General features: G+C 39.1%; 2 protein-coding genes and 1 pseudogene across 8 annotated transcripts; 1 reads left to right on the forward strand and 2 right to left on the reverse strand.

Moving 5' to 3' along the window:
* Positions 1-1,623: 1,623 nt before the first annotated feature.
* TCP11L1 (t-complex 11 like 1) lies at positions 1,624-42,445 on the forward strand. 7 transcript variants are annotated; one of them, XM_027581448.2, is made up of 11 exons: positions 1,624-1,799; positions 4,706-4,892; positions 16,460-16,592; positions 17,855-17,975; positions 19,244-19,464; positions 24,716-24,852; positions 26,868-27,064; positions 30,070-30,251; positions 31,950-32,122; positions 35,496-35,675; positions 37,308-37,450. In XM_027581448.2, exons 2-11 carry the CDS (start codon positions 4,730-4,732, stop codon positions 37,310-37,312), a joined length of 1,512 nt encoding a protein of 503 aa, XP_027437249.1. In that variant the 5' UTR covers positions 1,624-1,799; positions 4,706-4,729; the 3' UTR covers positions 37,313-37,450. The 7 variants fall into 7 exon arrangements, with proteins under 7 accessions (XP_027437249.1, XP_027437250.1, XP_027437244.1 ...); XM_027581443.2 differs by lacking the exon at positions 37,308-37,450 and adding an exon at positions 41,634-42,445 and having other exon boundaries at positions 1,625-1,799; XM_027581445.2 differs by lacking the exons at positions 1,624-1,799; positions 37,308-37,450 and adding exons at positions 1,985-2,484; positions 41,634-42,445.
* LOC113914339 lies at positions 7,195-7,361 on the reverse strand (annotated as a pseudogene).
* On the reverse strand, positions 41,023-110,601 carry CSTF3 (cleavage stimulation factor subunit 3). Its single transcript, XM_027581442.2, has 21 exons — positions 110,390-110,601; positions 95,468-95,569; positions 95,250-95,345; positions 61,240-61,272; positions 60,756-60,853; positions 59,390-59,456; positions 59,271-59,305; positions 59,058-59,184; positions 57,593-57,670; positions 56,679-56,841; positions 54,082-54,191; positions 53,605-53,721; positions 53,273-53,347; positions 51,329-51,472; positions 50,875-50,977; positions 47,175-47,244; positions 45,774-45,969; positions 43,309-43,462; positions 42,556-42,650; positions 42,350-42,410; positions 41,023-41,891 (listed from the first exon to the last, which is right to left on the reverse strand). The coding sequence occupies exons 1-21, from the start codon at positions 110,414-110,416 to the stop codon at positions 41,689-41,691; spliced, it is 2,154 nt and encodes a 717-aa protein (XP_027437243.1). The 5' UTR covers positions 110,417-110,601; the 3' UTR covers positions 41,023-41,688.
* Between the last annotated feature and the right edge of the window lie 33,578 nt (positions 110,602-144,179).

The following is a 144,179-nucleotide window of genomic DNA, read 5'->3' on the forward strand; positions in this document are numbered from 1 at the left end:
ACATTTGAATCACCTGGAAAGCTTAACAGTTTTTCCCCCGCATCACCCCCAGAGTTTCAGATGATCGTTTTAGAATGCCCACACCCCAGACAATTTTAGGGTGTAGTCAGGTTTGAGAACCACTAATCTAGAGACTTTATGGTATACTAGTCTGGACTCCACAGTGAGAGCTTAATGTTTTCTTGGTGAGTCTTTATTCCAGGTAGTTGAGTATCTTAAGGGTTTTGTTTTTTTCTCTCCTGAAGTGAATCCTCATTGAGGACTTTGATGTGCATGTGTATTTAAGAAAAAATATCTAGTGTGCTAGTTAATTGTTGTGTTGCACTCAGCCTTCAGTACTTTAGGAATAACTGCCCACGTGTGATCTATTTAGTAGTGTTTGAAAGCACTCATTTAACTTCATCTTGCTTTTCTAGTTATTTAAATTTAACAAGTTTTATAGGCTACGGGTAGGAGACTAGATTACCTTCATTTTAAGTTATACATGACTTATGCTAAGTCTTATAGCATCTTTACAAAATGAACAGTTAAGAATCACATAGCTTTTATTTTTTTTCTAAAGATTTTATTTATTTGACAGAGAGAGGGACAGCGAGAGAGGGAACACAAGCAGGGGGAGTGGGAGAGGGAGAAGCAGGCTTCCGGCCGAGCAGGGAGCCCGATGCGGGGCTCATTCCCGGGACACTGGGATCGTGACCTGAGCCGAAGGCAGACACTGAACAACTGAGCCACCCAGGCGCCTCAGATAGCTTTTACTTTTTAAGATTAGGTACAAAAACTCTGTTCAGGTAGTTTGCTATCCTACTGCTGAAAGGTGAGAAAAGCATGTTTTTTTGGAGCAGCCTCTAGTCCAGTGCCGAGATAATCACAGCAGATGAGTCTCCAAAACGGGCTTGGCTTAGCATATTTTCCCCTTCTAGAACACAGTCATAAAATGCTCCAAGTCCTTACTGTTGTTTATATACCTACACCCAGCTGAACCCTCATGGGAACCGTTCGTCCCCTTGCCTCTTGTCTCTTCCGGGCTGAAGTCTCGCTCTTTCTATCGACAAAGTGTAGCAACCACTTAGGTAAGAGAGGATCCCCAAACCAAAATGAATCTGTACCATTAAAGTGAGGCTTGGCTATCTAGGCATGTTTTTTTTTTTTTAACCCCCCAGATTAGGGAAAATAATAAACTATGTACAGTGACGAAACATGATGGTAATACTGAAGTTTGAAAACCCAGGCGGGGAAGGTTTTGAATGAAGTTGCGAATAAGCGGCCTCTTTCTTTCATTTGACAGACTCCGCGCCGGCTCTACCACGTGTTCCTCTCCCGCCTCACACTCTCCCAACGGCGCCCACCTTTCTGTACGGAAACATGGCGCCGCCCTGAGTGGGGCGTGCACCACCTGGCTCCGAGCCACCGCCCACTAAGCCTCGTTAGCCGACTCGGAGCCTGCCTCTCGCATCTCCGTACAGAAACATGGCGCCTCCCGGCTCGAGCTCGCGCCCATTGAGCATTCTCTGCCCGTACGGGACCGCGCCTCCCGCCTTTCCGTACGGAAACATGGCGCCGCCCTACGAGGGGCGGGCCCCTCCCGGCTAAAGGGCTGCCTCCTCCTTCCCGACGCTTGAGGAGCGGCCGCACTGGCCGCTACCCACCGGAGCCGGGCTGGGAGGACGGCCCACAGCGCGGCGAGGGATGCGGCCTCGGAAGGGCAGAGGCTGAAGTGTCCCGTGCTCGCCGCGCATCGCTCCGCGCCTCCGCTGCCCGTCTCATTCCCCGCCCAAGCGGCAGGAGGAACTCCGTGGCAGGTGAGGGAAGCGGACGCAGAGGCTGGCAGCCCAGCGGGGCCCGCACGGGAGGCGCCAGGTGGAAATCACAGGCATTTCTTCGCCTCCTCAGGGCAGGTCGGGCCCCGTGCTGTCGGGTGGAGGCAGGGACGGCGGCGGGGTGCGCGTAGGGCGGCCTTTGTCCCAGCCCTCGAGGCCGTGCTCCTAGCGCGCCCCTCTGCCATCGCTTGCCGCCGGCCCGCCACTCCCTCGCCGGCCGGAACAGTTGTTTACAACGGAATCCGGGCGCTAAGCGGGAGTGGCGCTGGGTGCCGGAGGGAGCGGCTCCGGGCGTCGGTGGGCAGAGCGCCCTTCCTTTGCTGAGAGACCCTTTCTGCTGGGCAGTCTCTTGTGGCGGCTTTAGGGCCCGGCGTGTAGCTCGGATAGAAGGTCTTCAGGACCAGTGCGAGGATCCTCCTACCCCCGGTTCCCTTCCAGGCGGAGGAGTTGGTGACTGTTGAATGCATGAGCACGCTGTAAGCAGTCCATGGTTCCTGTAGCTACCAGTTCTGGTAATTAGAGCTCCCCTTTGTGGAAAGCCTGGAGTGTGCCAGCTGCACATTCTGTCGTCTCATCTTCCCCCCAAATCGAAGAAGTAGGTAGCTGCATTTTACGGATGAGGAAACTGAAGTTCCCCAGCTAGTAAAGAGCCAAAATTGGAACCCAGGTACGTCCTGAGACCAACGCCCCTCCTTCGCCCACACGCTGACATCAACAGAGATGACACCGCTGTCACCACTTAGTGGGCATCTGTTTGGAACATAGACGTACACGGATGGAGCGTGTGTAGGAAATATGGTTGGTGTTGGGCATGAAGAAGTTAAAAATCCAGGTGAAGAGTTGTTTTTAATAAAACTAGCAATTTTACAGGCTCCCCCAACCCACCTTTCCCTCTTCATCACCTGCCACTAGTTTTCTCATTTCCATGTGCCTTCACATGTGCCCTCTGAGTGAAATGCCCCCCTTTCCACCTCCTCTTCCACTCTAGACATTTTTTTAATTGGGTGAAATACTGCTCTTTTCAAACGAACAGCTCCCCCTTTCCGGGAAGGTTATCCCAGGCTCCTTCTAGGCGGAATTCCTTAATCCCTCCACTGTGTACCCTTAGTGGTTTCATCCTGCCACCAAAGCTTAAGCTTCACTCCGTTTCCTTATGAGCATCTTTCCCTCTCCAGACCTATTTAAATAAGTGTATGTTGAATTGGATCGAAGGCAACGATGCGTGCCAGATGTGCAGTAACTAGCCCAACAGGAGTTCAGAGAAAGGGGCAGACACGGCGGGGGGGAAGTGTCCTGGGAGGAGTAGGAGTGAAGCTGAATCTTAAAAGCGGGGGTTAGTTTATTAAACTGAGCGTTAGAGAGAAGCATGCCTTCCTCCTCACGGCGCAGTTAAGAGTTACTTCATCCTTTCTGAGCTCATTCTCAGCATGTGAAGAGGATAAAATTAGAAGTATGTGTTTGTCCTTTCTCATAGAATATGCTGGTAGTGTTATCTTTTGGATCTTGGAGCATATCCAGAGCCTAATAGGATTTAGGACAGAGGAGATGGGTGTCTGGAGTGGGATATTGGAAGGTAAGGGGAACTGCATTAAAGCAACCTTCGTATTAATAATGCAGGCCGTGAGGGGCGCCTGGGTGGCTCAGTCATTAAGTGTCTGCCTTTGGCTCAGGTCATGATCCCGGGATCGAGTCCCGCATTGGGCTCCCTGCTCAACCGGGAAGCCTGCTTCTCCCTCTCCCGCTCCCCCTGCTTGTGTTCCCTCTCTCGCTGTCCCTCTCTCTGTCAAATAAATAAATAAAATCTTTAAAAAATAATACAGGCCTGGAAATGTCAATTCCAGTAACTTCATTCTACTTAATGGAGGGATCTGAAAGTTCAGATAATTATATCAAGTGATTCTTTAATGTGCAAAAGAGAGTCTGCCAGACCTTTTGGAAGCAGTCAACATTTTTCATCCCTGGATTACCCTCCAAGGTATCTAATAAAGACTAATTAGTGTTTATGACAATGTTTTGTGATCTCCAAGTGCTGATGGTACAAATGCTAATTATTTGCAGTATTGTGTCTGTCTTCTCCCTTAGTTAGAAACACCTTAGGAAGAGAACTCTAGGAAAAAACTCCGGGGGGGGGGGGGGAGCGGTAAAAAACTTGAGAAAAACTTTTACAGTAAAAAGAGGCTACAATTTCAGGCCCTTTTTTTTTTAACTGGCCCAAACCAATGTGTTAAATATTATTCCTGTTCTAACCAGCAACTTAAAAAATTAAAACCCCACCCAACCCCATACATTGTGGTTGTTTGCAACGTCCTCCTTACCATCTTTTCCTGCTGACTGGCCAGAAGTTAATAAAAATATTTGCCCCACATATTCTTACATGCTTTGTAAGATTCTACCTTCTATGTGTCATCCCTAGTTATTCACAAAACAGAATCAGAGAACCAGCTCCTCAGCCCAGTGTCTTCATTTGGAAGCAAAGTTAAAAAAGCATGATTTCCAAAGACTTTTCATATCCACTCTCAGGAATGAAAGTAAAGAATTGAAGAATTGAATCTTTGATTAAAACAGAAGCAGGCAGTTGATAGTATTATCTTCCAACAATGTAAGGTCCTGTTTTCTTTTGACATGGCACTTAGGAGTGGGACAAAAATATTCAAACTTGTCACTCTCTGAGGTATAGGCCCATAAATTTGATAAATCGTAAATGTCATTTTACACGTATCTGTTTAATCATTGAGGTAGAATATGCTAGCTGGATAAGATCTTCCCAAGCTCATTCATTCTTACAGGTGAGAAAATTGAAACCCCTAAGAGAAATGATTTGCCGAGTCCTACTGCTAGTTAGTGACAGAGTCAGAACATTTGGTTCACTTTTGTTTTTTCTTTCCTAGGAAAGTAAATAAACTTAGTTGAGAATGTCCGAAAACCCTGGCAAGCCCAATATAAATGAAGCCGGAAAATCAAAATCGAATGATTCTGAGCAAGACCTTGAAGATGCTGTGGAAGGTTCTGATGAAGCTGTACAGAAAACAATAAAGTCGGTCTCTCCCAGCACCCAAAGAGTGCAAAGACCTCACTGTAAGCAAATTTGACTTTGGTTAGAAGCCATACTATCATTGTTTTCAGATGATATTTTGATTAGGCTTCCTTGTACTTGTGACCCTGAGCTGGGTTCTAATATGATAACATTGCTGATAACTAGTATTTAAGAAAAGCCAAGTTTCTCAACTGGCAGCCTAGTCACTTGTGGAGTTTCTTTTTTGTTGTTTTTAAGATTTTATTTATTTGAGGGGTGCCTGGGTGGCTCAGTTGGTTAAGCCGCTGCCTTCAGCCCAGGTCATGATTCCAGAGTCCTGGGATCGAGCCCCACATCAGGCTCCTTGCTCTGTGGGGAGCCTGCTTCTCCCTCTCCCTCTGCCTGCGGCTCCCCCTGCTTGTCATCTCTCTCTCTCACTGTCTCTCTCTCTGTGTCAAATAAATAAATAAAATCTTAAAAAAAAAAAAAAGAAAAAGAACCACAGTACCCTCTTTGAGGGTATTTGAAAAAAAAAAAGATTTTATTTATTTGAGAGAGAGAGAGAGAAAGAAAGCGCATGGTGGGGAGTGGCAGAGAGAGAGAGAGAGAGAGGGAAAGAGGAGACTCCCTGCTGAGCAGGAAGCCCTGCGGGGCTGATCCCAGGACCCAGAGATCCTGACCTGAGCGGAAGGCAGACGCTTAAATGACTGAGCCACCCAGGTGCCCCCACTTGTGGGTTTTCAATTGCTTGAGAAATTAAAATTTTAGGATCATGTCCAGAATATTCCTGTTTTCCTGCAGTCTCTGTGGCATTCCACTTTCTCTGAAGTGCTCTGAGAAATAGGGTGGAGTGCAAATTGTAGCTTTAATTTAAAAAGCATCTGAAAATTGTGAGGCAGTTTCCAGCCAGGACTGTGCTTGTGCAGGTTAAAAAAGAAATAGGTTTTGAATGTGAGTGAGGTCACCACACCCTAACTCCATTGCCTGGGGGCTTAGTTCCCACGAGGTTGAGGGGATTCAGTTTGCTGAATGTGTGGTGAAGTCATTTCAGATCCCTGGCAGGGAGCAGGGCCTCAAGGATGAAAGGGTGGTAATTTCCGCAAGTATTCCCAGCAGTCGCCCCAACTCATGTCTTTTATTAAGAATACTTAAGCTTTTTGAAGTGAGTCCAAAAATGAAAGTTATAAGAGGGAGTGTCATAGTCTAAGAATGTCAGTGCTGATGTTATCTCTTTAAAGTGTAGATGATCAGTAGTTCTTCATATTTGAAAGAAATATGAACATTTTTGGGGTTTCAGATGTGTTTCTTTTAAAATGATCAAAGCTCTTCCCGGCTAATTTATTAGTCCACAGAGTATTCTTTTCTTTTTAAAGATTTTATTTATTTATTTGACAGAGACAGCGAGAGAGGGAACACAAGCAGGGGGAGTGGGGAGGAAGAAGCAGGCTTCCCGCCAAGCAGGGAACCCGATGTGGGGCTCCATCCCAGGACCCTGGGATCATGACCTGAGCCGAAGGCAGACGCTTAATGACTGAGCCACCCAGGCGCCCCCCCCTTTTTTTTTGTAATTAAGGAAGCTTTATGCCCAGTGTGGGGCTTGAACTCAGGACTCTGAGAGGAAGAGTTGCATGCTTTACTGACTGAGCCAGCCAGATGCCCTTCAACATAGTATTTTTTTTTTCCTTTTTAGATTTTATTTATTTGAGAGCGAGAGAGAGCATGGGGTGGAGTGGGGAAGTTGCCAAGGAAGAGGGAGAAGTAGACTTCCTGATGAGCAGAGAGCCCAATGCGGGGCTCCATCCCAGGACCCTAAGATCAGGACCTGAGCCAAAGGCAGATGCCTAACCGATGCTTAACCACCCAGGTGCCCCTCAACATAGTATTCTTATAGCAAACATTATGGGCCCCATTTTATTGTGGTTTAGTATCACATAGATTTTGATAGATACACCAATAAGTTCAGGGAAACATGCTGTTGATAAGTCTGTCATGCATGTGTTAGGCCTTGCAGAAAAAAGTCAGGTTCTCCCAGCAGCCAGAGTACAAAGAGCTCACTGTAAGCAAATATGACTTTGGTTATATTGATCTCTAATATGTATAGTTAGAAAGCTTCTGTTTTCTCGTTTCTATTTATTTTTTAAGATTTTATTTTTATGTAATCTGTACCCAATGTGGGGCTCGAATTCACAACCCTGAGATTGAGTCGCATGCTGTACTGACTGAGACAGCCAGGCACCCCTGTTTTTTTTTTTTTTTAATTGGAGTATTTTTATTTTATGTACAATGAGTTGGCATTAAAGTAGGTATCTTGGATATCTGCAGTTAAGGTAGGTTATCTTGGATGACCAATTCAAGGAAGTTCACTTAACCCAACTTAATGAAGCCTATATTTGCGTACTGACGGAAACCCTGGCGGCACATACTGAGGCCGTAGTTCCGGATCAGACCGAGCCGGTTTGAGCAGACGCGGCAAGAGCAGAACCCTGGCCCCATTTCCTCGGATGGCTCCAGTACAGCTGCTGGTGACCCATCTTGCTCTCTCGGATGCAACAAGGCCAAAAAAAAAAAAAAAAAGCCACCCCGATTTTTTTATTTTTATTTTTTTTAAAGAAGGCTCCATGCCGAGTGTGGGGCTTGAACTCACAAGCTTGAGATCGAGAGTCATGTGCTCTACCGGCTTGAGCCAGACAGGCACTCCTGTTTTCTCATTTTTAAAATGAGGAAAATAGGGCGCCTGGGTGGCTCAGTTGGTTAAGCGACTGCCTTTGGCTCAGGTCAAGATCGTGGAGTCCCAGGATCGAGCCCCGCATCGGGCTCCCTACTCAGCAGTGAGTCTGCTTCTCCCTCGGACCCTCCCCCCTCTCATGCTCTCTCTATCTTATTCTCTCTCTCAAATAAATAAATAAAATCTTTAAAAAAAACAAAAAAAATAAATGAAAATACAATTATTTCTTAGGATGGTTGTAAAGATTAAATGAATTCATGTAAAGCATTTAGAGTAATGCTTGGCACCTAATAAATGCTCAATAAATATTAATTGTTAATACTACTGGCATGTCATCTGTTGCATTTAAAGATACCAGGACTGATTGCTGTAATTTGGATGTATATGGCCAAATGATGGTTTTATCACCTACAGTTTCTGATAAGGAGGACCAGTGGTAGAGATCTTTAGTCATTCTTTGATTGATGGTCTTGCCTTTGGCATCCTGTCAGTCTACTGGCATGACTCCAAATTAATGTCAAGCCAACACTAGACTATATTATCTGAGATTGTATGTAGTTATATCCTTAAGAGTACTTACCTGGGACCCATGATTAAGTGTTAGGGGGTCCTAGGAACAGCCAGAAAAGTATATCAACATTTTTTTTAGGAAGAAAGTCATGGAATATTTCATTAAATTCTTTTAGAAGTCTATACCAAAATGAAGTATAAAATCAGTGCCCTAAAATATTCCTCTGGCTTCCTTGCCCTTGCTCCTTATAATAGTAGGTAGGCACAGGGCTGTGGGCCTCTGTGGTAAAGCTCAGACCCCATAGTCAGGGGACCACATCAGGAAGCATCACTGATCACATGGATCATAAATAAGAATTTATAAAATATGAAATTAACTGCAGACATTTGAGTTTATAGTAACTCTAAAATCACTTCTGGAATGCTACAAATTAAAATGTAAACAGCAAAAAATAACCTTTAGCCTTGCAAATTATACAGTAATATTTTAAAGGCAGAATTGCTATTGGTACCTGTGATATTGTGATTTATAAAATAAGAAATATATTTGGTCTTTGTCCAGTCCTGGCAAAGAGCTCCTTTGGAATTTCCTAAGTGAGGAGCCCTAGAAAGGTGTTTTTTGTTATGTTAATGAGGCAACTGGAAAACACCTAGGTCTCCTAAGGATGGGGGCTGGTTGGGGCGGGGGGCGGGGGGGTGGTGGTGGGGGGGATCCAGTCATGTGATTAGAGGGTTGGAACTTTCAGTCCCATCCCCCAACCTCCAGAGTAGGAAGAGGGGCTGGAGGTTGAATCAATTGCCAGTGGCCAGTGATTTCTTTTTTTCTTTTTTTTTAAAGATTTGAGAGAGGGAGAGAGCACGTGCTTGCACAGGCACGTGGGGGGAGGGGCGGAGAGAGAATCTTCAAGCAGACTCCCCAAACATGGAGCCAGCAGGGAGCCGCACCCAGGGTTCTATCCTAGGACCCTGAGATTATGACCTGAGCTGAAATCGAGAGTCGGCCTCTTAACTGACTGAGCGACCCAGGTGCCTGGCCAATGGCCAGTGATTTAATCAATCATGCCTATATAATGAAGCCTCCATAAAAACCCAAGAGGACTGTTTTGGGAGAGCTTCCGGGTTGGTGAACACCTGGTGGTGTTGGGAGAGTGGGGTGCTCCAAGCATGGAAGCTCCGCCCCCTTTCCCGTACCTTGCCCCACGCATCTCTTCATCTGGCTGCTCCGGAGTTACATCCTTTTATACTAGACCAGGGATCTGGTAAGTAAAATGTTTCTCTGAGTTCTGTGAGCCGCTGTAGCAAATTAATCAAACAAGAGGAGGGAGTCTTTGGAACCTCTGATCTATAGCGCAGGTGACAATGTGGACTTGGGACTGGGGCAGTTTTGTAGAACCCAGCCCCTAACTTATGGGATCTGACCTACCTGCAGGTAGTGTCAAAATTGAATGGCTGGTGTGTGACAACTGCTTGTCCCAGCACACGTTGGAATTTGGGTGCAGAACCTTTAGTGATATTGAATATTGAAAAAGAAAAAATGGCTGGCTTGTGAGAATTGGTTGGCACTAATCTGAGGTGGTGATTTGATTCTAAACGATGATCTGTTCTTTCAACATAGAGCTCCTCAGAGTAAGGATCAGTCCGCTATAACTTCATGTTTCCTCTGAGATTCTCTACTACCACATGCTTCTCTGCTCACAAAGCACCTTCTGTTGTGGTGTTTATAATCACCTGTTGACCAGTAAGAGATGCTGTATTCAGATGAAAAACATCAATTATTACTCCAGTTAATATTTTCCATTTAGCATTTTGATTTATTAAAGCAGGTCTTTGTGAGTTTAATTAGTAGATTCCATTCATCCTTAGCTAAATGGATGACACTAAGTTCTCGCATTTAAAAAAAAAGATTTTATTTTTATTTATTTTTTTAAAGATTTATTTATTTTGGAGAGAGAGGGGGCACACGTGCACATGGGCAGGGGCCGGGGGGCGGGCGCAAGGGGAGTGGGGGGAGAGAGAGAGAGAGAGACTTAAGTAGACTCCATGCTGAGCACAGAGCCCAACGCAGGGCTTGATCTCAAAATCCTGAGATCATGACCTGAGCCGAAACCAAGAGTCAGACGCTCAACCGACTGAGCCACCCAGGTGCCCCAAAAGATTTTATTTTTAAGTAATCCCTACACCCAACATGGGGCTCAAATTTACAACCCTGATGAGAATTGCCCGCTCTACTGACTGAACCAGCCAGGCACCCCTGTGAATTTAATTAGTACATCCCAGGCATCCTTAGATAAATGGATGGCACTAAATTCTTACATTTTGATTTGTTTATTTATTACAGTAATCTCCACACCCAGTGTGGGGCTTGAACTCACAACCCCGAGATCGAGTCGCAAGCTCTTCTGACTGAGCCAGCCAGGCACCCCTAAGTTCTTACATTTTTAAAGCTCATGACTAGACTTTGAATTATGGTGTCTCTGTGTTCATTCAATCAGTCCATATTTATTAAGTGCATACTGTGTATCAGGAATCCAGTAGTGAGCCAGCAAGCCCACATAATCTCTTTGTTCATGGAACTTGCCGTCTAGTGAGGAAGACAAAATAACAAGCAATTTCTACACATTGCAGTAAGTTCTGTGGATAAACTTCACTCTTGCATCACTGTACTCACTCTAGAGTAGTTTTGGGTGACATTTGCCATTTGAGAATTCTCAAATACAAAACAATCCCATCCCACAACCCTGTAATTAGTATGCAGTGAACAGTTCCTGTGTGTGTAGATTTGTAACGTATCCTGATCATATCTTAGAATTATAGCTTTTATCTCTTTTGATCAGGTACCCTTCATTAATAAGTTTGATTTTAAGTAGTCTCTAAGTTGGACAGCTCCTGTAAGCTGGTGTCTGATGTTCTCAGCACTTGATACAAACTGTTTTGTCCCAAGTGTACCCAAAACCCTGAGAACACACTTATCTATAATTTGGAAGTCTCCTCTTTCATAGAACATTCCTTCGGTTATCTTCTTTTTGCATACTAGGAAATAATAGCCCTGGAAGTTTAACCTAAGCTGAAACCAAGAGTCAGATGCTTAACTGACTGAACCAGCCAGGCGCCTCTGGCCCTGGAAGATTTAAATGACTTGTTGAAGGTCACATTCAAGAGTCTTGGTTAGAGGGAACTGAATTTCTTCCTGATGTGCTCTTTCCATTCTGTTTCATGACTAGGTAGCACACGAACAATGTCTATTTCTCATCACCAAAATGCCCCAAATTGTTGAAAAATGGTAAATTTATTGTGAAAAATGTTTCTGTTATTTTCAAAAGTTTAAGATGATTAGACATTTGAGGATTTTTGCAAAACCAAGGCTAAAACAAAACTCGGAAGCCCTGGTGACAATCCTGAATCTCTTTAAGAGAGAAAAACTTGGTGTACCTGTCTGGCTTAGTCAGTAGAACGTGTGGCTCTTGATCTTGGGGTTGTGAGTTCGAGCCCCACATTGGGTGTAGAGATTACTTTTTTTGTTAAAGAATTTGTTTATTTGACAGAGAGAGACAAAGCGAGAGAAAGAACACAAGCAGGGGGAGTGGGAGAGGGAGAAGCAGGCTTCCCGCCGAGCAGGGAGCCCGATGCGGGGCTCGATCCCAGGACCCTGGGGTCATGACCTGAGCCGAAGGCAGACACTTAACGACTGAGCCACCCAGGCGCCCCGAGATTACTTAAAAAAAAAAATCTTAAAAAAGATAAGAGCTCTATGGAATTTAATAACTTTAACTTCTGATGCTTGCTATTGATATAGCACAGTGGAAGTTCCATTTTCTGATAAATGGCAACAGAAAATATTAGCTGGGTGACTCAGTCATTAAGCGTCTGTCTTCGGCTCGGGTCATGATCCCAGGGTCCTGGGATCGAGCCCCGCATCGGGCTCCCTGCTCGGCGGGAAGCCTGCTTCTCCCTCTCCCACTTCCCCTGCTTGTGTTCCCTCTCTCGCTGTGTCTTTCTCTGTCAAATAAATCAAATCTTTAAAAAATATATATGTGTATATATATATTAGCTTGAATAAATTTAATAATCAGTATGCATATAGCAAATTCCTGCTCAGTGCCTTTGAATTTTTAATCAATTTTATTGAGGTATAATTTATATATAATAAAATGGAATTTTAAGTATGTATTTGAATTTTGACAAATGCATTTACAGTTGTGTCACTACTGCCACACTTATGAGCTGCTAGAACATTTTCATCACCTCCCTGAACTCCCATGCCCCTGGACAGTGACTCTTTCCCACCATTTGATCATAGTGTATGATCCATTTAATGTATTGTTGAATTTGGTTTGCTATATTTTGTCGGGGATCTTTGCATCTGTGTTCTTCAGGGATGTTGACCTGTACTTTTCTTTCCCTGTAGTGTCTGGTTTTGGTATCAAGGTAATGATAGCCTCATATAATGAATTCCGGTCTTTGGCAACCACTTACTTGCTTTCTGTCACTATAATTTTGTCCTTTTTATGATTTCAAATAAATGGAATCATACTGTATATAGTCTTTTGTATCTGACTCTTCAACTTGAGATAATGCTTTTAAGATTCATCTATGTCTTTGCATGTATCAGTTTATTCCTTTGTTATTGCTGGGTAGTATTCCGTTGTATGGTTACAATTTGTTCTACAAATCATCTACATTCTGCAGATGATCCACATTTGGATTAGTTCTAGGTTTTGATTGTTAGGAAGAATGCTGCTATTAACATTTGAAGACAGGTCTTCACATGGCCATAAGTTTTCAGTTTTCTTGGGTAAAGACCTAGGAGTGGGGTTGCTGGGCCATGTGGTTAAGTTTGTTTTACAAGAGCTGGTTTTCCAAAGTGACGGTACCATTTTTCATTCCCATTGTTTATGTACAAGAGTTCCAGATGCTCCACATCTGTGTCAAGACCTGGTATGATCAGTCTCTTTCATTTTGGCCATTCCAGTAGGTGTGTAGTGGTATCTCAGTGTGGTTTCAATTTGCATTTCCCTGATTCTAAAAGGAAAAACCTATAGTTTTTTACCTGCGTGGGGCAAAACCCAGTCCTTCCTCCTCTGTTTTTCTCCTGAGTGTCTTTTACTACTCACACAGAGTATACCACTTCTAGTTACCAAATGTGTGGGGCTCCCCACCCCCAATCAATTTTCTGTGACACCAGCTGGGTGTCTTACACTTCAACTAAATTCTGACACTGTTTACACTTCAACTAAATTCTGACACTATTTACCCAGAGATAACATCACATATTACAGGTGAAGGGCTTAGTCCCACAGGAATACCCACCCCCCCCCCATCCCTCTGCTTTGGACACCAGTCACAAGTCTAGGTTGTCATCTCTGCTTCTGACCGGTCAGCTATAGACTGGAGATTCTAGTGACCCCTCCTTGGATTCTATTAATTTGCTAGAGTGGCTCACAGAACTCAGGGCAACACTATTCACCGGTTTATTAAAAGGTAAATACAGATGAACAGCTAGATGAAGAGCTTCATAGGGTGAAGTCTGGGAGGGTCCTAAGTGCAGGAGCTTCTGTCCCTATGGAGTTGGGGTGTATCATGCTCCCAGTATGGATGTGTTGGACAACCTGGGAGATCTCTGAACCCCCTACTATTGGGACTTTACGGAGGCTTCTCATGTAGGCATGATTAATTATTAACTCTATTTCCAGCCCTTCTACCCTCTCTGGAGAATAGGACTGAAAAGTCCAGCCTTCTAATCATGGCTTGGTCTTTCGGGTGACCAGCCCCATCCAGAAGCCATCCAGGAGCTCATTCAGAGTCACAACAGAACGAAACATGCTTGTGCTTATCACTTAGGAATTAACAAGGGTTTTAGGAGCCTGGTGTCAATGAGCCCAGTCCAAAACCAACTATTAAAACTAGATGCTCCTAATGTTCTTATCACTTAGGAAATTAAAAGGATTTTAGGAGTCTTGTGCCAGGAACAGAGGGGCAGAGACCAAAATATGTATTTTTTGTTATCTCACACTGATGATTAATGATGTTGAATAGCTGTTCGTGGCCTACTGGCCACTTGTGTATCTACTTTGGAGAAATGTCTGTTCAAATCTTTTGCCCATTTTTTACTGGTTGTCATCTATTTTTGAGTTCTATGAGAGTTCTTTCTAATTCCGGATATAAGTCCTTTATCGCATAGGTGTTTTGCATATATTCTGTCCTATCTGGCATGCCTTTTCATTTTCTTGATAGGAGTCTTTCACAGAATAAAAGTTTTAATTTTTTTGTTTTTGAAAGATTTTATTTTATTTGACAGAGAGAGACAGGGAACACAAGCAGGGAGAGTGGGGGAGGGAGAAGCAGGCTCCCCACTGAGCAGGGAGCCTGATGCGGGGCTTGATCCCAGGACCCTGGGATCATGACCTGAGCCGAAGGCAGACGCTTAACGACTGAGCCACCCAGGCACCCAAAAGTTTTAAATTTTGATAAAGCACAATTTATCAATTTTTTTCTCTTATATGTTGAGTTTTTTTTATCTTACTCTAAGAAATTTTACCTAATTCAAGGTAAAGATTTCACCTGTCTTTTCTCATAGGAGTTCTATAGTTTTAGCTCTTGTATTTAGGTCTGTGGTCCATTTTGAGTTCCTTTTTACTTATCATATGAGGTAAGGGTTGAGAATCGTTCTTTTATATACAGAGAACCAATTGTTGCAGCACTATTTAAACTAATCTTGCCTCATTGACCACATGTATATGTATGTATGTTTGTATCAGTCTGTTTCTGGGTCCTCTCTTCTGTTCACTTGATCTATAGATCGATCTTCATGCCAAAAATACACTGTCTTGATTGTTGTAGCTTTAAAGTAACTCTTGAAATCAGTTAAAGTCTTTCAACTTTATTCTTTTCCACAATAGTTTTAATTTCTGTAGGTCCTGTGCATTTCCATGTAAATTTTAGAATCAGTTTGGCATTTTTTTTTTAATATTTTATTTCTTCATTTGAGAGAGAGAACACAGGGAGAGGGAGAAGCAGGCTCCCCGCTGAGCAGGGAGCCCGATGCGGGGCTCGATCCCAGGACCCCGAGATCATGACCTGAGCCAAAGGCAGACACTCAACTGACTAAGCCACCCAGGTGCCCCCAGTTTGGCATTTTCAACAAAAAAGATTGCTGGGATTTTTACTGGGATTGCATTTTATCAATAGATTAATTTGGCAGAGGGGCGCCTGGGTGGCTCAGTTGGTTGGGCGACTGTCTTCCGCTCAGGTCATGATCCTGGAGTCCCGGGATCGAGTCCCGCATCGGGCTTCCTGCTCAGCAGTGAGTCTGCTTCTCCCTCGGACCCTCCCCGCCCTCTCGTGCTCTCTCTCTCTATTTCATTCTCTCTTTCAAATAAATAAAATCTTTAAAAAAAAAGATTAATTTGGCAGAAATTGACATCTTAATTATATTGAAAATTTTTATCTGGGCTTTGATTTTTGGATATTCATTTTATATTTTACTAATATCCATGAAGCAAGATTTATTTATTTATTTAGTATTTTCATTAATATTCTGTGGAAACATTGAGAAGAATTTATGTTGAGTGTTCCCGACTTCCCCTTATGTGACTGAATGAAGATTTTTACCAGACAGGATAGGACCAGCTCTTAGATTTGGTTCCTTTTTTTGGTGAGCAAAAGAAGAAAATAAAAGAGGAAGGTAAATAATTTTTGACTAACTTAAGAAGATCTTTATAACTGTTGAACCCCGTGCAAACCAGTGATATTATTTATCTCATTTTAAGCCTAGATCTTATCCCCATCACATAAAATTAATGTATCTTCTTAATTATCTTCTAGATCAGTGCTTTTCAAATTATGGTTTCAAAACATTTTTAGTATCAAACACAATGTAGTAGCTTTAGAGTTTTTTGAATAGCACCTGGTGCCCTAAACTACTTGATGAAATTTTAATTTGGGGAGATTCATTCCTGGCACAGTGTTAGTGGTGGCGCAAAATGTAAACTGCTGATGGGAGCAAATGAGAAAATCCTAAATCTGGGGTCTCCTTTCTTAAATTTAGGATAGACAAAAAGCAAAGAGATTAGAAAACAACCTTCCACTTTTTGGAAAATTTGATACTCTGTGACTTAAAAAGTTTGCCTAAGTCTCAGTTTAATTTAATCATTTCCACTGACCAGCCTTGAGTAAAAAAACATATTTTGAATGTTGGAAGTGGTCTCTGTTTTTAGGATTCTAGGTTAAAATAAAAATGAAACAAGTAAAATTCTGTTGTTTGAAATTGCTGGAGTATTTTCATAAGTAGAGGCATAACCAAAATCATTAGCTGGTACCAGAACCACTGCCTTCTCCTCACTTTCATGGAAATTTTAATCTAGAGAAGCAAATCTCTTACCCTGGGTTTTGTTACAGCTAGTCCTCCTCGATTTGTGACAGTAGAAGAACTTCTAGAGACAGCGAAAGGAGTCACTAACATGGCTCTAGCCCATGAAATTGTAGTAAATGGAGACTTTCGGATTAAACCGGTTGAATTACCAGAAGACAGGTAAGGCGGTTACTGAGTTACCTTGTTTAGTGGAACTCTGCCATTTACCAGTTCTGGAAAGGTCTTCTCCACTTGATGTCAGTATATTCAAATGTAATTTTTCCTTTTGTATGTCGGTGCTCAAAAAAACCCCACAGTACGTCTATACTTGGAATCACTATTGTTTGAAAATGGATCTCAGGACCACTGATCATAAATAAAAGGTCTAGGAAGTCTCCTGTGGACATCTTTCATGTCAGCTTCTCCCTACTGCATAGGACTTAGCTGTCCTATCTTGTGTTTTCGTTGTATTGTTTCATTCATTTCTTGTAACTATCACATCGTACTATAGTTGTTGGTTTACTATGTTCTTCACCAGAGTGTAAACTCTACAAAAACAAAGATTGTGTTATTTTCTATGTCCGTAGCACCTGGCACATAGCCTATTAAATCTAAAACTCTTGATTGTAAAGTGTACCTTTTAAAATGTATTGTCATAAGAAAGAAAAATCATTGCCTGTTGTAATTGTAAAAGTGCCGTGATAAACACTGAGAGTCTGTTAGCCAAGGAGGGGGAATGGCTGCTGGGTTGCCAAGCTATAGTGTCGCCCACATGGGCCTTCTGTGACTTTACGGACATTTCTTCTATGTTCTGCAAAGACAGAACTCTTTCACATTAATAGTGAAGAACTACTTGTTTTGCTCTCATAATATACTTTTTTTTTTTTAAGATTTTATTTGTAAATAATTTCTACACCCAGTTTGGGGCTCAAACTCTTAACCCCGATATCATGCTCTACTGACCAAGCCAGCCAGGCTGGTTTTAATGAGATGTTATATGTTAGTTTTACAGTTTGGTACCTAATTAAGCAAGTGTCTCATAGATCACGTAGGAATAGGATATTTTCTGGAAAAAAGTCCTTCAGCCTATATACATGCTGAGTTGTTATCTTAAACTACTTAATCATAAATATCTTAAGAAAGTTAATATCTTAAGAAAATTAAGAAAACAGCTCTGAACTTTTCAGTATGTTTTTAATCATATGGCACTGTTGTATGCTATTAATTGGCCCAATGTCATCTGTCCAATGAGTTGAAAATGATTCTGTCCAATGAGGTATTTATTGAAATAAATCACTAAACTTAAAATAAGGTATATCTGGGAAGTCTTTTCTTCATCCAAATTATTTTTAAAATTTCTCACCCTAAACCTATAGAATTTGTGCTTTTGAGAGTAATTTGAGGCTCAAATATTTTATTTTTCTTTTTTCATTTGTTTCCAGCTTGGAGAAGAGAGTAAAGGAGATTGTACATAAAGCTTTTTGGGATTGCTTGAGCGTCCAGCTAAGTGAAGAGCCCCCAACATATGACCATGCCATCAAACTTGTTGGAGAAATCAAAGAGGTGAGGCAGAGAGCAAATTGTGGTGCTTTTCTGGTGTGTTAGGAGTATTCAACCTCTCTGTTACTGCACCAGAAGACTGGAAAGAAATTGAAGGATAAGCGAAAGTACTTGCTGAAATGTGGATTAAGACTATTTTTGGCTCAATGCCCTTTTAAAAATTTGAAACAAGCTATGATAACCTGAAGGTTTTATGTTTGTAAATGAAGGTATATATTTAAAGATTTATTTATTTATTTAGAGAGCACACATGCAGGGGCAGGGTCAGAGGGAGGGAAGAAAGAATTCAAACAGACCACACTGAGTGCGGAGCCCGACATGGGGCTCGATCTCCCAACCCGAATGACCCTGAATTCGTGACCTGAGCTGAAGCCAGGAGTTGGACACCTAACTGACTGAGCCACCCAGGTGCTCCTGAAGGTTTATATTTTTAGAAACAGACTCATTTAAAGAAAACAAAAGTTATTTTGCAATATAGGTGATTTATAAAAATTTTAATAGGTGTGGATGTGTTCAGTTTATAATGGACAAAAAGTGATTCAGTCTGTGGGATAGAGAAGGCATTAAGTAGAAGTTAAGACTCTTTCTGCAAACGCCTTTAGCAGTCATATCGAAGAAGAAATGCATCCGTGAAAATTGGCATCTGTGGTTGGCTCAGAGGCTCATGTTAATTATGTTTTTTCTCACTTTTAACAGTTTATCTTTTATCTGGCTGACTGCTACATAAACCTTAAATGGAAGCTTAAATAGTTACTCTAAATGATTTGCAAACGGGCAGCTGGCTGGCTCAGTCAGTAGAGTGTGCAACTCTTGATCTCAGGGTTATGAGTTCGAGCCCCGTGTTGGGCATAGAGCCTACTTTAAAAATAAATGAGGGGTGCCTGGGTGGCTCAGTCGTTAAGCATCTGCCTTTGGCTCAGGTCATGATCCCAGGGTCCTGGGATCGAGCCCCATATCGGGCTCCCTGCTCAGTGAGAAGCCTGCTTCTCCCTCTTCCACTCCCCCCTGTTTGCGTTCCTGCTCTCACTCTCTCTCTGTCAAATAAATAAAATCTTAAAAAAATAAAAAATAAATGATTTGTAAACATGTTTTCTATAGACTGTTAAGAGGTTAAAATATGTATCACAAAAAAAATATGTATCACAGTAGCAACTGTATTATAGTAATGATGGATAAGCCCTTATTTGGGTAATTGTAAATTCCTTTGCATATAATAAAAAATGATGTCTGACTAAGAAACTTTGATTAAACTTGGCTGTGCTCTCTTGTAGACTCTCTTATCTTTCTTGCTGCCTGGTCACACTAGACTGAGAAACCAGATAACAGAAGTCTTGGATCTGGATCTGATAAAGCAAGAAGCAGAGAATGGAGCCTTAGACATTTCCAAGCTGGCAGAATTCATTATTGGTATGATGGGGACCCTATGTGCACCTGCTCGAGATGAGGAAGTCAGGAAACTAAAGGACATCAAGGAAATAGTGCCCCTTTTCAGGTATGGGAATCATGTTAATCACCTTCAGTGTGCTTAAAATACAGAGCCTTTTCTCTCATTCTTTTTAGATTATTCATCTTAGAGTTGGGGGAGAGGGAGAGGGAGAGAGTCTCAAATAGACTCCCTGCTGAGCGTGGACACAGGGCTCAATCAGAGCCTATTTTCAGATTTGGACTTCAAATGTAGATACTCATAAATTAAGAAAAAAAATTAAAATGCAAACATTTTGTAAAATATAGAAAAGTAGAAAGAAGGAAAAACAATCACCCATAATTTTGCCATCTAAAGGCAAAAATCACTGTTAATCATGTTGATATTTTTTCTCCCTCAACATTTTATTTTGAAAAATTCCAAACTTACAAAAAAGTTGTAAAAAAGAAAACCCAAAAAACAAAAAACAAGTACGGTGAACACTCATATCCTTTTTACAGATCTCCCAGGTTTTTTGTTTGTTTGTTTTAAAGATTTATTTATTTGAAAGAGAGAGAGGGAGTGTGGTGGAGAGGGAGAGAGTGCGGAGCCCAACACGGGACTCAGTCTCATGACCCTGAGATCATGACCTGAGCCAAAATCAAGAGTCAGGCGTCTAATTGAGCCACCCAGGAGCTTCCAGACATTATATTTTAGCCTTAAATGTTTGAGTAGGTGTCTCCCAAGAATGTGAACATTCTCCTATATAATCAAAAAACAGGGGCACCTGGCTAGTTCAGTCACTAGAGTGTGCCATTCTTGATCTCGGGGTTATGAGTTCCAACCCCACATTGGGTGTAGAGACTACTTTAAAATAAGCAAGGGGCGCCTGGGTGGCTCATTCGGTTAAGCATCTGCTTTCGGCTCAGTTCAGGATCTCAGGATCCTGGGATTAAGGCCCACATCGGGCTCCCAGCCCAGCAGGAAGCCTCCTTCCCCCTCTCTCTCTGACCCTCCCTCTGCTTGTCCTCTGTCAAATAAATAAATAAAATCTTAAAAAATAAAATAAAAATCTTAAAAATAAAAAACAACCAACACATTGAAGAAATATAACATGAATATAATCCTTTTAACATATAATTCATATTAACTTCCTTTGGTCTTTTGGGTGTGTTTATTTTTAAACCTAATCGTAATCAAATTTATATCGGTTTTTTTTAAAGTAGGCTCCACACCTAACGTGGAGCTTGTACTCATGATCCCGAGATCAAGAGTTGCATGCTGGGGCGCCTGGGTGTCTCAGTTGGTTAAGTGACTGCCTTCAGCTCAGGTCATGATCCTGGAGTCCCGGGATCGAGTCCCACATCGGACTTTCTGCTCAGCAGGGAGTCTGCTTCTCCCTCTGCCCCTCTTCCCTCTCGTGCTCAAAAAAAAAAAAAAGAGAGTTGCATGCTCTACCAGCTGAGCCAGCCAGGTGCCCCAAATTTATATAATTTTTATGATAATATTATTGACAAGGGATTGACACGATGCTGCCTGATAATTTGACTTTTGGTTAACTGCTTAGCTCTATTTTTCCTGTAAACAGATAAAGGTGTTAGGCATCAAAATGCTACCATGCAACATTGCTTATGGGGAAAGTGACCTCTGATTGGTAAATTGCATCTGGACTAAAAGAAATGATAATGAACTATAAATACTGGATGGGACACCACACGTTGGATGTCCTTTAGGGTAGTAGCTTTTATAACAGGTCATGCCCCTAGTGGAGACACTGGAAGCCAAGCCATAGAATTATTACAAAATATATTAGCACCTGAGGCTTGTAAGCCAGGTGGTTCCCATAGGTCTGTCTGCTCTTGGCTGTTACTGGAACTTGCTGAAGAGGAATGGTTGGTGCTGCCTTGTTGGCCAGCTGTGTGACTAGATGATGCCAGACCCGGGGCTTACGGTCGTCTCATGAGCCCAAGTGTTCAGTTGACTCGAAGAAGTCCTCCTGGTGGGCATTGCAGGCCTGACTTTTTCTAGAAACATCATACCCTTAATCATTTCACTTTTTTTAATTGAAAATATCATTGATATAATTGTATATTCATGTGGAGTTGTAAGAAATAACACAGTACACTTTATCCAGTTTCCCCCAAAGCTAACATTTCACAAACCTGTAGTATATCACAACTAGAATATTGACAATTGATACAATCCAGTGACCTCACTTAGATTTCCACTTTTACTTGAATGTGTTTTATGTGTATGTATGTTAATTTTTATATAATTGTATCCCCTGTGTAAATTTGTTTTGTTTTTTTTTTAAGATTTTATTTATTTGAGAGAGCGAGAATGAGAGAGAGCACGAGAGGGAAGAGGGTCAGAGGGAGAAGCAGGCTCCCCGCTGAGCAGGGAGCCCAATGCGGGACTCGATCCCGGGACCCCTGGATCATGACCTGAGCCAAAGGCAGCCGCTTAACCAACTGAGCCACCCAGGCGCCCCCCTGTGTAAATTTGTGTATTCACCGCTACATTCAAGGTGCTGGGCAGTTCCAACCCCATAGGATCCCTTTTATGACCAACTTAGATTATTTTTAAAACTCCCCATAAGCATTTGCAATGGCTGCAAGATATTCATTTGCATAGATATAGTTAACTATTACTCTGTTAAGATGGACAATTAGAGTAGGCATAATTATTTGCTATTTAATCCTGCCATAAACATCCTTGTGCATAAAACTTTTTTCTATATTTTAGGTTATTTCCTAAATATAAGGTTGTTGTTTTTTTTTTTTAATTTTATTTATTTATTTCACAGAGAGAGAGATAGCGAGAGCAGGAACACAAGCAGGGGGAGTGGGAGAGGGAGAAGCAGGCTTCCCGCGGAGCAGGGAGCCTGATATGGGACTCGATCCCAGAACCCTGGGATCATGACCTGAGCCAAAGGCAGATGCTTAACGACTGAGCCACCCAGGCGCCCCTAAATATAAGTTCTTAAATAGGATTACTATGTCAGAGGATAGGAACAGTTTTAAGACTCTCATTGCATGTTACCAAGTCGCTTTCCAAAAGTTCCTTTCATTTTCAGCTTTTCTTTTAAGATTTTATTTATTTGAGAGCAAGAAAGAGCGGGCACAAGTTCTGGGGGGAGGGGCAGAGGTAGAGGGAGAAGCAGGCTCCCTACTGAGCAGGGAACCCTACTTGGGGCTGGATCCCAGGACACTGGGATCATGACCTGAGCCGAAGGCAGATGCTTAACCGACTGAGCCACCCAGGTGCCTCTTATTTTCAGCTTTTTTCTTTTTTTAAAAGATTTTATTTATTTATTTGACAGAGAGACACAGCGGGAGGGGGAACACAAGCAGGGGGAATGGGAGAGGGAGAAGCAGGCTTCCCGCTGAACAGAGAGCCCAATGCGGGGCTTGATCCCAGGATCCTGGGATCGTGACCTGAGCCGAAGGCAGATGCCCAACGACTGAGCCACCCAGGCACCCCTATTTTCAGCTTTCTTGATATCATTATATAAGTATTTGGTACATATAAAAATGCTCTGCATTGTGAAGTTAACCTCTGGGTTTAGAAAGCATTGAAAAGACCTCCTAAAAAGGGGCACCTGGCTGGTTCAGTCCGTAGAGTGTGCTACTTTTAAGCTTAGAGTCATGAGTTCAAACCCCATGCTGGGTGTGGAGATTACTTAAAAATCTTAAAAGGGGCGCCTGGGTGGCTCAGTCGTTAAGCATCTGCCTTCGGCTCAGGTCATGATCATGGGGTCTTGGGATCGAGCCCCGCATCGGGCTCCCTGCTCCGCGGGAAGCCTGCTTCTCCCTCTCCCACTCCCCCTGCTTGTGTTTCCTCTCTCGCTGTGTCTCTCTCTGTCAAATAAATAAAATCTTAAAAAAAACAAAAACAAACCTCTTAAAAATGGATTTGTTCATTCATGAAACAAGCTCTTACTGAGCATCTCTTATGTGCTGGGCATGGTGCTAGATGTTAGAAATAGTAAGAGCTTCTAATAAGGCCAAGTGAGGAGTTCCTAGGAAGTGAGTCCCCTGGGGAGAGAGCTTGCAGCAAACTCAACCTAAACTCAATTCCTACTGGGAGGAGACGGGCCTGGGGAGCCCAGCAAAGTGGGAGTGCAGACACTGTTGAAGGGGAGACAGCTGATTGGGACCATGAAGGAATATGGCCCACGTTGTCAGACCCTCTGATTTATCAGGAGAGCCTGGAAATGGAGGTCTTTAAAAACACTGTGAGCATGAACGCATTCGTGGGCTACTCCAGTCAGTGGCTGCCAGCGGGCAGTTTCCAGCAGTCACTGGTCTGCAGTAGGTGGATGTGGGGAATTGCTAAGGAGCATTCAGAGGAGAGGCAGAATGTCCCCTGGAGAAGTGGGCTGTCCCAGGTACTTGGGAGGTGGACAGGATGTCAGCGGAGAGGCCAGTGTGTCTTTTCCATAATAAACTTACCCACACATAAGGTCATTGTATCATACAGCGTTCAGCCTGTCCCAGAGGGCGTCAGGGGACTCAGGACATTTGACTCCATTCTTCCTTCCCTGTGGGGCCACACCCACGCCTGTACCTTGGGTTCTCAGCCACCTCCTGCAAGTAGGTTACTTAGCAGCTCCCAGCCTCTGGAGACGAGGCGATGGTACGTGACGGGCAGGACTGAAGGCATCCTGAGCATCGGGTCAGGTCTGCCCATCGGGCACATTCAGAGTGTGAGCTTGCAGTTCTGCCACAAAACTAGAACAGAAAACGGGGTCCTGAAACTAAGAGCCTGGGGGAAGAGGGGAGAGACGAGAGAGTTCTTATTCTTTCTTCCCGAGGAAAGTGAATTAGCCTGTGGGAGAGTGGGACCGGGTGCTCCGCGCCCTCCAGGTTGTCCTTCCTCTGTGGCTGCCAGGAGTGCTAACCCCATCCGAAGAACGAGTTCCAGCCTAGACAGGCGGTGGGAGAGCTGTGTTTGCTTAGAGGTAGGGCGTAGAGGAGCGGGGACAGAAGGCAGCTTAAAAATTTGCAGTCTTTTTAATCCGTTATTTAAATTCTTGTGTTTTCTAAATTTTTCTTTTTTTTTTTTTATGGTTGTTACTTGTTTTTTATTAAGTCATCTTTATGCCCAATATAGGACTCAAACTCACAACCCCAGGGTCAAGAGTCCCATGCTCTACCGGCTGAGCCAGCCAGGTGCCCCCCCTAAATTTGTTTTTCGTAATCTACACGCTCTTGATTTTCCAACTTGCTGCCCTTTTTGAGATGAAAAGCCTCTCTCAAATCTGCTCCCCTCTTTCTTCTAAGACCATGCTTCCTTGACACATGCCCAATTCTAAATGCTTTTCTCCCTTTTCTCTCAGGGCAATTTTTTCCGTGTTGGACCTCATGAAAGTAGACATGGCAAACTTTGCTGTCACTAGCATTAGGCCGCACCTCATGCAGCAGTCCGTGGACTATGAAAGGAAGAAGTTTCAACAGCTTTTGGAGAAGCAGCCAAGTACGTCTAATGCTTTGTGGTGTCCTGCGCTCTGTTTTTCCATTTCAGGGCCATGGCTGGTTGCACAACAATACTGTTTGCAAAATAAAACTAAAATTTTGTATGGGAGTGTTCTGATTTCAAGACCAAAAAGCACAAGACTTTGGACTTGACAACTGACAAGCAAGAGAAACAGAAGTAGAATATAAGAAAATAAATTTAAAAGAACAAAGAAGTCCTAAATTAAATAGGTTTTTAATGAGAACAGTTTGGGATAAATTATATGCTTGGCTTTGATCTTTGAAACATGACCGACTTCTTGTGACTATTTAATTCACTTTCCCCTCTCTTGGAGGTACATGAAGAAATTTTACTTTGCCTCCATTCTATATGCAGAAAATCTTCCTGGTTTTATACCCAGAGAAGGTCTCATTTTTATAAGCCTCTCCCGTGATAGCAGGAGAAGAGAGGACTATAGAATCCAAAACTGTGTTGCATTTCTGGGGTGCTTTTTTGCGGGGGAGTTTCTGCATCGGCAACTGATGTTCCTGGTAAATTACAGCCTTCGGATCCAATTTTTTTATTTAAGATTTTATTTACCTATTTGAGAGCAAGAGAGAGCACAAGCAGGGGGTAGGGCAGAGGGAGAGGGAGAAGCAGACTCTCCGTGGAGCCGGGAGCCCGATGTGGGGCTCGATCCCAGGACCCTGAGATCATGACCTGAGCCAAAGGCAGATGGTCAGCCAACTGACTGAGCCACCCAGGTGCCCCTGGATCCAATTTATTTTGAGTTCCATTTAGCCCCTAACTTGGGTGATCAAAGAAGAAAATGGCAGTCTCTGGCTAGATGGTGTCGCCTGCCCAGAATAGTTCGTGCAGCGCCCGGAGCAGGTGTCCGTCCTGCCACAGACAGAGAAGGAGGGGTCAAGAAAGAGAAGAGCAGAAGAAACAGTACCAGGAGAAGACTGGATGCTGTTCCCAGCACACACACGGGGCGTGTGCCCAGGGTGGGTGCATGATCAGAATAACCCTCGCACCATAAGCCTACGAGAGGCGCACTATTTTTTTTTTAACCCCTTTTTACAAATGTGGACATCGATTTTGAGAGATTTTTGACCAGAATGATTGACCATCCAGTTCACTTTCTCAACCAGTGTTGTACTGCCCCTCAGGAGGCATCCAGGCTGGCCATTTTCCAGGCCGAAGAGCCTTAGTGTGAGAGTCGGGTGCCAGCAGCCAAGGTCCAGTGAAGGAGCCGCTGTTGCGGTCGCTGAGCCGGTCAGGCTCCTCCTTCCTCCTCACGTGTACAAGCTGCTGGGCTACAGAGTGTGCCGCCTGCAGAAGGTTACTGGTGTGTTGACACAGGTGCATCCTGCGGCTGTGAAGAGTGGACACCCGCCATGTCCTTGGCCGCCCACTTGGCTTGAAGGTGACCTTCGCCGGCAGAGCCACAGCACGTTCCAGGAGCTGTCAGAGGGACTTCCTGTTCCAGACGCCGCAGAAGCCACGTCCTGGGGGTGGCAGAGCTCCCCTCCCATGAGACTGAAAGCAAATGAGCTTGATGGGAGACTCGGATCTAGACAAGGAAAAGCCTCATTTTTCAGTGTGGAGGATACTTTACACTGGGAAACTCTCGCCAGTGTCTCCACCTGTCCCTGGGCAAGAAGTTTTGCATCTCACTGAGCTGAAGTGTTTGGAGCCCCCAGCCTTGTCTCCTGCCGTGGTCGGGGTGGGAGTGAAGACCGTGGTTTTTTTGAACATCTGTAGGTGGCAAGGCTGGCCATGTGCTTTGTATTCGCGATCTTGTTTAATCCTCGAAACTGCCTATGAGGTGGGGTATTATCCATCTCTTTATATTAGGAATCTGATCATTCTTAGCTAGTAATTTGCAATACTGTGATTTAAACCGAGTTTTATTTGATTCCAAAGTCTGTGCTCTCTATATATCACATCTTCAGGATGATCTTCCCTAAAGTCATTCCGAGAAGCGTCCCTCCTGAGTGTCATAGTAATGTTTGCAGCCTTGTGTTTCACAGATTCCCTGGACTTTGTCACCCAGTGGCTGGAAGAAGCTGCAGATGACCTTATGAATCAGAAGTATAAAAATGCTCTGCCAGCTGGGGGAGGGGCCGCTGGTTCTGGGGACGGTCCCATGCCAAATCCTGTGGCTGTCCAGAATTATGCATACCTGAAGCTTCTGAAATGGGACCACCTCCAGAGACCTTTCCCAGAAGTAGGTGCTCCAGAGCAGTCTAACTGCTCATTTCTTTTTGTGCTGCAGAACTTTTAAAAAATAATAGTTTTGTGATGATACAATTCTCTTACCAGGAAATTTCCCCTTTTAAATTGAACAATTCAGTGGTTTTTAGTTTATTTACAGTTAGAGGACCATTACCACGATTTAATCTCAAAACATTTTCATCACCCAAAAAAGACCCTGTGCCCATTAGCGGTCACTACCCTTTCCCCCCTCCCATACTCCTGGGCAGCCACTAATGTACTTCCTGTCTCCATGGATTTGCCTATTCTGGACAATTCTTATAAATGGGATCCTGCAATATTGGCCTTTTGTGTCTGGCTTCTTTGACTAAGCATAACGTTCCTCCAGGTTGTAGCATGTATCAGTACTTCATTTTTTTTTTTAAGATTTTATTCATTTGACAGCACAAGCAGGGGGAGTTGCAGAGAGGGAGAAGCAGACTCCCTGCTGAGTAGGGAGCCCAACTCGGGCTCAATCCCAGGACCCTGAGATCATGACCTGAGCTGAAGGCAGACAGTTAACCGACTGAGCCACCCGGCACCCCAGTACTTCATTTTTTTTAAGTTGTATTTTTTTTACTCTAGAATATGCATAGTACAAAATTAAATACAAAAAAAAAATCTTTAAAAAAATTTTTAAGTAAGTGCTACACCCAGCGTGGGGCTCAAACTCCCAACCCCCGGATCAGGAGTTGCATAGTCCACTGACTGAGCCAGCCAGGCGCCCCGAAATTCACTATCTTTATGTGTGCAGTTCAGGACGTTAAGGACTTTCTCATGGTTGGGCCACCATCACCACCATCCTTCTCCAGAACTTTTCCATCTTCACAAATTCAAACTCTTTAAATACCTTTAAACACAATTCATGCCTCCCTCCCCCTTACCCCTGGCAACCACCATTCTCCTTTGTGTGTCTGGATCTGATGACTCTAGGTGAGTCATCTGAATAGAATCTTAACAGTATTTGTCCTTTTGTGTCTGGCTTATTTCACTCGGCAGATTGTCTTCAAGGTTCATCCATGTGGTGGTGTGTGTCAGCGTTTTCTTTTTAAGGCTGAACGATATTCTAGTGGTTGTCCCACATTTTGTTGAGTCCTTCGTCAGTTGATAGACATTTGGGTTGCTTCTACTTTTTGGCTATTGTGAATTGTGCTGCTCTGAACGTTTGTGTACAGGTTTTGATGGGGGCACATGTTTGCAGTTCTCTTGGGTGAATACCTAGGCTAAGAATTGCTGGGTTACGCGGTGACTCGGAGTTTCCCTTGGAGGAACTGCCAGGCTGTTTTCCTGAGCAGCCACCTCCCTTTCCCGTCCCCCAGCAGCGTGTGGGCCTCCCAGTGTGTACTGCTGAGCCGCTCTCCTGTTTTTACACAACCTGATTACAACCATAACAGTGATGTTGCTTTTCAGTTTTATCTAAAAAATACTGCTTCCCGTTCCACGTGGAGCATAAATAAATAAAAGTTTTTCACAATAAATAATTCTAACTGCAGTGGTCCTTTAAGAAGACTGGCAAGGATTTCCCCCATTTTGTCTGTAACCTGCTGGTTTAGTGTGTAGACTCCCTCATTTTTGAGGGCACTCAGGCTTTTTATCTCTAGCCTCAGAAACTGCTACTTCTCTAAATCTTTCTCCTCTAAGTTCCTATTTTTCCTTTCAAGACGCTGTAAGCCTAAGGCTTCACTCTTGCCACTGAGTTCCCTCTTTCGCACCAAAGGAGGCTCTAAAGAGGGTGTTGTATTGAGCAGGTAGGGGAGGCTCCATTCCGAATAGTGGCACGTTCTCTTCCGGAGGGCAGGTCGCAGCCTGACATTTCTCTTAAAAATACCGCTGTGGGGAAGATGGTGTTTTTCACTGGATACCAATATCTACCCTGAGGATTGATGGTTGGAAATCTTTTGTATCCTAAACCCAAGTCCTGCACAAAGCTGGGATGCTGCTGTGTCACCAAGTGAAGTCAAGGAAGAGGCTGGGTCTGTGGAAGCATTTCTGTTTAACAACAGAGGATCCTGAATTTTCAAAGATAGTTTTCACTGCTTGAGAAGAATTCTAGGCTAAGACCCTAAATTGTTAATGTCTTGATTTGGTGTGTCAGTCTCTTATAGCAAGACTAGTCCTTAACATTTATTTGGTTCACCTGTAAAAACTCCTATCGGAAGGTGTATTCATCAGCCCTTCCAGTGTTCTTTCCCTCATCCCACGCAGGGCACTTTAGCCTAGTAGGATGCACGGGTGTCTAGCATGGGGGATGCAGTCAGGGAAATCCACTCACTGCTTTCAGGGTGGCTCTGGATTGTTTTCTGTCATTCCTCCTTTTTTCTACTTACTGTTTCTTTTTTGTTTTCTTTATTCACTCACCGATTCTTGAGGGCCTCCTTTGTGCTAGTGAGGGGGACGACAAGGTGAATCACGTAGGCTCTCCCTTCAAGCAGCTTCTCCCCTCCTTCCCTCTGGGCTCTGGCTGGAGTGCTTGGCTGCCTGGTTTGCTCTGGACTGGGCGGGGGGGTTGCTGTTCACAGGACTTGGGAGTTCCAGTTTTAAAGCCAGGACAGCCCGGGACAAACTGAGATGAGTTGGTCACTCTAGCTCCATATCTCATTACTCTTTTCCTGTCTCATGATAGAACTCCCAGTTATTGAGTGTTGGCTCTGCCGGCCCACTTTAGATCCATGGCCAGCCCTGTGAAGCAGGAATCCGTTTTGCACAGGGCTCAGGGTTGAAGAAATTTGCGTGAGGTTATACTGTGTTTCAGTGGCCACCTGCCTCCCGTTCTTAGTGAGTGCGCTCTATGGCAGTCTTCCTAAGGAGAAAGGGGCTCTGAGGGGCAAGGATGATTCACGCATGACTCCCTCAGCTCTGAAATGACTAGAAGATTCTGAGGGCATCTGTGGAGCCACGTGTGGGCCTGTGGCCCCACTGCCTCCTGCTGGCCGGCCTGCATCTCCCGCTCAGGGATGATTTCTGTTGTCTCCATTACAGACCGTTTTGATGGACCAGGCTCGCTTCCAAGAGCTCCAGCTCCAGCTGGAGCAGCTCACCATCCTGGGAGCCGTGTTGCTGGTCACGTTCAGCATGGCAGCCCCAGGAATTTCCAGCCAGGCTGACTTTGCTGAGAAACTCAAGATGATCGTGAAGGTTCTGCTGACAGATACGCATCTGCCGTAAGTGGCCCCTGTGGGACGGATGGGAGGCAGCGGGTGGCCGAGAGCCGCCTGCAGGGGGGTCTCCCGGTGTGGGGATGCTCCGGGGCTGCTCTCTAGGACCTGAGAGGAAACTTTGCTCCCTGGTTTTTTCACCCCAGCAGAACTGATTCGGATTCATACGAACGGCGTTAGAGTCGATTCTAGGGTCTGCAATGCTCTAGGAGAGTGGCTTTCACATTTTTAGGACCAGGACCCCCAATAAGAAATTCATTTTCTGCTGTGACCTAGTACACACTTCAAGCACACATGTAACTGAAATAAAAACTTCACAAAGTGAAACTTAACCTGAACCATGCTTAGCACAAATTCTTATAACATTAAAACAAAACTGGTTGCTGCCCACTGAAATGCTCTCACAACCCCCTAACAGTTTGGGTGGCACGGCCCTGGGAAAGGTCCTCTTAAGAAGTGGGTGGTGTCCCCCCAAGTCGCTGGGCTGTGAGCAGTTTTGTGCCCTTGCCCGCTCCTCACGGCCCCTTGTCCTGCGTGTAAATGCCTCAGTTCATCGGGCAGCACAAAGCCACCCCTGTGCGGGGCGGCGGCTGTGTCTGCTCCTGCGGAGATGTCCGCTCGGGTCCATGTGGTTCCCAGCCTACAGGATATTCTTTACTGGTTAGAAGTAAACATGGCCTCTGACAAGGCCCAGGTCAGAGGATTCCTGGAGGAGAATGTCCCCAGACATTCTCATTCTTACGAAACGGAGGCATTTTCCTGCCAAGTTTGCACAAAGCATGCCCGTGCTTGGTGTGGTGAGGGGTGTGTGCACATGCTGGGTTAGGCCGGGAGGGGATTGCTGAGGTGAGGCCCTGGCACGGGGGTAGCCCTGGACTGTCATCAAGGTCCCCCCCCCCGCCCCCTCCCCAGCAGACCTGGTTGTCTACTGCTTAAAGCTCTCGGTGAGGGGCCCCGTCTTGTGCTTCCTTGCAGGGGGGGGTCCCACCCTGTGCTGCAGTACCCACCCTGGCTCTCGGGTTGGCACAGAGTTGGTACCAGCAGGGAGTCCCAGGGCTTGCACATTTGCTCTCACGACTCCTGCTGTACAAAGGGGTTAGGCCCAGAACAAAGGCCTTATAGGAAACCCACCAGCAGGAGGGCTCCTCACTAATACTCCAGGAGAGCCTGAGGGCTCTGGAAAATCAAGGTGCTCATTTTTTTTAACTTTGGGAGTTCAGTGTTATTAATTCTTTTAAAGTAGTTAATACGTTCCCATGTTTCACAAATCGAAAGGGACAGAAGGGTATCCAGGGAGAAGTTTCTCTCCCACTCCCGTCCCGCAGCTCCCTGATTCTGGGTTCGTGCGAATTACTCAGTGGCATTCAAGATTTCAGGCTTATTTCAGCACACAGATGCTAGCAAGAAGTTGGGTTTGGGGTTGTTAGCGCTGGTATAGTCAGAGCGCTTCCCTTCCCATTGTCCTTTCTAGCAGAGAGAGAGAGAGAGAGAGAGAGACTCCTGAGTCAGGTGTCCACAGCCTGGAAGGTTGGGGGCAGGGAAGAGAGTCCTAGACTTTCTCTTTGAACATGTCAGTCTACGAACTGACTCAGATTGTGACCCTTATCAGGGCTTGGGCTCGTAACTTGGCTTGAGCTTGGTGGATGTGCACTTTGCTTACGGGCTCTCTCTTCCCTGCCTTCTCCTTTCCCTTCTGTACTCCAGCTCCTTCCATCTGAAGGACGCCCTGACTACCATTGGGGAGAAAGTCTGCCTGGAGGTGAGCAGCTGCCTTGCCCTGTGTGGGCTCACCGCCTTCACCACGGAAAAGGAGGCTGTGCTCAAGGGCCAGATCCAGTCTGTGGCCAGTCCTGACGACCCCATCCGCAGGATCATGGGTACGTTTTGGGGGGAAAAGATGGGCAGCAGGGATGTGCCCTTGGAGGGGCTGGCAGACCGGCCCCTCTGAAGAAATCTAGAAGGCTCTGATAGGTTCTGAGTGCTGATGAGTGAGGAAAGAGTGAGTAATCACCACCAATGAGCGTGACCCAAAGGTCTGGACAAGTGACCAGGCAGCTGTCATTGTTCTGAGGGCTCTGACTTTGGAATCAGAGGCTTTGTTCAGGGCCCTGCTCCAGCACTGTGAGGTAATAGAAAATATAAGTATTGGTCTCTGCCCCCGTTCTAGCACAGGGCTCCTAAAATTCTTGTTATTTCCTAAGTGATAAGAGCACTAAGCGCATCTTTTGTTCTAAGATTGGTCTTTGACCTGGATCCTGACACAGAGCTCTTAAATCCTTTGGAATTTCCTGGGTGACAGGAGTGTCTTTTGTTCTAATGAGGCAACTCTGGGTGGGCTCTGAAAGACCAGGCCATGATTAGAAGCCTGGAATTTTCAGCTGCCCCCGCCCCGCCCCCATCCTCCAAGAAAGGTGAGAGGGGCTGGAAATGTCTATGATGAAGCTGCCATAAATATCCCAGAAGTACAGGGTTCCAGGAGCTTCTGGGTTATCCATGTAATGGGAGGGTGATGGACCCCAACTCCACAAAAGCTCCTGCCCTCAGGACTCTCCCAGACCTCACCCTATATGTCTTTTGTTCTGTTTTTCATCTGTATCTAAATCCTTTATTATGTAATAAGCTAGTAAACATACGTGTTTCCCTGAGTTCTATGAGCTGTTCTAGCCAATAATCAAAATCCAGGGGAGAGGAGGTCATGGGACCCTCCAGTTTGTAGCCAAGTCAGACGGAAGCTGGGGGCATCCTGGGGACCTACTGCTTGCAGTTGGCGTCTGAAATGGGGGTGGGGGGGCAGCCTCGTGGGACTGAGCCCCTGGCCTGTGGGATGTGAAACTCCCTCCAGGTAGTATCAGAATGGAGTACAATAGTAGGACACCCCACTGGTGTTGCAGAGAATCGCTTGGTGTGGGAAACCCCTGCCCTCGCCCACATCTGTTGCTGGCATGTTTGGGATGTGTGGTGAGAATGAAGGAGGAGCCGGGGGTTTTCTTCACGAGCACCTGCTGTGTGGCTTGAGCAGGTGACCGGATGCTCCAGGTTCCTCATCTCTAAAAGGGATAAACCGGGGCGCCTGGGTGCCTCAGTCGTTAAGCCTCTGCCTTCGGCTCAGGTCATGATCCCAGGGTCCTGGGATCGAGCCCCGCATCGGGCTCCCTGCTCCGCGGGAAGCCAGCTTCTCCCTCTCCCACTCCCCCTGCTTGTGTTCCCTCTCTCCCTATGTCTCTCCCTGTCAAATAAATAAAATCTTAAAAAAATCATAAAAGGGATAATACCAACAACCCTATACAGTTGCTGGGAAGACCACAGGGCATGAGGTCCATAAAGTGCTTACCAGAATATCCGTAGCCCATCACAAGTACTTGCTAGAGAGGAGCTGTTATTAAAAAGATTACTGTGTTAGCTGTTACTCTTCCTCATCCCAGCCATAGCACTGTGGAACATTCTGTTTGCTGTTGCTGGTTGATCGAGGAATACAGTGGTCATCTAATTTGGGGGCACCTGGCTGGCTCAGTCAGAGCACGTGACTCTTGATCTCAGGGTTGTAAGTTCAAGCTCCATGTTGAGTATAGAGATTACTTAAAAATAAAATCTTTAAAAAATTTTTTTCATCTAGGGGCTCCTGGGTGGCTCAGTTGGTTAAGCGTCCGACTGTTGATTTCAGCTCAGGCCATGATCTCAAGGTTGTGAGATTGAGCCCGGAGGTGGGCCCCATGCTTAACAGGGAGTCTGCTTGAGATTCTGTCTCTCCTCTCCCTCTGCGTCTCCCCCGCAACTTGGACTTGCTCACTCGCTTGCTCTCTCAAATCTTTAAAACATTTTTTCATCTAATTTTTAAAACTCCTCTATTTCTCTTTAGTGTAATTAATTTTGAAGTCATTCTTTAGTTTCTTTATGAAACTAAATAGGTGTTCAACATAGAAATAATGAATAGTTAGCAGGCTTCAAGCAAAAGCTGAATGACCTGTGGTTATCAGATTTCAGGTTGGAGTAGAGGCTGAACCAGTGATGTGAGCCAGTTTCTAACACTATGACTTCCTTTTTATCCTTAAGTAATATTTGATGGAAAAAGTTACAGGGATCGACGGTTTTTTCAAAATGACTTCATCCCAGCCCTGCATCGGTCATGATGTCTGTCGTCTGTGGGTCACTCAGGAGGAGCCTCTTGCAGATAGAAGGACCATCAAGATTAATATTAGTGACTTTGGTAGAGATGCAGGAATGTGCCATAAATAAACCACCGGCTAACAAGCTCCTCCGCGTCCTGCCATGTTGGGTGCGGAGTAACAGGTGGTCACAGACCTGGAGCTAAAAACCAGCCCTGGGGTAGGAATGATCCAAGGATCTCCAGTTCCGTGTGGGGCTTCCAGCTCTGAGAACCTTAGAAAACCAAACTAACTTGGCAACAGGGGTGATGGGACCCATCTGGTCAGCAGTTGCTTTGTCACTGTGTATTGGGGTCTGAAGGGTGTAGGTCGTTTGCTCCTGAGAGGGTCCCACAGGCGTGCAGTTTGAAAGAACTTGGTGACTATAAATGCCCCTATTGCTTTTGTAAGAAAATCTGTGAGGGTTGATGACCATGCAGAAGCGTCCTAGAGAGGAATGGCTTAAAAAGCAACAACGTAAATTATTCCTCAGAGTAGTACAAGTTGGCAGGTGGCCATACCTCCGTGGAAGCGTTAAAGAAGGACGTTCACACTGCTTACATGTGGGCTTGGTGGGAAAAGCTCACAGACCCACAATGCTAGAATCTTTTTTTTTCCATTTCTGAACTTATAATTCCTGCTTTACCCCCCACCTGCCCTCCCCCCGGGCCCCATTTTTTATGTGCTCTTCAGCAATGGTTCATGGTGGTCTCAGTGTGTCTTTCTCCTCAGAGCAGAACCTGTCAACACTTCAGTCTCCTTGTATTGATTCACGCATTTATTCTTCCTTTCCAAATGTATTTTGAGCTTCTCCTGGGGCCAGGTCTCCTGCCAGGCCATGGGCTGAGTGCTGGCAGGGCGGTGGGGGGATGAGGAACAGGATAAGCGTGCTTCTACCCTCGTGAAACTAACCATCTAGAGCGGGAGAGGAAGTGTTCTAAATGGGCTGAATGTTCGAAGTGCACAGTGCTGTAGGTACCTGGTCTAGGGGGTGGGCAGGGAGGACTTCCCCGGAAAAGGGATGTTTAAGCTAAAAACTGAAGCAAATCAGAAGTTTGCAAAGTCACCCTGAACAAGAAACAACCAACTGCTTTCTTTTCTATCACAGATTCCCGAATCCTGATCTTCTTAGAAGGCTACCTTGCCTCAGGGCATCAGAAGCCATTGCCCACGGTCCCTGGGGGATTGGGTCCAGTTCAGAAAGAGCTGGAAGAAGTTGCTATTAAATTTGTCCGCCTGGTCAACTATAACAAGATGGTCTTCAGTCCCTACTACGATGCCATCCTCAGTAAGATCCTTGTCCGATCCTAACATGTATGCGCTCTAGGCTGCAGCAGTATTAGCCTCTTGATACAGAATACCTATTCTCAACTCTAGTGTTGCTTTGGAAAATGGCTATTTAGTACATTTCTATGTAACAGCCCTGATTCCAAAAGGAAGAACACTGTGTATCACTGTTGAAAAGAGTTGTTGACAAAGGCACTGAATTCTAGTTTGAAGGTTTGTATTTATGAGTGCAAGTTTACAAATCAAGAAGCTTCTTGTTCTCTTAAGTTTGAGGTAGCACTCACTCCGCTTTTAAACGGTTGACTGCCGTGTGTCTCCACTCGACTCTGTCCTGATTCGAGCTGCCTTGTCTTTCCCAGGGGGCTGGGGCCTCTCTTCCACCATCTGGGTAGTTTTCCTTTGAGACACCCGAGAGGATCTGCCAGCCACCCAAGAAAGAGTGACCAAGCCATGAGTGTGTTGAGACTCATGCCCCTCCCTGGCACCGGCCCTCACTCTTCCCTCCAGCTATTTTGTGTTAGAAGGGCTATCCCTAGTCTTACGGCCTCCCCCCACCCCAGTGATTGCTTTCTCCCTGCCTGGCCTAGCCAGAGCCCCCAAGCGCCAGAGTCCTTTTGTTCTAGAGGGGAGTTAATTGATTTTAAAAAGCTTATTCTTTTATACAGAATCATTCCTGAGTCTGGATGATAGCAGTTACGACTTCTGGGATCTAGAGAAAGGAAATTCTTTGACTTTTAAGCTTTGAAAGTTAAGGAGGAAATATTTTTTTAAACAATATATATGTTGGTGTAATTTAAAGGACAGATGTCTGGAGTTTTTACTGAAAAATTCACTGATACAATATACAGATGTATTGATTGGATTTGAATTTCAGAAATAGATTTAAGTGTTTTCAGATAAAACAGTATAGTGTAAGCTCACTTATTTTTTGGATAAGGAAGTCATAGAAAATCCCTGGTTTTAGAGCAGTATTTTTTTGAGGAACTTCAGTGACCAGAATTCCTGACATATCCTGTGGCTGAAAGGGTAGCTGGGGTCTCACAGATGACCCACTCTGTTAAAAAAAAAAAAAAAAAAAGTAAAAGGCATGCATGTGTGTTTTAGACAGGGACATTATATTAGAAGCAGAGCCATGAAGTTGGGAGTGAACTCCAAAAGTGCGGGAACAGCACAAGGCAAAATAATGCAAGGAATCCCTTAAAGCGGTGAGGGCTATGGTGCGGCAGGAGGCAGGCGTGATGGCAGGCACGGTGGCAGCCCACCAGAGGAATGTTCGCTCTGTAGACTATCGAGTCGTACCAAACTTCAGGAGAGGGTACGCTTATGTTGGGGGGACTGTGATTTCTCCAAATACATGCTACGAACTGTGTTCTAATGGTATTTTCTACTTGCAGTCAGAAATGTATGCTGCATTATGTGGTCCGAAGTCCTATTATTAAAGTTTATACTCAAGGACAGGTCTTCCCTGGTTTCATTGGAAGGGAATAAAAGTTCAATAAGTAGAACTTTTAAAGCACAAAATCACATCTTTTATAGTGTCTTCAAAGGAGGTCACTTCTGGAATTGTTTCTGGAGGTAAGGTTGCTCTGTGGCAGCTGTGCTTGTTGGTCATGTGGTACCCCTCTCTCCCCAGGCTGAGAAGCTCGAGCACTCTAAGTTGGCTCCATTCCCAACACGGCCCTTGAACTCACAACCCCGGGATCAGGAGTCACATGCTCTACGGGCTCAGCCTCCAGCCACCCGCCCCCGCCCCCCCCCCCCTCCCCCAGCACTCTTTTGCCTGCCTCAGCCTCCGAGAGTGTTTGGGGTTTAGTGCCACCTCTGCCAAGGATGAAGGGGAAGAGCTTTACCCTCTAATACACAGGGTGGATCAGCACTTCCTGTAGTCACTCTTCCTAAATTTTAATTCTTTTTTTTGCTTTCTTTTCTAAGGGTTAGCTTTTTACAAGATTTGACTTTTTTTTTTCCCCCCTCGTGGGTTCCTAAATTCAGAGTTAAGTTTGTACCATCTGAAATCTTGATGCATGTTTTACAGGGACCCACACAGACTCTAATGCCCCCACTCCGTACCCCCCCCCCCCAGTGTCCACTGGTGGAGTTCTCCAAGTGGCAAAGCCAAGAATGAAGGAGGCAAAGTTCAGAATCATAATATTCATACTGAATTGTGTTGTTGTTCTTTGAAGATAAGTGAGCTACTTTCTTCTTGGAATCTCATAGGATTATCACTAAAGGCCAGGAAAAATCATTTAGTCACTCAGGAAATATTTGTTGAGCATCTCCTTGTAATCTCCCCCCCACCCCAGCTCTCCCTCCAAGATATGTATCCTTTGGAGCAGAAATTATCCTTCAGAATTGACCTGGTTTTATATAATGCATTCTGATTGGATTTGACATGATTTTCCATCTAACAGGTTTGTGGAAACAAGCGTCTTTTAGGGAAGTGCTAGGTTTATTTGGCGGTAGTACTTTACTGTGGCTAGAACTGAGCGCCTTGAGAGTTTGGTCCATCATAGCAGGTGTGTTCGATCGATTTATCTGATGGCCTCACGAATGAATGAATGTCCAGAGCAGGAACTGCTACTTTGTCAGCTCTTGGTTGGGTGGATGGATTCTCAGCCTAGAATTTTTTTGAAAATATCATTATGTTTAAAGCAAAGGTGTACCATGCGATTGTTTATGTAACCATATAGCCCGACTATAAATATACTTCAGGTAAGGATGTCTTACCGACTAAGTGCAGTAGGCAGGTGCTTAAGAGTTTTTCTCTGAAGAAAAGTTATGAATAAGTCTGACATAGCAGGGATATAATGTGCACACACTGGCTGACAATTAATGGAGTATTTAGCAGTTCTGTTTTTGTGGAGGTGCCTCTGTTCATCTCTCTAAAACCCTAAGATTCCTGGGAATAAAGAGGTGTTGCCGCACCACCTTTCCTGCTGAGTTACAAAGGGAATGAATAGGTGTTTGCTGTTTGATTTCCAGTGCCTTTTGGCATGCTCTGGTTTCTGTGTAGATCGATTGTATTAATTTTCATTTTGAGGCCAGGTGGTAGAGTGGAAAGACTGGGAGCTGTCAGGAAACCAGAGTTCTGACCCCATTTCTGTTACATACTAACTGGGGCAAATCAGGACCTATTTCCAGCACATGTAACATGAAAGGACTTGACTTGATCTTTGAACTGCTTTCCAACCCTGACATTCTGTGATGTGTCTCATTTGAGTAACTTAAGTACATTGCAGTAGGATCATGCACAGAGCTCCCAACTTAGAGGACGGTCTGGGTTGGAGTCCTTCCTCTCTTGCCTTCTCACTGGTTGTGCGATATTGGGCCAGTCATTGTCCCTTGGGCCCCAGCATTTTCATCTGTAAAATGGGGAAACGACTCATTGACACTTGCCGTGAGGATTACCTTTGATAATGGGTATTAGAATGCTTTGTACATGGGAAAGGACTATAACTAGGAGGAGCGCATATAACCCTCTCCCCATAGAGGTAGACCTGTGTCTGTGCCCAGCCTCCCTCAGCCAGCGTATCCCACAGGCTGCACGGAAGGGTTCCCTCCTGTCCTGGGACGCGTACCTTCTTCTGTCATCTCTTCTGTACTAAAGCAGCGGACTTCCCTTCGCTCCTCTCCCTGCTTCCACCGCCACCCCGCGGATTCCTCCCCACCTCACCTCGGTATTATTTGAACCAATTGAATGCATGAGTGAACAAATGAAGGACAGCAGATGATGGGCTATGAACCTCCTATTTAAAGGCACTTATCTCATTGAAAACATAATCTAAATAAAGAACCACAGTGATGTTTGCACTTGTGTCTTTATATTGGATTTTGTATTCTGTAACTGTTTTGTTCCTAGTGCTCAAAACAACTTCATGGAACGGAGGAGATACTCTGTAAGCTCAATAAGCTCTTTTAATCTGTCAAATGCTCACTGATCCTTTCCGAAATAGCTAGAGCCCTGGAAAGTAAGTGTCTGGAACCTAAACGGGCAGGATTTAGTTGCACCTGGCCCTGCTGGGGGTTTCTGTTTATATTGCCTTCAGAACCTAAGAACCAGGACTTGTGTAGGCCTGGTTTAGGTTTGAAATCACATGTGTCTGGAATTAGTAGCACTAGTCACAGTTCACCATTTTTACATTTTATCTGAACTAAACACCGAGAAGGGTGTGAGAGTAACTTCTGACTTCAAGAGCAGCCCCAAAGTTGAAGAAGCTCCTTCATTTCTGCCGTTTTCATTCCTGCCACCTCTGCTTTCTGAAGTGCTGTCTTCGTCATGCTAAAAGCAGAACTCTGGTCAGGGCTCAGGGAGGAAAATTTAGAAAATGGATGAATTTTTTCTTGACTTTTATTCCCAAAGCTTGGTAAGCTGACCCTTTTGTTGAACATGTAAGATTTTACTTAGACCAGGAACATGGTATCTGTTTTGTTACTTCGTATAAATGATCTGTCAGGACTTCTGAATTTTTTATTCAATAGAACTTCACTTAAAAAAATAATAAATAGAACTTCATTTGCTGAGTGTCAGGTAAGAGGACTACCGACATTAATGAAGTTTGCTTTGGGAACTGAAATGTAAAAAATTTATGAACATGGTAAATACGTTTTTACTGTCGTATAAACGCTTGGTTTTACATGCTAAGCACAGGCCAGTAGAGGGTTATAAAATTACCAAATAAATTCATAATTATTGACCAAGATTAATATGCTGACAAAAGTATTTTTCATTCTTTTCTAATGTACAAATTTGGTTGTTGAGTTTTGCATTTACTAGGTAGCTACAACCTTTTACTTTACGAGATGTGGCAGCATAGATAAAACCTCTTACTTGAAATTCAGTGCTAAAGGCTAGAGTTTGACTGATGTTGTTCAGGAAGGACTTAAGAGTCCTTACATCTTACCTGGTTCTAGAATTCTCTAGAAAATGTCATTGCTTTTATAAGAAGGAAAAATATGGATACCTTTTGAAAATTTCTGAGTCTGGCACTACGGATATAGGAGAGTTCCTGGACAAGTGGGACTGGCTGTGAGTGTCTGCACATTAGAGTTCCAAAAGTGCAGATTTCTAACATCATGCTACTTGATCAACTGTGTCTACAAAAGGAATGATCAAATACTCAGAATCATGTTAAAATCTAAAAATTCATATAATATCTATAGCAGAACATTAGAAAATGGTTTCTCCCAACAATCCTTTTTGTGTTTAAAGATCAAATAACATTCAGGGGAAAAACATCTTAGAAATAAATGCAGTAGGAACACTTATAATACACAGTGGCTGCTCAGTGGCACTTTTCATCAAGGTGGGTTTCTGTTTATATAGCCTTCAGAACAATATATGTTTTCAGTTTGTACTGAGAGCAGGAGAGGGCAAGTAGGTAAGTATACATGGAGTAAATACGAAATGACTTATTTGAATTGGCATTTATTTTTAAATGGTATTGGCTGAATAAAGTAAGTAGTTATTTTAAATAAATTCTGAATGGAAGCAGCAGGAGGCATGACATTTTTGAGATCCTTTTATTTTTTTAAAGGATTGTTTTAAAATTTTAAACTACAAAACCGATTCCATACATTCTGCCATAAATAAAAACAAACAATAAGGCAGGACTCTACATAAGCAAACTGAGAACTTTTTCAGAAAATGTGATAAAATGCTTTACAATCATAAGCCATCCAGTTTTTAAAATAAAACTGTTGAAAACTCACAAATCTTCAAGCGGCACATACAAGACCCCCTTGAAGAGGGAACAAAACGTGGTTCTGCCATTTTGTGCTGTTCTCACATTTTTGAAAACCTAGTTTTGCTTAGAGCACAGGTCTGTTCCATGTTCTAAAATTCACACAGGTTGGTTGTTTTTTTCTCAAGAACCATATGATAGAGGCACCAATGACAATACAACTTTGTTTCCAAGAACCTTGTAACAAAGCATTGTCTCTTTTAAACATATGACTTAAGAGGCAAGAACGGAATCCTGGAGGAGTTTTCTTCCAGAGGCCGGCCAAGGCCCGCTTCACCGAATTCGCTTCTGCTGCCGCGCTCTGTAGATGTCATGAACGGGGGGAACGACAGCTCCCTTTTCTTCATCATCATCGGAATCCTCGTTGGGCCTCTTGACCGCCTTGGTGAGTACGGCGTTGCTCTCCACTGGGCCGTTGCCCTCAACGGCCAGCTCCGGGGCGCCGCCTGTGATGATCCGCACAGCTTCCTCAACAGCTGCGCAAACCACACAGAAAGGAAGGACTGTTGGTGGGGGGAGGCCTGGGGCGGGGGGGGGGGGGCTGCAGGGTCTGCCCCGGGGAGAGAGACTGCACGCGCTACTAGGGACACTTTGTGGTTGACTGCAGAGCCTACTATTGGCAGAGCAAGGGAGGGCACGAGTGATACTACATAATTAAAGGAAAAGATCAAAGTGGCTCTTAAAATGACTTTCAGAAGCCCAGTGTCCTAGTTCGTGTTCCCATGATAGAAAAGATCCGCTTTTGTGATGTTTCACTCAGTGGCATTAGAATGTGAACTAGCCTCTCTGTACCAAAGAGGGTTTGACTGCTCTGAGGTTTCATTGTACTGCAAGATGGCTAGCTGGATTTGGGAACTTCAGTGGCAAAGAATAACAATCACCTGCCTAGGAGACCACGTGAATTCGGCCCTAAAGCGGGGCTTTCGTCACTTACTATTTGGTATCTTGCATCTTCGGAAAATTTCCATCAGTTCATCCACTTGTACAAAAGGACCCTATTTTGACACAAATAAATTTTAATCTCCAATAATCTGACAAGTTAAAATCGCACTACTTTACATTTTCCGTGAGACACGAAAAAGCGCATGATTATTATAACCCATAGAGCAAGTATTATCAAGAAAATAAGAGTAAACAAACCTGGAAGCAGATGGGAGGAGGGAGGAGTTTCATTAGAACGACGGCTGCAGGTGGCACTGGGAACACACCCCCAGGAACAGGGTGTAAGCCGGGTGCTGTGACACAAGGAGAAGGGGGGATCAGACAGGATGGAAGAATTTCTAGACAGAGCTAAAATAGAAGTAGTTTATATAGAGAGTTCTAAGTGTTGCTTTGTTCTGGACATTTTAACTTGCTTTTACTGCTATACATGTTTGGCCAACTAAAGTGGAGGAGACAGGCCCGTCTCACCCCCATGGCCGCTGGGAGGCAGAAAAGTAAACAACCCAGTGGCAGAACTTCAGTTTTTGTCAAACACCATTTCTAAGCCTCATAAATCATGTGTTCGGCAATCCTTTTTAAAGTCAGTTACTCAACAGCATGTTTAATCATAAGGGCCTTGTTCAAATAGGATCTAGAAGGGCCGCTACCCATTAGTAAGTGTAAATAATACCAAACAGCGTCACCGAAGTGAGTGTCCAGTTGTACAGGTAATTTGTATGGAGCAGCATTTCTGCCCAAACGGGTTACTAGAATCTGGATCGTTAAGGGTATTTTTGTTTTTAAAGACATTCTTAACTCCTCTTGCTTCAAAGATTACAGCCAAGTCACTTGTCATAGTGACCCTGAGTCTAATAATTAACCTGCAAGGGAAAGGTCACATCACTCCCCCCCACCTCTGGATTTAAATCAACAAACAGAGGTCTCAGTACTGGATCTAAAGTCATGGCTTACGTGCTAAATGTCGTGGCTGAAATGGAATCATCTGCTGAGTGTCTGGTTTAGGGTATTCTGGTTTTCTATCCACTTCATCTTTCAGAACAGGCACTATAGAAGGAGCTACAACTGGGTCTGGAATTATAGCTGCTAGCTTAGCACGGGAGACATCCTGAAAATGCAGAACAGAAGAATCCTAAACCTGAAAAAGGGACTTGAAGTATAATTGTGCAATTCTACAATCTTGAGGATACACTGAATAACTGGGTTAAAACCACAGACAGAGAACTGAGAGGGATAAGTTAGAATGTGACGGTAAAGACTGTTAAACACTCAACAAGGAAAGCTACCAAGGCTCTGGAGATGTGGTGTTTCATAACCTTACCCTAACCCTGCAGGAATTGTTTGACTCAGTGCTGCTGGGTAGGACATTTGCAGGCTTTTTTGAATAAACACCTGACTGGGCACCAGGTAGCGAGTGGGGCAATTTGTGAGAAAATCTACAATTTTAGATATTTTTCTGACCCTTCCCTTCCACTAGAACAATATCAATTTAAGTGAAGCCCTACTTCATGAAAACTAAAATAATCACTTTAATACAATTTTGTTAATGAAATAAAAAATTATCCCCAACATAGTTACAGGGAAGAAAGGATCTATATTGAGCAGCCACCCTTTGTCCAGTTTTCACCATTTATTCCCTCTTTGATGAGGCAAATAGTAACCTCTCCATTTTATAGAAGGAACTGAAGCTCGAAAAGGTTCTAATATTTCCAAGGTCATAGAGCTAAAAAGTAGAGAAAGGACTGGAAGCACCAGCCTCTGACCACAAACCCACCCACCACTCTCTTTTTAGTTTATCAGCAGTGACCCACCAGGGCTGAGAACAGTTCTCCAAGACCGGTCAAAAGAGACAATATGGTCACCTATTAATGGGGCCCCTCCCCAGAGAAGTTCTTGTGCTGCAGGTGCTGGTGTCAGCCTGCCTGTCCGGAACCAAAAGAGCCCCCTTTGCCATCATCGACATAGAAGAACATTTCACTTTCTCAAAATTTGCTCATATGCAGTTGGTGGCAAATCTCAGTGAGTAGGCCCATTGGGAATGGCTTTTTTCTCTTCCCTTATCACATTATGTACACATGGGAGTATATTTAATCCTTCTCCCCCAAAATGAAAGAGTTGAAATAGAAATAGAAGATGGAGAATTCATATTGAAGAACTAGTTCAACTTGGGTGTCTGGGTGGCTCAGTTGGTTAAGCGACTGCCTTTGGCTCAGGTCATGATCCTGGAGTCCCGGGATCAAGTCCCGCATCAGGCTCCCTACTCAGCAGGGAGTCTGCTTCTCCCTCTGACCCTCCCCCCTCTCATGTGCTCTCTCTCTCTCTCTCTCTCAAATAAATAAATAAATCTTAAAAATAGTTCAACTTGGAAATAGTAAGAGCTCTATTTTCATTAATTTCCATTTTCATCTTGACGAAGTTGAAATAGTCCTTGCTAACTTCACATAGTGGTCTTAAAGATCTTTTGCTTTTCCTTGAGAAGTTAAACTAGAAGCTGACCTTTCTGACCCCTGAGCAGTCACCCCTAGTTACAGAATAGGAAGATGGGACTGGCATGGAACTGGGGCTTCCATCAGCGAAAAGGTCTGAAGCTCAATTATGGGTCATTTTCTCCAAACATGTAAATTTGGTTCACACACCAGACCAGCAAGACGCAGGCCCAAAGACACTGCTGAAGAGAATGATGGTCAAGAGCATCCTAATGCTGGTTGGCTTAAAGGGACCCAATCTAGGATCTTGTGGGTATTCGCTTCCCTTTGGATTTCTATCTTGGTCTTTGTTTTCATGACACAGGAAAAAAAAAATCAAGAAATGATAGAACAATGTTTTTCTCAGCAAGGGCTATTTCTGGAGCTGCATGAACATTAATCTTTCCCCCTGGCCTGAACAGGTTCAGGGGCCAGATTTCTTAGGATACAGTTGTCTATATAGAGGAGTTCCATTCCCAGATAAGCTCATTTCCTCAAGAGCCCCCTGAAGTACTGTGTTAAGATACAAATCCCTTCAGGAACTTTATGGACTGCTTAACAAGCTGTGAGGTTTCTTCATTATACCTACAGGAGCTACATTTGGTTTAAGATCTGTCAAAACACGTTCATGAGTTTTAAGAACTATTAGAAAAAAACGTAATACCTAAAATTACATTTTTTCTTCCTTCATGTGCCCACCAGACAAGATACAGGGCATTGGCAATTTCAGGGGAAGGCTGAAAGTGTTAAATCTCTCTCATTTTGTTCAGTACTTTTGATACTCAATGTTACATAAACAAGGAAAATCCCTGAACTTTTTTCCTGTTTTCTGAAAATCTATTCTAAAACTAATTTCTGTTTCAGAATTTGCTTTAGAGGGATGTGTATCCATAAACTATTCTAAAACACAGGAAAAGTAGGGACACTACACACCTCTTGATCCTAAGTACATACCTTATAACCAAGCGCTTTTAGTTCACTTGCCGAGCAAGGATATAAGTCCATGAACTTATATCTGTCCACCAATAGAGCTGTTTCTTTGCCTTCATACTCTTCTTTGAATGCTGTAAACCGTCTTTTCTCCACTTTGAGTATGCTAGCTAGATCACCAATGTTACTTTCGAAAGCTAGAAATCGGGCCCAGATTTCTCTGTAATAAATACAATCAGTACTTAATTATTCTGGGTTTGGAAGAGGGAGTACATTTACAAAAAAAAAGCCTGAAGTTCCCTCCTCCCCTTTTTTAGTTAGAAAAAGCTCTTTTTTTAATTAAGATTTCCAGACTACAGGACAGTAACAAATACCTATAGATCATCATCATTACCTAGATTTAATCATTGTTAATATTTTGCCATATTTGCCTCATCTTGCTTTTGCTTAAGTATTTGAAAGTAAGTTATAGATCTAATACTTCAACCTGCACTCCTGTGTATTTACGCCTCTTTTTGAGATTTTATTTATTTAGCACATCTTCCTATCCCCTTGTGTTAAGAGACAGGTAAACTCTAGGTGGAAGAGCTGAAAAGGAACATACCCAGACGTCCAGTTTCTCCTGAATAATGTGGCTTCACCATTTTGTTTAGGGGCATGAATTATTATGTAGAATACATTCTTCACTCAATGTATGAATAAAAATATATTCTAAAACCTAATGATTTTTTTTTCTTATTAACATGGATTATTTGGGACATATTTGTGCCTAAGAACTGTTGTAACAGCCAAAATTAATTTTCTGAGACTCTACTTAAATGTCACTAAACACCTTTGTATTAAAGTAACACACAGAATGCCTACTGCATACCAGGAATAGGACTATCACAAAAAGCCTACAGTGGCAGATACTACTATTAGTCGATGAGATAAGGTTTGGGAAGGTTATGAAATGTATCCAGGGTATAATCTAATCAGCTGAGCTGGAAATTGAACCCAAGACTCCAAAGCCTTACTATTTCCACTCTACCACTATACCATGTTCCTTTGTTTGATAAAACTGACAGTCAAAAGCATAAACCAGGGATATAATATGTCAAACAAACTTTCAATATTTAAGAGTTTTTGCCCTCGAGTAAGGTAAACCTTTCAGAACTTGTATTTGTTCATATCAATTTCTAGGGCATGGTAAACTAGGAAGATATATTGAAATATTTAACAATAAATGGCTAACACATCTCTCAAAACAATTCTCAGTATACATTCTTTTTAAAAATTTTAAACAGGCAGGTATTTGTAAATTAAGCTTCAAGAGAGAAGGGAAATTTCTCCTGAAACTTATAAACAAACGTTCATCCACAGATCACAATTCAAGTGTTAAAGCTGCCATCGGAACCCAACCAACAAGTTTTCCCAACAGCTTACCCAGACTTCTCAGGAGGAAGGCTTCCAGAGGTTAAGACTCGTTCAAACAAAACTCGGGTATTATTGTCCTCTAGGATATATAAAAAGATTTTAAATATTGAAAAATTACATTTTACAATCAACCGTGTATTTACACATGCATCATCTCGTTTAATTCTCAGAAAAATCCTCTGCAAAAAGGTAACTATTTCCCTAGTTTTTATAGATGAGTTAACCTGGGATTCAAAACAATTGAGTTGGGGATGCCTGTGTGGACCAGTCCATTAAGCGTCTGCCTTGGGCTCAGGTCATGATCCCAGGGTCCTGGGATCAAGCCCCATATCGGGCTCCCTGCTCCACGGAGAGCCTGCTTCTCCCTCTCCCTCTGCTGCTCCCCCTGCTTGTGCTCTTTCGATCTCTCTGACAAAATCTTAAATAACCCAAAACAACAACAACAATAAAACCAAACAAAAAATTATTGAGTTGATCTGGCTCACTGTTACTGAGTAACAGCAGGAACTAGAAGCCAGGTCTTTTTACCTGTAGTTCAGCCCTCCTCCTGCATATACTGCATTTATGTCAGGCCATTTATAACTGTGATATCTGAGCGAGGTATCCACTGGCCTTTTTGATTTTTTTTTAAGATTTTATTTATCTATTTGAGAGAGAAGGAGAGCGTGAGCAGGGTGAGAGGCAAAGGGAGAAGCAGGCTCCTGCTGAGCAGGGAGCCCAATGTGAGGCTCAATCCCAGGACCCCGGGATCATGGCCTGAGCTGAAGGCAGCCTCTTAACCGACTGAGCCACCCAGGCGCCCCCCACTGACCTTTTAAATATAATAAAAATTATATATCTGCTTCCATTGTGTCACGATTGATATTTTTTAGATATCTGGAATGTGATGGATGGCAAGCTCAAATTTATATATAGGCGATTTTCTTATTTTGCAGCACTAGGACTACTCTCTATATAACTACTTTAAATTCTTGTATAGGTACAATTAAAATTTAAGTATTGGGAGGTCCTCTGTAGCTGGAAGTGGGAAAATAACACTTCTTCCTAAGGGATCTATTAAAATTCAAGAATCCTGCAATACATTTACTAACAATCATTGAACTGGATATTTTAAATGGGGGCATTTATGGTATATAAACTATACCTTAATAAAGTTGTTTTTTAAAAAATCCAGCAGAGTCTTGGTTTTTATTGCCTCAGGGTAGTTATTCAGTGTTTACTACATGTTCATACACAAAGTAAAACCAAGAGATTAAATGTGTTGAACCTAAGAAGATGGCACCATATTCAAGGCTTTCATCTTAAACTTAACATACCATACTTTAAAAAATAAGTAAATCTTGTATTTTATTCTTTTTGTTTTAACCCAGGCTTTGCTCCATACACACTTTCTACCATTCCACATAACTTTCCCACTGCTTTACATGCCACCTTCTCTACCTGGAATAATGCATTTTCCTCTATCTTTTCCTGGCTAACTACTGTTCATCCTTCAAGACCCATCTCATGTTGCCTCTAGAACAGCACTGTCCAACAGACATACAATGCAAGCTACATATATAATTTAAATTTTCTGCTAGCCACATTTAAGAGTAAAAACAGGTGAAATTAATTTTAATATATTTTATTTAACCCAAGATATCTAAGTTATTTTGGCATGTAATTAGATGAAAATTAAGGTATTTTACTTTTTTTTACCTTTTTTATTTTTTGTACTGACTCTTTGAAATCTGGTATGTATTTTATACTTACACCACATCTCATTTTGGCCTAGCCCCATTTCAGGGGCTCAATTCTTAGTGGTCTAGTGGCTATCACAACCGCACAGCACAGCTCTAGAACTTAAATTGTACTCTCTTCTCTGTGCTTCCAAAGTAGCTCATTCAGGCTCTGTTATAGTAGCACATTTTTTTCATGATTGTCACCACCATCCTAAGTAATAACATTTACAATATGCATACCACATTCCATGTGTAAGTCAAACCCATGCAAAAATTCATCTAATCCTCAACAATCCTATGAGAGGCATTCTTATGACCATACTGCAGATGAGAAATGGGAAACAAGATTATATACCTAACCCCAGAATTTATGCTACAATTAAGCACCAAAAGATGATGCAGTTACGTTTACACATCTGATTCCCCCATAAGAATGCTCTGAGAATAGGAATGGAGTCCTATTCGCCTTCATATTCCCAGACTCTAGTAACCGAAGGTACTGAATAAATGAAAAGATGGGTAGATGGATGAACAAATGAAAGAACTATGTAAACACTGATTTTTGGAAGACAATAATAAGGCTGATATCAGATATCTGCATTTTTGGAAAAACATACACTAGTAACTATTCTAAAAAAAATCAAAATAATTTGCAATTGTTGAGAACATTTTTTTTTTAAGGAACATTCTTTTTTTTTTTTAAAGATTTTATTTGACCGAGAGAGAGCACAAGCAGGGGGAGCGACAGGAAGAGAGACAGAGGGAGAAGGAGGCTCCCCACGGAGCAGGGAGCCTGGTATGGGGCTCGATCCAAGGACCCTGGGATCATGACCTGAGCCGAAGGCAGACGCTTAACCAACTGAGCCACCCAGGCGCCCAAGGAACATTAATTCTATAAGAGAAAATTTTTTGTAATTCAATGCTCCATTATCTCATTTTTTGGAGTTAAGTCCTCTTCCAGAGTGTAGACTCATTAAGCTAAAATACCAAATCGTATTTAAGTTGTTTCTACTATATAGGCATAAAGAATGCTGTATTTTTAAAAAATATCATTCAGGGGCGCCTGGGTGGCTCAGTCATTAAGCGTCTGCCTTCGGCTCGGGTCATGATCCCAGGGTCCTGGGATCGAGCCCTACATCGGGCTCCCTGCTCGGCGGGAAGCCTGCTTCTCCCTCTCCCATTCCCCCTGCTTGTGTTCCCTCTCTTGCTGTGTCTCTCTCTGTCAAATAAATAAAATCTTTAAAATAAATAAATAAATAAAAAATATCAAAGCATTGATATATAGCTGTGATATCTAACTCATTTACATGGCACGTAATTGTACATTTCTTTCTTAAACCAACTTTTATACCAGATCATTTCTAGTCAAGAAATTACATGTACTAGACTGTGGGTAACTAGACTAAATGAGACACACATATATATATATGTTATATAAATCCCCCAGCTCCGTGCCCAGTGTAAGGTCGGATCTTAGTAAAGGATGGCCATTATTATTACAACAGGATAGAGAAATAAAGATGGTAATAAACAGAACGTTTCTTTTGGAAATCTTCCCCAGCAGCCTCCAAGCATTTCACTTTACTACTTGGGCATCTTTGAGTTTGGTGGCTAGATATTTGTTGTCTGTTCCTCCACCCCCCACCCAGGAAACAAGAGATGATTTGCCCAGAGGCGTCAGAGATGAGCATGAACAACTCTTTTTCCCCAAGTCTGAATTTGTGGCTTTATCCTACTAGTGATGGGACTTCACTGATGAGGCATTAAAGACCATCCTTCAGAGTCAAAAGCATCTACTATTACTCAAATACAAATTCATGGTTGTTAGGCCAATATTTCTTGAGTGCCTATTAAGTGTCTGGTTCCAGTGTGATGACAGAATTAGAATACATGTGAGAAAGAAAGAAACCCAGCAACATATTTTCAGAGATTGATACTGATGGTTTAGTATTAATTACATAACCATTATAGATCTACAACTGACTTACCATTGAGGTGAGAAAGATAGTCAATATAGGCCAAGACATATTCTGGAATGTCTCCATATTTCTTTAGACCCAGCTCAAAAATCTTAAAGGCAACAGATTTGTCCTAGAAGTAGAGAGGAATGTACTGGTTTCTATGAAATGTCAGACAAGATACTCAAAACAATATTAAAACTGTGACACCTAAGCAAGTTACATTAAGTATTAAAATGGAAATTAAAATCATATTAAGTAAAAACTGCTGAGTTAAAAACCAAGGTGTTTAATAAAGCATAAATTAGCAGGCAGTGGGGATTTGGATGATGCTCCATATAATTTTACACAGATACACTTAGACTTCCTTTATGATACAGAACAATTAAAACTTAAGGACAGAAACTAGGACTACCTTTCTTTTAATGAATGTATCTCAGATGAAAAAAGCTATTTTACCTTTATATTTTATTTCAGCACTTACCTTACTACAGTAATACTCCATGAGTGCTGCAGTAACATAGACATGGTGGCGGGTTCTGGTATCTTCTCTTGCTTTTTTAAATATCATTCTTCCAGATTTGATACCTTCTGCTCTTCTTGCAAATTTCATATATTGGATATATACCTATGCAAAAAAAAGAAAAAAGGATTTCTTTTCTACAGATTAGGTAGAATGTGATTCCTGTAGCATCCAAAACAGTCTCACCTTATTCTTACAGTAGTATGTTTCCTGTATAAGAAAACAATTTTGAATACCCAAGATACCAGAAAGTAAGCTTATAGATAGTGCTCTATTTAAGTCCACAAGCAAATTTTTTCTGGTAGTAAAGATGCATGCAAATTAATTTTTTTAATGCAAATAAATTTTTAAAAATTGATACATAATTCAAATGCCACAATATTCACCCTTTAAAGTGTACAATTTAATGGTTTTTAGTATATGCATGAGGCTATACAATCATTACTACTATCTAATTCCAGAATATGCAATTAAGTTTTAAGGAGGGAGTAAAAGTAAAACTACTAGAAAACATCCCATAAATAAATGCCAACACCTAGAAACTCAAGATTTAATTTAATACAAGCATCTTTAATAATATATGTTTAACTTTACATTTGCTTGGTTTATTGCTTTAAAAGCCTACTAACTCTGTTTTTCCAAAGACCATATAATATATCTTTTACTGGTAAACTATTCATGAGCCATTTTATCCTCAGCACCACAGAGTGCACAATACATGATAAGCATGTAATATTAGTTCAATAAACAAATGTTTCTGGACTAAGAGTAGAGTCCTGATTTGCCCAGTTTTGATGATGTCAAACTATGTTACCCAGTTTTGACGGATGGATGAATGGATGAATGAACTATGAGTTCCTTGAGGAAAGGGATTTTCTCTAATTTGTCATTATACTTCTGGAATCTAGCATGGTGCACAGAGCAGTTCGCTAAATGAATTTTAAAATGATGAATAAATGCAAGCAATCAGAACAGTGGAATCCCAACACAAACCAACAAAAAAGCAGTATAGATTTGACTTGAAGCAGAGGCTCTAGAGCTGCAGACACTCGCCTGTCCACTTCCCCTCTGGATGAGAGAGCTTCATTGCATTGTCACAGAAACTCAGGGCTTTGAAAACCACTATTATGGAGCAGAATTCAGGATAAAGTGAGTGCCCGTCCAATTCCTTCCCAGAATATTGGCTTCTCTTGTTTCCATTTATTTAAAAGGAAATATTTATGAGGCAACAATTATGTGGCATAAATGGCTTTAAACCATGATCACAAGGAAGGTGTTAAAAGAAAGCACCACTGCTTCATACTGCTGCATTTATTTATTTTTATTTTTATTTTTAAAGATTTTATTTATTTATCTGACAGAGAGATAGAGCACAAGTAGGCAGAGTGGCAGCAGAGGGAAAGGGAGAAGCAGGCTCTCCGCTGAGCAGGGAGCCCGATGCGGGGCTCAATCCCAGGACACTGAGATCATGACTTGAGCCAAAGGCAGACGCTTAACCATCTGAGCCACCCAGGTGCCCCCATACTGCTGCATTTAAAAAAAAAAATCGAGGGGGCGCCTGGTTCGCTCAGTTGTTAGAGCATGCAACTCTTGATCTCAGGGTTGTGAGTTCAAGCCTCACACTGGGTGTGCAGTCTACTTAAAATAAAATAAATAAAATAGTAAGAAAACAAAGAAAGAAGAGAACAGATCAGTAATTGACTATGAAGGGGTCACATGAGGGAATTTCTGTGAGGTGATTAAAGTGTTTTGTATCTTAATTGTGATGGTGGTCCCATGACTCAATGTTACTGGTCAAGATTCACAGAACTATAACAAAAAAACCAGTGAATTTTAATGTACGTAAATTAAAAATTTTTGTTAAAGCTGACCGCAAAGGTGGTAAGGAAACATAATGTTACTCACCAAGGTGGGGTCAATATCCTCAATTGCCAGAAGTCTGTTATATATACTGTGAACTTTCTCATATTTCATGCGACTCTAAGGTGGTAGAGAAGAAGTGGATATAAATATACATTCATAAACAAGCAGGATTTGAGCTCTGAGGAATCCAGAGGCTGCACCCCACAATGGCACCTGCTTTGAGCATAAATATATAATGAGCTGAGGACTAATAACTGTTCATTTTGCATCATCTCTACTAAAAGCAGTATGCCTGGCAAAGAAGCAGCCAGAAAAAAATTTAGTCCTACTGTAAAAAATCCAATTATAAGAAAGTTCTAAATATTGTTACTGACCTCTTCATAATCTGCATATGCAAAATAAAGAAGCATATTCTTCTTTAATAAAGTGCTTATGGCTCTTTCATATATATTAGCAGCTTCATCACTAAATAATTTGGCATTATTCATATCCTAGGAGAAAAAATATTCACTCTTTAATAATTTTCATATAGCTGTAAGAGAATGAAATAGACATATATACATATGGACACATATGCATTTCTGGATTCTAAAAAAATTCCAAAGACAGCATACAGAAGAATCATACAAGTATTCTAAATGGTTCATCATTTTAACAGATTAAAAAACAGCCCCTATATTTTAATTCTGACTAAGGTAGCCACATATAACAGTGTCACTAAGCTTTATATTGACATAAGATTAACATTTTCAACACCCATAGTTCATTACCAAAATTCAGTGTTATATTTTTAGCAAATTTTGCTCTATTAAAACCATGAAAAGGCCAAAGGTGGGGAGAGGAATACTTACCCCCTTTTCTGCAAGCAGTTTACTTGACTGCTCAAGATACTGGGCGGCTTCATACCAAATATCAGGGTGATGGCCCAGTACAAGCAGGCACTGTTCATAAGCAAACATAACTAGGGAAGACATTCACAACATTCAATTAAAATAAATATTTATGAAACTATCAGTACAAGCATCACAACAAACTTAGTAGGCTAAAACAGGGCTGTCAATAATGAATGATAATTAGAAATAAAAGCTGTAGTGACTTCTGGCACCATTACCCACCCAAGCCCCATCCATCCATCTATCATTTATCAAATTAGTATTTATTTAGCACAAACTATATGCTAGGGAATGTGAGAGATCCTGAATGTATCAGTGACTAAGACTTCCTATACTTAAGGAGTCTGCCCTGTGTTGGGAAGATATCACAAAGGCAATTATAAAAAGTACTAACTATTATGATGAGGAAAGTACAGTGTACTCTTGAACTTGCAGCAGCAGAACTTAGCATAGTTTAGGGACTCAAGAAAGGCTTCCCTAAGGAACTGACATCTAAAGCAAAACCTGAAGAAGGAATAGAATCTGGTCAGATGAGAGAGTAAGTGGAGCAGGGAACATGGTGTAGGCAAAGAAAACTATCTGCAAAGGCTTATAGATAAGAGTGACAAGACTGAGGAATTGTTTCAAGTTCCAAATTCTAGTTCTGACAGTAGCAGAGTTGTTTCTGTAAGATTAACTCTCCTGAAAATAAAAATCATAAACCAAAAAAGAAAAACCACAAAAAAACAAAACCTAAAGGCATGGGAGACTGAGCAATAGAAACCAAAGGCCAAGACAGAAACCAAAGAACATTGAGCCCTTAAAAAATCAGAACCACACAGGGTAAGATCCATATTTAATATGACTTTTCCCCTCAGGGACACATCCCTTTGTGTACAGTTCTGGGATAGCTAGATCTCAAGTCAAATACTGAAGTCTTACTGGCTTGAGGAAAGTAACATGGCATTCTGAGCTATGAGAATAGGCAGAAAATTAAGGGGGAAAATCCCCCCCAAAGGGAGAGCCACGGAGGATGGAGCCTGAATATCTGAGCATAAATGCCCTCAAATCTTTAGTTGGCCTCTAAAATATACTTACACAGGGAAGAATACAAAGAGCTCAAGTGGAAAGCAAAGCAGGAAGGCTGAAAGAGCTGAATAGGTTTCTCAGCAGTTGCCCATTGTAATGGAGACCAAGTTTAGAATTTGAGTCTCATCAAGTTAGAGGGTCTGGGCAAACACCTTGAACTTCCCATTCTGTTTAAGGAGTAAAGATTTTGTCCCAAGACAAAGAGATTTACCGCGAAATTAAAGGCAAAACTAAAACAGATCCATCCTAACAAGGTCCAGGTGATCTGTCAGTAATTTAACCCCATGATAAAATAAAATTCAACATTTTTCAGAGGAAGATGACAGAACCCAGTCTTTACAATGTAGCATTTGGACATCTGTATAATGTCCAAAAGGAAAATTTTACTATTTTTTTTCTTTTATTTATTTATTTGACAGAGAGAGACACAGCGAGAGAGGGAACACAAGCAGGGGGAGTGAGAGAGGGAAAGCAGGCTTTCCACAGAGCAGGGAGCCTGATGCAGGGCTCGATCCCAGGACCCTGGGATCATGACCTGAGCCAAAGGCAGACGCTTAATGACTGAGCTACACAGTCGCCCCCAAAAGAAAAATTTTAAATGTCTAGACTCTGACAAAACAGGAAGATGTGACCCACAGTCAAGAGAAAAAGGAACCAATTCCATGATGGCCCACATGTTGAAAATCAGCATATGAGGACTTTGGAACTACTCTTATAAATATGTTCAAGGATATAAAGAAAAAGATGGTAATAAACACAGAATCTCAACAGAGAAATGGAAACTATAAAAAAGAAACTATAAAAAAATACAATATATTTTTTTAAGTAGACTCCATGTTGGGTGTGGAGCCCAGCATGGGATTTGAACTCATGACCCTGAGATCAAGACCTGGACACTTAACCAACTGAGCCATCCAGGACCCCCTTTTTTCTTAAATAGGCACTACACCCATTGTGGAGCCCAATGCAGGGTTTGAACTCATGACCCTGAGATTAAGACCTGAACTGAGATCAAGTTGGACACTTAACCTACTGAGCCACCCATGCGCTCCCCAAAATTTCTAGAATGGAAATTTATAGAACTAAAAAGTATAATATCTGGAATTCACTGGATGGGTTTAACAGCAGATTGGATATGATAAACAAAGGTCAGTGAACATGGATGGAGATAGAGCTATAGAACTTACTGAATCTGAAGAACATAAGAGAAAAAAAAGACTGAAGGTAAAAAATAGCCTATGAGGGCGCCTGGGTGGCTCAGTTGGTTGAGCAACTGCCTTCGGCTCAGGTCATGATCCTGGAGTCTGGGGATTGAGTCCCGCATCAGGCTCCCTGCTCAGCAGGGAGTCTCCCTCTGACCCTCCCCACTCTCATGTGCTCTCTCTCAAATAAATAAATAAAATCTTTAAAAAAAAATAGCCTGTGGGATAATATCAAGTGGCTGAACATATATGTAACTGGAGTCCCAGGAGGGTTAATCTTATTACCTCTTTTTGTGATAAGCGTCTGATCTTCTGTACGAAGAGGGTTGCTCTTTTCCCACTGTATGTATTTCTTCCACATATCCACCTGCTGGGCTTCTTGGGGAGTATTCTGAGGAGGCACTGAGGGAGCATTGCGGTCCAAACCTTTCATTACTGTCTCATATTCCTAGATAACAAGCATTTAGAATTCGTGGTAAGCCTAAAAACAACTCAGATATATGGAACAGAGTTGATCAGTTTGGAATACTTTGTTCAAAATGCCTATTTTCCCCAAATACAACTTTGTTAATATAATCTAAAAACTATTGAAGAGCAGGGAGAAAGATAACAGAGGATGACTTACCCAAAAAGAGGTTACCAGGCCTGAGTGAACAGAACACCCCTGGGCCCTCTCTGTAGGTGATCTAGGAGGTCACTCTCCAGGACAGAGGAGCTGACAGATCAACATGACTGATGATCTGGTGGCATCATTATTGCCATCTTTGGAGAAACTGTCTTTTAAAATTTCAATAGTTTGTATTACTAGGCTGTTCCCTAATTCTAACAGTGTCAACGAATGGAAAGGTACGCACATAAGACAAAAATCTGGCCCTGAGAGCTATGAGACCACAAAGTAGTACAGTATTCAAGCATGTATGAGGAAAGCATAAGAACTAATTCATCAATCGTAGGTAGAGACTTGTCTCCATGTCCTTTTTAAGTATTTCAAAAAATTTCTTCCAAACGTGATTTATTCTATATTTGTCCTTCAATGTGTGTAAAGAGGCATTTCATTTCAAATATATCTGCTCAGACGATGAAACTCTCATTGGTTAAGATTGCCAATAACTGAAAATGTCAAGAGAAACACCAAACAGGAAAAGCTCTTGTATAAACAACATACTCATCAAAAGAAGTGACCTGCTGGAATTCCATACCTTTGCTACACGCCTAGCATTCATGTAATCTCGGCTCCGATCTTCAATCATTTTTTTAGCTAAATGAATATTGATACCCTAGGAAAAAACAAAGAGAAATGTATATTATTTTAAAATTAAGTATGTTTTAATAGTATGTTTTAATATTAGCACAATACAGTTAATTTGTACATTTACTAAGTCATTTTCAATTCTGTATTTTAAAAGATTTTGTTAATAAAGGTCAATCACACTACATGCTTCAGGGACCAAGGAGGATCTGCTTATATCTATTAGGAGCTGGTAGTAAGTCTCCATGTCAGGAATTTCTAAAGATAAGGAACGATTTGGAAAGGGTCTATTATTTCATATAAAATTCTATTAATAAAAAAATGCTATACAGATTCATCATGGAATCTGTGGAATAGCCAGCACTTTGCTTTATTTATTTTTTTAAGATTTTATTTATTTATTTATTTATGAGAGAGAGAGAGAGAGAGAGAGAGAGAGACACCGAGAGAGGGAACACAAGCAGAGGGAGTGGGAGAGGGAGAAGCAGGCTTCCTGCTGAGCAGGGAGCCCGATGTGGGGCTCAATCCCAGGACCCTGGGATCATGACCTGAGCCGAAGGCAGACGCTTAACGACTGAGCCACCCAGGTGCCCTGCCAGCACTTTGCCTTAAAAGCCCTTTTCTAACTAGGTCTCCGTACTTTTTTTTTGAAAAAGATTTTATTTATTTATTTGAGAGAGAGAGAGAGCATGTGTGAGGGCAAGAAGCAGAGGGAGAAGTAGACTCCCCATTGAGCAGGGACCCCAATATGGGGCTCGATCCCAGGACCCTACAATCGTGACCTAAGCTGAAGGCAGACGCCCAATGGACTGAGCCACCCAGGGATCCCGAGAGAACAGTTTGAATAGCCCACGTAGTTCTTCTGCATCACAACGGATATATGAGAAACTTTCTTTTAACGATACAGCTTCTGTGGCTGTATGTTTACATATATGAGCTGATTAGCTCAGCTGGTTAAAAAACATGCCAGTGAGACAAAGATCTTGGACTGCAGCCCCACTGCAAGCCAATAAGTCACAGCACCGTAACTACATGAAAGACCTGCAATGCAACTGATCATACTACTGGAAACAATTCTAATTTCCCATTCTAATTCCCATTTCATAAGAGATGAATGACAATGTGTATGTATATGGTTTAGCACTGAATATAAATGGTTTTGTAAGAATTTTAATTTCTCCCAGGGTATTCTCTAAAAAATAACTCAGTAATACTAGGAGACTCTCAAAACCTTACAAAAACATTAGGAGTAGTTCTCTGATTACAATCAATATAAAAACAGACCTGTGTAGCAGGCTAGAATCTAGCAGCTACTACAGAGGTTAGAATCCATAAATCCAAGTACATAAAAATTAAAAACAAACAAAATTAAAAATGGCTTAGTTATAATAATGAACTACTCTAGCCTAATTTACCTCTTCATACTTGTTATAGTCTCTCCAGAGTTGTTCAATGTTGATCATTGGATTAACACAACCTCGTTGATAAACTCTTCGGACAGCTGTTATTCTCTGATTTTCTGCATAAGATCCAACAGCTTCCCTGGCGTTGAATTAAAAAAATGCCATCAATTATATTATAGCTAAAGCAACTGTTCACATGGAAAAAAAAACTATAAAAATACTTACACGCCTTTTAAGAAATTGATGTAATCCACCCAAATCTAAGAAATAAAATAAAATGTCAGTATCTTTTCTTTATATTTTCAAATTTATTAAGTGTATATATGGAGAAAACTTAACTCTACCTGATAAGACATAATTTCCATTCCAATTTTATCTAGTGCAAAGTCATATGCTTGAGCCATTTTTTCTCTGAAATAAATGTGAAAGACATGTTTGCTTATTTTTAAGATTTTATTATTTAAGATTTTATTTTTAAGCAATTTCTACACTCAATGTGGGGCATGAACTCACAACCCCAAGATCAAAAGTCACGTGCTCTACCAACTGAGCCAGCCAGCCACCCTCTTAAATATTTTATTTTAAAGTAATCTCTACACCCATCGCAGGTCTCAAACTTATAATCCCGAGATCAAGAGTAATATGTTCTGCTGACTGAACCAGCCAGGCACCCTGAAAGGCATGATTTTTTAAAAACAAGTATTTTTTTATTAAAATATATCTACAGCTAAAACATATGGGGTGCCTGGCTGGCTCAGTTGGTGGAGCATGTGACCCTTGATCTTGGGGTTGTGAGTTTGAGACCCACATTGGATGTAGAGAGCACTTAAAAATAAAACCTTTAAAAAAAAAAACAATTATAACTTCTGATCATATGATCAAGACAGCATTTGAACCTTTGAATAAGCAAAAATGTAAAGATATCTTTCCAAGTACATAGAGAAAATAGTTCTTTTGTGTTTAGTTTGTCAATGTCATTAATTTATATACTTTCTTTTACCTACTGTTTGTGAACTCATCAAAGATAAAGCCCATGTTTCACTTATCCTTATATCCTTTAAATTGCCTAATCTTACATGTAGCAGATTCAAATGTGGAAATATTTGGTTCTCTGATTAAGGAGGTAAGTTATGTCTGAAGATGTATTAGCTCTGAAGTAAAATTTAGGAAGAAAGAACTTCCTCTTCAATATAAGATAAAAGAAAATGAGGAAAAGGAAATAAAGATAGAATTCTAGTTATAGAATAGCTTGTTTGTTATACACAAGAATAGCTATCTGAGAAGGTCCACTATTGAGTGTCCGTGAAGATGGATAGGTGGGTGTAAGTCATAGTGGGGAGTTACACTATGAGAGAACTGTCAAAGATGCCTTCGAATACATAGGCAGCACATTGCATTGTAAGCTGCCAAGGGTAGTGCTATGACAAGTAATAAGACACTTTTTATGAAGTTTGACAACAAGCCTACCAATAAAGTGATCTGGTGTTGCAAATGTAGTGTTTCAACATAGAAGGGCTTGGGTGATTCAATTCTCCAGAATAAGACTTTCTTTGAAGCCCTTGTTGTGAGTTTTACTGACTCCTCAGGTAACCCTGAATTTCCAAATTCCTAAGTCTCTTCTCCCCGGAGTTAAGAGAAGGTGTGAGTTTATGTGGGATTGACTGTGTGCCTGGAGATAACTTGTATTCTTAAGATCTTGTTTTAACTTACTTGTAACTTGGCAGTTTACCCTTGGTTTCTCGAACATATGAAAGATAACACTTCCATAAATCAATGTGCAAAACCTTCATAAGGCATCTCTGAAATAGCTATAAATACAAGAAAATATTATCAGAACCCACAGTTAAATAAATTCCACATGTACATGGGCAAAATGGAGTATTAAAAAAAACAAAGTCAGCTCTTTTCATGAATTTATCTTCTTACAGATAAATGGCAAATTTAACAAATCCCTCCTATTTTCAGGTTAGATAATCAAAATCATTCTGATGATTTTGGTCAGTGGAGTATATTTTCTTTTCCAAAATTTTTATTATGAACATTTTCAAGCATACAAAAAAAACTGAATAAGTACAGTGAACTATATAATCACTACCTAGATTCAACAATTGTTACCATTTTACTATATTTGCCTATGTTTAAGTCCTAAGTTAAACTTCAGCATAAAATTCAAAATATGTTAATGAGGACTCACCTTTTCAACCTTGTCATAATTTTTAGCTTTTATCTAAAGAGAAACAGAAAAATACAGAATTAACATTATTGTTTTTAGAGTATTAAAACACCATGCCAGAGTTTTTTGACTAATCTTGCAAATTCATCCCTATACTTTCCAACTAATTCTGCTTTACACAATAACAAACAGAATTTTGAGCATGACATGGATAATTATGCATTACAAATGTGCTTTATGTAAACTGATTCTATACATAACAGCTTTTCATACATTTATGTTGAAATTTTATAAATTTCAAATTTTGTAAAATTATAGTCACAAGGTAGATACAGAAATATATACAAGGCATACTTGAATAAAGCTTTATGTATCTACTGAAGACAAACTTTACTTAAAGCTTTGTTTTCCCTGAATAGCTATACTAGAACAATCTGAGTATGGTAGCAAAAAGATTTGCTAACTTTGACTACAATTACATTTTAGTCACCTAGTCAACCTACTATATTCTAGGCACTGTGGCAGCAACTGCAGCTACCACAGCGAACAAAACATGCATAATGTCTGCCTGTGTCTTCAGAGGACTTAAAATTTTATGGGGAAAAGTTGTGCCAAAATGGGGGAAATGTAGGGTGCTATGGGTACACTTAGGGGGAGCATAAAACTCAGACTTGGGGACTTGCAAAAAATTTCCTGGAAAAAGTGAAGATGTTAAGGACGAGGTGTTAGGCTGGTAAAGAAAGGGAGGAGGTATTCCAAGCAGGAGGAATAACATGTGCAAAGACCAGAGTTAAATGTTATTAGATACCCCTTTCTCTGAGTATCTTCATCAGATGGTAGGTGATTAATTTGGTTCAAGAAATCTTGGCTTGTGGTCCTTTTCTCTCAGTAGTATATATAAATTTTCTATTTTCTGGCTTAAAGTGATGCAGATGAGAATTTTGCTGACAGACTTTTTTTCTTTTGCTGATAACTTGCTCTTTCTTTGTGGAACTTGTAAGATTACCTCTTGCTCTTCAGAGTTCATAAATTTTAAGAGGATATATCTAAGTTTTGCACTTTGAGGCGGCTCAGTCAGGCTCTGGCGTCAGACCTCTTGGGTTTCCATGGACTTCCACTTAATCTCTTTTTTCCTTATCTGAACAATGGGGATGATAGTACCTATTTTCTAAGGCTGTTGATAAGGACTTAGTGAGTTAATACGAAGCCACTAGAACACTGCCTGGCAAAGTGAGCACAGAGTAATTGCCATTTATTATTCTATTAGCACAAATTCTGCCTGGAATTCAGCATGCCCCTTGAAATTACAGGTACAGGGGTCTTTCAGCTCAAGAATTTTTTAAAAAATTACTGCCTCTCTTCCATCTGTTTTTTTCCTTTTAGAACTCCAATTATGCACATTAGATCTCCTTGCTCTATCCTCAAAATTTATTATTTTTACCCTGTGTTTGAATTTTTGGTCCAGGTTTAAAACTATTTCTTCCACTAGATTTTCCAGGCCAAAAACTTAGGTCTCCATGTTACCATTCTCTTTCATTTGACTTATTGCTATAGTTAGTTATAATGGGTTTTGGCTTTTTAAAAATACTGTACTTTCAATATTGCTGTGTTCATATTATTTTGTTATTGTCTCTCTCCCCTATTTTGTTAGGGGCCTGTCCTGACAGTTTTAGTTAGCAGTCCTTTCTTGTTGCTGGATCCTTAAGGGTGCAGCTGTTTTTTCTGTCTATTCACCGAAGCACAGTGTTGGCAGACCTAGGTAGTTGACCCTTTCTCTACCATGAAACCTATGTAGCAGATGTAGATAGCAAATAGGTTGGTCACAGTCCTTGGACAAAGAACCAGAAAGAAATCTTTGCTCAAGAAGAGGGAGGATTCGGCCTGCTGGTTCTGCTCCTTTTTCGTTTCCTGGAGTCACGCTGATGTCAACATTCCTCTAGGGGTAGAAAGGCAGTTGAGGCGTTCCAAGTATTTTTATGGGTCAGTTTCTTACTTTTTGCCTTAAGTTCTCCACCAGCCCTCTTCTTTGAGGCTGCCATAAAACCTGAGGTTTCCTTGCATTCCCCTGCTTGGTCAGTAGAGGTAAATAGCTTGAGCTGAAAGTGGGAGTGAAGTAAGTTCAAGTCACCAGCTTCCCAAATGCAGAGGACAAATTATATACAGTTCTCACAACTGGCCAGGAAAACCAATACTCAAAGAGGAAACTGGCAAAGAATATGAATAGGCCATTCCCAGAAGAGAAAATGCAAATGGTTAAAAATAATGTGGCAACACATACAAACTTCCAAAATGGGAAAAACAAAATAATAGATATCACTTTATACCAATCAGTATGGTAAAAGCTTAAAAAAGGTATTAACAACTACTGAAGTGGTCTGAGGAAAGGGAGTTCATATACTGCTCAAGGAAATATGAACTGTTATGACCTTTATGGAAAGCCATTGGCAAAATCTATTCAAATAAAAAAATATACCTTTTGACCTAGCAATTCTGCTCTTGGATCTACCCCATAGAAACAAAAGCATCAGGATACAAAGGTGTTGTACAAAGTTATTTACTGCTAACTTTGTAGCAGCAAAAACAGTTAACAAAGTAAATGTCCACCAACAAGGAAATGGTTTAATAAATTATGGTACATCCACATCATAGAATATTATATACCCATACAAAATGAATTAAAGCTATATATAAAGGGTAAGTTGGGAGAGTTTCACACGACTTTACTGAATGAAAAAAAGATTAAAATGTGTATAATAGAATTCATTTTTATAAAACAATGATCAAAAAAAATAAATCTTATTTGTACATATCTATGTTTGTAGATTATTTTATGAGCATGGAGAAAATATGGTATACACACAAAGTTGATAATATGGTTACAGCAGGCAGAGTTCTAAGGGTAGAAGACTAGAGACAAGAAAAAAGAGACTACATATATGATTTCATTTATGCATTTAAGTTGAAAAAAATCTATTTTTTGTGTAAGAAATATAAACCAAAAAATCTGGGTTTTTTTCTACATGAATTGTTCCTCTATCTTGGATGCATTATTTATTGCTTCAATTGGTATTACATTCAATACATGTATGTAGAAGAACTACAGAATTCTCTGGTCTTGAATACCTAGTCACTGATTGTTATTCATTAATTCACTAATAAATATTCAACAGCCCCTCTCTAGAGGCTATACTGATAGCATTAACATAGCAGCTATCATCTCATTACTTTTTAAACATTCAAATTTTTAAAATATCAACCTGCTTTGGTAAAGCACTGTGATAAAAAAGAAAAGAATTTGATCACCTTGTATCATATACTGAATTTCTCTCAGCATCAGTGTTCCCACTTATAAAACAGGAATGATAAGAACATGTACTATAAACAGTTTCCAAGGATTGAAAAGAAAATAAAGCATTTAGACATTCCAGATGTATAAATCATACCAATGAACAAAATTATGAACTAAAGGAGTATAAACTTTTCATTACATAGTCTCTAAACAGAGCTATATAAACCAAATAACCAAAAAAAGCAATGTTGTTATAATTGGCCCCATTTGGGAGAAAAGCAAAAGTTATGCTGCAGATCATATTCAAATTCCATTTTGGTGAAAAATTCCACATTGGTGAATAACCAGCACAAGAACATATGTACATCCTGCTTTTGGTTACCCTACTAGTCCGTTTTTCTTCTTTAAAACATTATCCTAGGTGTTATTGACTAGTATTTACATGAAAACATCTTACTAGAAGTTAAATATTCTTAATATTTAGCAGTTTTATAGGCTTGTACAGGAATCTACCTGATAACAAAAGCTTGGTTTAAATTTTTTAAATAATTAAAAAAAAGAAAAAAGAAATTAAAATAATTTAACTTGAACTTTGACATCAGAGATTCCTGGATCTGTCATTAACCAATGGAAAATGCCTCCATTTAATAAGCCCATTATATACATACACATAAATTTTACAAAGCTTACTAGAACTTGCTCATAACTTATCTATTAAAAGTAGTGTTATGGGGGAACCTGGCTGGCTCAGTTGGTAGAGCACGCAACTCTTGATCTTGGGGTCATGAGTTTGAGCCCCACATTGGGGGTGTAGAGTTTACTTAAAAATCAATAATAAAAGTACATTATGTAATTTTGAAATGAAAATAACAGGGGCTCTTTAAAAAAATTATCTTTCGTCTCCAGCTCTCAAACTTTTTTTTTTAAGATTTTATTTATTTGACAGAGAGATACACAGCGAGAGATGGAACACGAGCAGGGCGAGTGGGAGAGGGAGAAGCAGGCTTCCCACTGAGCAGGGAGCCTGATGCGGGGCTTGATCCCAGGACCCTGGGATCATGACCTGAGCCAAAGGCAGACGCTTAACAACTGAGCCACTCAGGTGCCCCTCCAGCTCTCAAACTTTAATGTGCAATCACCAGAGTAGTGCGAACTTCTGTGGGCGCCTGGGTGGCTCAGTCGGTTAAGTGTCTGCCTTCCACTCAGATCATGATCCTGGGGTCCTGGGACCCAGCCCCTCACTGGGATCCCTGCCCAGTAATCTGCTTCTCCCTCTCCCTCTGACCCTCCCCCTGCTTATGCTCTTGATCTCTCAAATGAAAAAAAAAAAAAGGAAGTGTGGACTTCTGTTTTTTTAACAGGAATCCCAAGTTATCCTAATGCAAAGATTTTTTAAAGTGGATGGATTTATACCAAAATATGAATAACTTGTGTGTGATGGAATGATTGTTTTTTCAAAATTTCTAATGTGGTTATATTATTTTTATAATTTAAAACATCATTATAAGAAAAAATTAAGGATAATTTTTAATACTTATTCTTCTGATATGTTTATCATAAGAATTTGTCATACAATTACAATATTACTTTTTTGATAAATCATTTGAATTTTACCAAGACATGAAAAGTTGCTGTGGAGGGAAAGGAATAAAATTTTTTTTTTTTTTTTTTTAAGATTTTGTCAGAGAGACACAGAGAGAAAGCATAAGCAGGGGAAGTGGCAGGCAGGTAAAGCAGGCTCCCTGCTGAGCAAGCAGCCCGATGTGAGACTTGATCCCAGGACTCTGGGATCATGACCTGAGCAGAAGGCAGACGCTTAATCAACTGAGCCACCCAGGTGTCCCAGGAATAAAAATTTTCTGTCAACTTCCTAGGAATTATTTTTATTTTATAAAGGGGGGAGATAAGTGGAATACTATCAAGATTCATTAAACTTTATTTTTGCCTTTTTTTTTTTAAAGATTTTATTTATTTGACAGAGAGAGACAGCGAGAGAGGGAACACAACCAGCAGTGGGAGAGGGAGAAGCAGGCTTCCTGCCGAGCAGGGAGCCCGATGCGGGGCTCGATCCCAAAACCCTAGCATCAGGACCTGAGCCGAAGGCAGACGCTTAACAACTGAGCCACCCAGGTGCCCCAAGATTCATTAAACTTTAAATTTAATTGAAGTTGGGGTTATTTGGGTTACTGGTTATTTGGGGCAGGGTAAAACAAGTATAACACTGAATAAACATAGATCTATCCCTAACACTTTTTTTTTTTTTTAAGATTTTATTAGTTGAGAGAGAGCATGAGAGAGAGAGAGAGAGAGAGAGAGAGCACACAAGAGGAGGGAGGGTCAGAGGGAGAAGCAGACTCCCTGCTGAGCAGGGAGCCCGATGAGGGACTTGATCCCGGGACTCTAGGATCATGACCTGAGCTGAAGGCCGTCGCCCAACCAACTGAGCCACTCAGGCGCCCCCATCCCTAACACTTTTGAATATTTCCTATTTCCAGTCATTTCTTAATTCCCACAGTTATTTCCCAAGCATTCATTGAACGTTGGAACGTTCAACTTCTGGAACTAAAACTATCCTCTGGGTAATTATTGGAAGTTATGACGACTTACAGCAGATTATTTAATTTTGTAAAATATAAACTGGGTCAGAAGAGGAAAAAAGTTTTAAAAAACCTTTGACTAATGGTGGTAACATCCATTTTTAACAGTTTAGATTAACTATGCCCTTACCTGGAACATTTTTATATGGAAATCTAAAGGAGCCCCAATATTTAGCTGTTCAAAATTAAGTTAGTTTTGATGTTGGAACATTTTTCATATTTCACTGAACATTTTATAAGTTTGGTGTAAATGCCTATAAAACTAACAATTTTCCTATCAAATAAACCTGTATATGTCAACAGCATTTTGGCCTATTTCTTCAAATTCAATTATTTTTCTTAAACCTTGGGAAAAGAAAACAGATCCCATAACATCAGAATTTTAACAAAAACACTATTTGCAAAATTGTCAATTAAAATAATCATTAATAATTGTAAAATTAATTTTAAATGGTTCAAAAACATACTGGACAAATAAACCCAAATGACAGGGTAACTATGAACAAGCAAAACTATCTAAAAGAAAAAGTAGATCTCTATATACTTTGTTTAGGTTTTTATATAGTAACCAATTAATAAGTCAGTGCTTATGGTTTTGTTTTTTAAGATTTGACTTTTTTAAGTAATCTCCACACCCAAAATGGGGCTCAAACTTACAACCCTGAGGTCAGGAGTCGCACACTCCAGCGCCTAAGCCAGCCAGGCGCCCCAGTGCTTGTGTGTGAAGACACTATGGGGCTACCTACCCAGCAGGGGCATCTCAAGTGAATTGACACGGCGGTTGCTTACAGTAAATGTGATGAATAAATGAATTCGTTGTAAACCTGCATTCCTAATTTGTTCCCTACATCTTTTCCAAAGTTAAAGCACATGCACTTTTGTGGAACTTAAGACAATTTAAATTGAGTTTGAGCTACAGAAGTTGCCTCATCCTGCTTAATTATCCAAAAAGTTTTGCCCCAAACTTGAAAGCTGAAAGCAAATGGTATCCTAATTAAAAACCCTATCTTCCATTCCTTTATTTTTTCCCACTGCTGTCCGATCTTCTATCTTGAGAAAAAGTCTTGGAAGATCACAGAATGGAAGTAGTTTTTAAGGAATTTGGGAGATACTGAAGAATGACACTTTAAGACAGATCAACAGTTTTCAAGTTGCTGGAGTAGCTGCAGAACATTCTCCTTTCCACCACCCAGGCCCAATATCAGTGAAGGACTGTCTGCAAATAAATTCATTTTTATTTAACAAATAATTGCGTGCCTATGTGGTAGGCTCTTTTCTAGCACTGGAGAGAGTAGTGGGTTAAACTAAGTTTTATAACTTATGGAGTTCTATTTTAGTGAGGGAGTTAGGTAAATAAAGAAACTAGGTAGTTTTAAAATTTTTGTTCATCTGTACTTCCTATTTTTTCCTACATTATATGGTATTATTTCTATAACATAACTTTTCTATGTAAATAAACTTTTCTTGTAAATGTAGTTACAAATGTATGCCTACATATACATATACAGATTTAGATAAACCTGTTTATGTCCCATAAATTTCAGTTCTCCAAGCACTTAAAATGTGTCACAGAAATAATATATTGTTAAATATGAGTGGAAAGTACAGACCACTGTTACAGTCTCATTAGGATTGAAATTATAATGTGCTAAGCAGGGGCAGCTGGGTGGCTCAGTCAGATAAACGTCTGTCTTCGGCTCAGGTCATGATCCCAGAGTCCTGGGATCGAGCCTCACATTGGGCTCTCTGCTCAGAGGGGAGCCTGCTTCTCCCTCTCCTTCTGCCTGCCGCTCTGCTGCTTGTGCTGTCAAATAAATGAATAAAATCTTAAAAAAAATACATGCTAAGCAAAAATATGATTATCTTCAGTTCTAGATTAAGTTTACATTTATTTCAATACTTCATACTAACCAAATTAGTATTAATTGACCTCCACTTTTCTGAACAGTATCCTTGGGGTGCCTGGGTAGCTCAGTCAGTTAAGCATCTGCCTTCAGCTCAGGTCATGATCCCGGAATCCTGGGATCTGCTCAGCAGGGAGCCTGCTTCTCCCTCTCCCCCTCACCTGCTCATGCGCTCTCTCGCTTTCTCTCTCAAGTAAATAAATAAAATCTTAAAAAAAAAAAAAAGTACCCAGTGTGTGCATAGGATCTACCAAGTGGATAGAAGAATATGAAACTGAACTCTGTTAAAGAACTTGTAATCTTGTGGACTAACTTTAAATTATTTTGTGTATGTTCCATGTCCTATAAAATTCGGAGGAAAATGAATTCTATGCAAATTGGAGTTACCAAGGAAATTTTCACTGAGCAGGTGGAATCCAGGCCATTAATGAGAAAAAAATGTTTGTGTAAATCAATGACATGAGCTTCTGGAATTTTCTGTAGAATAGTGAAGACATCCACATGAGAACATGTATTTTAGGAAAGCAGGTTGGCTAATTGTGGTAGAGGTCCACTACAAAGGGCCTAAAAAGCTAAGCAGAGTTTAAATCTAATGCACAAAAAATTGGATGTCACCAATAACAAATGTACAGAAACTGTGGCTCATCAGTAGTAGGGTGGGAGGTGCAGGTGAGGAAGACAGGTGGCCTTGGTACTATGGGATGAAGCAAGCAGGCACTAGCTGACAGAATAATAGCTAAGAGGCTGTTGCTGTCATCCTTAAGTGGGATAACAGTACCCTGAACTTGGGGGAGAGGAAATAGGAAGAGAAAACCAGTAATATAGAGGGAAGAGCAACAGACATATTTTTTCATGAGAACAAAAATTAAAAATGTCATGGTAGCTGTTGTAAAGTTTACTTTTTATTAGATTTATATGAGATGACCATACAATGGTACGTGACTAGAAACAGTTTAAAGTTAGGAGATAAGGTATTTGTTTTCAAATTAGACTGGGGATAAGGAACGGGTATTCTAGTCATTTGTTTTAAAAGAATTTATATATATACCAGAGTATATAATGCCTAAGACATTAGGTATATTCCCTAAAACAGAGAATATACACAAAGACTAATTTCAAAAAAACATGCATTACCAGGCAGAGAAAAAGAACAGAACCCTAACGAGTACATAAGAGAGAAAAAGGACAAAAATCACATCTAGGTAGTTAAAGAACACTATAAGAAAGAGAATTGGTGAACGGTAGGATATGCCACAGGTCAAAAGGAATGTGGGAGTAAAAAGATCAGTGGGTCTGGTAATAAAAGTTACAGCTTATCTATTACAAATTTAAATTTAAAAGTTGGAAACAATTCAACTTCTTCTAAGTTGAAATCAATACAAAATACTGTTAATACTAGCAGCATTTATTACTTAATGTTAAGCACTACTCTAATAAGAGTATATATATGTATTAACTCATTTAATCCTAGAACACCACTCAAATAAATAAAGTATTGTTTTTATTACTTAAAGATGAGAAAACTGAGGCAAAGGAAGTTTAGAAACTTGCCCATGATTGCACAACTGAGCTCTTAACGACTACACTCTATATTGCTCTTTAGCAAGATATATGTATGAGGATGTTCACTGAAAGATTGCTTCTAATACAGAAATTTGGAAACTTAAATGACCAAAGGCAGAATGACTAAGTAAATTATGCTTTGTCTAAACAATGGAACAGAGTATACATATATACATAAAACTTCAAATGCAATGATGTAGATTTATAATACTAAATAAAAATACCTACACATTTGGTATGTTTACCCATCTATCCTCCTCACCTTCCCCAATCTAGAGTGCAAGAGACATAAACTAAGGAGAAATGCACATAAAACTGCTACCAAAACTATTATCACTGGGAGAATTGAGATTTGTCTCAGTTACATATTTCCATAACACATTTCCTGTAACAAATTTTATTGCAGTGAAGAGAGATGGGTTTTTTAAAAAAGACAATCATAGTTGATTTGGGGCAGTAAATTCTTCTGAGTAATTCACTGGTATTTTCTCTGGTTATAAACATCTCCATTTTAGATTCATTTTTAAACGCTCTGAAATTCTCAGCCAGGCCTACAAAGCTAAATAAAAAAGTTAAATAATTGATAGGTAAATCAGGCAAAACTGATTTCAACCAAAACCATCAAAGGTAAAACTTTCATCTAAATTTGATTCTGCCCCAATTTACAGGACATCTGTCAACAACCATCACTTGACATCTATAGACACAGCCTGTTTTACTTAATGTCTAAATCCTTTGCTCCCAGTAAAAATATTTTGTCAACATTATGCCAAACGTTATTTTTCGAGGATATCCTTCAAATTTTGATAAGGAAAATAGAGCAGAATATTTTCCTTCTTGAGAAAAGTAATTTGGTCTTAAGTATCAAAAGTCACCAATCATCAATGGGCTCAATTGGTTTTGCTACTCTAGCACTATTATGCCACCTCCCCATCATTTCAAAATTGCCCTGTGGCATTGAAATTCTTACATTAGGGGCACCTGCATGGCTCAGTCGATTAAGCATTGACTCTTGATTTCTGCTCAGGTCATGATTTCAGGGTTGTGAGATTGAACCCTGTGTTGGACTCCATGCTGGGTGTGGAGCCTGCTTAAGATTCTTTCTCTCCCTTTCCCTCGGGCCCTCCCCTGCTCACTCTTGCTTCCCATCCCCCCCAAAATCCCCATACATTAAAATTGAGAATGAGAAATATGTACAATCATTTGAGATATTTGAGCTAGTAGGAATGTCAAAAAAACAGCTTTATAAGCTACTGATCTCAAAAACAGTACCAACTCCAAAATGTGCACCCTGAGTAATGCTTAAGCAGATGTATTGATTCCCTTCCCTCAAAGGTCTAACAGTTTCTTTCCAATCCATTTATACTGTTTTCTATGCTACCTTAATTTTCAGCTTTTATGAGTTGTCCTCTTAAAAAAATGAAAACCCTTTCAGGCAAACTTAAAATACTATTCAGTATATAATTTCTCTAAGATTATCACAAGAACTTTATGTATCACCTTAGAAAGTATCTCATTCTACTCATTTGCTGAGTTAATCTTCCATGAGTATAGTCATACAACTTTTTTTTTTTAAACGTGTGGAGTTTTTTTCCAGTAATCTCTACACCCAACATAGGGCTCAAACTCAGGACCCTGAGATCAAAAATCACATGCTCTTCCGACCAAGTCAGGTGCCCCTGGAGGGGAAAATTTTTGAAGTGGGAAATCATTTACTTAAAACTCTTTACAATTCTTTCTTCTCTTACTATACTTCTCAGTACATTTGCAATTTCACAAATTGAGAATTGCTACTTTAAAAATTAATTATAATTATCATTGGACAAAAGCCGTATTTTAGTCACTCCTCTACTGTGAATCATTCTATTTTCACTAATCAATTTCCTTCTCATTTTGATAAACTCGTATCAGAATACCATTTCGCTTGCCAATTTTCAATGGCATCATAATTTTTTGTATTCATTTCCTTGACACTAATTCTATATATGCTTTTACATTGCTAAATCAAGTATAACATTGATACTAGATATGTAGTATCATGAGTAACGCTTCATCTGGACTTAAAATCACTTCTGGAAAAACAAGATTATGCTTCCATAATGAAGTGGATACAAATTTAGTGGATTACATTTTTCTACTTTTGGAGCAACTTGCCTACTCTTCAATTTCCTTATCAACACAGATTTATGAATGTGGAAAAAAATCCATTTTCTCATTCTACAAAATTTACACTGCATGCCTCAGATTAAAATATTACACTTTTAAAATCAGTGCTTCTATTCAAATACTCTTAATTTTAGATCAGAAATTTTAATTCTGCAACTATGCCCTTCATACCCTTGTCATTTTATCCAAAAAAACCCCAGAATCATCATTTGTATTATGACTCAATTCTAGCTTTCTCAATCCTACATGCATTGTTACTAAAATGACCTAATTCCATGTTGCATTTAAAAATATGGTCACCAAATAATCTAATCATCTTTTCCGCCAAGTCTGTACATTTATTTAATCTCTTCCTCTCTATTCCTGGGCAAACTATACCATGGCCATTTTTACTAAAATTTGGAAGCAATTTAAAAGGCCCTTACCTGGCTCATTTGAAAGATCATGGCAGCAACCTTTGATAGTGAAATACCGATTCTAAATAGTCAATCTGAAGAAGTATTTATAAATGTGTAAAGGTATTTACATAAAATCATATTTGTTAAGTTTCTTATAAAGCAAAAAACTAGAAACAATATAATGTACGACAATAAAGGACTGGTTAAATAGCACATTATCTAGAATGGACTACTTTGGCTTAAAAGCAATTTGGTATAAGTAACACATGTGGAAAACCTAAGTTACAAAAAGTCTTAAGATTTTATAGATAGCTACACCTAGAGAACCCAACAGTGGTGGAAGGTAGTGAAAATATGATTTTCCCCTTTAAACTTTTCTAGCTTTTCTGCAATAAACATGTATTGTGTTACCCTTTTAAAAAAGAAAAATATAAGCTTTATTTTCCCTTTTAAATAATGACAAACTCACTTTTCCTTTCATCTCTTTTCTCCTAACTTCCATTCATTTGATGCCAATTCATTATGCTTGCCTTTTAAAATTGAACCATTTAATTCCAAAATTTTTATTCACCCACATATTTAGCTTTTGTGACAGCTGTGTATGGAAAGCCTGCTATACGAACTGTATTTTTTCAGTATTCCATTGGCTCATATGAAAACAAATGAGCCAATATTATTTAAAAAAATCCCACAAAGGCACTGACTTTCATCAGTTTATTTCACAGCACCTAAAATAGTGCCGAACACAGAACATCCAATAAACAGTTGCTAAATCAGTTAACTTGGGGAATTAATATTACACCAACTTAAATATCTATGGAAATGTAAAAGTGTACCTTTTATATATAAAAACCTATGAGTTCTGTAATTCTTGTTAAAATTTGAACTGAAAAACCCCACCTCCATAAGATGGTTTAGAAAGAGTATTATACTGTCAATTTAGAAGAATAATTTTATAAAATAGATTAAGGACTGATTAAAATGCTAATATGGATTTTGAAAGTAGATTTTCACATGGCTTAGACAATTCCATGCAAATACCCAAATCAATTTTTTCTTTAATTCTCTTAAAAGTTTTTATTTCCCATGTAACACTGCTTCAAATAACCATTTGAAAGAGGTGACTGGGGCTCCAAAGAGAGGCTTAAGTAAGTAGACATAACTGACAAATTATCAAGAAACAAGAATGAGACCTGAATCTTCTTCCTCTATGATGGATATGTTCCAAATTCAAATTCTGATTCTATTTTTATGAGTTAGGTCCTACTTTAAAATTTTAAGTATTTATTATCTCCAGAATGTTTATGAAATAATATAACAGGTACTTAAATTTAAAAACTTTTTTCCTTACTTCATAAGTTCCTAAGTGCCTTTCTCCAAGCAGGCCTATAAAGGCTTAACAAAAGCATGCCCTATTTTCTCTGCAATTTATATAGTTTGAAATGTTTGGCTTGTATTTTACATTTTATCTCCTCCAAATATATGTTTGAGAGGACATTTTCCAAAGTGATACTACCAAAAGTAAAGAATTAAGCTCAAGTTCTATATGGAACACTGACATTAAGGTTTCAGTAGACAAGAACAAAGGATTATACTGGTATTCCTGCTATATAAAACAGACCCTAACTGGGCTGTCACTTAAATGTAAAGAAAGCTGAAGGGGAAAAAAGCTGAAGAGCAAGCTCTGGATCAAGATAATATTTTAGCTTATATATGAAGTCTGGAGGCTTCTGTCTTCTAATAAACAGATGGCCATTTTTCCCAGTGGATTCTAATATACAGGTCTAATTTTGTCCAGGCTTTATGTAACAGGTTAGTGTAACTGTCAATTTATCAAAATCTGTGACATGTAAAAAGTAATAGGAAAATAAGTTTGCTACTGCCCAGTTTTTCTAAGAGGCTGAGCTGACAACCCTTCTCTAACCACTACCTAAACCTAAGAGAGGACAGAAGCCAGGGACAAGACCAGTGCTGCCCCACTCCCATCTCCTCATTAAACAATATGCACACAAAACAAAGCATAAAATAATGTAGGGAACGGACTTCCAAATTGCTACATTTGAGATACACTGTTGGACGGGAGGGGATGTATACTGGAAACCCAAATTTTATAAGTGTTTAATTACCTCAACAATTGGGAAAACTAATTTAAAAATGTTTAACGTTAAATCAATCAATAAATAAAAGTAAAAAAGTTTCATGTTCAATAGTACAAATATAACCCATATAAAATTCACTTCAAAGGGATTTCTATAATTCTTAAAAGTGCCTTCATGGTTTTGATGTCTATTTTTAATTAAAAGCTCAAGAAAATTTATAGTGTGAGTCAAGACTGTTCTTTACAAATATTTTATAGTCAAATCAATTTAAGAGAAAAAAAAAGCAAGTAACTAGCAAAAGAAGTATACCCGTAACAAAATCCACTTAAAACTAGTATTACATACGGATATTTGAGTCTTCTAATGTTGAGTTGCAAGAATATAGAAACTTCAGGACATATGTGAGGAAAATAAGTTGCAAATATAAGATTTAAATGGGAAATTATAGGGTTGATCAACTAAATGAAAAACTAGGCACAAAACATGTATTTGAAAGAAAAGTATTGAGAGCAAGTCAAGAACACCAAAATAACAAAGAAAAATATTGGTTTTTCATCTCAGAGCATTTCTTCCAATCTGACACTGAGAAAAACATAAGTAATAAAGAGAAAAGACTATTTAAATGTTATGTCAAAATTTCTTCAACTTTTAAATAGCAAATTGTGAAGCATTCCTTAACTCCCCTAATATATAATGTTTCTGCAAATAAGAAAAAGCAAAATAGAAAAATGTGGTAAGGTATCAGGGCTCAGAAAAATAAATCCAAAGAGTCTTTAAACATGCAAACATGCTCAATCTCATTCATAAGAGAAATGTAAATTAAACCCATACAGAGATTATTTACCTATAAATACTGGCAAAAGTTTTAAAGTGTAATAACATATTGCATTAAGAGGATATGAGGAAGTGAGGTTTTTCAAGGATTATCAATGGGATTTTAAATTGTTACCACCTCTGCGGAAGGGAATTTGGATATAGAAAATTCAAAAAATCCCACATACATTTTGATCCAGCAACTCCTCATCTAGAAACTTAATCTACAACATAGTCACACAAATGGAAATGACATGTAGAAAGACATTCAACATTCAATGCAATAATGTTCATATTACAAGTCTGGGAAGAACCTAAATATCCCTCAGTAGAAGATGGGTTAAACAATAAAGTACTTATAAGAAAAAATGACTTTTAAATTTCATTTGTTTAAGTAATAAAGAAAAAAAAAGCAAAGTGCAAAACATAGGAGGCAATTATTCATGTAAAAGTAGAGGAAAAAGACATAGGCTGAACATTTGTCACTGAGAAGATGGGTGGCTCAAGAACAAGGAGATGAAAAACTTTTCACTGTAGGTCTCTTTGGTATCTGATTTTTGAACCATATTTTTAAAAAATATGTATTTTAAACTCTAAACAAACCCTCCAAAGACTCTAAAAATGCACAAAAGACATGGGATATGTATTATGCACAAAGATATTACAATCTCCCTATTTCATTTATTTTTTTTTTAAGTAAGCTCTACACCCAACATGGGGCTTGAACTCATGACCTGAGAACATGAGTCGGATGCTCTACCAACTGAGCCAGCCAGGCAGAAATTAGATGTATAATATTGTTTTTTATTTTATTTTATTTTATTTTGTTTTAGATGTATAAAATTGTTAAACTATTTAACTAACAACATACTCTAAGTGAGATTACTTTTGCAACCAACACCTAAAAGAATGTAAGCGTTTAAAAAAAAATCTATCACAAACTGATAAAGTATAGAAGTACTACCTTATATTTAACTCAGATAATTTTCAAATAAAATTAAAATACTGGTATAACTCAAGATTATTTAAAGTGTTTTATAAGGTATTAATAACACTTAACTATTATTGAAATGATTATACATGGGTAAAAATATGACTGAAAGTCAACACTTAAGAAACTGTTCAACATAAACTTTATAAGCTTCTGGCACTAAAGCAATCAAATAAGATTTACCAAATTTATTTTATAAACAAAAATAAAATTCATAATTACTTTCTTCTTAAAAAATGAAACTAAAAATATACCATTAATTACAATTCTAATAAAGGCCCACTCATGAGAACGTTCATTAGAACAGGATGAATTTGGGTGAGAAAACCTATTACAAAAACAAATATTCAGGGTAACCTAATGGATACTTAAGATTCCTTAACACATATATTTTTTTAAGCTTGAGGAAACTATATAATTGGAAATGTCCAAAAATATGTGTATTTTTGACGATGCCAAAGTTGCTTTATTAATCTTGCCTAGAATTTTTCTTTCATCTCCATAAAGATTTCTTTTCTGGATATAAGACTTTGACAGCTATTTTCTCTCAGCAAATTGAAGTGGCAATTCCAATGTCTTCTGGCTTCCACTGCTGCTGTTGGGAAGTTGTTGATCAACCTGCCAATCTTTTGGTCATTTGTCTTTTTGTATATAGCTGCTTCTGTGATTTTTTGGTCTTGTTTTCTATGGTTGCACTTTCATGTATCTAGGTGGGAATTTTTTTTTTTTAAATCTTATTTGGGATCCATTGAGCATCCTGAATTCTGGAAAATTAGTATTTAATGCTCTTCAAATTGTGCTTCTACCAATCTCTCGTCTACTTCTGAAACTTCAATTAGACATATTTTCACTCTATGCTTTGTGGCTCTTAATCCTCTTTCATATTTTCTATCTCATGCTCTCTTTAAGCTCTAACCTGGATTTCTTCAATTCTCTCTTCATTGTGTCTACTCTGTTTTAACTCAATTCAACCTTAACTGAAGTCTCTGCAGATCTGTTTCGCTATATGTGGTTTCCTTACATGCTTAGTTTTTAATAATTGAAATCCTTCTTGTTGGAAAAATATTTGGGGAGTTTTTGGTTTTTTTTTAAGGCTTTTGATGAAGGTACATTCTTCCAGAAAGAGTTTGAGTAAGCTTATAGGTTTATTAAGAGCCTAAACTCAGGTTGAGTCCACCTTGCATTCATGGTTTTTTGTTGTTTTTGAACAACCCAAGTGCTATTTATTTTGACCACAAATCCATGCAAGGGCCAACTCAATGTTGTAACATATCAGGACTTCCCAATTCCACTCTGCTCAGTATCACAGCAAATGTCCTTAGTCTCCTAAGGTTAGGAAGATAGCATAGATTTTTTCTGGTTCACTCTCACTCTGAGTTTTGCCTACACAGTTTTAAAGAGGAAGAATGTCTTGTTGAGCAGGACTTGGGCTTCGATATTTATTGCCTGAGCTCTTAGAAGCATTAACAATTGCAGCTTGCGTTCTCCCAGTGTGGCAAAGACTCTCCAGGTAAAAACAACTGAGGTACTCTGCTTATCTCCCAGTGTTCCTATTTTTGCTTTTCTGTATGTTTTCCAATTAGTTTGTGGCTGGGCAATTCCCATCAGTTCTTCAATCAGGCTTTTAAGAGGTTTTTCAAATTCAGTCCAGCAGTCTAGGTTGCTTTCAGTGAGAGAGCTGATCTGAGTAACCAAGCTCACCATACTACCCAAATCTTCTCCAATATATTTTATTACCATCTAGCTTTCAAAAAACTTGGGAAAAAATTGTATGCAAGCTCTTTTGAAAAGTAACTTAAAACTTTAAAATCCAATGTTCATTGAAACACTAAATCCCAAAGGTTAAAATATAGAATTAAACTAACCAAATATATTTCCTACATTATAGAATTCCCAAGTAAGTGTAATTCAGTTCTCTGAAACACTTTCCGAACCCAGCAATTCGAGTTTAATGTTTGCTATGCCCAAGTAAGTGAAGCTAGGGTGAAAAGCACAAGAACAAAAAGTAAAATGATAATATTTAACACAGAATTCTACAGTTTTTTTTTAAAAGACAAAAGCTAGAGTAATTCACCTTTTATATTTGTTTTTAAAAATAAATCTCTATAAACTTAAGTTTATGGGTTAAAATAGGCATTTGCATATTTCAATATTTAATATTTTAACATAATATTTTAATATTTGCAAAAGAATTCCCACCCATCAATCAGATGTTGGCACTGTGTACATATACTTTAGTCAAAGTTGTGAAAGGGGGTGGGGTAAGAATTAGAATGTCTATGCTTTACTAATTTGACAAAACCCCCTGTGAAATCTGATAAATCAACATGTGAAAACTCGTTTTAATCTCATATATACATACACAAATGTCTCAGAAATTTCACTCCAACATAATACTGCTAAAACTTTATTATAACTAGCCAGGCATTTATCTTATACCAAGTTTAAAGTTTTATCTGCAACTATTTCAGAATCACAAGCAATTTTTTTTAAAGTTACTTCAAAATGGTAAGTAAATTAGTAATACCCTTTAAATTGAGTAATTCTTTAAAAACACTTTGTGTCATACATCAAGATAATTCTAAATGTCAATGAAGCTTATTCTACGATACCTAAACATCTGGGGGTATCAGACAAAAACTCTTTTTAAAGCTATTAGACATTTAATTTTATAAAAAAAAATACATTTTGTCATAAATTGGTACCATACTCTAATTCCCAGAAATTAAAATTCAAGGGGCGCCTGGGTGGCTCAGTTGGCTAAAGGGTCTGCCTTCAGCTCAGGTCATGATCCCGGAGTCCTGGGATTGGACCCACGCTGGGCTCCCTGCTCAGGAGTCTGCTTCTCCCTCTCTCGTCCCTACCCCCAAAACTCGTTCTCGCTCTAATAAATAAAATCTTTTAAAAAACTGAAATTTAAGTTGTAGAACAATATAATCTCAATTTTACTTGCCACTGCAATTTTTCATCCAAAAAATATTAGTACCACTATGTCAAGCATTGTTCTCAGTGCCTGAAAACTAAAAGAGTACAAAAGACCAAATTATAAACACAGTAAGTAAACCATTCAGTATATTAGGAGATGACTAAGTATTACAGGTGAAAAAATAGAGGAAAGAGTGAGTTTTGACGAGTTGGGAATGGGGTGGCAAAGTTTTAATTCAGTAGCCATAGCCGATCTCACGGTGAAGACAACACTTTTTCTTGAAGATTTGAAGAAAGCAAAAGATTTACTTAAGCAGCTGTCTAGATAAATACCTTTAGAGCAGACAAAGAGCTGATTTGTAAAGAAAAGCCTGGAGGTGGGAATATGTCTAGAACATTTAAGGAGGCCAGTGTGACTGAAGAGACTTTACTATGTGAATTATCTACCATATAGATATCAAGCACAAATTTTTATATTTAATCTGGTATCCCAGTATTTATGCCTCACACAAACTGATTAATTAAAAACTAATCAACCTATCTGAATTTGACTAATAACTGATGCTTAAACATATAAAATTTACAGATATAAACTCAGTTAAAATGTCTGAATTTTGTTATAACTATACCAATGTCCACTTGGAAGAGAATCCTGGTTATTTTAATAGTTTTGAAGGTTCCATAAAGTAGCCAAACCCAATCAAGAACCAGAACTCACTAATTCAGTGATCAAAGTTCCAGTATGATTCTCAATTACTTAGTTATAAAAACACTATTTCATGTAATACCATTCTTTCTAAAAACATAAATCGTTATCACATCAATATAATTATTAATACTTCTCTCCTTATTAACATATTGCTGTAAGTAGACAATACTCCCACCCTAACAGATTTTTGGACTTTACAAAAATTTGAAAACTTATTAACTGGCATAGATTTACCAAAGATATTTTTGAAAACCAGCTCTTGTGCTTTTATCTTAATTTTAGCCAGTCTATGTATTCCAAAAATATTCACAAGACATCAGGACATGAGTTCCAGGATTTTCCTCAAAACTAAGTTTCAATCTTTGATAATAAATAAAAGTATAAATGACCTTTAAAAAATTCTGGTTAATTGTCCCTTTGGTACAACTGTCTCTTTTGGTGCACACTTGCACATTAACCTCTATGTTTAACCAAATTGAGGTAGTCTCATAAATTATTTTCATTAATAGAATTCATACAACAAATGACCAATCTTTTGTTTCTGTGCATAAGTCAACCTGGAAACTCTGTTACTAAATAAGCTAGACACTCGTATGTGGTGTCCTAGGACTGGCATTTAGTAAAAACAGATTTTACTTATGGTGAAAACTTTTCGAGGAACCAAATTGTTTAAAGCAACAGCTCACGGGGCACCTGGGTGGCTCAGTCATTAAGCGTCCGCCTTTGGCTCAGGTCATGATCCCGGGGTCCTGGGATCGAGTCCCACATCGGGTTCCCTGCTTGGCGGGAAGCCTGCTTCTCCCTCTCCCACTCCCCCTGCTTGTGTTCCTGCTCTCGCTGTGTCTCTCTCTGTCAAATAAATAAAATCTTTGAGAAAAAAAATAAATAAAGCAACTGCTCAGGTTTTATCTACCTATAAAAAAAATAACTAGTTTCTACCTTTGGAAAGGCTTTTTTCTCCCCCAAAACAACACTCTGGCCAATTGTTACATTTTCCTCAAACTATTTGAAAACTATTTCAGGAAATAAAAGGTCTCATAGCTTCTTAATTCTCTTAAGTTTCTTAAGACTGAAATGCCAAGTAAAAATTAATGAAACCAAAAGAGAATTTCTAACCAACACATATCTTTCTTTGAAAAGTGAAAAGGAAACTTCCACTCAGTTAACATCTAGATTTATGTAGGCATGACTTAAAACAAGAGCCCAGAATTATGTTCTCTCAATTTGCTATTTTCCTACAGCAAAATTACATTCACCTTACTATTTTAGTCATTATAAAGTTTCAGATATTTAGGCTTTTTCTCCAGTTCTATTTTCTAACAACTTGGGTGCAATTATTAACTATTGAGGTCGTATGTTTTTGTAACTAAGAAATATTTCATTTAATAGTCATAAACCATCCATTTGAAATAGTGGGAAGGACTAGAAGCAAAATTCAGCTTACCAACTATCAAGCTGTTTCAACTGCTCAAATAAAGCTATGTTCTTTTTTCTTGCCTCTGTTGAGGCCTCAGCACTGGCGGTTCCCTTTGCAAGGGATTCACAAATTTCAGGCCTGTTTAGAAGTCTTGCTGTTCTAGATTCCCTGGACCAACCTCACATACTGTTTTCTCTATTCATAGCACCTATCAGCCATATTGTAATTTCTCTACTGTAACAAACTGTAAACTTGTTCCCTGATATGTTCATAGCATCTTGGTGTCCAGCATGCATTTATTCAGTAGATACTTGAAAGTTAATTCCCCCATCTCCTCCTGATATATGAAGTGAAAGCAAGACCTGAAACAACACATTTTCATGTATTTTGCCTGTAGCCACATAAAAACCTACGAAAATATACAGATGGTGTAGGGCCTGAAAAGGTACCCAATGACTTTTTTGAGAATCTATAAATTCAACAGTCAAATATAACACTTTGGGCAATTTTAATGAATGTAACCCATGCAAATACATCAAGAGACATCTGTTAGGTCTTCATTCCAGTAAACATCCACTGTTTTAGGGTATTTTAAAGACTGCACATATAAAAATACTTGCCAAAAGTGTTTGCTAATAAAATTCTGCATAATTTAATCTGCACAGAATCTCCTAAAAGCTACAGTTATACCTTTCTCCCTATTCAAAAAGGATTAGAATAAGCATCACTGAATACACTGAAGTGAATTTCTACAGTTCTTCAATTATAAGAAACTTAAAACTGCAAAACTGTTTTAGAGGCAAATAATTTGAATTTTTACATTGCATCAAGGTTTATTTCGGATCAACTGAACAGTATCAGGAAGATGAATAAAGATATTTCAGTATTCAGTGACATAGACTGGAGATGTACTCAAAAACATTTCTGGGACGCCTGGGTGGCTCAGTTGGTTAAGCATCTGCCTTCAGCCTGGGTCATGATCCCAGGGTCCTGGGATCGAGTCCCACATCAGGGCCCCTGCTCAGCAGGGAGCCTGCTTCTCCCTCTCTCCCTCTGCTTGTGCTCTGTCAAATAAATAAAATCTTTATAAAAAAAAAAAACAAAAACATTTAAACTTCTAAGTCTGATAAACTATAAATTACCAATAACTGGAAATGTCGGTCCAGTTTCAATAACTATGACTAATCCCATTTACTGTAGAAGTTAAGATCCTCTTTCACAACTTTTAAAAAGAGCACTAAATATTGTTGTGCCCCTCTGACTTCAATTTTTCATTTTTACTTTTTCATGAAGTTTTTTTTCATAATTTCAAGTATTTTAAAGGTTTCCCCTCCAAAAAAAGAACCACACACACACACACACACACACACACACACACACACACACGCTACATAGTCTATCCTATCAGAAAAACTTATTTTGCAAGACTTCCACACTTCTATGGAAAGAATAGGTAACTGTTTAGTAAGCAGATATTCAAAGGCTAATATTCTTCACTAAATCCTAAATTCTGGCCTTGATTTAAGAAAATTCCATCCTAATAAAACTCACAACTATTCATTAAGAAATAGAAGGTAAAATGTATTGTTCTTACATCAATGTTGAATATAGTTTTAAAGAATGGGTTCTTACAAATTAAAAGTCCAGAATTAGTAAGATTTGTGTTTGTGTTCAAAATTCCTTTGTTATTTTAAATTACATCAAAATACATAAGGCTAAAATTTTTTAAAACTGTAAAGTGTAAAAATACATAGAATATAACAAAGTAAAATTTTAGAAGATTTTACAAACCATAAGATACTGTACCATGCCAACTTCTAAAACTTTTAAGATTTTTATTTTAAGATTTTATTTATTTGACAGAGAGACAGCCAGAGAGGGAACACAAGCAAGGGGAGTGTGAGAGGGAGAAGCAGGCTTCCCGCCAAGCAGGGAGCCCAATGTGGGGCTCGATCCCAGGACCCCTGAGCTGAAGGCAGACACTTAATGACTGAGCCATCCAGAAGCCCCATAAAACATTTTTAACAATTGTATGTGGTTGTGAGTGGCTATACATAATCTATTTTTTTCAAAGGACTAGATGCCCAGACCCAGGAATTGGAACACTTGACTATAAACCTCTTTCCCACTTATTTAGGAGTTTTGTTGATGCTAAAAGTTGTTTAAATAATCTCAATCTCAGAAAAGCTGATCTGAAAAAAGATAATACATACCTACCTCAAAAAATACACTTTACCTCAAAAGGTAAACTGTGATTAATCAGATATTCCATCTAAAGTACTAAAGACAGTGCCAGTATATTAAAGGACCAACAAATCTGTGCTATTACTGTTGAGACCAGTAATCAGAATAAAGGAAAAATCACAATAAGATACAAGTGAAAATCAACTATTAATTTTTAAAATGTAACAAACTCTTTACTTCTAAGAATCTGTTCTAGAAAAATCTTTCACCTCCAAAAATACCTTCCTCATATACGTTTTTCCCTTATGTAATGTCCACATAGATTTTTGTTTCCCATAAAATTCAGTATTTTGTAGATGAAAATATAATAGAAAAACATTTGCTTACATTTAAGAACTCCAGTTCAATTCCATGCATATTTTAGGTAAGAACTACAAAAACTTTAAGTTACTGCAAATGTATTTAAATTTAGAAAATAAGTTGCCTCAGGGCACCTGGATGGCTCAATCATTAAGCCTGTGCCTTCGGCTCAGGTCATAGTCCAGGGTTCTGGGATCAGGCCCTGCGTCTGGCTCCCTGCTCTCTGGCTCCCTGCTCGGCGAGAAGCCTGCTTCTCCCTCTCCACTCCCCCTGCTTGTGTTCCCTCTCTCCCTGTGTCTCTCTGTCAAATAAACAAAATCTTAAAAAAAAAATAAGAAACAGAAAATAAGTTGCTTCTTGGTAAAAATATAAAAAATTCCCACCTCATTCCCTAGCATTACAACAGTTCTAAAGACAACTCTTGCCTAGAATAGTTAATGGGACTTTTCCATTTTTACAGATTATTGGAAACAACACTTGAAATTCACATTAGTTTTTCCCATTCAGATAGGGAAGGAATTAAAGTGAGAAACAAAATCTGTGTGGTAAATTTTACTTAAACACAAGGCACAGCAGAAAAAGGACCATTATGGGGGTGGCTGGGTGGCTCAGTCAGTTAGGCAACCGACTCTTGATTTCAGTTCAGGTCATGATCTCAAGGGTTGTGAGAACCAACCCATCAACTCCATGATGAGCATGGAGCCTGCTTGAGATTCTCTCTCTCTGTCCCCACACCCCCTGCTCAGGTACATGCTCTTCCTTAAGAAAAAAAAAAAAGTTTAAAAACTGGAACACTACATGTAAGGGCATAAAATTCAAATAATCTCATCCATCACAGAAACAGGGAATTTTAGGAAAAAAATCTGAGACGGTTGAAAAATCTAAACATGAGCTGCATTAAGTCATATTAGAACACCACTGTTCATTTTCAGTTTGATAACGGTATTGTGGTTATGTAGTAGAATATTCTTTATATAGAGAAAGACAGTGTATGGCAAAACATAACATTCAGTCAAGGTAGAAGGTGTATAGGTATTTACTATTCATGCTATTCTTTCAACTTTCCTATTTTAGAATTTTCATAATAAAAATTTGAAAAGGCATGGGTGCCTGGCTGGTTCAGTCAACTCTTGATCTTGGAGTCAGGAGGTCGAGTCCCACATTGGGCGTGGAACCTACTTACTAAATAAATGGCTTGCCTAATTCAATGGAGGAGCTTAAAATACAAAATCCTAGGTCACCAGATTTCAAATTGTGCCTTTTCTATTCCTCCATACTACCCTTTATAACCTGCAAATTTCCCGCATTTCTTTCAAGAAACTACCAATTCTTCAAACATCTTTTCTGCACTACCAAAAATTGACGATGCCACTGTTGCAGTAACAGACAATCAGGGATAATCCTACTACTGTAGTTGAGACCCAAAGCAAATAACCACCTCCACAATTAAAGGACTATATTACAGACACCTGTATATAAATAAGTTCTTTTGACTTGGAATGTCAGTTCTTTAAATGTAAATCTCACTATTCTGCGAACTCAGGAAATTGAAATTTACAAACAGCCAGCTTTTAGGAAAATTAAAGCAATCTTTAATTGCTAACAAAGAAATTATTTCCTTTAAAGTGTTAGCTAATTTGTGCCTCAAGCCATTATTTAAATAAGTATTTTAAAAATACAGCATTTGCAAACACAAATTTATTAGGTAACTTTAAAGGCATTACTGGTAGAGTATATGATTTGGAAAACTTGCTACAATCATAAACCACTGAAATCCTGTAAATCATCACTTTTCTAACTACACTACTGTTTAAAAGAAAAAAATGTGGAGGGGTGCCTGGGTGACTCAATCGGTTAAACGTCTGCCTTTGGCTCAGATCCCAGGGTCCTGGGATCCAGCCCCGCTTCAGGCTCCCTGCTCAGTGGGGAGCCTGTTTCTCCCTCTCCGTCTGCCAGCTCATGTGTGTGTCTCTCTCAAATAAATAATAAAATCTTAAAAAAAAAAAAAAACCGAGTTACTATTAAAAAGGAAAGAAAAAAATGTGGAAGAAAAGCTAGTATTTTCCAATAGTTTTCAAATATAAATAAGCTTGATGTTTGAGTCATGAATAGAGTACATATTTACACCCAACAATTAACATAGGAAAAAAAATCAGATCATCTGTCAAGAAGAAAAACATCGATTTCTGACAAAATTGTTAACAATTTCAAAATGAAGTGGGTGTTTGCTGAATGAGAAATAGGATTTTTACAGTTGTAAAGTATCTCCCCATTATTTTATTAATTACAAAAGGAGAAATAGTGACTACACAATGGAGAAGATGGTCAGCACGGACATCACCAATAAGGGGTAAGTGAATATCATGTGCCTCTGGATGAGATAGTGAGGACACACAATTATCTGCAGCTTCTCAGCTACAATGTATATAAACTGAATCTAACAAGAAAATACCAAACCTAAAGTTGAAGAACAGTTCAACATCAAAAGAGACTAAAGAGGAATGACAACTATATATAGTAACTTTGAATAAGATGCTAATTTTATTAGAAGATTGCTATAAAGGGCATGACTAGACAAGGACTATATACAAGTTTTATTAATGATACATTTCCAGAATTTCCTAAGTGTTTATATATGAGAAGATCTGTTATTAGAAAATACACTGAAATGGGGCGCCTGGGTGGTTCAGTGGGTTTAGCATCCAACTCTTGATTTTGGCTCAGGTCATTATCTTAAGGTCCTAAGATGAAGCTCCACATCAGGCCCAGCATGGAGCCTCCTTAAGATTCTCTCTCCCCCAGGGGCCTCTGGGTGGCTCAGTCGTTGAGCGTCTGCCTTCGGCTCAGGTCATGATCCCAGGGTCCTGGGATTGAGCCCTGCATCGGGCTCCCTGCTTGGCGGGAAGCCTGCTTCTCCCTCTCCCACTCCCCCTGCTTGTGTTCCCTCTCTCGCTGTGACTCCGTCAAATAAATAATCTTAAAAAAAAAAAAAGATTCTCTCCCCCCTTCTGTCCCTCCCTGCCTCTTAAAAAAAAGTGGAGGGAGAAGGGGGTAAAGAAAGAAGAAAAAAAAAAAGAAAATACACTGTATTAAAGGTTGTGATGTATGCAACCCAATCTCCGAGGGTTCAGAGAAAAACAGATTGATAAAGCATATGTCAAATGTTAAAAACTGGCCAGTCAGGGCAAAGTGTATGAGAGTTCTTGAATTGTTCTTACAACTCTCCTGCAAGTTTAAAATATTTTCAAAAAACAAGTTAAAAAAGCAAAAATGGCAGTTTATAACTGATAAAAGCAAAGCTCTAACCTGCTATTCAACCCATAACAAACCATGTAATCCCCAGTGACTGGCATACAATTTGAATCTTCCACTCTAAAGAATGATAATCTAAATAGTGTTTTACGCATTTTCTTACCTACTAACATATCCTAATTAAGAGAACCACAAAACCCCAAGAAATCACCTATCAAACAAGTTAAACGAATAATAATTTAAAAAATGGTAGATGAGGGAGTCAAAATAAATGTACAGATAGTGCAGGAAATGTTTTTTGCCGCCAATCTTCCCCCAAATACTTTAAAGCTCCCTCCTACAATAATACTGTCTACACTTTCATGAGATATTTCGTTAAGGTAATGAGATTTTGACATTTAAGTTTTATGAAATTTAGATATTACTCCAGTTCTCCTACAAATATCACTGATGCAAAAATTCTCAATTATAAGATGGAAAGAGCCAACTCTCCTAAGGACAGATATTGACTGGAAATAATAAAATTACTATTTATAAGTCTTATTTGATTTAAAAGTTACCAAAAGCCACTAAGGGAAAAATTTTTTTAATATAAGGAAACATTAGTTAAAAATGGTTGAGAAACAATGCACTCCTCTGTGTGGTGAATTCAGAAACCTGACTACAAAAATAGCTAGAAATAATGACCAGTTCTTTGTTAGAACAGTCCATTTCCCAACCCCCAAAAGAAATTAGTACATATATACTCAAGTACTAATTAAATGAATGGATATTGGCTAATAATCTGAAAATATGAATATATGGTGGTGTTCCTAAGTTTAAAGACTCTCTCAAGGGTTAAGGGTTATCAAAAAAAAGCTAGTTTTTAAGCCACTCTCTTCAGCTTAAGTGGTCCTCCCTGAACACATGGGACTCCTAGAATTTGTCACTTACATTGTTTAAAAAAACAAGTTTACAGAGCTAGAAAATTGGGTTTCAAACCCAGGAATAAAGTCAGAAACTACAAAACTGTCAAAGTTCAGTAACACAACCACAACCCTGATTGCAGATCTAAAAAAGTCACCACACTGTCAGGAACACTACCAAGCATACAATAGACACTTCTAAGATTACTTCTAGATTGATTACATAGTGAGTGATTGATCACAGTCAAAAGAGCAAGCCAGGAGACTAATTACTTTATAGTCCAAATACAGGTAGTATTCTGTGAGGTAGGAAATACACTCACGGCAAATGAGATTGAATTACTGCCTTTTTAAGCCTCAATTCCCCAAACTAGATGCCAGAAACACCTGAGTTTCCACCTGCCCATCCTGTGGAGATGGAGTCAGCATTAATAGTATGCTAATTGCCAGGCGATCCTATAGCACTGTAGTTTCTAAACTTTGATTCTAAGGGATAATATCTTGATTTATTTCACTCACATATGAGTTGGCTAAACTAATTCATCTTATCTTCCAGCTCTGAATTTTGGATTTAAACTTAATGTCCTCTTGGGGTTTAAAATATACAATACTTGCATATTCGGTTTGTTGAATAAAAATTTCTTGAGAAAAATCATAATCACAAAATGGTCAACACTCCTTTTTTAAAATTCAACATGAAAAAGTTACAGAAAGTCACCATTAACAAAGCTTTTCCCGTATCACTATGTGAGGTGATGGATGTTAACATTGTGGGTATCATTTTACAATATATGTATGTATTGAATATTTATGTTGCACACCTTAAACTTATGCAGTTATATGTCAATTTTATCTCCACACAACTGGAAGAGAAAAAAAGACTATTTCCCATATAGAAATATGTAAAGACTTAAAATAATGTTATCTGTATATGCTACAAAATTTTGTATCAAAAGAAAAGGTCATAATTGAACACGTTCTATCACATAAATAAAAGTATTAGAAAGCTTATAGAAAGCTTTGGGACTATTTTATTGGCCTTATTACATTTCAAAGTATTATTTCAAAACTACATTTCAACCCTGTCTTTGACATTAGATTTTTGCTTTTAGAACTGTCACTTAACATTACCAAACTGAAAATTTTTCCTTGTGGGGGTGATGGGGGTCAGGTGGGTCTGTCTCCTAGCATACAAAATGGTAAAACTTACCCCAGGTTATGCTTCCCTGAGCCTTAGATAAGCCGTTTAGTTTCTCAACAAGTTGTATTCAGAGCAAATATTCACAATTTTGTTGAAATTGCTGTGGATTCTGAATATGTGGGGGGGGGGGAATTTATACAGACTTCAATTTATGCCATTATATTAACCGTTTTCTGTTCCAAAGTTGCTAAGAGCACAACTGTTTAATAAAAATTAAAGTTTAAAAAGTAAAATTATTTACAAGCAGATAAATGCATTCTTGTCCACATTTCAAAATACAGCTTTTTAATAGACATCACCAGTATATTTTAGACATCTTCATTTCTTGGAAGTGCCTTGAACCAGACTCATTCAAAAAGGAACAGCTGTTTTTGCAAGTTGAAAGCACACTAAACAAAAACAATGAACCCATTACAAAATATTTGAGCCTTTAAGAGGTCTTTTTGCTTGTTTTTTAAGAGGAAGTCAATTAATTGCCACCTGGTTCCCTTATGCTTGTTAGAACCAAAAATGCAGAGCACCCTCAAAAGGCTTTTCTGTTAGGATTAGTTGTATTTCCAATTATGGAGGTTCTACTCCACAATATTATAGTTTATGTGTTTTGTGTTTATTCATGGATGCCATGCTGCAGCATTTTAATTAATACCTCTTGGAAGAGGGGAAATGGGTTGTATACCAAAATAGTCCCCTAAGATCTTGTTGATTATGATGCCCCACAATTTAAAAAAAAAAAACAAAAAACACTATAGGTATTATATATTAAGTATTGTTATTCCACAAATGCCCAAGAAATTTAGGCTAGAGCATTACCCACAGGGAAACTACCAACTGTGTGACCAAATAGCCCTTTTTGTTCCATAACAAATTTTAGAATATGTGTATTTTTTATTAAAATCTGGTTAGAGATGCCTTTTCCACATTTTCAGAATATACCATAAATCTTATTACACACAGTAAAGTAGAATATAAAGAAGCTGGGTTAAAAATTCGAGTCTTTTGCAGAGGAAAAAAGAGCATTCCTTTTTCAATATTTATCAGTGACTGTAAAGATTATAATTTTGCTTTATAAAGTGGAGAAACAGAAATATACAAGCAGTTAGGTTGATTAGTACAAGGTTTTGCTTGAAAATAAATCACATTTCACATAAAATACTAAATTATCTAGAAGACAAAGAATAGAAAATAAGATTTAAAAAAAATGTTATCTAAATTAACTATCTCCTTTTGCAAAATAGTTTTATTATACATTGCCTGGGTAAAGAAAAAAGGCCTCAAGGGAAAAAAAATGAATAGATCAAGTTAGTATCAGTGACAAAACCTAAACATCTATGCTACAACAATGGAAGGGAATATGGACGGGATAAAATATTTCAATAAAATCTGAAGTAAAAGTTTGCTACTTTTAATAGTAAACATACAAATATCTCCTTTGTTTTTAGAAATAGTATGTAATTATTCAAAGCACTTTCGGATATATGAGTACTCAGTTCTGTGTTTGCAAATCATTCCTGTTTTCTTTTATACCCCTACACTACATTTATACATGCATTTAAGAAACTACAGGTTAAAGATCATGTTGTGTTTTAGAGTACAATCTGAATAATCACACAGACATGGACCAACATTTATTACAAACAGGAAAAGAGCAGATCTATAAGAAAAGAGTACAGATTTTTTAAGAGATTGCAAGCTGAAGTATAGAAAAGAAATTATAATCTATATGATAATGCAATAATTTTATCTGCATTTTAAAAAATCACATTGCTCAGTATATACAAAGCATTATAACAGTAGTTTGAACTGCTACTTAGAGGAATTAAAACAGTATTGACAGTGGAGAAGTTTATTTCAATTTAGGTCACTCATGTTCCATCCTGAGTTCACTTCCATTTTCCAAGAAGAAAGGTATTTTTTAAGAGTCATTTTTCCCAAGTAGAAAGGTTATTTTGAAAAATTGAGATGTATACTTTACAACCCATTTTATAAGGATTCATGTTTTTAAAATTTTTTTAAATAAAAAGCAATCAATTCTCTACATACTTTTATTAAAGAATTACAGCTTTCACAGATGGCAAAATACATTGTTGCTATTACCAGCAGCATTACCTTCTTCATTTCTCCTTCAGCTACCAATAAAAATCATCACCCTTTCGTAGGAAAATTTCTTATGAATGTGGCCCAATTCAAAACAAATTACTTCTACCAGTAAGATATTATAGCTTACGTGCTGTCACATTGATTACCTAACTACATACAAAGCTACAGAAACCATAAGGGAAAAAAAGAACTTAAAAAAGAATATGGCAAAACCATAAATGTTCTCAATTTTGTGATATTTAGTAACCCTTCTGACCACTCTATAAAGTGGTTCTTTAAAAACCACTGAGGCTCTGACTGGGTCACTTAACTCTGATGTTTCTATATAATTAACATATGCAACACGAAAGTAATCTGGTCTAATTCTGAACTTGTATAATTATAATAAATACATAGATGTTGGTCCTAAATGCCTTTTCATTAGAACCAGAGAATTTTATCTCCAACAATTTCTATGGTTTAGCAAAAAACTAAAAGTGGGTAATGAATTAAGGATGATAGTTTAATAAAGCTATCCTTTTAATTTTACCTAGCTGGTACTGCAGATGCCACTGATGAGAAAAGCTGATATACTGGCAAATACGAAAAATGTCTGATTAGCGTCATAAACTTCTTTAATAAAAATTATTTATATTATATTCTCATTTGCAATTGATGTTGATGTTTCAAATTTAAAAGCAAAAAAACCCCAAAAACCACTTTTTTGCTACTTTGTTCTGAAGTAGGATTTACAAATTTCTCTGGGGAAGCAAAATTATCTGTTATCAATGATGTATGTATTTTCATTTGAAAAGAACTAAATATATCTGGACTCACACGCATTGGTTTGGCTGACCATAAATAAATGAAACATATTTTTCCCGCCACGAAGTACTGAGTTACAACAAATGTATTAAAAAAACTTTATTTTCTTGAGAGTGCATACAAAATGTTATGTAAACACTGTTAGTATTATCTTTAATGTGAAGACATTTTTTTAATGTATTATAAATAGGTCATGTGTCTCCTCCAGAAACATTAAAGGCCACACTGGGTGATATGACCAAAGAAAACTTTAGCCTCTTATAGGCTAAACAAAGTACAAAATGTGAAAATAAAAAAATAAAGAGCAAATCAGGAAAGAGAAAAACACAGGTCAGGATATGCATTTCTGAATCAGCAATTTAACATTTTAATTCCTAAACCAAAAATGTCAATTTTACAAAATACACATATAATCTTTACCATTTTTTCTCAAAAGATGTTTTATACATACATTCATATTTGTGTCTGTGTGTGAAATAACTGCAAATATTACCAATTAAATTGGGCAACTGCTAGCAGCTCTGAAATATTAAATGAAACGAGCTTGTTATTTAGACAATTTTCAGCCCCTTGAAATAACATCTGGTCTTAGGATTCTTTTTTAGAATGCAGTTGGAATTTATAGCTAGGAAATGGGAGAAACAGACTCACTGTGTTCATACTCACAGAATGGAGTATCTAACTGCCAGTTTCAGTTCAACTTATGCTATAATAAAATGCATGAATAAATACCTGAATATTTGAGAAATTTCTAAAACTAAAGAAAGTACTACTTCATTACACAAAACTATTATGTATCACTTATGTTCATTTCTGATGAGTTTGCATATAAGCTAATGTGTTTGTGAAATCAAACTGGAATGCAGACCAAGTACAGGTGATCCAGGTTCCTTGCTTTAATAACAAAGCAGCACTGGGTTCAGCATACTTCAGACAGGCCTACTCACTCACCTGGTGAATTCCACGCCAGTCTACTCTGATGATTAAATATATTAAGGAAAGAAATGGTCCCAAAGGATAAGTGATGAAACCTTAAGGATATGGTCTTGGGCCAAAACCACAACCAAACTCCATGTAAGGTACAATCTCTCACACATACAAACACACACACCACATACACAACCACACACAAAAAATTTAACACACACACGCACAATGTTCCTGTTATTGTCCAGTAATTCCCTCCCACTCCCAAATATACTATAAATTATAGCACAAATACAGTAAGTACACTGTAGCCTCAATTAAACTGGCTGTTGGCTGCATCCATTATGAGAAACACACCACAGGTGGCACTGTGTTGTGAAGTCTGTTTAGTACTACTGATGACTAAAGCCCTCGGAATAGGTCCAAAACGGACCCATATATTATTAAATTTTAGTCATTATGGAAAATGTTATGATGAGGCTGCAGTGTATTTGATTATGTTGAGAATGGATATTACAAAATTAACATTCAAAGTAAGACTACTTCATAGTATAAGTTATAAAAAGAAATGGATAGAATTTTCACTGTAATGTGCACACTATTCCCATCTCACCCCCTCTATTCCATTAAATTATAACCTAAAAGATGATTATTTGGTGCCACTGGTATCAACAGATTAACGCTTTATTATCATATTGACTGCTAATTCCAGTTGTCAAAAATGAACATTTACCTTCTAATCATAATCAAGAATGAGGCCCTTACTCTTTAAAATAAACATGCCTGACTTAAAATTTCAAGATAGTTAGCAAGCAAGAAAAAGAAAAAAGTATCATTGGGTAAATTAGGATTACACAAATTTGAATCACATTAGCTTATTCCTGAATAATGTAAACTTTATCCTATTAAAAACCTTATCTTTAAATTATTGGAATGCTTACATTTATTGACAAACCATGCATTTTCACAAAATTAAAACCTGAAATAATTTTTCACCTAACATGTTTCATTTCACCACTCAATATACCCTATGAAACTAAGTTAACATTTCTGTATTTTCTTATAATACCATTCATATTAGTTTGTAAGTAGGAATAAACAGAAAATGAGTTCTAAATAAATGACACAGGAGGCAATAAATTGACACATGACAAGTAAATAAAAGGCTAAAGCACTCCAATACCATTGAAACTGTTTTAATGTTGTTGCAACTCCAAAATGCAACAATCATCAGCTTGGAAAGACCCAAATTGCAAAAATTCATTTTAATTACTCCTTCAAACCTATTTTACAAAATAAAGGCAAGAGACATTTAAATCCTCCTTGTCCTAGTTGTGCTATCTATGTTCCTAACTTGTTTTCTATCACTCTAGTGTATGCTGCAATTCCCATCAGATGCTATATAAGAAAAAATAAAATAAAATATTAACCTCTGCTTCAATGTATAGTTTCCAGAATCTGCCAGAACTGGGGAACTGGGCAACAAGGCGTTCATAAGTCTTCCGTGCTTTGTCTATAGGTTGATTCTAAAATTGAAAACCAATAAACAGCATTTACAATGTTAGGATTATGAAAATATTATTTACTGCAGAACCAAGTAGTGTGATTGGACCCATAGAGAAGGAAATGTAATCCTATATCACTAAACCTGTGCCTCTCGAATGAGAATGCTCCAAGCGTCAAGGTCATATGGATTCTCTTCTAATTTCTTTTCGGCTTTCTTCACCTTCTCTGGGACATACTCAGCTGCCTGGGGGAAAGAAAAATAAGGAACTGATGTTACTGTTTTAAAAGTTTCATACTTAATTTAATCCAAGCACAGTTGTCGTCCCCAATACAAAGCATAAAAATGTCCTCTTACAAGAGGCCTGCGTTTTCTACAATCTATATATATACTATGCTATCATTCGTCACCTGCATAAAAACAAAATTTAGTGATCACATACTTTTAAAAGCCATTATTAAATTTAAACAAACCCATCTTTTACTTTATACAGCAGCCATTCTCAAACTCTGTGGTCTCAGGACCCCTTTTATATTCTTAAAAATTACTGAGTATGCCAAAGAACTTTTGTCTATGTGATTACTTCAATATTTACTACATTAGAAATTAAAACTGACAAAAATGTTAAATATTTATCCATGTACAATAAAAAATTATGTTAACATAATACTTTTATGCAAATTAAAAAATTCAGTGAGAATACCCTTATTTTATATATTTGCAAATCAGTCTAGTGTCTGATTTTTTTTTAAGTAGCTGGATTTTCCTATCTGCTTCTGCATTCAATCTACTGTGATAACACATCATGTAAAAATTCCACTGTAATCTCATGAGAGATTAAGAGTGAAAGGGCAGGGGCGCCTGGGTGGCTCAGATGGTTAAGCGTCTGCCTTCGGCTCAGGTCAATGATCCCAGGGTCCTGGGAACAAGCCCCCTATTGGGCTCCCTGCTCAGCATTGGGCTCCCTGCTCAGCGGGGGAGAGCCTGCTTCTCCCTCTCCCTCTTCCCCTACTCATGCTCTCCTTTCTCTGTATCTCTGTCTCAAATGAATAAATAAAATCTTAAAAAAAAAAGTGAAACGGCAAAAAAAAAGTGTCTTAAATTTATTATGAAACTATGAACTCACAGATCCTCTGAAAGTCTTAGGAACCTCCAGGGTCCCTGGACCAATTTTGAAAAACACTGCTATAGAGCATTCATTCTGAACCACAAAAGAGAAAGAATGAAATGACATGGAAATTGTACTTTGATGTAAAGCTTTTAAAAATATGATTCACAAATTGTATATACAGCATCATTTAAACTATTAAAAAGAAATCTGCATTAAGAGAATACAAGATTGTACTACAAATGTTTAGTGGTCACCGTGGGTAATGGGTGGTAGTTTTATTTATTTATTTTTTTTAAAGATTTTATTTACTTGACAGAGAGAAAGAGGGAGAACAGGAACACAAGCAGGGGGAGTGAGAGAGGGAGAAGCAGGCCTCCCGCCAAGCAGGGAGCCTGATACAGGGCTCGATCCCAGGACCCTGGGATCATGACCTGAGCTGAAGGCAGACGCTTAACGACTGAGCCACGCAGGTGCCCCAGTGGTAGTTTTATTTTTATTATAAAAATAGACTCTTAAAAAAAGTAATGCCTAAAATAGCCAGCACCTGAGGCAAAAATACAAATACTACTTCTCAAATTGTTCAGAATTCCACTATGTGCCACAAAAAGAAAGTGATACTCAAGTCAGATAAATTAACTTATAGAAGTTGTTTTGTCTTTTTTGCAGGACTTCTTGAAATCTATAATATGGCAATACACAAAAATACTCAACAACCAATAGAGAGGGAAGCACTACCCCAACAGCTTTCTTTTTTTCAGTGGCAATTAACATCTCATAGAAAAATAATGTCAAAACTCCAGCTGGGAAAAAAATTTTAGTCATGGGTTTAGGGAAAAAAATATACCTGGAAGAAATATACTCTTCTTTGGAATAAATTATTATCTACCACTGATAAGCGTACGTTTTATTTAGAAGAAAAACATGTTTTAAAAGACCTATGTAATTTTGTATGAAACATATTTTACTAATATATAAGAGCTCTATAAATAGGCTAGCTCAAGAAACTAAAACTGGAAGTTTAATAAAGGAGGACTACTGGCCCCAACCACATATTAAAACACAAAACATGGCAAAATGGTTTGGTAATGGTTCATGCATCACTGGTTCATGATGGCTGAGAAAGAGAATGATATATGGAAAATGAACAAATAAAGGTGATATTTCAAATCAGAATAGTGGCTTCTTCAATGTATGATGTTAGAATAACTGTATAATCATCTATTAGAATAACTGCAGTCAACTTTATCAAAATAAAGCTGAATTCCTATTTAACCCTTTCTACCAAAGTAAATTTCAGATAGATCAAAGATTTAAATACCAACAAAAAAGAACTAGAGGAAAACATACTGAAATGGATCTTTGCATAGAAAAGGCTTTTCAGAAGCCTTTGAAAAGAGCATGCTTGGGGTGCCTGGGTGGCTCAGTTGGTTGGGCGACTGCCTTTGGCTCAGGTCATGATCCTGGAGTCCCGGGATCGAGTCCCGCATCGGGCTCCCTGCTCTTCAGGGAGTCTGCCTCTCCCTCTGACCTCCTTCCCTCTCATGCTCTCTCTCTACCATTCTCTCTCTCTCTAATAAATAAATAAAAAATCTTAAAAAAAAAAAAAGAGCATGCTTAATTCCGTTTAAATTGTGCATGAAAAAGTATTATAATCAAAGTCAAAGACAAACCTAAAAATATCTAAATTTATTCATGTACAGTCAATAAAAGACCAGCAACTCACAAAGAAAATGGGCAATGTATCTGAACAGTTCATAGAAAAAGAAATACAAATGTAAACCATAAGACAGAGATCCAAAGTGTTTTATAATCAGCATTGTACTGGCAAGGGTATGTAAAAACAGACATTCCCACATTGTTGGCAGGGGGCAAGTAGTAATGTGATCAAAACTGAACATGAATGTCTGACCCTGAATTCCACTTCTGGCAACTTCTCCTACTGTACACATGCACAAAGATGTATACTGAGAACAGTCAACTACTCAGTTATTTGCTGTTGCATAAAACTAAAAATAATTAAAATAATCACATAGAAAAGAACTGATTAAATAAATTAAGGAATTTGTAGTCACTAAAAACAGAGCAGTGCAGATCTATAGACAGCAATATGGAACTATCTCCGTAATACTGGGTGTAAAAAAAAATTGGGAGGTGAGCTGGGGAGAGACAGAGACAGACTCGCAGAAACACTCACTTTATAATCTATATACTCTTCTACTGTTTGAATTTTTACTATTCACCTGAGAAATATTTGCTCAGTGCCTAGTATGTGCCACACATTGTTGAAGGGACACTTCGGGATACAACAAAATAAAGACTTCTCCATTCAGAGTTTACTTACTTCTTGAAAAAACAAACTTAAGAAAATATTTTAAAATAAAACTAGGAACTTAGTTTATAAGACACCAACTATGAAATGTTAATGATAAAATAAGAAGTGCGATACCGGAACTTTAAATTAGGAACTAAAAAACAGCTAAGCTGTACTTGAATTGCTTTAGTTAATCAATGCTAACAACTAGTGTTTCAAAGCAGTCTAATGGGAGGTCTATTCACTCAAGATCCACCTGCTGAAAAATTAACCTACCAAATTAGATAACGTATACCATAATCTAAAAGAACAGAGAAAACTCTAAAGATAGTGTCTAATATTCAACCAGCAAAAATCACAGCAAGAAGTATAAATGTCTCCTTGCTGAATAAGCCATTCCTTTAGTGATTCTCAACCCTGGCAGCATATTAGAATCATTTGGGGGGAAAGGGATTTTAAAAAAGATGCTCAAGGGGCGCCTGGGTGGCTCAGTCGTTAAGCGCCTGCCTTTGGCTCAGGGTCATGATCCCAGGGTCCTAGGATCGAGCCCAGCGTCGGGCTCCCTGCTCGGCGGGAAGCCCGCTTCTCCCTCTCCCACTCCCACTGCTGTGTTCCCTCTCTCACTGTGTCTCTGTCAAATAAATAAAATCTTTAAAAAAAAATAAAATTTTTTAAAAGTAAAATTAAAAAAAATAGATGCTCAAGCCCCACTATATAGATCAATTAAATCAGAATCCCTGAGAACAAGCCTGAACCATCACCACTTTTATTTTTTTAAACTCCCAGATGGTTCTAATGTGCAGCCTCAGGTGAAAACCATAGCTCTCCAAGAGTTTCCTAACCCTTTTTGGTGCCCCAGAACTTTCCAATAGTCTACTAAAGGCTGTGGGCTCTTTCTCAGAATAATGTTTTTTTTTTTTTTAAGTAGGCTCTACATCCAATGTGGGGCTTGAACTCACAATCCCAAGATCAGAAGTCACATGCTCTATTGACTGGGCCAGCCAGGTACCCCTCTCAGAATAATGTTCTTAAATACCCAAAATGAACTATGAAGAGACTTCAAAGGAAACCAATTATATTGAAATATAATTATTGAAATATCTTTAAACAAAGTTTTACACAGTAATAGATAATGTATTAAATAACAGGATCTAGTAATGAATCTAGTGATGAGGACAATAATATTTGGAATATTTATGTCCAGTTACAGTTGTTGCTAACACTACTAGTGTGGTTTCTTGCCTACATTCATAATAGAAGGAAAGGCTCAATTTCACTTAGAGATTAGTAAAAATAAAGACTCTTATGTTCCCCATCCAACTTCACAGAACCCCTAAAATTCTAACCAGACACCTGGAGGATGGGGTTACAATGGACCTAAGAACCCATGCAAAGGATGTTGGACAGCAGATGTTAAAAAAACGCATTAATCACTCCTTGTTAAATAATAATCCCATTTCATAATAAGAAATATAATTAAATTACATAAATCCATTCAAAGCCCAGTTAGAATCTGAAAGAATCATGGCTCAGCTCTTTTCAGAATCCCTTACATTCCTAAATATTTTCCTCTTGCCAAAGATGTAGTTAAATGTTCATAAAATAATCTACATAGATAATCCTCAATCAAGTGCATTAATAAACAAGGAAGCTAACCAAAATGGCCAAGAATACACTCTGGTAGTTATGGCCACATTTAATTCTTACAACAAAAAGTCATCTATCATCATGAACCAGTTGGGTAGCCAACAGCATAACACTTTTGTTCTCTTGCCTGGGCATATTTTTATAGGGCAAAGGAAATTTGAACAGTTTTCTAGTATTCCACACAAGGGGACTGGACCCCCATAAGAAAGGGAATTGTATTACTATTTCCTAAATCTACTGCTGGATCAGAGGAATAGGTCAGTTTAAGAAAATCCTGGACAAGTTTCCAGTGCTCATTTGAAATGGAATGAGGTTGGAACTCTGCTTAGTAGAGGGAAAGAACAGCTGTCCCATGGTTACACGTCCCCAAAACTTTACTACAGTAAGAAATTCTTTTTTTTTTTTTAAGATTTTATTTATTTGACAGAAAGAGAGAGAGAGAGAGAGGAAACACAAGCAGGGGGAGTGGGAGAGGGAGAAGCAGGACTCCCAATGAGCAGCGAGCTCAATGCGGGGCTTGATCCCAGGATGTGGGATCATGACCTGAGCCGAAGGCAGGTGCTTAACAACTGAGCCACCCAGGCGCCCCTACAATAAGAAATTCTATCAAAAATCCAGCTTTTGCCTTTGGAATAAATTATAATCCCATTATCACTCTTTAGGGAATGTTAATGGGGAGCAGGATGGAACCCCAAATCAAATGAGAACAAAAGCTGGACTAGTTCCCAAGGCATGCATTATCAATGATATCAGTAGGACTTCGGGAATGTCTTTGACTTGCATAATTTTAAAAACCAGAAAAATAACACAACTGTATGGCATATACAGAGATACACATCAACATACACTATTTCAAATGGGTACAAAACCAAGAAAAATTGTGAACTAGATGATGTACTTTTTTTTTTTTGGTAGGGACAAAATGTTACTCAGGAACTATCTCTAGCATCTGTTCTATGAATTGTTTTTCTAGTAGTAGGGTATTGCTAACATGACAACTAATTTTTTTTCTGTGAATAACAACAAGTGTACAACTGGCTAAAAGCATGAAGGATGGTAAATGGTAAATCCGTTACATGTTGACCTTTTTAAATGTTCTTTTTAATAATGGCTTTTTTTTTAAAGGCATAATCATATACAAGTCACTCATTTAAAGTATACAATTCCCAATAAAGTTTTTAAAAACATCTTATCACATGGGGCGCCTGGGTGGCTCAGTCTTTAAGCATCTGCCTTTGGCTCAGGTCATGATCCCAGGGTCCTGGGATAGAACCCCGCATTGGGCTTCCTGCTCAGCGGGAAGCCTGCTTCTCCCTCTCCAGCTCCCCCTGCTTGTGTTCTCTCTCTTGCTGTGTATCTCTCTGTCAAATAAATAAATAAAATCTTAAAAACAAAGAACAAAAAAACCTCATCACCCAACAAGAACCATACTAATAGCCATTACCTTTCCCAAACCCCTAGCCCTGGGAAACCACCAAACTACTTTTGGTCTCCATAGATGTGCAGGTATTTCATGTAAATGGTATCATAGTGTTTATGTGTTGTTTCTAGCTTTTACTATGCATGTTTCCAAGGTTCATGTTTCATCACGTATCAGTATTTTCCTCTCTAATGCCAAGTAAAGTCCCACTGTATAGATAATCCCACAAATCCCACATTTTATTTATCTGTTGAAGGCAATTTGGATTGTTTCCAGTTTTTGAGTGGAGTTTTTTTCACACACACACACCCACCCACCCACCCCTACAGGTGAAAATGCTAGGTCATATGGTAATTCTATTTTTAACATTTTGAAGAACTGCCAGACTGATTTCCAAAGTGACTGAACCAGTTTACATTCCGACCAACAGTGTTAAGAAGGTTCCAATTTCTCCACATCCTCACCAACACTTGTCTTTTGATGATTATGACCATCCTACTGGGTATAAAGTGGTAACTCATTGTGGTTTTGATCTACATTTCTCTGACTGCTCATGAAGTTCAGCATTTTTTGATGTTCTTAGAGGCCATTTGTCTTTGGAGAAATGTCTTTTCAGATTCTTTGCCCATTTTTAATTGAGTTATCTTTTTATTGCTGAATTGCAAGAGTCTTGTATTATAGATAACAAGTCCCTTATTAGGTATCAGATTTACAAAGTTTCTCCCATTAGGTGGGTTTTTTCACTTTCCATGTTTAATCTTTTGTTATGTGAAGCCAACCCAGAGAAACAGAATTTGACAAGGGCCTCACAGGCACTATGCACTATTTCAACGGTTCTCAAACTTTTTGTAAAGAATCATTCTACATTCTTAAAAACTGAAGAACCAAATTTTTTTTTAAAATGTGTGCTATATCTATCATTATCATACTAGAAATTAAAATTGAGAAAGTTTTTAGTTCATTTTAAAATAATTTTATTTAAAAATATTTTCCAAAACAAGAAAATAATTAGTGAAAACAACGGCAGTTTTATGTTTTTGTGATTCTTTAATGTGCGGCTGAATAGAAGACATTATCTGCTTCAGGTTTCAATCTATTGCAATATATTGTTTTGGATGAAGTATGACTATGTAACTACGGTTATGAAGTATATGACTACATATGTAGTTGGGAAAGGGAAAAAGCACTATTAATAACCTTTTCATATAATTGTAGATAGCTCATGTCGCCTCTGAAAAACTCTAAGCTCTACTGAAACTGCAAACCAGTTTCTATATGGCAGCTTAACTAATATTAAGGGATTGGTTAATTGGAGGTGGGAGGGGGGAAATGACAAACACGATCAATGACTGAAAGAATAAAATAATCTATTTTTCCCATTCCCACCAGGGAAGTACAACTTTCACAGAAAAAAAAAAAAAGGTAATTCTCCTCCAAATAGCTGTTTTTGTGGTAAATGGTGAGGGTGTGATGCTAGAGGTCATACCGAAATTAAATTAAAATAAAATCAGTGAAAATTTAACCCAAGGGATAAACATCTAAAGTATAGAGGAGAAGATGGTTAAGTTAAAAGATTTAAACCTAAGGATGCCTGGGTGGCTCAGTCAGTTAAGGGCCTGCCTTCGGCGCAGGTCATGATCCCAGGGTCCTGGGATGGAGTCCCACATCGGGCTCCTTGCTCAGCAGGGAGCCTGCTTCTCCCTCTCCCTGCCACTCACCCTGCTTCTGCGCTCTCTCTGACAAATAAAATCTTTAAAAAAAAAAAAAAAAAAAAAAAGATTTAAACCTATATAAATAGTTCTTTACCATGGTGAACAGAACTACAGGATGAGTCTCTAACATGGTTTTGTAATGAGTATTTTCCACTATTAAGGGTAATGACTGACTAAATATACCAGAGGGAGGAAAACCATAAAATACTATCAGAAACCTAACCATCCTCAAATAATCTGCAGTCTTTTCTCCACTTATTGTATCAAGAATGTATTCAAAAACAACTTTTAAGGTTCAGATTATCTTCAACTCCTATGTGGTTTGCAAGCTTTCATTTAAATAAAAATCACCCGTGGTACTTGTTTCAAATGAAGATTCTCAAGTCTCACTTACAGAATCTGCTCTAAGTCTGAAATTAAGGTGTATGTACCTATACTTGTATAAAGCAAGTATAGCATAAAGTGATTATGACGCAATGGACCATGGACAACATTTGGAGGAACACTACCTAATCTATCTGTTCTGAAAATACATTTTTCCAAACGTTGTTTCTTTAAAAATAAAGTAGCATCAGACCTAAGTCATTCCATTTTTTTCCCTAAAACATTAATAAAGCTGCATAAATTATACTATCTATGTGAAGTCTTTAGTCTCCCTTGGTAGTTAACCTTTAGTCAAAATTAAAAATAGACTAGAGTAGCACTTTGCAAGACTATCTGCAAGTAGTAACTGAGACGATTCATATGCCTAGAGAATAAAGCAGTTTATGTGCCAGGTGACATTAGGACTGAATGCCAGCTTAGTCCTGTGTTTGTTCCTTTACCAGTGCAACAGAACTCTACCAGATTTTTTTTTGGTAAATGAATCTGAGTATGTATCCTGCATATAATCCCTTCAGCCCTTCCAGAGACTAAAAATCTACTAAATATGTAAACAATTCAAAACTTAAGAAAAAACAGGCTAAAGATTTTTGGTCCAAATAATGATACTTATCATATTTGCTTATTAAATCTGCTTATTCATTCCCTAGGAAACAAATAGCTGCAAATTACAAATAAAAATTTGAATCTTTTAGAATTCAAAAAATGTGGCTTTAGACCAAAAGTAGCCAAGGTATTAATTCACTAGATAAACTAAGTAAAACATAAAAATCATCAGTTAGGACATAATTTTGTCCTCCTGGCTTTATTCAGTACTTACTGATTATAAACTATCCATGAATCTAAAAATTTGCTGACTCAATTCACTTTTTACATCAATTCTCACACCATTACCAACTGCACAGCAAAACAAAACAAGACTCAAATTTACAGCTAGGTCTTGTCTAAAGAGAAAAAAATGATTTAGAGACAATGGCAGAAAAGCTCAAAACTAGGAACTGTTTTCGGCAATTATCCACTTAATAGGTACAAACATCTCAACAAAGATTTTGCAATTCTGGAAAGTGTATCTGGGATGTAAGTTGTATTCCTGAACTCCTATATTCTTAATGCTGGAGGAATGCAATTTAATGCATTATCTCTTAACACAGCACCCTTCTATTGTATTTCTAAGAAAAACCAATACTTATATATAAATACAGATCAATCTCTCTTAGAACAGTTATTGCCAACTGGAGTATTCTACCTGGTCAAAATATTAACAAAGATGAACTCAATTTTGGCTGCCCCAAACTGTTATACCAAGTATCACAACAGGAGGAGGAAAAGTAGGAAAGACTATTACAGAAAAGATTGTTAAAAACAGATAAAACTAACTGGGCCCAAAGAACACGTCATCGAATATACACACTTGGCCCTTTCCCCTCCCTATTCCTAACCCCCCCATCCACTTTGGCTTTATTATTTTTCTTTAAGATTTTATTTATTCATTTGAGAGAGGAGAGAGAGAGCACAAGCAGGAGAGGCAGAGGGAGAGGGAGAAGCAGACTCCCCTCCTGACATGGGGCTGGATCCCAGGACCTGGAGATCATGACCTGAGCTGAAGGCAGACACTTAATCATCTGAGCCACCCAGGCGCCCCTCCACTTTGGCTTTAAAATTGTTTTGACGGGCGCCTGGGTGGCTCAGTTGGTTAAGCAACTGCCTTCGGTTCAGGTCATGATCCTGGAGTCCCAGGATCGAGTCCGCATCAGTCTCCCTGCTCAGCAGGGAGTCTGCTTCTCCCTCTGACCCTCCCCCCTCTCATCTGCGCGCGCTCTCTCTCTCTCTCTCAAATAAATAAAATCTTAAAAAAATAAATAAAATAAAATTGTTTTGACAATACCATTATCTTTTAACTGACAGTAAGTATTAATGGTTACCCAACAAAACCTTAAACCAGGTTTCTGGTTTCAACACTGTATGTATTTCATCTTTCATCTTAATAAGTATATAGCAGGGAACAGTTTTCATTATTTTCTATATTGTCCCAAACTTAATTTTCACCAAAAGACAACAATGATTTATGGACCCAAGTTCCCCTCTTTAAGAACTACTAATAATTATGCTGCTTCAAGTCATGTAAATTTTCCAAAGTGATCATTTTGTTTATATTATAGGCCTTCCTAATCCTAGGTAGGTTATAGATTGTTTTTAAAAATGAAGTCTTATTGGGGCACCTGGGTGGCTCAGTTGGTTAAGCGGCTGCTTTCAGCTTGGGTCATGATCCCAGGGTCCTGGGATCAAGCCCTGTGTCAGGCTCCCTGCTCAGCGGGGAGCCTGCTTCTCCCTCTCCCTGCCTCCCTGCCTACTTATGCTCTCTCTCTCTGTCAAATAAATAAAATCTTTAAAAAAAAAAAAATGAAGTCTTATTTCTAAAAGATGAATGCAGAAACAGAATTTTAGGGATTTAAAGGTGCAACCCCCCCACTCTTATGCCCAATTTATTTTTTCATATTTATGCACCTGTCCTCCCAAATTAAATTCTATAGGAATTTGTAATGTATCACATAGAGTCTAAATGCAAAATTCATCCATTCATTTACTGAACACCTTTAAGTATCAAAACAGATTCCCAGATTCCTAGATGCAAGAATGAATAAATAAGGCAGTCCCTTCAACTCAGGTCCAAACCCAGTGGAGGAACTCTAGACAACAGCTAAATGCTGTAGGAGTACTGCACAAGATAAAATGGAGCTAAAAAAGAATGAGATCAAAAGTTGAACCAAGCACTAATGTATGTATGTATATGTACACACAGACAAAATATAGCCATAATTCCACACACTAACCAGATGTGTTTTCATTAGGCAAGTGGGGAGAAACCTACAAGCACAGTTTTGTCACCACTGAACTGGCAAAAACAGTAATCAAAAATACCGATGAAAAATGCCAAGGTAATTTAAATAGCTCTCTATGCAAAATGGAACCTCCTCACAAGAGTTAAAAAAAAAGACTACAATAAACCTTAGCAAGTGATTCTGCTTGTTTACAATCACTTCCCCCTTTCAAAGGGCACAAATCTAAAGATTCAGTACCAAGAAAGTAATGACCATCCATATTTTTGAATAACAAATTTAAGATACTATCAGGTTTATTCAACCAACTTCTTTTTGAGCTTCGATGTTATAAGGCTAAAAGAAATCTACACCTATCTTGCCATATTCTTTGTCCATCACATCCCTTGGCATCTTTCCAAAGCAAACACACCATTTCAGAGTGGATTTGTTTTTTTTTACTATTCTTTAGTTTTATTTAGCCTCTTTTTCTTGTCTATCATTTCAGTTCATTTTAGGTGCTCTTTCCTCTAAATATTCACCGACTAGTTAAAAGGTCATCAAGGAACACATCATCAACCGACAGAATACTAACTGCAAAGGGAAAAAATAATCCTTCACAGTGAAGAAACCCAGCAGTCATCATCCTCTCCAAAGCAAACTAGTTGATTCATATTTTTAACCAGGTCACTCTTGAAGGTATAATTTTTCATTTCAGTTAAAGCTGAATAATACAGTATCTGGGATTTGCTGGAAAGTAATGATGGGGAGAGCAAGTGAAAGTATGGGAAAAACAAGATTAGCCATCAGTTAAAGCTCTATGATAGGAACCTCATACATTATACTTTTTTTCTTTTTTTGCATGTTTGAAATCATTACAAAGTTAACGAAAAGATTTTATGAAGATGACGCTGATAATCAGATGTCAAGAACTGTCTTTTAGGTTGATGTAAGAAAAATACAGGAGCCACCATAAAGGTTGGGACAAATTGAGCATCCAAAAGAAAAATATCGCTTATTTTTTTAACACTAAATACAGAGAAACCCATGAATCCACAGTAATCTCCTTGAAAAAGGAGAAAGAAAAATGGGGCGCCTGGATGGCGCCAGTCAGGCATCTGACTCTTGGTTTCAGCTCAGTGTCCTGAGATTGAGCCCCACATGGGGCTCCACACTCAGGGCAGAGTCGGCTTGAGATTCTTTCTCCCTCCCTCTCTCTCTGCTCCTTCCCCCACCCCCACTTGCATGCTTGCAGGCTTGCATGCTCTCTCCAAAATAAAATCTTAAAAAAAAAAAAAGGAAAAAAATTCTTTACAGAAAAATGAGCCAGTCAGAAAGAATTTCTAAAACACCACCATTTGCCACCTCCAATAATAACTGATTTATTCAAGAATTATCAATTGACAAACAACATAAAAAAATTTAACATCAATTGACAAATAACTAGTTAAAAGGCTGAGGAACACAAAATCAACCTGAAAATTACTAACTGCAAAGGAGAAAATAATCCTTCACAATGAAGAAACCCAGCAGTCATCACCCCACCCAAATAAACAACCATCACTAATAGTGGAACCTAACAACCTGGCATGAAGTGCCTTTTGATGTAACAATATACTGTTCTACCCAAAAATATTTAAGCCAAATATTATCAAAGCTCTCAGTTTAGACCTAACCAACCACAAAATTTTCAGGAAATAACAAAAGATGAAGGGACAAGTTAAATGATACCACACACACACAAACATCAAATCAACCCAGAAAATAAGAAGTTTTACTAGAAAATTGTCTTGGATTCTTCAAACAGTATCCCTGGAAGAAGGGGGGGGGGGGTGGATATTCAAGAGACGTAACTAAATGATGCATGTAAACCCAGATTCGATTCTGATAAAGTAAAATAAGAGAAAAGAAAGAAAAAAGAGAGAAAGAAATCCTATGAATCATATTCTTGGGACAACTGGGCCAAATGTGAATAGGAACTGGGCTTCAAAAATGATACGGTATTACTATTAATTTTCTGAGGTGAGAAAACGGATCTGTTATATAACTGCATCAATGTCCTTATATAAAAGAATGATGAGATATAAGGGGCTGAAATATGCGTCGACTTACTTTCAAACAAATACGTATGCAGAGATGAAACAAGTGGGGAAAAACAGTTAACAATTGTTGATTCTAGGTGAAGAACTGTATTGCAGGTGTTCATTGCACTTTTCTTTCAACTTTTTTCTATGCACTAAACTTTGCAGGGTAAAACTTTTAGGTTAATTTCTTTTCTGGTAAATTTTCACCACCATCTCTTCCATTTAAAACATCACAGTTCTGAAATATTCAAGGTCATGACATTTTGGTGTGTATAATTTTAGATAAATTTAATAATTAACAACAAGTTCTGGTTCTGGAAACTTTCAATGAAACCTTAGGACATTACTACTCAGCTTTCAAGTGACAAAATATGAGCCTATCTCAGAAAAACGGTAGTTATACATAAACAGATTTGATATGATTTTGAGACTTGAGGCTTTGCATTCTTGGGCATTATGACAGCATGTAAAATGTAAACAGAAGATTTCGGTACTGAAATCACTCAACGAGCAAACACAAAATTTAATTTAGCAAGCTTTCCCGACATAATGACATTTACAGTCACCCAGACTATTCAAGAGGAACTTCAACTTTGCCTCATCTCTGTCAACCTCCAAGAACAGCCTCTACCTCCTAAGCTGGGGACTTAAAAAACAAAAACCTAAGTGTAGTTCGTTACCATGACAACGGGAAATTTCAGGAAATTGAGACTCTGCAAGCTAGCTAGCCTCCATTTAAAAAAAAACTATTTACCTAAACATACCAGGACTTAAATCGAAAAACAAACTGAATGACATCTTTCATAAGGTATGTTTCCTCTTTCAAACTAAAAGGTATTATTTACCAAGATTCTGAATAAAGAGCAAAAGAAGCAAATCATTTTACTAAATATCTGATTTTTAAAATATTTATAGGTCACTTACATCCAGTACTAAAAGCAGATGCTTTTATTTAGTGGCCAAAACAGACTTCTCATTTCCGATTTATCAAATTCTGCAATATTTGTGTCGCTTGAAAGACGAAAATGAAATGCGGACAGAAGAGAAAAAGGAAGCAGGAAAAAGCCAAATCTCGGCATAACCATGCTCTTCTCCTACACTACTTCCTTCTTCATTCGCACTGGCAAGAGACTATTTCTCCAGATGAATTTCATCTCCGATTATTTCTCAAACTGGTAACCTATTTCTGGGTTTATTGGAGAGGGGGCAGAGGAAACACTGTTAAGTTTTTCGAAAACAGCGACTACACGTTAATCAATTCCTAAGCACCCTAATATCAAAACAAAATGGTATCAAAGCAAGGCATCCCACAGGAATAGTCCCATGAACCTAAACAGGACGAAGCAGCTTCCTGACTATTGTCTAAGTCAAATATTTGTTCATATTAACGCCTGAGACAGAGAAGCCAAAAAATTTCAACTCTCAGTCAGCTCTTGCTGCCCATTCCACCATTCTTCTATACCCGGTCCTCCGGATCCATTAGACCCCGATTCCTTCCTCAGGCGAACATGGCTGGACTACTCGGACGAACACAGACGTGGAGAGAAGAGGTCGCCACGAGGCCCCACCACTCTCTTTCCTCACCTGCTCCGGGGCGCCGTCTCCTGACATGGCCTCAGCTGATTAGAAAGGGAGAACTGGCCCGCGATGCGAAGCTAGAAAAGAAAAATTAAACTAAAAACCACCCCAACCAGTAAAGTTACCCCCTGCCCAGCGGAGCCAGACCGCCAACACGGATCGCCACCGCCCACTCAGATATGAATTAAAATGGCTGCGCCCCTGCCGGACGAGGAGAGAGGTGTGGCTTCTGCCTTAACTTCCGGGGCAGTGGGCGGAGCTAAGATCCCAACTCGCCAGTTACTCAGTCGCGCAGATGCAGAGAAAACCCAGAGGTGGGCCCAATGCCTGTGCTTACGTCACGACCCTGGGCTAGGGGAGCTGCTGCTGAGCTGGCTACAACCGGCTGGGAGGCGGGAAACTGTTTAGCCTGGAGGCTCGCGCGCCTTTTGGAATTTAATTATCAAGCTGTGGAACCTGGTTCTTCACTGTTGAAGCCTGACTGCCAATCAGTTTAGTTCAGGCAAACTGGCCATCTTAGGGAGCAATGCTAAGTTGAAATGCCGTCTATACTTTGGAGATAAGGAATATACCGAGGTTTTCTATGCTTTTTAGAGATGAGAGGAACAGATCGAGCCCATATTAATTTATACCGCCACTATCTCCTACTGTGTGTCTAAGGTTTTCACGTCTGTAAGGCCCGGGTTTAAGCTCAGCATCTCACCGTGATTCCTCGTATGCAAAGTAGAGAGATAATAGCACTCAAGCTCTGGAGCCAGACTCCATTTGTTTGAATCCTGGCTTCATCTCTCACTTGATGGGTAACATGCCTCAGTTTCCTTGCCTATAGATAGGCATAACAGTAGTACCCGCAATTTAAATAAGGTGTACCTGTAAAAGTGCTCAGAGCAGGTCTGTCATAGCCCAAGATTAAGTGAGAACAGGTCTTTTCTCAAACTAATTTCCAGTTAAAGATCATCTTACCGTGTCTCCTTTTATCCTCCTTGCCGATGGCGGCTTACATGCCAAAGTAAACTTCAACTTTTCCCGTACACACCTTATTCTTTTCAGTCTCCGTGCCTCTGCTTGTATTTCCACCACCCTTTCCACAGCCTGAATTCTTACCCTTCCAAGTAATCAGACACATGAACAAAAGATGTATAGTAACACAAAGATGTAAATGTTTATTGCACCATCCAACAATAGAAGACATTAAATATATTACAAAACATCTCTACAATGGAATGTTATGGGGCCAGTAAACTGATGCTAATGTACAATGACTGACAGATATCCATGATACTGTTACCTGAAAAAGAATGCAAAAATAGTGCACATTATATAGGAGATACACACACATTTAAAAGATTAAAAGTAGTTATCTCCAGATATGGATGTCACATAGTTTTTCTTTTTATCTGTTTTGTCTATGATTAATGTAAGAATAAATCTTTAAGAATAGTATTCACACACATACAAAAGAATAGCATTCACGTTCTATTCTTCAAAGTTGGACTCAAATGCTGTTTTTTCCTAGTATATATATATTTTTAAGATTTTATTCATCCATTTGATAAAAAGCAAGAGCACAAGCAGGAGGAGCGGTAGGCAGAGGGAATGGGAGAAGCAGGCTGGTTTTCTCTAGGAATGTCCCATATTCTGGATATATCCAAAAGTGTGCTCTAAAGAAGTGATAAGATTCAGGTTAAACATTTTGGCAAAAAGGGGCGCCTGGGTGGCTCAGTTGGTTAAGTGGCTGCCTTTGGCTTGGGTCATGATCTCAGGATCCTGGGATGGAGCCCCAGGGAGTCTGCTTCTCTCTCTCCTCTGTCCCTGCTCTCTCTCTAATAAATAAAGAAAATCTTTAAAAAAAAATTTTTTTTTTTGGCAAGAATATGTCACAGGTATAGCTATGTACTTCATTTTGTATTATGTCAGGAGATACATCAAATTACTAATTTGATGCTGCGTTTGATCACCCAAATGTGTTTGGGTGGTGACTATCCATTCTCTCCTTTAGGTACATTTTACCCTTTGTAGTTAATGAGCAGGTAATTGCAGAGTAAGGCATTGGCACAGTGCTAATTTCCTGTTCCCCAACAAATTTTCACCACAGTTTGGTCACCCATCAGTAAATCTTTCCTGAATTAATAGTGAAATACTTGGTGATTAAATAAAATTTTTTCAATTCTATTATTCCTTCTGCATTAATAGAAAGTTCTTCTGTGAAAAAGAACTCTTCCTCATTAATACATAAAAGCAGGGTAACTGCTTAATTTTTTCCCTTTAACGATAAATTTTCAAAGTAAAGGTTTTGATTTAACATCTTCAATTAGAAGAAAATGAGTTTTTTCTGGCTTTTTTTCTTTGAGTATCATTGTGGTTTCATGAGTTTTTTAAGACTTAAGCTGTTTCAATCAATTGTAATCATTATTCTTTTGGGGCCAGTATAAGTCCCTTTATTGTGGGTGACTGGGTCCCATGTCTTTTTGACATGATGCCATTAGTTTTGGAAAACTTTCTGGCTTACTTGCACACAATGTCTTAGACACACTTATGTACAGAATTGTACACTCCCTGTCACAGACCTAGACTCAGTCATTTCTCCAAGGTACCTTGGTTCCTTCAGTTTGGAAATAGTTATAGAAACAAAATGTGGGCAATAGATGTTCTTTGCTACTGAGTGCCATTGTTTCTAGGCCTTTTCAGTGTTCAGAGATGGGAAATGTATTTTTTAAATTATGAGTTCATATATTGATTTCCAATTCAAATTTAACAGATTGTCTTTTTTTCTGTATTGATTCTACATTGGTATCTCATTTCTCGTACTCTGGTCCTTTCAAAATATATTAAAAAGTTTTTAGATTACATCAAAATAAAAAGCTTCTGTGCAGCAAACTATCCACAAAACTAAAAGACAACCTACTGAATAGAAGATATTTGCAAATGACATATCTGATAAAGGGTTAGTATCCAAAATATATACAGAACTTATACAACTCAACACCAAAAAACCAAATAATCCAATTAAAAAATGGGCAGAAGACATGAACAGACATTTCTCCAAAGACACACAGATGTCCGACAGACACATAAAAAGGTGCTCAACATCCCTCATCAAAGAAATGCCTATGAAAACCACAATGAGATATCACCTCACACCTGTCAGAATGGCTAAAATCAAGAACACAGGAAACAACAAGTGTTGATGAGGATGTAGAGAAAAAGGAACCCTCATGCACTGTTAGTGGGAATGCAAACTGATGCAGACACCTGTGAAAACAGTATGGAGGTTCCTCGAAATTTTCAAAATAGAATTACCGTAAGATCTAGTAATTCCACTATTTGGTATTTATGAAAACACTAATTCTAAAGGATATATGCATCCCCATATTTATTGCGGCATTATTTACAATGGCCAAATTATGGAAGCAGCCCAAGTATTTATTGATAGATGAATGGATAAAGAAGATGTGGTACACACCCACACACACAAAATGGAATAGTATTCAACCTATAAAAGAATGAAATCTGGCCATTTGCAACACCATGGATGGATCTAGAGAGTATAATGTTAAACAAAATAGTCAGAGAAAGACAAATACCATATGATTTCACTCATATGTGGAATTTAAGAAAGAAAATAAATGAACAAAGGAAAAAAAAAGAAACAACCTAAAAAAGAGACTCTTAATTATAGAGAACAAACACATGGTTACAAGAGGGGAGGTGGATGGTGGGATGAATGAAATAGTGAAAGGAATTAAGAGTGTACTTATCTTGATGAGCGCTGAGTAATATATGAAATTGTTGATCGCTAAAACACAAAAAATTAAAAGTTTCTAGATTAAAATACTAATACTAAAATATCAGTATCAATACATTAAGCAAGTGATGTTTAAGTCTTCTTTAAAAATCTTTTTGTCCTTATGGGTGCCTGGGTGGCTCAGGTGGTTAAGCAACTGCCTTCGGCTCAGGTCATGATCCTGGAGTCCCGGGATCGAGTCCCGCATCGGGCTCCCTGCTCAGCGGGGAGTCTGCTTCTCCCTCTGACCCTCTTCCCTCTCATACTCTCTCTCTCAAATAAATAAATAAAATCTTTATAAAAAAATAAATAAAAATCTTTTGGTCCTTAGAGTGTGTCATAGTAAGGATGTTCAGTCAGGGTGCCTAGTACAAAAGTCACTTGAAATAATTCTTGTTTCTCTGAGTTTATGGGAGCAATTTGACATAGTTAGGTTCAACTGTTTCATTTGCTTTCAACTTTAATGTTTGCTCTTTTTAGCTGCAATTTTATTTATTTTATTTTTTATTTTTTTAAAAGATTTTATTTATTTATTTGAGAGAGAGAGAATGAGAGAGAGAGAGCACGAGAGGGAAGAGGGTCAGAGGGAGAAGCAGACTCCCCGCTGAGCAGGGAGCCCGATGTGGGACTCGATCCTGGGACTCCAGGACCATGACCCAAGCCGAAGGCAGTCGCTTAACCAACTGAGCCACCCAGGCGCCCTGCAATTTTATTTTTAAACATAAAAACTCCATTACATGGTTCAAGAATCAAAACTATGTAAAGAGTTATTCTCAGAGGAGTGTCACTTCAATCTCTAGACCCTCCACCCACCCAACCCCATTCCCATCCTCTATAGGTAATCATTTTTATTAGTTTCCAGTGTTTCTTTTTGCAAACATAAGCAAGCATATATTTTGCCATTTTTCTTGCACAAAAGGTCCACAAGTCTACACTTGCTTTTTTTCACTTAGTGTATTGTGGAAGTCACTCCCTACTTTACCAGTAAAGATTTTCATCATTCTTTTTTGTTTATTTAACATTTGGATAGTACTCAACTGTGTGGATTACCATAAGCTTTAACCCAACCTTATTGATGGGAATCTGTGTTGTTCCCACTCTTTCTTCTACAAATAATGCTTCGGCAAATAATCTTGTGCATATGATTTTCTATATTTCTGGATATATATCTTTGGGGTACATTCCTAAAGTGAGATTGCTGAGTCAAAGGGTAAATAGACATGTAATTTTATTAGATCTTACCAAACCCCTTCCATGGGAACTGTGCCATTTTGCACTCCCCAAGTCTGTGTATTTATTTTTCCCATAGTTCCTTCAACAGCATGTTGTCAAGGGTTGCCTGGGTGGCTCAGTTGTTAAGTGTCTGCCTTTGGCTCAGGTCATGATCCCAGGGTCCTGGGATAGAGCCCCACATCGGGCTCTCTGCTCAGCAGGAAACATGCGTCTCCCTCTCCCACTCCCCCTGCTTGTGTTCCCTCTCTCTGTCAAATAAATAAATAAAATAATTTTTTTGAAGATTTTATTTATTTATTTATTTGAGAGAGAGAAACAGCATGAGAGGGGAGAGGGTCAGAGGGAGAAGCAGGCTCCCCACCGAGCTGGGACCCCGATGTGGGACTCGATTCCAGGACTCCAGGACCACGACCCGAGCTGAAGGCAGTCGCTTAACCAACCAAGCCACCCAGGTGCCCTAAATAAAATCTTTAAAAAACAAAAACAAAACAAAAAAACAGTGTGCTGTCAAATTTGGACTTTTGCCAATCCGATAGGTAAGAAGTGGTATTTCAGTACAGTTTTATTCACATTTCTTTTTTTTTTAACAAGTGAGACTATAATCTTTTCATATGCATAAGGGTCATTTCCTTTTATCTGAACTGTCTGTTCATGTTTTTTGCTCATTTTTCTATTTTTGGTCTTCATTGTCTTGATTTTTTAAAGTGCTCTCTAGGGATGCCTGGGTGGCTCAGTTGGTTAAGCATCTGCCTTCGGCTCAGGTCATGATCCCAGGGTCCTTGCTCTGCTCAGCAGGGAGTCTGCTTCTCCCTCTCCTTCTCCCTTTCCCCCTACTTTTGCTCTCTCTCTCTGTCAAATAAATAAATAAAAATCTTTAAAAAAAGTGCTCTCTATATTATAGAGATTCACTCTTTGAGTGTTATATAGGTTGTAAATATTTCATCCTTATTTCTCATTTTTCTTTTACTTGTGCTTTTATGGATTTTTTTTGGTGGGGTGACAGGAGGTTGGGTGGAGTGTTTTTTTTGCTTATGTAAAAAATTTTTTTAATTGTTATTTACTAGCATTTATCAATCCTGTTGCTCTGGATTTGGAAACCAAGACAGAAGGGTTTTCTCCCTTCCCAGGTAATAAGTTCATTCATGGTTTTAGTATTTCTATGATTTCATTTTTTCCATTTAAAGATTTTATTTATTTATTTGACAGAGAGAGCAAGAGAGCACAAGCAGGGGGAACAGTAGAGGGAGAGGGAGAAGCAGGCCCCCCACCAAGCAGAGAGCCGGATGTGGGGCTCCATCCCAGAACCCTGGGATCATGACCCAAGCTGAAGGCAAACGTTTAACCATCTGAGCTACCCAAGTGCCCCTCATTTTTTCCATTTAGATAGTGTTGTTAGAATTGGCAAATGAGGGGAGACTGGGTGGCTCGGTCGTTAAACATCTGCCTTCGGGGGGGGTCATGATCCCAGGGTCTGGAGACTGAGTCCCTCATCGGACTCCCTGCTCGGCAGGAGGCCTGCTTCTCCCTCTTCTACTCCCCCTGCTTGTGTTCCTGCTCTCGCTATCTCTCTTTCTCTGTCAAATAAATAAATAAAAATCTTTAAAAAAAAAGAATTGGCAAATAAAAATAGAGCATAATCAGTTAAATTTGAATTTCATATAAACCACAAATAATGTTTTAGGTAAGTATGTACCAAGGAGCAAAGGTAGGCAACACTGTTTTAACTGGCAATCCTACATTTGGATTTATGATCCATTTAGTGTTTATTCTGGTGTATATTAGGGAGCACGAGTCCAATCTTATCTTCTCCCAAATACAAATTCCGCTTTCAAAAAGTAATTTTTAATGAAGGAGTAGTCTTAAATAAATTAGTGGCAATATGACATTTTGCCCCTGAATGCTGTGCTTTGCATCTTTTAAGAATTAAGAACACCTGGGGCACCTGGGTGGCTCAGTCGTTAAGTGTCCGCCTTGGGCTCAGGTCATGGTCCCAGGGTCCTGGAATCGAGCCCCGCATCGGGCTCCCTGCTCAGCGGGAAGCCTGCTTCTCCCTCTCCCACTCCCCCTGCTTGTGTTCCCTCTCTCTCTGTCAAATAAATAAATAAAATCTTAAAAAAAAAGAATTAAGAACATTTTCCTACCTAGCTAACATACTATCACATTTAATTAGATTAATAATTCCTTAATATCATTTAATATTTAGTACACATTCAGATTTTCCAATTGTCCCAAAATTTTCTTTGCATTGGGTTTATTTAAAACAAGAGCCAATTTAGAACAACACATTGTTTGGTTTTTCTGTTTTTTTGTTTGTTTTTAAATTTTATTTATTTATTTGACACACGGAGAGAAAGATAATGAGAGAGAGAGCACAAGGAGGGGGAGCGGCAGGCAGAGGGAGAAGCAAGCTCCACGCTGAGCAGGGAACCTGATGCGGGACTCGATTCCAGGACCCTGGGATCATGACCTGAGCCAAAGGCAGATGCTTAACCAACTGAGCGACCCAGGTGCCCTGGTTTTTCTGGTTTCTTATATCTCTTTTAGTCTAGGGCTGTTCCTTTTTTCACAACACTGATTTGTTGAAGAGACTGAGCCAGTTAGTTGTCTTCTATTTTTTTTTAAGATTTATTTATTTGAGGGCACATGGGTGGCTCAGTTGTTTTTTTTTTTTAAAGATTTTATTTATTTATTTGACAGAGAGAGACACAGAGAGAGAGGGAACACAAGCAGGGGGAGTGGGAGAGGGAGAAGCAGGCTTCCCGCTGAGCAGGGAGCCCGATGCGGGGCTAGATGCGGGGCTCGATGCGGGGCTCGATTCCAGGACCCTGGGATCATGACCTGAGCCGAAAGCAGACGCTTAACAACTGAGCCACCCGGCTGCCCCAATTTACTAGCATTCTAATGAAGAGTTTTCCCTTATGAACTGAGCCTACATAGTTTATTAGAAAGCAGGTTAAAGACTTAATTTTTCTCCTCTACTTATCAAATTTTAAGTAAGGGAGTGAATTAATAATATGTGTCTCCAGTGGGGACAAGTGAATTTTTCCTGCATTTTTCTTTTTTTGGACTTTCATAAATTCAATGTGTTTCCATAAACTACAACCTAGAGAGTGTGTTGTCCTAGAAGTCACATGAAGAAAGTTTATCAAGAAGGAAGTGATCAACCGTGAAACCATGAGCCAGGTGCTAGGTCAAGTAAAATTAAGATTAGGAATTCTCCATTGGACTTAGCAATATAGAGATTAGGGATGACCTTCACCACAGCAGTTTTGAAGGAGTTATGAGAGCAAGTACCTGATGAAATGGGTTTAAGAAAGAGAAGAGAGGAATTAAAGAGCAGTCTTTGAAGGGATTTTCCTGCCAAATAAAGCAAGAAAAGGGAGGGGAGAATAGTAACTACTAGAACAGTGAGTCGAGAGAGGAATTTTTATTTATTTTGTTTGTTTACTATGATAGCTTTTATTTTTTTTAAAGATTTTATTTATTTATTTGACAAAGAGAGAGACAGCGAGAGAGGGAACACAAGCAGGGGGAGTGGGAGGGGGAGAAGGAGGCTTTCTGCCCGAGCAGGGAGCCCGATGCAGGGCTCGATCCCAGACCCCGGGATCATGACCTGAGAGGAAGGCAGACGCTTTACGACCAAGCTACCCAGGCACCCCAAAAGGCCATAAGAATTTTTTAAAAAATCAATTTGTCAGCAGTCTCATTAGGCTGCCCCCCCAAGAGACTACTTCTATCCACCTTATTTTCTTTATCGTCACTGCCATTCCATTAGTAACCACTTGCCCTTCTTTTAAAGCCCTGCCAAAAGTGCATTTCTTCTTTTTTTAAAACATACTGAGATATAATTCACAGATTACATTGTATTAGTTTTAGGCATAAGACATAATGATGGCTATGTGTCTACATTGTGAAATGATTACCACAATAAGTCTAGTTAACATCCATCAACACACATAATTACAATTTTTTTTTCTCGCAATGAGAACTTTTAAAATCTACTCTCTCAGCAACTTTCAAATATACAATATAGTATTGTTAACTATAGTTGCCATACTGTACATTCCTTCCCTGGGATTTATCTTACAACTGGAAGTTTATACCAAGAGTAATATTTGTCTGTTGTTAAAGTCTGAGAGTTAACAGCAAAACTGTATACTGGTGAGAATGATACAGCAGCAAGTAAAACCTAAGAGATAAAAGGGAGAGTTCCTGGAGTAAGAGAGGTGAAGGGAATTTGAATGTTGTGCATAAATGGGAGGAAGGACTGTTTGAGATAGAAGAAGCATAAATAACTCAACAGATGGAAAAGTTGAGTATGTGAGTGTGGATGCTGAGACATGGTTAGGTGTGTTGGTGAGAGTCTTTGGAAGTTCCCTTGTGATTACTTCCATTTTCTGGTGAAGTAGGAAGCATGATCACCACCTAAGAAGAGGTTTTGGAAGTGAGGATTTGGAGGTTCAGAAGAAAGGAGAAGGCATGAAAAGATAACACGGGAGGGGTGAGGGTGAGCTGACTAGGGACATATAGTAAGATTGCCTGGCAATCTATAGGGTCCACCAGAGATTCTGGCCAAGAATTTAAAATGGACCAGACTGCTTTTGTGTTTTGCTCCAGCCACAGTTCAGCCACACAAATCAAATACATATGTGGGTTAGGCGAAGACAGCTGCATTTAACCAGAGGTGTGGCTTTCTCAAATGACCATGAAGAAACAAAAAGGAGAAACATGAGTCAAAATGTATGGAAGGGAGGCGCCTGGGTGGCTCAGTTGGTTAATCATCTGCCTTCGGCTCAGGTCATGATCCCAGGGTCCTGGGATGGAGCCCCACGTTGGGCTCCCTCCTCAGGTAGGAAGCCTGCTTCTCCCTCTCCCACTCCCCCGCTTGTGTTCCCTCTCTTGCTGTCTCTCTCTGTCAAATAAATAAATAAAATCTTAAAAAAAAATGTATGGAAGGGAGTGTTTATAATGACTGACCATGGAATTGAAACTGGGTAAGAAGGGGAAATGAGGACACCAAAGGGTGAGGGACAGTAGTGTCACCAGATTTGAGGACCTATTGTGGCATTAAAGATCTCTAGAAGGAATAAGCTGAAAAGATAGGAGGTAGAGATTAGAGAATGGAATGCAGAAAGATGAGATCACAGAGGATCTGTACTCACTGATAATGACAAAATCAAGGTTATGACTATAGAGGTGAGTGGCTGAGGTAGGTTGGAGAACAAGACCAGTGGAGGTGAATTCAAGAAATTGAACAATGTGGGTGTTCGAGGGTTTGTCTAGGTATAAACTGAAATTAACAAGAATGAAGAATAGTACTGATGGGAGAAACCACAAGCCAGGAACTAAAACCTTTGAGAAAGATAAGGAGAATATTTCCAAATATTAATAACAATAATCTACCATCAATCACACTGATGAAGGAAGTCTAAGGTTTCTCTGTAGCAGAGGTTCTTAGACTTTTAGATCAAGATCATTATAAACCCTTTTTTTAATTGAAATTTTAGTTAACATGCAGTGTAATTTTGGTTTCTGGAGTAGAATTCAGTGATTCATCACTTACACACAACATCCAGCGCTCATCACAAGTGTGCTCTTTACTACCCATCCCCCATCTAGCCCATCCCCCCTCTACTTCCCTCCATCAACCCTCAGTTTGTTCCCTATCATTAAGAGTCTCTTATGGCTTGTTTTCCTCTCTCCTTTTTTTCTTTTCCCTTTCCCATATGTTGATCTCTTTTCTTTCTTAAATTCCACATATGAGCAAGATCATATGGTATTTGTCTTTCTCTGACTGACTTAATTCACTTAGCATAATACACTCTGCTCCATCCATCACTTTACAAATGGCAAGATTTCATTCTTTCTGATGGATGAGTAACATTCCATTATGTATACATATACAGCATTTTTATCCATTCATCTGTCTCATTAGTCAATGGACATTTGGGCTCTCTCCATAGTTTGGCTATTGTTTATAATGTTGCTATAAATATCGGGGTGCATGTACCCCTTCAAACCTGTATTTTTGTAACCTTTGGGTAAATACTTAGTAGTGCAATTGCTGGATTGTATGTAGGGTAGCTCCATTTTTAACTTTTTGAGGAAACTCCAAACTGTTCTCCAGAGCGGCTATACCAGTTTGCCTTCCCACCAACAGTGCCAAAATGTTCCCCTTTCTCTGCATCCTTGTCAATACCTGTTGTTTCTTGTGTTGTTAATTTTAGCCATTCTGACTGGTGTGAGGTGGTATCTCATGGTGGTTTTGATTTGTATTTCCCTGATGCCAAGTGATGTTCAGCATCTTTTCATGTGTCTGTTGGCCATCTGGATGTCTTCTTTGGAAAAGTGTCTATTCAGATCATTGTAAACTCTTAAACATTATTGGGGACTATACAAAATTAAAACTGAGAAAATGTTAAAATATTTATTTATTAAATAAATAAAAAATAATGGTAATATTACAAGTTAACATATATGTTTATACAAAATAACTGTATTTCCCCAAACAAAAAATAATTAGTGAGAACAGTGGCATTTTACAAACCTCTTTAATATCTGGTTTAATAGAAACAGCTGGATTCTCATACTCCTTCGGCATCCAGTATGTTCCCATGTCATGAAGCCTCTGGAAAACTCTCCTCTACACCCATGAGAGAGTGAGAGTGAAAGCTGACAAACATTATTATGATATATTTTGATCTTATGGATACCTCGAAAGATCTACACACTCCCATATAGCAAGACATAGTATCTTCTAGGCCTATTTTAATTTAAGTCCCAATCACTTGGACCTCCCCACCAACATGGATAGTTTCAGTATACACCAGCCCTGATTTAATTAAAATGTTGCTGGTATTTTTACTATACTGTTTTTACATATTTAAAACAATTCTTTCTTTAAATTCAACTTAGTTGGGGCACCTGGGTGGCTCAGTCGGTTGGGCATCTGCCTTCAGCTTGGGTTGTGATCCCGGGATCCTGGGATTGAGCCCCACATTGGGCTCCCCACTCGGTGGGGAGTCTGCTTCTCCCTCTCCCTCTATTGCTTCACCTGCTCGTGCTCTCTCTGTCAAATAAATAAATAAAATCTTTAAAAAAAATAAACTCAATTTAGTTAACATATACTGTATTATTAGTTTTGGGGGTAGAATCTAGTGATTCATCAGTTGCGTATAACACCCAGTGCTCATTACATCAAGTGCCCTCCTTAATGCCCATCAGCCAGTTATACCATCCCCCCACCCTATTTTTACATATTTTAGGTATCAATACTGGCACCCTCCAAACACTTCAGACTGCCTGTCTGAGTGGTCTAAGTTATCTTTCAAATTATGAATTATTACTTTTATAAGTGCTTGATTACAAAGTGGCATAGATTTTTATTTTTTAAAAAAGATTTTATTTATTTATTTTAGAGAGAGAGAGCACAAGCGGGGTGAGGGGGAAAGGGAAAGGAGAGAGAGTGTCTCAAGCAGACTCCTTGCTGAGGCCAAGCCCAAAGCCGGACAATGTGGGGCACGATCTCACAACCCTGAGATCATGACCTGAGCCAAAACCAAACCTGAGTCAGATGACGCTTAACTGAATGAGCTACCCAGATGCCCTGGCATGGTTTTTTTAATGATCTGCTCTTAACCCATTTTTTCCCATGCAAGTCCTACTTTAAGCATGCAATTTTGCAGTTCAAGGAAAGTGTATATTGCATTGTAGCATAAATGTGTATATGTGCATATATTCTTATCCCTCCCTTCTTTATTTCATGGTTCTGCACTTTGGTTTTATCAATTTTATCACAGATAAAGATCTCTCCACATTCATACACAGAGATCTTCATTCATTTTTACAATTGCATAGGGCTCCATGGTAGGGATATACCATAGTTTCTTCAACTCCTTCCCTATTGATAGGTAGGTTGTTCCAATCTTTTGCTATTACAAATAATACCACCATGGATAACAATATGCATATGTTGTTTCTATTTGTGGAGCTATCCTCAGGATAGGTTCTAAGAAATGGGATTGTTGAGTTAAAAGGTGAATGCGTTTCTTATTTTCGTAGGTTTTAGATATTTCTAATTTTGTTAGCTTGTGTCATTTTCCTCTTACCACCAATGTCTGAGAGTGCTTATTTCCCCACAGGCCTGCCATAGAGTATGCTGTCAAACTTTCAGATATTTGCCAATCTGATAAGTGAGAAGTGGTAGCACAATAAAAATTCGTTTTGCATTTCTTCTGTCCTAAGTGAAATTGAGAAAATTTTAATATGTTAAAAACCATTTGTATTGTCCTGTGGACTCTCTATTGCTGGCATTTGCCCATTCTTCTATTGGGTGTTAGTTCCTTTCTTCTCAATGTCTAGGAGCTCTTTATGTAGAAGGGAGATCAGCCCTCTGTGATATAAATTGCACATATCTGCACTCTGCCAGGTGTTCTTATGTGATACCTTGTCAGATCAAGCCAGAAGTAATCTCCACCTTTATTTATTTATTCTTTTTTTTTTTTGGTGGGATTTAAAAGATGTTTTATTGACTATCTAGTTTGAATCTGCTTACAAGGAAAAGAAAAATGTCTAATATGTGATGAATAAAAGTAATGTTTATCCTAAGTCATTATTGAGTACAAATCCACAGCTTAAAAATGTAATTTAAAAAGAAAGCAGAAGAGCATGCAACTGCTCTAACACATAGGGTTAGAAATAAAAGGTAAAAGTACTTTTGTTTTGGTAATTCTAAATATACAAATATTTATTTATTCTTAAAGATTTTATTTATTTGTCAGAGAGAGAGAGCGAGAGCAAACACAAGCAGGGGAAGCTGCAGGAAGAGGGCAAAGCAGGCTCCCTGCTGAGCAATGAGCCTGATGTGGGACTCGATTCCAGGACCCTGGGATCACGTCCTGAGCCGAAGGCAGACACTTAATGGACAGAGCCACCCAGGTGTCCTTAATCTCCACCTTTAAAGTCCTTATAACAACTCTCACCTACTGACTTGTGTTAGTTGTATTCATATTTTATCTCTTCTGCTAGATTATATTTATTCTCTCATAGAGTACTTTTGAGTGGATCAAAATTCGGTTTTAGCTATTGCTTGAAATGTGTAAATTATTAACAAGAGCTTGGGAATTTGTCCTGTATTATAGTCGTCATTCAACATTTTTATTTTTTTATTATTAACATACAATGTATTATTTGTTTCAAGGGTACAGGTCTGTGATTCATCAGTCTTACACAACACACAATGCTCACCACAACACATACTCTCCCCACTATCCCTCACCCAGCCACCCATCCCCCTACCCCCCTCCCCTCCAGCAACCCTCAGTTTGTTTCCTGAGATTAAGAGTCTTTTATGGTTTGTTTCCCTCTTTGGTTTTTGTCTTGTTTCATTTTTTCCTCTTTTCCCCTATGATCCTCTGCCTTGTTTCTTAAATTCCACATATCAGTGAGATCATATGATAATTGTCTTTCTCTAATTGACTTATATCACTTAGCATAATACCCTCTAGTTCCATCCACATCATTGCAAATGGCAAGATTTCTTTTTTTGATGGCTATGTAATATTCCATTGTATATATATACCACATCTTTATCCATTCATCTGTCGATGGACATCTGGGCTCTTTCCATAGTTTGGCCATTGTGGACATTGCTGCTATAAACATTGGGGTGCAGGTGCCCCTTTGGATCACTACATTTGTACCTTTGGGGTAAATACCCAGTGGTGCAATTGCTGGGTCATAGGGTAGCTCTATCTTCAACTTTTTGAGGAACCCCCATACTGTTTTCCAGAGTGGCTGCACCAGCTTGCATTCCCACCAACAGTGTAGGAGGGTTCCCCTTTCTCCGCATCCTCGCCAACATCTGTCATTTCCTGACTTGTTAATTTTAGCCATTCTGACTGGTGTGAGGTGGTATCTCATTGAGGTTTTGATTTGGATTTCCCTGATGCTGAGCAATGTTGAGCACTTTTTCATGTGTGTGTTGGCCATTTGGATATCTTCTTTGGAAAAATGTCTGTTCATGTCTTCTGCCCATTTCTTGACCGGGGTTTTTGTTTTTTGGGTGTTGAGTTTGATAAGTTCTTCATAGATTTTGGATACTAACCCTTTATCTGATAAGACATTTGCAAACATCTCCCACTCCATAGGTTGCCTTTTAGTTTTATTGATTTTTTCTTTCACTGTGCAGAAGTTTTTTTATCTTGATGAAGTTCCAATAGTTCACTTTTGCTTTTGTTTCTCTTACCTTTGGAGATGTGTCGAGCAAGAGGTTGCTCTGGCCAAGGTCAAAGAGATTGCTGCCTGTGTTCTCCTCTAGGATTTTGATGGATTCCTGTCTCACATTTAGGTCTTTCATCTATTTTGAGTTTATTTTTGTTTATGGTGTAAGAAATCAGCCCAGTTCCATTCTTCTGCATGTGGCTGTCCAATTTCCAACACCATTTGTTGAAGAGACTCTTTTTTCCATTGATTATTCTTTCCTGCTTTGCCAAAGATTAGTTGAACATAGAGTTGAGGGTCCATTTTTGAGTTCTCTGTTCTGTTCCATTGATCTATGTGTCTGTTTTTGTGCCAGTACCATACTGTCTTGATGATGACTTTGTAATAGAGCTTGAAGTCCGGAATTGTAATGCCACCAGTTTCGGTTTTCTTTTTCAACATTCCTATGGCTATTCGGGGTTTTTTCTGCTTCCTTACAAATTTTAGGATTATTTGTTCCAGTTCTGTGAAAAAGTTGAAGGTATTTTGATAGGGATTGCATTGAATGTGTAGATTGCTCCAGGTAGCATAGACATTTTAACAATATTTGTTCTTCCAATCCATGAGCATGGAATATTTTTCCATCTCTTTGTGTCTTCCTCAATTTCTTTCATGTATTCTATGGTTTTCTGAGTACAGATCCTTTGCCCCTTTGGTTAGATTTATTCCTAGGTATCTTATGGTTTTGGGTGCAATTGTAAATGGGATCCAATCATTAATTTCCCTTTTTTCTGTCTCATTGTTGGTGTATAGAAATGCAACTTATTTCTGTGCATTGATTTTATATCTTGCCACTTTACTGAATTCCTGTATTAGCTCGAGCAGTTTTGGGGTGGAGTCTTTTGGGTTTTCCACATAAAGTATAATCTTTGCAAATCTGCAAAGAGTGAGAGTTTGACTTCTTCTTTGCCGATTCGGATGCCTTTTCTTTCTTTTTGTTGTCTGATTGCTGTGGCTAGGACTTCTAGCACTATGTTGAATAGCAGTGGTGATAGTGGACATCCCTGCTGTGTTCCTGACCTTAGGGGAAAAGTTCTCAGTTTTTCCCCATTGAGAATGATATTTGCTGTGGATTTTTCCATAGATGGCTTTTATGGTATTTTTAAAAAAGATTTTATTTATTTATTTGAGAGAGAGAGAGAATGAGAGATAGAAAGCATGAGAGGGAAGAGGGTCAGATGGAGAAGCAGACTCCCTGCTGAGCAGGAAGCCCAATGTGGGACTCGATCCCGGGACTCCAGGATCATGACCTGAGCCGAAGGCAGTCGCTTAACCAACTGAGCCACCCAGGCGCCCATGGCTTTTATTATATTGAGGTATGTATCCTCTATCCCAACACTGTGAAGAGTTTTAATCAAGAAAGGATGCTGCACTGTGTCAAATGCTTTTTCTGCATCTATTGAGAGGATCATATGGTTCTTGTCCTCTCTTTTATTAATGTATTGTATCACATTGATTGATTTGCAGATGTTGAACCAAACTTGCAGCCCAGGAATAAATCCCACTTGGTCGTGGTGAATAATCCTTCTAAGGTACTGTTAGATCCCATTGGCTAGTATTTTGGTGAGAAATTTTGCATCCATGGTCATCAGGGATATTGGTCTGTAGTTCTTTTTGGTGGGGTCCTTGTCTGGTTTTGGGATGAAGGTAATGCTAGCCTCATAAAAAGAGTTTGGAAGTTTTCCTCCCATTTCTATTCTTTGGAAGAGTTTCAGAAGAATAGGTATTAATTCTTCTTAAATGTTTGGTAGAATTCCCCTGGGAAGCCATCTGGCCCTGGACTCTTGTTTGTTGGGAGATTTGATTACTGCTTCAATTTCTTTGCTGGTTATGGGCCTGTTTAGATTTTCTATTTCTTCCTGGTTCGGTTTTGGTAGTTTATACGTCTCTAGGAATGCATCCATTTCTTCCAGATTATCTAATTTGCTGGCATATAGTTGCTCATAAAATGTTCTTTTTTTTTTTTTAAGGCTTATTTATTTATTTATTTGAGAGAGAGAGAATGAGAGAGAGCACGAGAGGGAAGAGGGTCAGAGGGAGAAGCAGACTCCCTGCTGAGCAGCGAGCCCGATGCGGGACTCGATCCCGGGACTCCAGGATCATGACCCGAGCCGAAGGCAGTCGCCCAACCAACTGAGCCACCCAGGCGCCCACTCATAAAATGTTCTTATATATTTCTTTGGTATTGGTTGTGGTCTCTCCTCTTTCATTCATGATTTTATTTATTCGGGTCCTTTCTCTTTCCTTTTTGATAAGTCTGGCCAGGGGTTTATCAATCTTATTAATTCTTTCAAAGAACTACCTCCTAGTTTCATTGATCTGTTCTACTGTTCCTTTGGTTTCTATTTCATTGATTTCTGCTCTGATCTTTATTATTTCTCTTCTCCTGCTGGGTTTAGGCTTTATTTGCTGTTCTTTCTCCAGCTCCTTTAGGTGTAGGGTTAGGTTGTGTATTTGAGACCTTTCTTGTTTCTTGAGAAAGGCTTGTATTGCTACATACTTTCCTATTAGGACCGCCTTTGCTGCATCCCAAAGATTTTGAACAGTTGTGTTTTCATTTTCATTTGTTTCCATGAATTTTTAAATTCTTCTTTAATTTCCTGGTTGACCCATTCATTCTTTAGTAGGATGCTCTTTAGCCTCCATATATCCGAGTTCTTTCCAACTTTCCTCTTGTGATTGAGTTCCAGTTTCAAAGCACTGTGGTCCAAAAATATGCAGGGAATGATCCCAATCTTTTGGTACCAGTTAAGACCTGATTTGTGACCCAGGATGTGATCTATTCTGGAGAATATTCCATGGGCACTAGAGAAGAATGTGTATTCTGTTGCTTTGGGATGGAATGTTCCGAATATATCTGTGAAGTCCATGTGGTCCAGTGTGTCATGTAAAGCCTTTATTTCCTTGTTGATCTTTTGCTTGGATGATCTGTCCATTTCAGTGAGGGGGTTATTAAAGTTCCCTACTATTATTGTATTATTGTCGATGCATTTCTTTGATTTTGTTATTAATTGGTTTACATAATTGGCTGCTCCCATGTTAGGGGCATAGATATTTACAATTGTTAGATCTTTTATTTTCCCTTTAAAATTTTTTATTGTTATGTTAATCACCATACATTACATCATTAGTTTGTGATGTAGTGTTCCATGATTCATTGCAATTGTTAGATCTTGTTGGATAGATCCTTTAATTATAATATAGTGTCCTTTCTTATCTCTTATTACAGTCTTTGGTTTAAAATCTAATTTGTCTGATATAAGGATTGCCACCCTAGCTTTCTTTTGATGTCCATTAGCATGGTAAATGGTTTTCTACCCCCTCATTTTAAATCTGGAGGTGTCTCTGGGTCTAAAATGAGTCTCTTGCAGATAGCATATTGATGGGTCTTGCTTTTTTTATCCAATCTGATACCCTGTGTCTTTTGATTGGGGCATTTAGCACATTTACATTCAGCATAACTACTGAAAGATATGAATTTAGGGCCATTGTATTGCCTATAAGGTGACTGTTACTGTATATTGTCTCTGTTCCTTTCTGATCTAGTTACTTTTGGGCTCTCCCTTTGTTAAAAGGACCCATTTCAATATTTCTTGCAGGGGTGGTTTGGTGATCACAAATTCTTTTAGTTTCTGTTTGTCCTGGAAGTTGTTTTTATCACTCCTATTTTCAATGACAGCCTAGATGGTTAAAGTATTCTTGGCTGCCTATTTTTCTCATTTAGTACCCGGAATATATCATGCCAGTCCTTTCTGGCCTGCTCGGTCTCTGTGGATAGGTCTCCTGCCAATCTAATGTTTCTACCACTGTAGGTTACAGACCTCTTGTCCCGAGCTACTTTCAGGATTTTCTCTTTGTGTCTGAGACTTGTAAGTTTTACTATTAGATGTCAGGGTGTTTGTCCATTTTTATGGATTTTGAAGGAGTTTCTTTGTGCCTCCTGGATTTTGATGCCTGTTTCCTTCCCTAAATTAGGGAAGCTCTCCACTATAATTTGCTCCAATATACCTTCTGCCCCCCACTTCTTCTTCATCTGGGATCCCAATTATTCTAATATTGTTTTGTTTTATAGTATCACTTATCTCTTGAGTTCTCCCCTCGTGATCCAGTAGCTGTTTGTCTCTCTTTTTCTCAGCTTCTTTATGTCCATGATCTGGTCTTCTATATCAGTAATTCTCTCTTCTGCCTCATTTATCCTAGCAGTTAGAGCCTCCATTTTTTATTGCATCTCATTAATAGCCTTTTTGATTTCAACTTGGTTAAATCTTAGTTCTTTTATTTTTCCAGAAAGTGATTCTCTAGTTTCTTCTATGCTTTTTTCAAGCCCAGCTAGTATCTTTATAATTGTTATTCTGAACTCTAATTCCGACATCTTACTAATGTCCATATTGATTAGGTCCCTGGCAGTCAGTACTGCCTCTTGTTCTCTTTTCTGAGGTGAGTTTTTCCATTTTGTCATTCTGTCCAGAGAAGAATAGATGAATAAGACAACAAAAGGCAACAACGACCCCAGAGAAATAAACACTAAACCAACTCAGAAGAGACTGGAAACTTGGGGGGGGGGGGTAGAATATGATCAGGTGGGTGAATAGAACAGAGCCATACACTAGATTTTGGGTGTATTTTGATCTGTTAGAAGAAATTGCATCCCGAAATTTTAAAGAAAGAATAACATATATATACAAAAATAAGCTTAAATACAATGAAGGGCTAAAATATGACTCTAAAAATGAAAAAAAAAAGATTTTTAGAAAGGAATTGATAAGAAGTTGGTTGAAAAAGGAAAGAAGAAAAATTTTTTAAGAAAGAAAAAATAAAGAAAATTAAAAAAATTAAAGTTGAAAGACTACAGAATCATGGAGGAAAAAGCCATGAATTCTATGTGCAGTATTCCCCTAGCGCTGGCATTCTGCCGTTCTCATTGATCGGTAAACTTGGTCTTGGCTGGCTGTTCTTGCTGATCATCTGGGGGAGGGGCCTGTTGCTGTGGTTCCCAAATGTCTTTGCCCGAGTCGGAATTGCCCCACCCTGGCCGGGTCAGGGCTAAGTAATCTGCTCGGGTTTGCTCTTGGGAGCTTTTGTTCCCTGCAAGCTTTCCCTACAGCTTTGGAGGACAAGAGTGAAAATGGCGGCCTCCCAATCTCCACCCCGGAGGTGCTGAGAACTTGGGGCCCCGCTCCTCAGTGCACCCCCAGAGAAAAGCAGTCAATCATTCTCATCTCCCCGGTCTCCGGCTGCACTCCGTGCTCACCTGGCCTGTGAACAAGCATTTCTACCTCTGGCACCTGGCCCCGTGTGGAGTCTCCAAACCCAGCGGATCCCTGTGGTGCACTCCTGCGCTGCTCCTCCGGGGGGAGGAAGGGGAGTCTCCCTGGATCTGCTGCTTGTTGGGTCCCTGCTGGAGGAGCAGTGGCCCGATTGGGCCGCGGATCATGGTTTATGGCAACCTTGAGCTGACAGCCCACGCCTCGGCTCTGCCTCTGCAGCCGGCTTCCCTGCTCCGATACCTGGGAGCTCTGCTGCACTCAGGCACCTCCGGTCTTTCTGTGACCCTGAGGGTCCTGAGACCACACTGTCCCAGCGAGGGCTCCATCCCCCGCTTAGCCACTGGAGTGACGTCCCTCAGTGGAGCTGACTTCTAAAAGTTCCGATTTTGTGCTCTGAGGCTCTATCACTTGCTGGTAGCGGCCGACGGAGGCCCCCTCCCCCACCATCTATCCTCCTGAATATCCCCTCGGATTCACTTCTCCGCACGTCCTACCTTCCAGAAAGTGGTCGCTTTTCCGTTCAGAGTTTGATTTTTTTTGATCTCCGGTTGAGTTCGCAGGTGTTCAGAATGGTTTGATAACTATCTAGCTGAATCCCTGGGACCAGATGAAATTTAGGTCTCCTATTCCTCCGCCATCTTAGACACTCTCTTATTCAACCTTTTTTAGAATTTATTCAGTTCATTCTTTTCATTAATTCCTAACAACATTTTAGAGCTGAAAATAATTCCAATACTCAAATTATGCAAGGTTGGCCCTTCCTAACGAATTCCAAGGCCAATTTTACTTATGAACAAAAGTGGAAGAATCTGAAGTTAAAATTAGCAAACTGAAAACATTGCTGAGCTTAAAAGAAAATATAAAATACAGGATAGTTAGATATGTGCATAAGGATGGATTAACATTTGGAAATCTATTAACAAATATATTGTCATAATAACAAAAAAGAAAATCATTATCATTTGATATTTGTTAAAAATTATTTAATAAAATTCCACACCCATTTAGGATTTAGGAACAGGGAAGTCTCAGAGGGTGTGCGGGCCAGGGATGGCCCCAAAGAGTAGGAGGCGTGGGGGGTGGGGGGTGGGCCTAAGTGTCACCACTAAGCACTCTTAGCTAGAATCCGGAGTTGGACCCTGCAAGGATAGGCGCAGGTGCAATGGCGTCCAAAGAGGAACAAGCAGTAAAAAAAACTCAACATGGACGATGCCAGCCAGGAAAACAGAAAAAAGGATGAATAGGAGCAAGTTGCTAATAAAGGAGAGTCCTTGGCCCTCCCTTTGGAAGCTGGTGAATATTGTGTGCTTAGAGTAAATCATAGGTGGATGCGTGTTAGGCAGCCCATCCCGCAGTATAGGTGGGACATGATTCAGAGACTTGGAGAGCTGCAGGCAAGGATGAGAGAAGAGAATATGGAAAGGATTGGGGAGGTGGTGAGACAGCGGATAGAAAAGCTGAGGGAAAAGTAATTCAGTCATAGTCTGCAAGCGATTAGCACTGACCTTCCTTACCATGACCATCATGTTGTGTTTTGCCTTATGCCTTGAATCCTGATATTTTCCCTCAAGTTAATAGGAAGACACATCTGCTTCCTAAACTTGCATGTTCTCCATGTACCTTTGTTGTAAACCTTTTCGGTGGTAGTTGTCTCTTGTGGATTTCCGATGGCCAGCTTCTAATTGAATGTTGTATTTGACCCAATCTGTAAGATTCTGTCAGCAGGGGAGTTTTACCCTATTGTATGGCAAGATGCTCATTATATATTGTGAAGTTCATAAAGCAGTTTAAAAAGGTGGGAAAAAAAAGGGCACCTGGGTGGCTCAGTTGGTTAAGTGTCTGCCTTCGGCTCAGGTCATGATCCCAGGGTCCTGGAATTGAGCCCCACGTTGGGCTCCCTGCTCAACAGGGAGTCTGCTTGTCCCTCTGCCTGCCGCTCCCCCTGCTTGTGCTCTCTCTCTCTCTTCCTCTCTGGCAAATAAATAAATAAAATCCTTTTTTTTTTTTAAAGATTTTCACTTTTTTAAAAAGTGAAAAAGAGAGAGAGAGAAAAGAAAAAAGAAAAGGGAATCTTTAAAAACTAGGAACAGAGGAAAACTTCCCTGCTTGATAAAGACTATTTCCCAGAAATCCACAGCAGGTCATTTTAAATTACAGTAATGATCACTTTCACGTCTGCTTAATGCTGCACTGGAGGTCCCAGTTAATGCCAAACGAAGTATAAATGTTGAAAAGTGAGACAGATCTGTCAATATTTTCAAACAATATGATTTTCTATCTAGAAGATACAAGTAAGTCAATTGGTAAACTATTAGAAATAACAATAAAATCCAGTAAGGTGGTCAAATAGAAGATCAACTTACAGAAATTAAGAGTTCCCTATACTCCTTCAGTAATGGATTAGAAAAATGTTATAAATGATAAAATATACTCATGATAGCAATAAAAACCATAAAACATCCCAAAACAGCTCTTTTTCTGGCCACCTATAAACTCCCAATCACCTAAGGCTGTGGTCAGTCTTATTTGATCTACCAGTAATATTTGACAAAGTATATCACTCCTTTCTTTTGGAAACATTTTCATCACTTTACCTCCAAGATACATATATACTCATACCTTGGTTTTGCCAATACCTCATTGGCCAAAATTACATATATACACACACGTATATATGTGTGTCTCTCTCTATAATATATATTATATATTATTCATATATATGAATCCAGCCAACATCGTTCATAAGACCAATGCTATTAACACATATATTGTAATATTTTATTACTATACTTATTCAATATATCTAATGTATATTAATATATTAATATGCTTGATATGTTATAATATATTAATATTTAATATATTTATTACTATTACTATGAATTTCACCACTTGCAGTGTTTCCATGAATCCCCCAGGTGGCAGACAAATACAATTTCCACTTGATTAAACTAACATGGTAAGAATGTTACTTTCTTATTGATTATAAATTAGAAATACTCATCAGAATTCTAGAATACAGGCCAAGTATACTTACCATATGATTATGGAACTAATTTCTTATAATTTGCATTAGAAGTTTGTTAGGAACATAAATGGCAATTGTTAAATTGCTGAGCAATCATTGTAATCAGGCACCTTGGTAAATATATATCCACCTGATCCACCATCCTAAACACTTACAAGTGTATCTGCTGGGTAGGAAAGTTAATATTGGTCCTTAAGTACCTGAAAAAAATCAATTAAGCATCACTGATAATAAAGCAAAAGCTCTGGGGCGCCTGGGTGGCTCAGATGGTTAAGCGTCTGCCTTCGGCTCAGGTCATGATCCCAGAGTCCTGGGATCGAGTCCCACGTTGGGCTCCCTGCTCCTTGGGAGCCTGCTTCTCCCTCTGCTTCTCTCTCTCTCTCCCTCTGTCTCTCATGAATAAATAAATAAAATCTTTAAAAAAAAAAAAGCAAAAGCTCTGTTAGCCAACTAGCTGGGTTTTTAAATCTTTATAACTTCTTTAGAGATTTCTACCTTTATTATTAATTTTAAACTCTTGTCCGTCAAAATTGTCCTAAAAGGCTGGGTGTCTGTTATACTTGATATAATTTACCCACTTGCTATAAATACATTAAGTGTACCCCACCTCCTCACACTCACAGCTGTTTTTCTAATGTTTGAGTCTGCTTTTGATGTTTTGATGCATTTTATAAGAAAGGAGCATGACCACAGATAGGCAGAGGGGTGGGCAAATAGTTTGAAGGCTTGTGTGAGAAGGACACAAATATAATGGCGATTTTATTTTTTAAAGTATCAATAACACTACCAAGTAATGAATTCTCTATGTACATGATGAAAAAGACTGGAAAGACTATTGACTCATCTTGAATTGTTAATTAAACACATCTCTTACATATTTCCTAAACTTAATCTGACTCTACTGCTTGCTTTTAAAATGATTAAAAAGCAAAAAAAAAAAAAGAGGGGGGGAGAGAAATAATCAGTTAAAAACCATCTGGGCATTGTTAAAATTATATTCATTGTTCTAAATATTGAAAAAACGTTCTTAAATTAGTCAAGAACTAGAACACAATATTGGCAAAAACCGAGAGGGGGAAAAGAAGCCAATTATAATCTCACCACTTCGAAAAACAGTTTTTATTTCACATAGTCCCTTTTTGTATTCAGTCATATGCACACATTTTTCCCATTGTAGAAAACATTTGATATATACAATTTTGATGTCTGTAAAGAGCTGTTTTTTTGTTTTTAAAAATGTGGGGCCAGAGGGCACCTGGCTGGCTCAGTTGGCGGAGCATGAGACTCTGGGTCTTGGGGTTTGGGTTCCAGCCCCACGTTGGGTATGGAGAATACTTAAAAATAAAATCTTTAAGAAAAAAATCGGGGGCTGATGCTAACTAGTATGGCATAGACTTTATACTGACTCTAATTGTCTTTTTTTTCCTTAAGATTTTATTTATTCACTTGACAGAGAGAGAGAGAGCACAAGCAGGGGGCGCGGCGGGCAGAGGGAGGTTTCCTGGCAAGCAGGGAGCCCAGCGCCGGCCGGATCCCAAGACCCTGGGATCATGACCTGAGCGGAAGGCAATGCTCAAATGACTGAGCCACCCAGGCGCCCCTCCAATTGCCTTTTAAGAGAAGCTATAAACACTTTTGTCAGGGATGGGCATCGAAGTCAGAATCTACCCTGTAGATTGACTCTCCACTAATGAATTAAGCAATCCAATCACATGTACCCTACTTGAAAGGTTGGAGAAAGAAGAGAGATACCAGGAGAGAAAGACCATGTGGACTCTGGTATAACCAGTCCTTGAACTGTCTCGGTTATGAAATGGCTTAATAATTTTACACCACACATGCCCTTAACAGTTAACCTCCTTTCCCCTTAAAACTGAATGAACTTCTGTTCTTTGTAACCTAGAGTGTGACCCAACCACATTTTGATAAATTATCGATTCGTGTCTTGTTTCCCCTTCTTATTCTGTTTCCTTGCCTTTCATGGGAACTTGTTCAGCAAATGATTCATTTGAAATAGAAATAATTTTTAAAAACAGATTTTACCAACTCTGAAAACAACTTGCTATTGCATAAAAATAAAGAATATTTTAGAACTTTGCTTCCATCGTTTCTTTATTATCCTTGATCCTGAAAATTGTATAAAAGATGTATTCATTTTCTGGGAGAAAAATCCACAATCTCCATAAATTTATGTTATCTAAAATGCCACGTTTTCAGGACATGAATTTAGCCCACAAAAGACTCTCAGTAAAATATGTATGCCTCATAATCTTTGGTGAAATAATATTCTGCACAATAGTACAATACTACCACTATACTCTGCTTTTCATCCAAAGACTCTTCTAAATTCTTTTTATGAGGCAACACATACTTTCAACTCTATGATGGTCATTTCATTGTTTACTGGTAATAGTACACAGAAGGATGGAATGTGCTATCCCTGGCATGAAGAGTTCTGTTGGAAGTTTAGAGAGAATAAAATGTCTCCATACTTCAGTGACTACAGAGAAAACACTTGTGGAAAAGAGCAAAGTTCCAAGAAGTATATATTTATTATCTCTGTGCTGGTTAGTTGGAACTCTTTGTCAATGAGATCATGGTTTTAATCCCAATGTGGCTCATTTGTCTTTCCTCGCACCCTTAATCATGACATGCACCCGTAGCCCCAGCCAACTGCTTGACAATGTCTCTTCTTGGTCCAAAGGGGGGGCCTGTTAAGAGAATAAAATAATCTGTGCAACTCCACCACTATAACTGAAGAAATAATTTAAAATTCTTGTCCAACTGACAATGGATTAACAGTTGATCATTTTCATCGAGACATTTAATAGTTGTATAGACAGGCACTGCCTATATATACATGAACAATTCCTAAATAATCTAGATGAACAATTAATTGATTCTGCACAACAGAATATATAAAAGTTTCTATATATTTATATTCAAACTATAAATATAAATAAATGTAATATATATAATTCTGCACAATATCCAGAAGTGGAATTGCTGCATCATATGGTAGTTCCATTTTTTATTTTTTCGGAAACTCCATACCGTTTCCCATAGTGACCAGTTTACATTCCCACCAACAGTGTACAATCCCATCTTAATAGTGATGGGATTTCCCAAGTGTGTTTCATTGTGTGTCAGTGTACAGATAGAGTATTTTTAAATTTTATAATTGGAAGTTTGTACTTCTGACCCTTGAGATATGGCATTTGTCTCTGTGTCTGACTTATTTCATTTAGGATATGCCTTCAAGTTCCATTCATATTGTCACAAATGGCAGGATTTCCTTCTTTTTTATGGCTGAATTTTATAAATATATATATATACAATATATACTTATATATACAATATATATGCACAATATATACTTATATATCTTATATGTATGTATAAAATTTAGCCATATTTTCATATATTTTATAATATATTTATATAAAACATTTCTATATTACAGTTACATATATACATTTATATATTCTATTTTTTTTAGATTTTATTTATTTATTTGACAGAGAGAGACACAGCAGGAGAGGGAACACAAGCAGGGGGAGCAGGAGAGGGAGAGGCAGGCTTCCCGCGGAGCAGGGAGCCCGACGCGGGGCTCGATCCCAGGAGCCCGGGATCATGACCTGAGCCGAAGGCAGACGCTTAATGACCGAGCCACCCAGGCGCTCCTATTCTGTTTTTTATATTTATATCTATCACATCTTTTTTATCCATTCATCCATCATTGGACACTTAGGTTGTTTTCATGTCTTGGCTATTGTAAATAATGCCACAATGTACATGGGGTTGCAGATATTTTTTCAAATTTGTGTTTTTGTTTGCTTCAAATAAATACCCAGAAGTGGAATTGCTGCATCATATGGTAGTTCCATTTTTTATTTTTTTGGAACCTCCATACTGTTTTCCATAGTGGCTATACCAATTTAATTCCCATCAATAGTGTACAAAGCTTTCCTTTTCTCTACATCCTTGCCAAAACTTATTATTTCTTGTCTTTTTGGTAATAACCATTCTAACAGGTGTGAGGTGATAATATCATTGTGGTTTTGATTTGCATTTTCCTCATAATGAGTGATTTTGGACACCTTTTCACGTACCTATTGGCCATCTGTATGCCTTTTTTGGAAAAATGTCTGTTCAGATCCTCTGCCCATTTTATTTTATTTATCTATTTTGCCCATTTTAAAATCAGATTGTTTTTGGCCATTGAGTTGTATGAGTTCTTTTTTTTAAAAGATTTTTATTTATTTATTTGAGAGAGAGAATGAGAGACAGCACGAGAGGGAAGAGGGTGAGAGGGAGAAGCAGATTCCCTGCCGAGCAGGGAGCCTGATGCAGGACTCGATCCCGGGACTCCAGGATCATGACCTGAGCCGAAGGCAGTCACTTAACCAACTGAGCCACCCAGGTGCCCGAGTTGTATGAGTTCTTTATATATTTTGGATATTAACCCTTTATCAGATATATCATTTTCAAATATCTTCTCCCATTCTGTAGGCTGCCTTTTCATTTTGCTGATGGTTTCCTTTGCTGTCTAGAAGCTTTTTAGTTTGATGTAGTCCCATTTGCTTATTTTTGCTTTCGTTGCCAATAGAGTCTTAATAAAATGAAGAAAACAAAGTGTTTTAAAAAATTAAAAATCTGAGCATTCTAGTTTTACATCAGAATCATTTGTTTGAGGGGCACCTGTCTGGATCAGTCGGTAGAGCACGTGACTCTTGCTCTTGGGGTTGTGAGTTTGGGGTCATGAATTCAAGTCCCATATTGGGTGTAAAGATTACTTTAAAAAATTAATAATAAATAAATAAATAAGGTAAAAAAAAACCTATACCCTATGAAAAAAATCATTTGAAGCACACCAAATCAACAGCAGCAGAAAAAAAAAGTGATGATTATCACTCCTTTGGCTACCTTGGTCACATAATTAATGGTAAAGTAATTTGATACTATCTGCATATCAGAAAGGACAAGCCATATTCCTTACACCTATCGTTGAACTCCAGCTATGTGAAAATTGGGTTAGTAATGATTGCTGTAGGGCGCCTGGGTGGCTCAGTTGTTAAGCGTCTGCCTTCGGCTCAGGTCATGGTCCCAGGGTCCTGGGATCGAGCCCCACATCAGGCTCTCTGCTAGGCAGGAAACCTGCTTCTCTCTCTCCCACTCCCCCTGCTTGTGTTCCCTCTCTCGCTGTGTCTCTCTCTGTCAAATAAATAAACAAAATCTTTAAAAAAAATAATGATTGCTGTAGTATTATTCAACAATAAGCCAAAGTGTGGGGTTTTTAGTAAGATACTTGATCATGAATTAAGTATGAATTCCTGAAATACCAATACATTTTTTCCAGTAAAGTGAAATCTTTTTTTTTAAGATTTTATTTATTTATTTGAGAGAGAGCACATGAGGGGGAGGGTCAGAGGGAGAAGCAGACTCCCCGCCTACCAGGGAGCCCAATGAGGGACTCGATCCCGGGACTCCAGGATCACGACCTGAGCCGAAGGCAGTCGCCCAACCAACTGAGCCACCCAGGCGCCCTCCAGTAAAGTGAAATCTTAAAAAGAAATGCCTTGGGGCCCCTGGGTGGCTCATAGGACTTGGTTTTGGCTCAGGTCAGGATTTCAGGGTCCTATGATCAAGCCTGTCTCAGCATCCACTCAGCAGGGAGTCTGCTTCAGGAGTCTTTCTCCCTCTATCCCTCCCCCTCCTCTAAATAAATTAATTAATTAATTTAAAAAATCCACTATGGGGGCTAATTTAAAAAGTGCACAATTTTTACAAATGACAAACAAACCCAACCAGTTCTAGCAGAAGTTTCTCATTTTGGAATCAAATTTTTGACAGCGAGAGACACAGCGAGAGAGGGAACACAAGCAGGGGGGAGTGGGAGAGGGAGAGGCAGACTCCCCGCCGAGCAGGGAGCCCGATGCGGGGCTCGATCCCAGGACCCCGGGACCATGACCTGAGCCGAAGGCAGACGCCTAACGACTGAGCCACCCAGGCGCCCCTAGAATTGTATATCGACATACAAGAAGTTCGGTACAACGTGTCACTGTATGGGTCTCACCTATAAAATAACTGGCCTTGACATTTTGGGAATCCAAGTCTTACGATGGATGAACATTCTGGGGACAGCTGCTTCTGTCCTCTTACTCCTGCTTGCATCAGGGACCAAGCCTATGGCTCTTTTTATTTTTATTTTTTTATTTTATTTTTTTTAAAGATTTTTATTTATTTATTCAAGAGAGAGAGAATGAGAGATAGAGAACACGAGAGGGAAGAGGGTCAGAGGGAGAAGCAGACTCCCCGCTGAGCAGGGAGCTTGATGGTGGGACTCGATCTCGGTACTCCAGGATCATGACCTGAGCCGAAGGCAGTCGCTTAACCAACGGAGCCACCCAGGCGCCCACCTATGGCTCTTTTTAGAAAGGAGAAGTGGTTCTTTCTTCCTCTTGCGTCATGGAATTTCCGTATGCTCAATCCCTCACCATGTCTGAAGATATCAGAATTGTTTAAAAGTCTCATATTTAAGTATTTAATCCACAAACCTTTACTGAGGTCTTTTTCTGTACTTTCAATCTTCTGTATACTGTGATTCACAGATAAGTAGGGTATAGTCGCTGCCTTCCAGAAACTCAATATTGATTTAAACGCGTAATTACTAAATTCCCTTAAAGTATAAACAAATTCTAGACTCCACTTTAATAAAAGTACTTAAACATTAGAATGCAACTATGAGGGATGCCTGGGTGGCTCAGTTGGTTAAACATCTGCCTTTGGCTCGGGTCATGATCCCAGGGTCCTGGGATGGAGTCCCGCATTAGGCTCCTTGCTCAGCAGGAAGCCTACTTCTCGCTCTGCCTGCCACTCCCCCTGCTTGTGCTCTCTCTGTCAAATTAAAAAAAAAAGAACGCAACTATGAGAATGATGGCAGGGAGCTCACTGACCATGTTAGGCATATTAAATATGAAGCTGTCAACTATCCCCAAATTGATCTATAGTTTCAAGACAATTATAATCAAAATATAAGCAGAACTTTTTAGGATATTGATGAGCTAATTCTAAAATTTATATGGAAAAAGAAAACAAAGGTGATGGTCTTACACCACCTACTTTCAAGACTTATTAAGAGAGTCTGATATTGGGGTGCATGGGTGGCTCAATCGTTAAGCTTCTGCCTTGGGCTCAGGTCATGATCCCGGGGTCCTGGAATTGAGCAGCGGGCTTCCTGCTCAGCGCGAGGCCTGCTTCTCCCTCTCCCGCTCCCCCTGCTTGTGGTCCTTCTCTCACTGTCTTTCTCTGTCAAATAAATAAATAAATTCTTTTAAAAAAAAAGCCAGTCTGATATTGACAAAAGCACAGATATACATCAATGGAACAAAACAGAGTCCAGAAATAAATTCATACAATTTTGGACCAAAGGGAATTCAATGGAGAAAGGATAGACTTTTCAGCAGATGGTATTAGAACAATTGGAGATCCATGCGCAGAAAACTAAATCTCAACCGATACTTTACACCTTATACAAAATTAACTCAGAATGGATCACAGACTTCTAAATAAAACTATAAAACTTTTCAAAAAAACAAAGGAGAATTTTTTTTACCTTGGATTAGGCAAAGAATTTTTAGATACGGTGCCCAAAGCATATTTAATCCATAGGGGACAATATTGATAAATTGGACTTCATCAAAATTAAAAAGATTTTCTTTTTGGAAGACACCATTAAGGGAATAAAAAGACAAGTCACAAACTGGGGGAAAATATTTACAAATCACATATCCAACAGAAGAGTTGTATCCAGAATGTATAAAGAACTCTTGAAATTTAACAATAAGGAAGCACCGCAATTTAAAAAGTGAGCTAGAGATTTGAACAGCCACTTGACCAAAGAACATAAACAGATGGCAAATAAACACATGGAAAGATGCTCCATGTGTTTTATTTCATTAGTCATTAAGGAAAGGCAAATTGAAACCATGATTGGCTATGGCTGCGAACCCTACTGAACAGCAAAACAACAACACCTGGTAATAACCAAGTGCTGATGAGGATGCAAAGCCGCTGGCGCTCTAATACATGGCTGGTGGAAATGTAAACTGGTCCAGACACTTCCGAAAATAGTTTGGCAATCTTTTATAAAGCTAAATATGTATACTTACCATATGACTGAGTCCCACTCAGAAGAGTTTTCCCCAAGGTAAATAACAATTATCCTCAGGAAAAACCATATAAATGTTTATAGCAACTTTATTCATCATTTCAAAAGTCTGGAAACAGACCAAATGTCCATCAGTTGGTGTTGAATAAAGGAACTGTAGTGCATTTATATTAAAGAAACGCTATTCAGCAACTAAAAAGGAACAAAGATTGATATACAGAATAGAATCTCAAATACATTATGCTTAGTGAAAGCAGACAGACCCAAAAAGACCACATGCTGACTGACGGCATTTAGGTGACATTCTGGAAAAGGAAAAACTACATGGGTGGAGACCAGATTGGTGATCGGCAGTTAATTTCACCAGGCTGTTGTGAAAATTCAAAATCGTATGATCTTCCTTCTCTGTCTCTTTTGCGGAATACTCCTTATCTCCCAAATCTAGAATGCTCTGGGCCTCAGTTCCTGGAACTTTTCTATCACAGTCTTTTCTTTGGTGATCACATTCAGTTCCATAGCTTCAAATACCAGCTATATGCTAACTCCCAAATCAGGCAATACCTCTATCCTGCCCTCCAGACTTATTAAATCAACTGCTTATGTGACATTTCCACTTGGGAATCTAATAGTACCTCAAACTTAACATGTCCAAACAGAGCTTCTGATTTTATTCTGCAAACCCTGTTTTCTCCTAGGCTTTACCATGTCAGAGAATGGCAGCTGCATCTGTCCAATTGTTTAGGCCAAAAACAGTTGAGTCATCCTTGACCTCTCTCTTTCTCTTGCCCCCTATCCTAGCAGCAATTCTAGTAAATTCCATCTTCCAAACAACAACAACAAAAACAGAAAAAAAATAAAATCTGAGCACTTCTCTCCACCTCTACTGCCCCCACTTTGCCGTAGGCCATGATCATGTCTCACCTGGGCTACTGTGATTGCCTTCTAACTGGTCCCCCCCACTTCTGCCCTTGACCCCTATGTTAGTTCTCTGAGAAACAGATGCCAAGACATGATTAAATGTACAAATGGGAAACCCATGTGGAAGAAAATGAGGAGGGAGGTAGGAGGGGCTAGAAGAACTGTCAGACTGTGATGTAAGTTTGGGTCCAGATGGAGAGAAGGAAGGTGGGGGCTGGGGGGAACAGCCTTAGGCTGCTGTGCAGTTAAGAAAAGTCCTTGTGCCAAAGTCATCTGTCAGAGGAGTCCTGTGATTCTTGGGAGGAGGCCTGCCTTAGTATCCCAGCTATGCTCAGTCATTGGCTGAGAGCAGTCAGTGCAAAGCATGGCCTTAAAACACCACAGCTGTGGCCCTCAGTCAATTATGCAGGAAGCCATTGAGAGTGTTTTCCAGTCGCTACCATATCCCCTTCAGTCTATTCTCTATACAGTTGTCAGAGTGATCCTGCTAAAATACAGCTGGATCATTTCACTCTACTGCCCAAAACCTTTTAATCACGTCCCATTTAATTCAGAATTAAACCAAACTCCAAACATGGGCCACCTACTACTACATAGAGGCGAGATCGATAGGTCCTCAACTTCTAAAGTGAAACGTTTGGGACAGATATGGGGCAGTCTGACCTGGTAGTGTGCTCTGACCAGATTTGGTAACAGTTGCAAAGTCAGATGTTGGCTTCTTAGAAAAAGTACAGCTTGACCTCTCTTGAATCCTGTGATATATTAGACCACCTTCTCAGAGTGTTAGGTAACAGGATATAGAGGGGATTGTATCAACGTACAACACATTTACTTTTCCAAAGAGAGAATGAGGAAAGTATGCATGCTTGAGGTTTTCTTGAAGAGGTACCCAAAGATTCATCTACAACCAGGGACTCCTAAGGTTTTAAGTAGATTGGAATTTCTCTCCTAGTGTCCTACTAAACAATTTGATTCTGTTTTCACTTTGTCACTCCTGGAGAATATGGATGACTCTTCCTGGAATTAATGTACCAGGAAAGTAAAAGAAACAAGGGCTACTTGGAGAAATGGTCAATTCCAAGGCTGGGGCAGGGAAAGACAAGATGAGCTGGGAATATCTTATTGTATCAGAAAGT

This window comes from Zalophus californianus, chromosome 11 (assembly GCF_009762305.2).
Source record: "Zalophus californianus isolate mZalCal1 chromosome 11, mZalCal1.pri.v2, whole genome shotgun sequence".
Taxonomy (NCBI): domain Eukaryota; kingdom Metazoa; phylum Chordata; class Mammalia; order Carnivora; family Otariidae; genus Zalophus; species Zalophus californianus.

Coding starts and splice junctions, on each gene's coding strand:
- CSTF3 (XM_027581442.2), bottom strand. CDS start 110,416: ATGTCAGGAGACGGCGCCCCGGAGCAG. Junction 56,842..57,592: donor ATGCTAGGCGTGTAGCAAAG/GTATGGAATTCC, acceptor CTTGTTATCTAG/GAATATGAGACAGTAATGAA. Junction 41,892..42,349: donor AAGATGCAAGATACCAAATA/GTAAGTGACGAA, acceptor TGGTTTGCGCAG/CTGTTGAGGAAGCTGTGCGG.
- TCP11L1 (XM_027581443.2), top strand. CDS start 4,730: ATGTCCGAAAACCCTGGCAAGCCCAATATAAATGAAGCCGGAAAATCA. Junction 17,976..19,243: donor TTGTTGGAGAAATCAAAGAG/GTGAGGCAGAGA, acceptor GCTCTCTTGTAG/ACTCTCTTATCTTTCTTGCT. Junction 30,252..31,949: donor CTGACAGATACGCATCTGCC/GTAAGTGGCCCC, acceptor TCTGTACTCCAG/CTCCTTCCATCTGAAGGACG.